General features: G+C 37.3%; 1 protein-coding gene across 1 annotated transcript; it reads left to right on the top strand.

Annotated features, from left to right (window-relative positions):
- The first annotated feature begins 1,031 nt into the window (after positions 1–1,031).
- On the top strand, positions 1,032–110,807 carry MYO6 (myosin VI). Its single transcript, XM_034060373.1, has 32 exons — positions 1,032–1,126; positions 31,772–31,910; positions 38,405–38,474; positions 43,251–43,324; positions 45,312–45,441; positions 46,429–46,534; positions 48,475–48,530; positions 50,745–50,842; positions 53,152–53,316; positions 58,498–58,578; positions 61,584–61,764; positions 63,767–63,911; positions 70,574–70,731; positions 71,709–71,800; positions 72,078–72,150; positions 74,223–74,350; positions 75,269–75,364; positions 77,065–77,238; positions 80,873–80,911; positions 82,527–82,620; positions 83,882–84,012; positions 84,129–84,206; positions 85,091–85,220; positions 87,011–87,101; positions 88,308–88,458; positions 89,829–90,037; positions 90,411–90,489; positions 92,702–92,862; positions 99,526–99,629; positions 100,981–101,112; positions 106,145–106,363; positions 107,774–110,807. The coding sequence occupies exons 2-32, from the start codon at positions 31,794–31,796 to the stop codon at positions 107,971–107,973; spliced, it is 3,762 nt and encodes a 1,253-aa protein (XP_033916264.1). The 5' UTR covers positions 1,032–1,126; positions 31,772–31,793; the 3' UTR covers positions 107,974–110,807.
- The last annotated feature ends 5,700 nt before the right edge of the window (positions 110,808–116,507 follow it).

Below are 116,507 nucleotides of genomic sequence, written 5' to 3' on the forward strand. Positions count from 1 at the left end.
ACACAGAAGAATTTTACGGCTATCAGGTGGAGAGCAAAGAGGCTTTGCACATACAGTCAACAACATTGTGTCACTTGTGAAGCATTGTGCGAAGAAAGCAAAGGGTTTACAGGGAAGCTGACAAACCAGCTGGCGATGCTTGGAATGAATGCTCGTAAAGCCGAGGGATGAAAACGGCAGCACAACGGGTCAGGGAGGGGCGGCTGTAGGTGCCACTGGTGCTGTGACACCATGGCTGAGCATGATGCAATGCATCCAGTTGAGCTGCTCTCCCCGAGCCACACCAGCCACCACAGGGATGAGCAGCTGGGTGTAGGCAGGGGTCAGGGAAATCCTGCAGAGCTGCCATGTAGGGTGGCACCTGTGCTGCCTTGCAGAAGCTGCAGGGAACAGGGCTCAGACAGGTGGATGCTGTTCCACCATTGAGCGACAGATACAACCATGGCCGCTGCCAGCCATGCAAAACCTGTCGGTGTAGGCCCCTGTGGATGAGGTTGTCAGGGCAGGGACACCCCAGGCAATGGCCTGGGAGAGCTCAGGGGAGGGGAATAGGGGGTAAACAATCTCTAACTTCTGAGGTCTGCTGCAGCAGGAGGGCCGTCACCATCTCCATGCCTTTCTCTATGGGGTAATGGCTGAGGAAGTCAAAGGTAACCCAAAACCTGACCCTTTATGTAACTGCATTGGTAAGAAATAAGGAACCAACCCATCCTCTCTCAGCACAACAACCACGACCCATGCCCCCCAGCCCAAGACCCAGCACCAGTCTCTGAACTGCAACTGTGTAGGGCTGCCCGAAGGGCACCAGGCCAGGCCCTGCCCTGCGCTGCCCTTGACGGTTGCAGGGAGTCCCAGGGCAGGCGCGGAGCCGGGACTCCCTGTCAGGCAACGCCGGCGAGGAGGGAAGGCCGCCCGGTCCGGGCCGAGCTCCACGGCGGCCGCCACCGCCTCCTCCCCCTCGGGCCGCCCCAGCCCCCGCCCTCGGCCTGCCCCTGTGGCCGTGACGTCCCGGGCTGCCGAGCCGGGCCGGGCTGTGCCGTGCCGGGCGGCGGGGGCGGCGCAGAGCAGCGCAGCAGCGGCGGCAGGGCTGGCAGCCGGGCACTCAGCGCAGGAGCAGCGGCAGGAGGTAAGGATACGGCGCTGGAAGTCGCGGCAGGCCCTTGGCCCCCCTTGCCTTCCCGTGCCGGCTCTCCGCTCCCCTCTCCCGCCCGGCCGCGGCGACCTGCCCCGCCGGCTCCTCCCGCCTGGCGCGGGGGCAGCGCGGCCCGGCCCGCTGGCAGGTGCGACCGGATTCTCCGGTAGGGAGTTCGCCAGAGGCTCTGTGGCGGGGAGCGAGGCTTTCGGGGAGCAGGTCCTGTGGTAGCCATCGCTGGCTGCCTCCGCGGTTCCCTCTGTAAGGGCTGCGCGGGGCTGGGGGCGAGCGCTACGGGGAGGGGCTGGGGGCGAGCGCTACGGGGAGGGGCCGGGGCGGCAGGGCCGCCCGGTGTTTCCCACCGTGCACATCTCAGTAACGACGGGAGGGTATTACTGCCGCCGTCCTGGCGCCGGCCCCGGGGTCTGCAGGCTCCGGGAGGGCCGGTAGCTCCGGGGGAGCGGGAGGGGGCCGGGCCGGTGCGCGGGGTGAGTGCTGCAGTCGCATCTCCCCGTGAGGGGCAGTCACCGTCCGCAGCGATTTTCCTGTACTTCCTTAAGTGAACTGTCATGGGAATTCCTTTCCTTTCCTCTCTTTTTTTTTTTGTTTTGTTGGGTTTTGTTTTCTTTCCCTTTTTTCTTTCTTTTTTTTCATCCTCATGCTCTGTAAGAAGCACTCCCTGGTGAGCTACAGCTGAGCTCTTCTGGTTTCCAAAACACTTCTGTGCTGGTAAGACTGCCCGTGTCACAGAAGAGGGTTTTTTACAGCCTTGACTGGCTGAACACAATGTGATCTGAGTGTAACTGAAAACCATCTTCTCTTGGAGGATTTCTCATTGAAGTACTTTTGCAGGCTGCACTTTTGGAGAGCAGCGTGCGGCATGCGTAAATGTGATGTCCTACCAAAACCTGATACCCGATTCCTGCAACTTGCATTCACTACTTGAATAGGGAAACTTAAGAAGATTCACCCCCTTCATGAGCCATCACTTTAATACAACTTGTAGTGCAGCATATTTATTGTTGATGCTTGCCTAATATTCATCCCTCAGACTCCTAACTAGCAAATCCTAATGCCACTAGAGGCCTGTGAGATTGAGATAGCTAAATTAATAGATTACAGGTTGTAGAGAAGGATGGTTGTTACCTGTTATTTCATCTGAATATTGCTGATTGTCAGCCCTTTTTTACAAAGGTGGAGAGAAGTAGTTTTGACTTGCTCTTCCTCCTCGAAGGAAAAGACCTTTGAGGCAATCTGATTTCTTACAGTTCAGTTGGCATCGCTGGGCTGCGGAGCGGCCTATTGAACCGAGTTTGCAGCCATCAGAGTACAAAGGTTGGCCGTGGGGCTGAGTCTGCCTTCCACTGCAAGTGTGACAAATTAACAGGGCGGGGATGAACTCATTATTTAAAGTAAGTTGCAGTTTTTCTCTTCAAGACGCAGGGAAATGCTGGAGTGAAAAGCCTGATAATGATAGAAATGATTTTAGGATTGAAATTATCCTTTTGCAAATTTAAAAGTATAAGCAAATGTCTTCTTGCAGAATTTGTTTAAAATATCATAAAACTATGCTACTGTAGAAGTTAACTGTGAAGTGGTTTATAAAATAACTGCAAATGCAATATAACACTGTTGTTGGGGAAGCAAAGTAAATACTGAAATTGTCAGAGGGCAAGTTAGAAACCTTTGAATGTTGTTTTTACTAATGTAGAAGTTGGGATTTAGCTTGACTGTATTTTTAGTGGATATGTTTTTAAGGCGTGTAGGTTAATAAACTGTTTAGTGATGGTACAGTTATGCCTTTGACTGTGAAACTATAAAGCCAGTGATGTGAACATAAAGGCAGTAAAGTTTGCTGTGAGGCTTTATAGCTTTTTAAATTAAAACCATGTCAGTATTAGCTTGCAGAAATTGCAAGATGAACTAATTTCCCCACCTCCTTATTTGTAGCCCGAGTGGGTGTTCATGTATAATCTGCACTAAGTACTGTGTCCTTCAGGACCTGGGATCGCCGTGTGCTTTGTTTTGGTACTGGGTCAGTATTCTGACCCATTAGCCATAATGCTCTGGTAAGCAAGGTGAAGTAGTGCTTCCTTGTGCCTGGTCTGCAGGGGTGGAGAAGGCTTTGTGACCCAGTCTGACCTTCATATTCTCTTGGTATTTGATAGTGCTGGTCAGAGGAAAGCTTTGAGGTTTTAGAAATTTTGAGTGTCATGAGTTATGTGGCAAAGTTGAGTAGGGACTAACTTTAAATTGTCACTTTCAGTGCAAAACATGAAAGCATGAGATTAAGCTGGCATGTTCAAACTGAACAATAGGGGTGTGTTTTGCTTTTGACCCAATGTGTAGTTAGTTAAGCTTTGTAAATCCTTTCTGAAGTATGTGGATATTTAAAGTTTACAAGGAGTTGAAAAGCAGCTGGACAATGGGAGAAAAATCCACTAAGGCTGACACATACGGAGTACCTCTTGTAGCTCAGGGAGTCACTGAGCTGCATGTGGAGCCTGGGAGAACATACTGGGAAAGTGCTGTCAAGTATTCACTGATTATTTATTTTTTTTTATATTGATTTCAGGCATTGACTGCTGCAGGCAGCATACTGAAGACAACAGACCTGCTGCCTAACCCAGTAGGGCTGTTCTTAGGATAATTATTCATCTGAAGCATTTGAGAACAGCAAAGCCAAAGGGACCAGGTCTAGAGATAGCAACTCTGGGTGCTTATTTTTGCAGAGTGATTATGAGTCACCATCAAACTGGGGCATCAGTTTAAGTGGTGCTGGGGCAGTTCCAGCACCTTTGTACTTGGTGTTATCATTGATGTCTTTGATAAACAGAATTATCAGAAAGTCTGAAGGAGGGGTTTCAGACCTCATTTTTCATGCTCTGTTTTGGAAGATGGGGCTTTAGATCTATTCAGTGGCTGTATTCAAATATGAGATACTTATTTTCAAGAAGGTGATCCCATAATGCAGGTAGGTAAAGTCAACTTTACTGTGGCAGCAGTGCCACAGAAGGAGATCTAAGGTTTATAGGGGATCATGAGAAGCAGTGGGATGCAGCACTGTTGAAGTTAAATGATGAACTTTTCGTACTAGTGAAGCCTAAGTTAACAGTATAACGTGTTTGGTTTTGGCCACAGCCCTTTAATAAATAGCTCAAACATCTCAGTCTGGCAGAAATAGTCATCAAGGTTTAGGAAGGGTTTAGAAATCATCATCTGCAAAGACCACACATGTTTGGAAAATGTATAGTACAAAGGCTAGACAAGCTCAATTCCAGCAGAAAGAGGATGAGATTGAGGGCACAGGAAGATGTTACAGTCTTAAAATTAGAAGTGATCTGTGTCCTTCTGTCAGTGACTGTATTGAAGGGGGTGAAACTGGTTTGTATAAGAAAATTAATGCAGTTCTTAAAATCTGTTATGCTTTAGGGAAAACTGGAACAAGCTGAGATTGTGCAATCTGCTTTATGAGAAATTTTTGAAAGTCAAATAGGACTTGTGTTAAGGATATATTAAAGACTTTCATTGCAACTCTTTTATTTGTTCTCATGCAGGGGATTAAACTTGATTAATTCTTCAGGTGCTGTCTGTATTCTGGCCTGAGTTTATGTGGAAAAGTAATGTTAGTGTTCAAAAGAAATGCAGTTTTTGTGAGAAAGACCTAGAATCTTTCAGTTACTGCTGGTCGTCTGATGTTACAGCTTAATGTATTTAGTTTTAAAATAGTGTTGGTGAACTATTGCATTCAGCAGCAAAATGTTGTGGTTTAGGAGCATAGCCTGTAATCCCATAGGAAATGTAGGTGTAGGATCATACTGTGATTTAAACCAGGAAAATCAGAGGGATAAAGCCTGAGGTATTCATTATCCACTGTAATATATACTGTATGTGGCTTCATAATCTGTGTCCCAATGCTACAGTATCTTCTGTTCTGAAACACTTTTAAATAACTGTCACCCTGTTTAAGAGACATAAAGCAGACTTGTTAAGCTACCTTCACTTCTTTAGGTACCCTCATTTTGAATTTGTTTTTTAAAGTATGCATGGGCAGATGAAAATGATGGAACACTGTAACATAGCATGCCATCTATTTAGGTTTTTGCTTTGCTGTTTCTTGGAGCAGCGATATTAAATTTGAAGTAAATACTGGTGACTGAGACTTATGTTTCTGAAGTATTGATATATGCTATAATAATATAAATAACACATAGGAAAAGTACGGTTTTTGAAGTGAAGTCTGAATGAACACTTCCCCTTCTCCCCCCCAAAAAAAAACCCAAGCCAGTTTAATGATGCTAAATGTGAAGTAGCAGCAGCCTTCGTGGTTTTTCCTAAGGTTTTAGTGGCAAGACAGATTGATGTTTGGGCTCTTTCATCTCTGGTAGAATGATTTCTCTAAGTAATGACCATACCTAACTAATAGTATGTATTCTATTGGAAAGAGCACACTAATTCTGTCTTTCAATAAGCAGCTATCTTAGAATACCAGTAAAAATCCATTTAACTTAGCCAAAGTGAGTTTTTGCTTTTTTTTCTCATTGAACAACATGTAAAATTGGAGCAGAGGCAGTTTGGGCTGGGGAGGAGGGCTGGTTTGGCTCTGTCCTGCTGCTGTATTTCAAAGGCAAAGCCTATTTCCACTTGTGGACAGCTTAGTACAGCCTTGTGAAGGTTGTTTGGGAGCCCTGAACAGCAGCACATTAACTTTTTCCCAGTGAAAAGGGGGTGAGTTGTAGCCAGGCAGTGTTTACCCTGCAGACATGGTGCTGGCTGCAGATCCTGTAGGCATGCTGGAGCTCTGCAAGCTCCATTGCAGCTACTGTCAGTAGTGTGGCATGTACAAATGCTTGGTTAGCAAGGGTTGGTATCTGTGTGGCCATGGTTACTTTGCAGATCATACCCAGGGCGTACCTGACTCCTGAAGCATTTCTGCCAAGCCAAGGATCTTTCCTTGTCAGTGGAATGCTTCTCCCCACTCTTCAAGTCGGGGGATGAAGGGTAGTTACTACTTGTTCCAGGGAGTGAGAGATGGATGAGGCATCTGGAGTTAAACTTCACTTTTCGTATGTGCAGTTTGCAGTACTGCTGCTCTCAACTGATCTCTTGGTGAGAAAGGTACATAGGGCTAGTCTCCAGGCTGGGATCCGGCCCTGGCAGTGATTAATGGAGGAGTCACAAGCACTTCTAGAGCTGGGGTGGCCACATTTGTACCTGCATCTTTTGGCATTTGGTCTGCTCTCGGAAAAATCAGTAGAGAAATTCCCAGAGTCTTCAGAAGGAAGTCTGAATGAACCCTGGATTTGTAAACACTCAAAAAAGGGCCGTTTCTAACATAAAAGAAAACTAGATTTCTTCTGCAATGGTAGTTCATCAGACAGTTAAATTAAGAGTATTATTTATGTAGTGGATAATTATTTAGTTTCATGAACAAATTTCTTTGTAATTAACAAGATTTATCATACTGATTTGAAATTTGGGGGAGAGAAAGAGAAGTAGGAAATGTAACAAAGTCAGTGGTTCAACAAAGCTCTTTCAGGCATCAGCAAGATCTCTAGCTATATTGATAGCAGCAACTTTCTGAATTATGTCTAAGTTTCTGTGGATCCTTCAGGCCTGATCTCAAGTTGTGTGAGTCTTGCTACATTCCATATTTTGAGCAAGTCCAGCTTGTGATTTGTGTGGTCCAGAGCTCCATCCCTCTCATCTGCTGTACTATCCTTGTTGCTATGACTCTCAGCAAGGTTTTGGTCACCTCAGGTTTGTTCTTAGTGCCCAGATCCAAAGCAGCCTGACTAAAAGGTGGTACTGTGGTAGCCATATTTTGGAAGAAGAAGCTGCATGACCCATGAGGGAGGCCGTGTCTGTGGTGGGATGAGGACAACCTCTTCTGAGTTCCCACCTGTGTTTCGCTCTTTCCTGATTTGTTCAAGTGCAGCGCATCAACCCCATTTACAGTGTGGAGGTGATAACAGTACAAATCTCTTACAAAATCCTCCCTGGCAAAGACAGGTTATTTTGCTGTGTCTTCCTTTTTCTCAGCTGGGTGAGCACTGTGTGCAGTTCTGTGTGCAGTTGGCCCTGCTTACCTACTGCAGAGTTTCCAGGACAGGGATTGGAGCATTCAGGAATGAATGAAAAACCTGACAAATATTTTTAATAATTTAAATTTTAATGATTCCCTAGGGCTGCAGTTTTGTGAGTTGTTGGGCTGAGGTGATGGCCTGCTGGCCTCTCAAAGGAGGAAATCTTTCCACAGCTGTGCCTTTCCCTCTGCTCCCTTCCCAGCGGTGCTGATGGTCACTGGGGTCTTCCACACCTCAGTGCAAACTGCTGCCTCTGCAGAAAGCCACATCGCTTTTCTCCATATCCTGCTGCAGAGGTACATCGTGTTTCAGCTGCAGAGCGGCAGGAGCACACAGGGAGAAGCAGAAAGGAGGGGAGGCAGATGAGAGGTTTCCCCTTCTCAGGATGGTAAGCTGGTAACCCTTCAGCTCACCCTTTCTCAGCGAGCTACAGCATCTTTTACAGTCTCTTAAACCTGTGCAACCGTCTGTTGCCTTTACCAAAAATTACACAAATGTCTCCAGCAGCCCTGTTGCAGAGTGAAATGTGGACCTAAAGAGTCTGTGTAGGGAATTTCAGTCATAGCAGTAGGACCAGAAAGGATTTTAAAAGATCACCAACTTCAGAGGGCTCTAAGATAACATGGTCTTTTATAACTCTGTAAATATAAGAACACTTGGCTTTAGAACATGTGGTGGTTTATTATTTTTATTTATTTTTAATTTTTATTTTATTTTATCCCCCAAACAGACTTGGCAGCTGTGTATTTATTTGTGGGAATACATGTGCATGTTGCATCATCACTTTATTGCCCCTCTTTGCTGTCTTCTGGGATCATTTCTCAGACTTTAACGGTTTTTATAGATCTCAGTTACTGATCTTCCTGTGGCTATGGTTAAGGGCATTGCTTCAAATTCCAGAGTTCTTGGGAAACAAAAATAAATGGGCTTGTCTTGTATTGGAGCTGTTGGGAACAAAGCATTTAACTGTAGGTGCATGGAAGAAACAGAGGGCTCAGAAATGGTGTGATGATCTTCATCTTCAATTGTCGTCCCATTACAGGACTCTTGTGTCTTCTCAAGCATCTGAAATTTGTTATGATCAGACATTCCATCTCGGATTATATGGACCTTGAGTTAGTGTTTGGTTCACTGCATGCATGTCATATATTAAAATAAATTTTTCTTTGTATGTTTGGAGGTGCATTATGGGCTTTTGAAAAAGTAGTGTAACACCTTAGGGTATTTTAGATCATTTATAAAAGAACAAATTTTAAGCTTTGTTTAGGGCAAGGATGTTTTTCAAATACATTTTGTATCATTCTGATGGTAATCTGAAATAAATTTTAGATGTTGGTTTATATTTTGCTTTGAAGTTCTACATCCTTTCAAAGAAAAGGATTATTTCTTACTAACCTAGGGAGAGGAACTTTAAACATGAAGTTTCTTAGCCTGTTACACTGTACAAGTCATGTCTGCTCAAAAGGTCAACACCCACAGAACATGTTTTTGCAGTACAGTGCAGTAGCTGCTTTTCTTGGGGCCGTAATAGCCTTTCCTATTGTAAATGAAATTGCGGTCTTTCAGTGATACGGCATCTGATGCTATGGGTATTTCTCTGTTACATGCTAAATTATATATATTCAACACCAAAATAGCAATGATTAACATAAGTAATATGTTAACTGTATTCTCTTATGGATTATTATCTTTAAATCCTTGCAGCCTTGCCCAATTTTTCATACATTTCTGTATTTTTGAAAATATTATTTTGAAAATGTGTCTGATTTCTTTTAACTTGGAACTGAAAGTACTTTTGTGTTAACAAGTGTGGGAGCGCACCTTCTTTATTTCTCTTGATAGAGTTGTGTGTCTGTTCATGTAGGATTTGGCTTAACAGGAATTTTAAGAAATAAAGCTGGCTCATAGACTCTTTAAAACACCCTTCACAGCTTCTGTTGGAAACTCTTCTGTTACAGTCCTAGCTCACTTACTGAGATCTGCAGAAAGAGAAATATATATATATATATATCCCCTAAAAAATGCAGTTCTATTATTTCCTGATTATTTTTTTTGGTACAAAATTGTGAATTCCTGTGAGTAATATGTACTGACTGCTTGAGTGCATCAGATGGAAGTGGAAATTTGTGTGGTTTGTTCTGGGTTCAGCTGTAGCAGTCAGATTTTGTGTATTAATCCTGGTTTCTTTATGAATCCCTGTGGGAGGGAAGAGGGCGGACAAAGGCCACTTTATGTTGCTGATGTGTTTGCTGAGTGACTGCTGCTTTAGCCCTAGGGAGAAGGTAGGAGAGGGAAATTACCAGGAGAGTAGTTTGAAGTGAACTCCTTGAGTAACATATGAAGGGGGAATGATGATGCCAAGGTGGGAAAGGCTGGAAATCTGAAAGGGCAAAGGGTCCTCAGAAGGTTGAAGAGGGAACACTTGAACATCAGAGTGGAATCAAAATGCAGGTTTCACTGCTTGAAGGCAAAACTGCTTGGCATCAGGGGTTGTCTGTCCTACCCTGCCTGGTCTGGGTTTTAAAGATGTGTTTTCCTCCTCAACTGAAGGATGCTGCCTGATGCCCATACGTTCCCAGGCGCTGACCCTGGGTGTGCCTGCAGTGGGTGTAAGAAGATGGTGAGGTCTTGCAATTTAGGTTAAGTATTTCACCCAAAGACAGGTGAAGGCTTTGGAGTGACATCTGAAGATGTGCTGAGGTGTAATTAATGAAAGCTAATTGGCTCATGTTTTCCTAGGATTCGGCGTGTTCTCTCTAGCAGCCTCTCATTTCTATTGGTCAGCTTGTTGGAAATGGCCAAGGGAGTTTGAGAGGATCTAGGTAGGACAGGAGCTTTCTCTGAAGGTTCTGTTATTGCCTCCACTTTACATACTTCATGGAGAAATTTCAACAGGCAAGATACAGCTGTGTATGAAGTTCACATGGCATTGTTGTGTTTTGTTTGATCTGCTGCTCCATTTTAAATTCATGGCCAAGTTAAGTGTCCATTCTGACAATGAGGTAAGCACATCTCTGTAATAAATACAGGATTTTTAAGAAGTATTTCATTTAACTGGTTTCAAGCCTTTTGCTTGAAGAAAATCTGTGTAACTCACACATTTTAAGATACAGGAGAAACAAGTTGACTATGAAATAGTAGCCACGTGGCAGGAAAAATGGTTTTATGTTGTAAGGAATTAGCCTACTGAGTTAGCAAGCATTTAGATAAAGTTTGGTGATTGGAGTGGGGGCTGTGTTTTGAAGGTCATCTCTTAGTCGTCAAATTACTATTATTGAAAAAGAAGGATAGTTGTTTTCCTGCAGCATCACCACTTCCCTTAAATGTCTGCTGCAGGTGTTTGGACTCTGCTGAACTTTTGATATAAGCTAGAAGCTTGTACTAGTACCTATTGCCTTCTCTATTATTGTACTTCTGTCAAGGTTTTCACATGTGTTTCAGTACTAACAAGAAGAAAACATGGGAGAAGAATGAAGGTTTTTTTTTTAAGATCTTGTACTTGAGGGGGGGATTTTCCCTTTTTCAGGTACTGGGGCTCTCCAAGGACCCCCAGCCAGCTGGGATGCGAATGGCTTGGTGTGGAGCTTGGGTGCTTCAGGATATAACAAGTCATACATGTATTGCAAGGATGAAGATCTAGGTTTGGTGGTAACTGATACCACTTCTTTGGACTACTGGGCTTAATGGCAGTCAAATTTTGACCCAGATGCATGTGATTGTGTTCATTTGGATTTCATCAGAGCATAAAATGTGGTGAATGCTCCAGTGTATGTTGTTAGCATGTCACCTGGATTGGCTTCCTGGGTTGTATTGTGTCTTGCCTGTCATTCATCTGCCTGGATCATTCTGGGATCCAGGCTGCAGCTGAGGTGTGGTCTGGATCCTTGCTGCTTCAAGTGCAGGTATTTGTGGGTGGCTCACTTTGGATCAGACTGCTTCTTTCAGGATCAGCTGCTGCCTTTAAAGAAGCCCTGTGTAACTTATTCCCAGGGCACCTGTATTTTAAAGAACCTTTCTTTTAAATTATTATTATTTTTTTTGTTTTGTTATGCTGCTACTTCCAGGATATCCTGCCCTTTGTATTTCACAGCTTGCTGGAAATGGGAAGGATTTGCATGGCGTCAGTTCTACAAATGAGCATACAGCTTCACATGTTCTTTGTGGACTGTATATACCAAGACAGATTGCAAATGGAGTTTGTACAATAGAGCCAGTAAAACTGGCTGCATCAGTGTGGTTTTCTAAGGATGAAAGAGATGTTGGTTTTTGTTTTACTTGGCAGCCAGGCTTGGTGTTTTGTGAGAAGGGTAGTGGAGAAATGTAGGGCAGAAAGAACATCTGGAGGTAGCAGGATTTAAGGATTGGAAAGAGAGTTTTAATCAAAATCCACATTTTTCTCTACTCTGCCTTTCCTTGTTGAGGATGACCAAATCCAGTAAGCACTGGATTGCAGATGGCTGTAACTACTTGGAAGCTGTTGACTTACAATTAACCCTGCTCATTAGCCTGCGGTTGGAAGGGTGACGTGGAGGACACATTTGCTGTGGGGAGCACTCCTTTTACAGTAGGCTTTGCCCATCTGTGCTCAGCATGGCTTAGGAAGCCCTGCAGAAGAATGTGCTTGCTCCCCATGTGAATCAGCTGGAAGCAGTAATTTTTGTTGTTGCAGTCCATCGTGGATTCCTGCTCTGTTGGGACCAGCCAAGCTACTCACAGTGGCTGGGAACTTTGGCTACACATAGTGGTCCTTGCACCAGATGATATCGCATTGATCTTGTGTGGATCAGCAGAAGCACCTCATCACCATGCTAAGAGCACCCTAGCTAAGAAAGCCCTATGCCTTTTGCCAACCAAAATGCATGTGGATTCAGTAGATTCCTAGACCAAAGCAGCAATCTGTTTTGCTGTTTCAGGAAAAATATTAAGTGGGGGGAATACTGTTGCACTGAGATGAAGATGTACTTACAGACTTATTTTAGGAGCAGTTTAATGTGTAAAGGATGAGGCAGATTAGACTAGCAAGGTTTGAAAAGATAACTACCAGAGATACAAAATTATTAATGCTGGTGATAGCTGGGGTGTGTGGTGTAAGCAGAAGCAGCCATGTGATGTAGGGAAAGCGGCTGCTGAGCTACAGACCTGCTGAGCAGAGGAGTCTTGAGAAGATGTGTTTGACCTTCTAGGCAGAGGCTTGCTGGCTAGCTGTATTCAGAGGCATGGCACAGTGCAGGACTGGCACAGCTCCACTGGTGGATGGTAAGCTCACCAAAATCAGTACAAAGCATTTCAAGGAATTTTTCTTACCTGGAATAGCATCACTGCTGGTTTTCTAGGATTAGCCCTTTCTGCTTCCATGTTTTCTCTTCAGTGTCTTCAGTGATCCTGCCATTTCTGTGTTTTTTGACTTGCTGATAGCTGACAGTTTTAACAATAAATGTGTTTCTTTATAGAAAGTAAAGAGAAACTTTACAGTTTCTTTCTAGAGGGAAAAAAAAAAAACCCACCCAAAACATTTTGATCTGGGGGGAAGATATAAACTGTGGGATGCTTAGGGAAAGGGGAGAAGCCAAGTGTCAAAGATGATGAAAATCATTCACTGTAGTCAAGGCCTATCTTTTATTGCATTGCAACAGTTGAACAGCAGGCCAGGTGAAAAATTAGTTCCTTCCCTTATGTTTTTCAGTATAAAACTGGTTCAAGAGACCCACAGCAGTAAAGGCTTACAGAAAGGCTGTCATAGTTATAAGAGCACTTCCTGGGTGCCTCAGGATTTGTCTCTAAAGCCACACCTCATGTATGAGGGTTTCCTGTACTGTTATTACAGAACACACTCTGTATGTATTTCCAGAATAAAGTTGAAAGCTTCTGTACTGGAGGAGGATCATCAACAGCACAGGCTGCTGGGTGTGTGAAGAAGATAGTTAAATTGCAACATCCAGTAAAACTTGGGTTTTATAGAATAGAAGCTGAAAAAAACAAGTACTTTTTAAAAATCTTTGAAATATATTTGTGCTTCTCTGCTGTGCACTTAGATGTGAAGATCAGCAAATCTTGCTAACTCACAACTTCTAAAAAAAATTATATATATATACCTCTTAACAGACCAGTGTTTTTTTTCCTTCAGCAAAATTAGGTTTGTCTTTACAGGTCATAACACTGGGAGGTTAGCCAGTGTGTCTCACCCTTGTCTGTGAAATGAGTATAGGAAATGGCTATTGCTGGCTGTGCAGCCCCTGGAGAAGGCATTTGATTAATTTTTGTTTCTCTTGTTTCCAACTTATTGGGAGTTATTCAAGAAACGTGTGTTTTTGTTTTGGTTTTATTTTTAAGTTTGCTAGGATAAACCATTATAGCTAGCAAGTTCTTTCTACTTTTTACCCAAATAAAGCAGAATCTCTGGAAGTTGTGAATTTCCTTTTGACAGAGTATTGATCCTGAAATGCAATGTCAGGTTGATGGTAAATATGATTAGTTTACTTTCTGTGTAGTAAGTAAACTGCTTTGGTACGGGGGGGATAGTGTGACAAAAATATACTCTCAGTCTTCTGAACTATAGTCAAATGTTTCTTTTAAATATCCTCTATTTATTAATAGAAATAATAAGCCAATTCTTCAAACTTTGTGTCCTTCAATCAATAAAAGGCAACATGTACATCCCTGTAATTGAAGACACGTATGCTATTGTGGAAGGTGGAACGTGCATCTTCATAAAAAGAGGTGGAGTCTTCACTAACATGGTGTGACGAGGGTACTGATTCAACTGCTGAGGCATTTGCAAAATGGGTCTGTGTGTTGGCTGTTATTTGTTTTGGTTTTGCTTTTTTAGCTCAGTGGGCTGTGAGTTGTGTCAATTTGTCTGCTTTGTACAATCATCTTACACTTTTGAATGCAGTTATTGAGTTCTTGTTTAAAGACTTCACATAGGTCTCTGGAAGGTTACTGAAACCCACGCGTTTATTGCTCTGTCTCTGCACCAACCAGTAGAATTGTGCTTTTCTGGATTCCCGAGGAAGTGTCTGATTTGAATTAACCCTCCGGGTTCTTCATTTTAGTCAGATTTTACATGTAATTATCTCTTTTACATTGTGTTTTGATTTTTTTTCTAAGATGACCTTACATCTCTAATCATATGGTGTTGTAAGACAACTATACTTACCAGCTTTTAGTTTTCTACTTCCCATGAATAATTCAAAAGCAAAACATCTTCCCTGGGGAAGATCTTCACTCCAGAGAGAAAATACAGGAAATCCATGAGGACTTTAGTATTAATCTCCCTGTGCCTCCAAGAGGGTGCTCAGGTCTTTCAACAGTTTGAAGACATATCCATCGTGAAAGCAGATTTGAAATATTTCTGTTCACGAGGAACTATTTGAATTGGTTGTATCTGACTTCCCTGTAGATTTTCTGATCCACTGTCATTTAAGCCCCTATGGAGCTCAAATTTTGGATTAATTTACCAAGAAGATATATAGCCTATGTGAATCTGCAATAAAGAATATATTTGCTGTAATGTTTAAAGTGCTGAATACCTCCAGACTGGGGTCCCAGAGAGAGCGCTTGAGTGAGCTTGAGTTGGAGCATTACAGATCACAGGTTTGAAAGCTGAAGAGGATACTTTGTAAAGTACCTGAGCAAGAGAGTCATCAGGTTGTTTTCTTGTAAGTTAGTTGATGATAAGTTTCATATGATCCCACAGTCTTTCCTTCAGTAGCACACAGTCTGCTTTGCATCTTTGGTCAATTTGTTTGGTTTAAAATTGTATTTCTTACCCTTTCAAAGTTAGTAACATGTTAGTTTGCCATAAGGAAAATGAGGGACGGTTTCTGGTTCGCTGTTTGTCAGTCAGCAGTAAGGGTTTTGCTTGTAATGATGAACGCATTAATTAAATGTTTTTATCATCAGGACTTTGCGACTTTTTTAACAATCTCATAGGCAATTTGATTGACATTATTGGTGTTTTTAATACTTGAAATACCTGCAAATGTTGAAACCAGCCAGGAATTGACTCTCAAGTGTTCTGGCAGAAGGTGCTAGCACTTATCTTCGGTTCTGTTTGTGTATGTACTGAAAATAAGTAAAAAAGGCAACTCCTTCACAGAATGGTTATCATGCCTTGCAAATCAGACTGGGAAATACTGAACTTGGAAGAAAAAAAATCTAGTAAAAAAATCTAGTCCTAATTTAAAAGCTGTTTTACTGGTTAAAAGTAATTCTGTGAAAGAATTTCAAAATGATTGATGGTTGTGTTTAAAATCGTGCCTGTTTCTAGTCTGTGTGGCCTCTGTTTCTGGTGACTCTGTATTGCAGCTTTTTCTGCTAGACTGAAGAATTATATAGTCTATTTTCCATGTAAATATTTTATATGTTTAATCTGTGATTTTGTTATCCCCACAGTTTTTCATTTGACAAAGGATTTGTTTAGAACTATGTAGAATTTTTGTGTGGCTGTAATTGTAACTGTAGTATATAGAAGAAAGTTGTAAAGATGTGCCAGAAAAAAACGTTTTGCCTTGGCCTTGGAAAAACAAGGTGCATGTGTCTTCAAGGTTAGAAATCAGTAATAATGTACTTTTTACTGGGAAGGTCTTGAAACTGTTGGTTAGATTGGGCTACAATTGGAGGAAGATGCTGTTCTTGATCACAGAAGGTGTTTGAATGAAAAGAAACAATAGAAGATCTAAGTATCTTTGAAGCATGCTTAAGAACTATTTCACATTATCCTCTTCTCTAATTGATTAACTGGATAATAGGTTTAAATGTGCCAAATAACAAACCCCTTGGATTTTATAACAACTAATCTAAATTGATCTAATTAAATTTGTTTTTTCTCTTATGTCTTCTGGGTGAATCCTAGTGATGTATAGCAGGATATATAATAAAATATTAAATTGAGTTGTGCCTGTTTCTTGGGAATCATATTGAGAAAGTTAGAAATTACCTCAAGAACTTGAAAGTAATAAGTGGAAATGGCTGTTCAATGTGGTTCTGCTTTAGCTACAGCTGGTCCTTCTCACTCATTTAGGCAATTCCATTTGATTGCGTTTCTTGGTAGTCTTGATATCGGGCCTATTGACTGCACTTTGCATGTGTAGAAGTGTAGCGGATACATGGTTTGAACCTCTGAGGTCAACTGTGATGTCAGGTTTGCTCATTACCTTGTAGAAATAATTTAGTGTTTTTGATTTCTAGGCCCTTGAAGTTTCTGCTGAGCACCTGGATTCCGTCAGAAATGTCACATCTGTGGGGTCTTTGGAATATTAATTTTTCTTAATCCCTTTTTGGGGGCTGCCAAAGCAGCAGTTAAAAATAACTATTCTAGAAAAGTGTTACTTAAATTTTAAAGGTAATATTAGTCAAATATCTGCGATCCATATAAAGTGTCCTACTTTTACAGTTGGAAAACATGTCGTAAACAATCCTTGACTTCGGATAGCTCAGAGAAATGCTGCTAATCAATTCTAGAACCTCCACTGTTTCAGTTATTTTTCATATTTCTGCATCAAATACTTTGCTTTTAGTAAAGAGAAACCTTTATGTCTAAGAGTTGTATGTTAAAAATTAATAAAATGAATCTGCCTTAACTTTGAATTACAAGAGGACTCATTTTTGTGCCTTAGAAAAAGCAGATATTTGATCTGTATTGGTTCTCTTAGACTGCATCCTTTGCACATTTTCAGAGATGTGGAGAGCCAAGGTTGCCTCAAGGAGGAGTTTTCTGCTCTCCTCTCCGCCTTGTTGTTGATATACTGTCTACTTCTGTTTTGTGCTAGCAGTGGAGCTCACCCATCTTCTTTTGGAACTGGGAAGAATTATTTAAGTGGATTAAACCATGCACTTTGGCAGAGATGTTTTTCTGCTGTTGGCAGTGCAGTGAGCTGACTTGCAGGCACTGGGGCTGGTACTGGCTGAACTGGGAGGAGGGGATCAAGAAATGGGGAATGTGACTTTTGCCCTTGGGGCAGAGAGCTGTTCAGTTACCTCACCTGCTCTTTTGATGGCTTGATTTTTTTTTTTTTTTTTTTTTTTCCGGTGGGAAGCTTTTCCTTAAGTCACAAAATGTCCTTTATACCTCTTGACAGTTTCCTATTTGAATGTGAGTGGATTATTGCATAGTGAGTAAGGGGGCTGAGTTGTCCTGGAAGAGAGGAAAGAATATTTTACTTGGCTTTTTTGATAGAGATATCTGTGCTTTGTGGGGGAGAGTAACATTGCACTGATCTTGTATTTGGAAACATTAAACTTGTGTTAGAACCTTGTATGGTCCCCTTGAAGGTATTTTTAATAGTGTCCTTCAATGTGTTTTTAAAACAATTTGGATTTAAATTTTATATATTGCCCATAAATGGAAGAAAAATTTACTTCTTAGAATGTGGTGTTGGATCAAGAGCAGAAATTTTGATAAATGATTAGGTCTGCACAACTACAAATGTTAGTTGTGCTTTTTGTCTTAAAGCCCTAATTCAAATCTCATCTATTGGACAAGCAACAGGAAGATTAATCTTCTCCAGAGAGAGGAATCCATACCCCAGTTTTAGACAAAACATGATGATTAAAGTTATTTGTAGGTTGAATAAGCACAAGCCTTTGTTTGGGACTGCTGAACAGGGTTATGTCAAAGCATGCAGGAACATGGCTTAATCACATTCCTGTTGCTGCTGCTTCCATGCTTCCAATCCACAGCATCATCTGATGGGGAGTCCGTGGTAAGTTACCACCTGAGTGTATAAGCAATACTTTAAGATTTGTTGCTTGATTAACAACAGTGCCTTCAGTTGTCTACCTGCAACCAGTGAGAGGGCTGCTTTTTGGGTGCTTATTTCAGTGCAGTGCCTGTGGGTGGGCCAGGGAAAGCTCACAGGCTGGGGGCTACTAGATCATCTTGGGACAATGTAGAGGCAACTAAAGATAGTTTCAATCATGCTTTGTTTTCAGAAAGCAAGATCACTACGATTATATAAGCTCTGAAGTGGGAAACTTGGCTTAGCTGGTGTTTGAGCTCTGGTTTTTAAGGAAGCATACATTGCAGTTGTCTGTCCTTTGGGAGGGAAGAAGGAAGAATAACTTAGCTGATGTTATCTAAAAAAAAAGGTATGAGAAACTTTGTTTTAAGGCCTTTTTTGCTGGTTTAGTAGCACTGTATGATTGGTAGCCATATGTTATGTGATCACTAATGCTTAATATGAAAGTATAAATCTTAGATTAAAATGGCAATAAGTTGAAGATAAAATGCAGATAAAAAAGGGGAAAAATGTGCTAACTTGGCCCATGTTTAGAACAACAGACTACAATTTCTGTCTTTTCCCGTGCCAAGAACCAGCGGCAGCTGGATGAATAGAGTAGGGGTTTGTCTCCATTGGGGTTTTAGTTCATCTCAGGAGCTTGCTCTTGTGGTGAACCTCCTAGTTGCCTGCATTTAACTGCCCTGCAGGTCCAGGCACCAAACTGAGTTGCATTTGGATGAAAACAGAGTGGAAGATACTTCTTAGGAAAAACACCTGATACTCTCCAGCTGTGAATTCAAATCCAGTCTGGAGGACTGTGATAGCTGGTACAGACTAGAACTAGTAAAATCCTCAAAATGTGCGCACTATGGACACTTGGCCTTCAGAGCTGCTGTTTCACTGGGCAAATTTGCTTCTGTGTACTGTATTGCTTGCTAAGATAAATGTATCCATTTAATTTAACACTTACCTCAGATTTATGTCTGGACAAATAATGATACAAAAAAAATCTGTAAATAATGTACTCTCAATTTCTGAAATTCTTTCATTGATGTAATGGATATTATTCAAATCTTTATAATTAGTGAAAAAAGAAAAACAAAAAATCCAAGCCAGAAATATCTAAAATACAGGACTTCCATAAGACACCTTTGGTTTTGAAAGAATAATACTTTAAGATATTTTACCCTACAGCTGAATTCAGAATATTATCAAAAAGACTAAAAAGCAACAAAATGGAAGAAATGTGGTATTTAAAGTTGAAAATAATATTGGTGTTTCCATTTTTCATTTTGTTCCTGAGATGAAAATCAATGTAATATGATCCTAGCCCCACTGCAGTGTTAAATTTTGGGCTATTTGTAAAAGAAAAGAAAGTTAAATGGAAACAAATATTGGTGTAGGAAGAAAAGGAAAAAGAGCTCATGATAATTGCAGTATCTTTTTATTTATCAGAGAACCTGAGATGCACTACACCTTTTAAAGTGTCTGTCCATCAGATTATCATGAGATGGACTGGATATGTCTTGGACATCTAGACTGACACTATTACAGTTGACCTAAGCGTGTGGTGGCAGGACTTGGTGACCTGGTGTTGTTTCTTGGACAAGTTTCCTAACCTCTGGAGGTATGCTTGTTGTATGAAATATTTAGCATAGTCTGAAATGAAGGGTCAAGTGCTGTGGATGAATGCTGTTGAGTCCAACCGGGAAGTAGCAGTGGCACCATGATAGTGCTCATTCTCCCACAGGTTTTTTTTCTAGCTGTAATTGCTCAGGAAGTTTTGAATTTAAAAACACCTGAGCCATATTTTGTGGCTAAATTTACAAGCTGACTAAAAGCTTTCCTTGACTCTGCTGCTGGCCTCCTTGCCAAAATAAATAGGCTGTTCTTTGCATGTGACTGTGGTGGTTTGTTCTCTGCATGAGCTTGTGCCCAGAATTCGTAATTATGCTTAAGGGTTGGTCCTGGTAGTCATGATTCTGCATGAATTATTTTCAATTTATTTCATATCGGATTTATTGAGACTGCATATGCTGTGGTTGCTGTGCCTTAGTACAGTTCCCAGCCTCAGGGATGGCTCTCTTGTGTGTGAAGAGCCACTGAGTTCACTGTACTGCCTGCACCTTGAGATTTGCTATTGAAAGCCTTAAAGCTACCCCAGATTTCTCTGAAAGATGGATTTGGCCAAGCCTGGTCTGTTGTACAGATCTGGTAGCACTTGGAAAGAAAGTTACTAATGGTTTTAGTGGTAATGCTGGTTGGTATTTTTTTAGTCACTGTTGTCTTTAACAGAATTTTTTGAGCAGCATTCCTGTTAAATTAACAAATAGCGTTTTATATGTGGCAGGAATGGGGATTAGTGTTCAGAAGATATATTTGAGGTTTTAAAATGAGTCAGTAAAATACAATTGGACTTTCATCTCAATCTTCTGCCTTAGCTCTTTAACCATTTTCGGAACAAGAAATGAGCCTGTTGACCTGGATTCCTTATGGGCTTGTGGTCTGTAAAAGTACGGAGCTATGGGAGCTGCATCAGTCACTATCTGCAGCTCTCTGAGACACTGAGTCAGTGGTGAGAAAAACAGCATGTCTGGCAGCAGTAAATTTGTCTTGGGCTATAGCAAAATTTGAGCAAAGTTTAGCTGTGGTCCACAGTCCCTAGTCTCTGTCACCATATCAGGGTTTAGGAAAGCCCAGAACTTTCTCAAACCTTGCAGGGAGCTCCTGTCTTACCAGAAAAATGAGAGGGTTGAGCTGTGTGGTCAGGATGTGGCTAATGTGGAAGTTGTTACGGTCTGCAGCTTTCCCTGCTGCTGAGATCCTGTCAGCGCTAATAGCAGATTTTGTCTGATTTGTTGCTGTTCAGATTTCTAGCCTTTACAGCACTTTCCCTTCTGGTAAAATATAAGTTTTTCTGGAATAGTACGAGAATAAAAGGTGGTTTTTTTTTTAGCCTCACAGAATTGTTTGGGTTGGAAGGGACTTTAAAGATATCTAGCTCACCCCCTCTGCCATGGGCAGGGATATCTGTTACTAGATCAGGTTGCTCAAAATCCCATTAAACCTGGCTTTGGATTTTTCCAGGGATGGAGCATCCATAACTTCTTTGGGCAACCTGTTACAGTGCCTCACTGCCCTCATAGTAGAGAATTTCTTCCTAATGTATAATCTAAATCTCCCCTCTTTCAGTTTAAACTTGTTGTCCTTTGTCCTGTTACTATAAGCCTTGGTAGAAGGTCTGTCCATCTTTCTTCTAAGCCCCTTTTATATGTGAAAAGGCCACAGTAAGGTTTCCTCAGAGCCTTCTCTTCTTTAGGCTGAACAACCCCAACTCTCTCAGCCTGTCTTCATACGAGAGGTGCTCCAGCCCTCTGATAATTTTTATGGGTTTTAGATGGATTTTATTCTTAAAGAATACATTCCTGGTCTATTTTTTGGAGATTAAGATTAGTGTAAATGCTGTATTTGCAATTACCGTCTTTCACTGTAATTACTGTGTTCCTGCATCATAGTAACAGGATTATTATAGTCATCTTCCCAAGAAAACCAATGGATTTGCTAACAAAATGTGTTCTGTATTACGTCCTCTGGATAGCTTTTTTGTTCTTTGCTGTTAAGACTGTCTTAAATGGCTTTTATGTTAAGTGAAGGCTTTCAGTCTCATCCATCAGAATTACTTTTTCAATGACATTTATGAACGTGGCAATTTTTTTTAATCTTTTATTTTTATTTTTTTTTTGGTAGACAAGATTGAGTAGATTTAGGCAAGAGTCTTACTTTTTTTAGTTATGTGTTTCTGAAGGAGGAATTTAGCTTGTGTTCATTGTGATCTGTAGAGGATAGTCTCTTTTTTAGCCCATTGCCTATAAATTGCACCCTTTTTGTAAGAAGTACAAGCTGATACAGGGAAATGAAAAAGGAAGTTGAAACTGGTCATGTAAAAGTTTTCAGGAACTAATTCTGTCTCTGAAAAAATTATGATTTCTGTAGAAAGAGGGATAGCCATAGACAGTTCCTGGATTATACCTATTAATCTGCAAATGCTCATTGTCATTAGTTTCTAGTATTTTCTCCTTTAATCAAGTGGCCAAATCAAAGTTGGTACTATTTGGAAACCTCTGATTTACTTGCTATTTGTTTTTCTGGTAGTAAGACAGAAAGTACAATTGTATTTTTTCCAGTCCAGCCTCTCTTCAGTAGTCTGAGGTCAAGCATCTGAGGTTTCCTACAGACCCTTCAGCAGCCTTTGATGTTGCCTTCCTCAGTGCTTAGTTTATTTGGATTGACTTGGATCCTGACTATGTGTTCATATTTTTCTAAAATATCAGTTCAATTTTCACTCTGATACGTAGTGGGAAGTGGTGTTCTGCAATGCTTTTTGATTGCTGAACTCTAAAATAAATTATCATGCAAATGTGTCTCACTGTTCTTGTATTTATCAAACTGATAGAGCTCAGTGCAGGTTTCATTCTTGCTTATGTCTATATTTACTTGTTTACTTAGTTTTATTTTATTACCCTGCAGCAAGAGGGTTATGTAGGTGAAGTTCAAAGCTCAACAAGACAAATGGGCTCAGGGAAGTGGCCAGAGTTATGTGATGGTTACCCCCTGACTGTCCCCAGAGTATTTCTAAAGCATTCACAAGTGCAGCCAGTGAACCCCGAGTTACTGATAGGCTTAAAGTTACAAGTTAGTGCTTGACTTTCTCTGTTGGAATTGTAGGATTGCCTGAGCTTCAGGGACTGAGTGTGACTCACGTAAAAGTGCATAATGCATGGTATTGTCACTGGTTAGTGTAGGATTTCTTCTTCAGGTATTTTCCTGAAAAATTAGTTAAGTTGAGGAGAGTTTTTTTAATTTGCTGGTGAGCTACCAAAAATTCAGAAGCACTTAAAAGTTGGGGCTTTGTTTGTTTCTTCCTCTCTTTCCTTTAAATTGATGGTTAGGAATCACAGAATCATAGAATGACTTGGGTTGGAAAGGACCTTAAGATCATGTAGTTCCAAATCCCCTGAATTCGGCAGAGATGCCTCACTCTAGACTATGTCAGCCTCTGATTTTCTTGTGAGGGCATGAACTTTGTTGGCTTTATCTGTTTTCATAAGAGTTACAATATATTGCTGGGATTCAGCCTCTTTCTGAATCAGCTTGGCAAAAGCTGATGTAAAATGCAGTATATGATGTCTGTTTTAACTGGTACAAGCCCCTTTGGGTACACTAAAATGAGCTTTTAGCTGACATTTATGATGGTCTACAGAGGACTAAAATTCTGGGGTCCTGATAACTGAAAATGTACAGCTCCTGCAATTCAGATTATGGAAGTTAATGACCGGGTATTTACATACCAAACCAGTATTTGCAAGTGATAGCATTTCCTGTAAGTATTTCAAAGGAAGTGCTGTCTTATCTTAGTATTTTATTTTATTTTTTATTTGTGTAATCTGATTTTCTACTCTTTGTGCTGGAGCAGAGGTTCCTTGTGTTTAGCAAGCTTGAGGCTCATTGGTAGTTTTTGTTTTACCTTGTATAAAAAGGCCAAAGAGAAACTGATGGGTGCATAGTCTTAAAAGAAAATAAGCATATCTGTTCTTGTATTAGGTCACCTGAAGATGAGCAATAGCTTGGCAATAGGGTGCATTGGGTGGGGAAATGGGGCACTCTAATTTGCAGTAGGAGAGTTTGAGTCGTACAAGATGAATGGGTGGGGGAGGCTGGAAAATGACATAACTGTAGGAGAATTTAAATTTCATTAGCTTAGAGAGTCATCCTCAGCCTTCAAGAAGTATTTGTTCTTTCTGATGTTTACACTTGGAAAAGATGGTACAGAAGGGTGTACCTTAAAGTGCTAGCTTAAGGGGTCTGAAGTTACCTGCCTTAAATCATTGAATATGCTTTAAGTGGTCACATAGTGTGGTCTGTCAGCTGTAGGTGTAGTTAACTCCAGAGTTCACCTCATTACCTTGAGCTACTCCAGTTAAATCTGCAAGATAGTGTCTGCTTCTGTGTGTTGTTTATATTTTATTATGAGATGGCTTAAGACACCTTTGATTTTGCTTTGATTCCTTTATCTGTTTGCTGACTTAGGCCCTGTACTTTTTTTCTGCCCCTCTCACTGCCCACTGATTTCAGCAAGGCTGACTTGCACAACCTGAAAGAGTTCAGTTGGTTTCAGCAGCCTCTTTCAAACTGTCTCTTAGCCATACTGGGTTTCTTCTGGGTTTTGTTTTTTTTTTTTTTCTGGTCTTCATTTCTGCTTCTGAAGTAGTGCCCAGACCATAACTGAGGAGTTCTTTCTTTAATTTTAACTTCAGCTTTTTTGTGTGTGTATGGGTTCTTGCTGAAATTCAACATGGTGTTTTGCTACTTTTCCTCTTTTCTGCTTGCTGCTATTACTGGCTTAGGTATTGCTTGTGCAGATCCCCTTGGCACACTTATTTCTTGGTTTGGCAGGAAGTTCCACTCAGGTTATTTTAATTAAGAAGAATTGGGACAGAAACCTCTCTATTTTTGTTAGTTGGAGCTAAAATAAGACCAATGTTCTTGAAAGAACAGTAGCTTAAGAAGCTGGCAGAAGAGCAGGAATCACAGAAGAAATCATCAGACCTTGTTGATCTTAATATGAATCAAGTTTAACTTCCCAATATCATAGTGAAAAAGCCACAGCCTCTATGGCTAAGAGTTTTACAAGCTTAAAAGTTGCACAGAATTCATCTCTGTCCTGTATAATGGCAGTTGGAATTGGACAAATACTGGCAGAATTTTAAAAGTCTGACAGAATTTTAAAGCTAGCAAGAATGTTATTAAGCAATTAACTAGAATACTACATTGCTACAAGTAAGAGCTGTTTCAGCATAGCCTGCATGATATTGAGGGTTTTTTGTTGTGTGTTTTCTCATTTTGAAGTGTTCGGGCAGTAGGATATTGCTGTATAAGTCACATATCAACAGAACCACTCATTACTTACCATGAAGAGTGCAGGTAGCACAGTGCAAGTGGTGCACAGTTATGTCTGCTGCCACAAAGACTTTTGATGCTCACAGGGTCTGGTGAGGGATGCAGTTCCAGAAAATAGTAAGCCAAGTTGGGCAGAGTCCACTGGTAAGCTTCCTCCACAAGGACTTGCTCCTGCAGGCCCTGTTGTTTGGCAGATGGGGAAACTTTGCATCAAGGTTTTTGCTGCTAGAGCTTTTAGTTAGGCCTGGTAAAAGTAAGATGTTGCTTTTTGGTAGATTCAAAATTCTTGAAGCTGGAACTACTGTTAACATTTTTATAGGGTCCCCAAACAAAATTTCATGTAGGATGAAGATGGCTTTTTCTGTCAAAGATCTAAGTAAATGCTTGCACACTACAGCTATCAATGCTGAGAGCTACATCTGTTGGCATTGATGACAGATTGAAGTTGCTTGTTCCCTTCAGTTTATTCTGTCAGGTTTATAGAAATTAGCTTTTTCTTCTTCATATATGCATTGGTCCTTGTTCATGGAAGTACATGATGTCAAGTACAGGTGTGGTCATGTTTACTTCAGGATTTAATATAAACCAATGTCAGTATGCTAGTTCACACAAAATACATGTCACTGGCTTTGCAGTCTTGTTCAATCTTCCATTTTCTCTACTCCTTATCATCTTCTCTAGTCCTCATCATCTTCTCACATGGTACAGTTTCCGAGAGTATTTGCCAGCATGCAACAAGTGGTCCTCTTTTTGTCTTCAGCCCCTGTTGTGGGCTCATTTCTTCTGCCATACCTGCAGAGTTACTGTGTTGTAATTGCTTCATTCTTTTGGATTTCTTGGAGCTTCATTGTAGTCTCAAATAGCAGATTTCCTTGGCCACACAGTATTTCTTTTTGTTTCTTAGGCAGTACTGAAGCTCTTGGCACTAAGTGAACAACAGCTGAAAGGCACTTGGCCTTTTAGAAATCTGTTCAGTTAAATTACAAATTATGTCAGATGAGCTTCCTATGATAAGTGGTTTTGTTTTGATGGCATTCTTTTTGGATAGGCTACAAGTTCTGTTCGGATAGGCTACATGTTCTATTCGGATAGGCTACAAGTGCATATACATACAAAAGTGATAATTGCTTAAACACGATGCATTTGAAAAAGTGTGAAAAATCAATTGCTGTGAAGAAAATTTTTAGCATGAATAGATGTTACATATTCTTTTTAGGAGCTTATTTGAATGTAGCAGCCATATAAATGTTTGCAGACAAAGTAGCTGTGTGTTTTTTTTCAAAGTATTTGTTCTACCTCAGACCATCTCCTGCCCTACATCAGTATTTCTCAAAGGCTGGGAGAGGAAGAGGCAGGAGCAGGGAGCAAAGCTGGAAGCATACCTGGGCTTAATTGGCTTGAGCAGCAATTAGGACACAGGAAGGTGTCATGGTTTAGAGTAAGCTGTACAGGTCTTTTGCTAATCCTGTCCCTACCACACACCCTTTTCTATTCCTTAAAATTTGTTCTCCCTGCAGAGTGGGTGTTCCAGGGAAAGGTATTTGAGAAATGATGTGGAGTGTTGCAGGCTTGCTTTACCGAGGTCCGGAACAGGGTTTTTGTAATTGGGAATTGACACATCTAATGTCGAAAAATAAAATATTTCTCCTCTGCTTTAAGCATGAAGGATGGGATTGCCATTTCAAAAACATTTTGAGTAGTAAACACATCAGAGTAGACATCTCCTATGTGAATGCAAAATACAAAGTGAATACAAATGTGAAAGAGTGATTCTTATGGAAGTACTACAGAAATCAGTTTCTAGATGCTAAGTATTGAAAACATGCTGATACATGCAAATATACAAGAAAATGTGCATGCCATGAGAATAATTTAATCAACTCAAATTGTCTCTGGCATTTAGAGCATGTAGCTTTAAAAGAAGTTTTTATCTGGTAATATTTAAATGTGTGAACTCCTACTCTTTGTTTTACCTGCATGCATCTACAAAGTGTATTGGCAATTAACAAGTCAGCATTAGCATTTTCAAGGCAAATTGTTTTTAAAAATACGTTTTTGCTGGGCTGTATTCTAGCCTGTTTTCTTCTTTCCCAAGCTGACAGAAGTCTCTGCTTGCCACAGTTACCTTGCTGTGTGGTGTGTATGAAAAACTGCAGTGTGGTATGGCTAAACTAAAGTGTCTTAGTGTTCTAGTACATTGAAAAATTAAATAAGAAATAAATGGTTTGACTATTCAGTTAAATAATGCAGTTGTGACTGTTGCATTTAGCTAAACAAACAAAATCGCTGTAGTGTATCTGTCACTTGCAGTAGAGTGCTGAATGCTGCCTGGGCTTTGATTTGTTCAAATTTCGGTCAAGCAATCAACTAGATTGAAAAAAATAACTTTACTTAGAGTAAGCTTCCACTGTGTATCGATGTTTTCCTCTGTCTTCTTTGTCCGGTATTTTTACAGGACCTTTCCCAAAGCATTAGCACGTGCCTAGTGTAATCTGCACAATTTTGAGCAGCTCTTAAACACACAAGTAGTTGTTTTTTTTTTTTAGTTTAATATAAAGTTATGTAATTGTATTTTCCCTGTGATAATTCCCTAATATACCCATTCTAACTAGTTTATTTTCCTTGGATTTAACCAACCTAATACTGACAGTTGTTTAATGAATTTTGTTTTAGCCAATGTAGTGAGATACTGTAAGTAGTTTAATGAAGTTTAATTTTTTATTTCTTTTAATTACTTAATTCAGGAATCTGTACAGTGTCTTCGTATAGTAAACTTCAGAGGGTAGTAAATAGGATCAGATCATGCAAATATCTACCTCTGGTCTCAGGTAACAAGTTTAAAATCACATTACTGTATTTTGCCTTCCTAGAATTCTTTTGCCAGATAGTAGTGTTTGATTTCCTTTTGAATGCTCTACAAAATCAAAATGCAGTTGGTTTACGTTCTTTCAAAATCAGGAATATCTAAGAAAATGTAAGTGGGATGGTCATGTGCCAGCTTTCAGCTGAGGAATTCTTAGTTGTTGCATATGCTCAATGTGATACGTAGAACTTTTTGAGAAACAATGTTATTAAACATTCTCCAAAAGAGAGAATAACAGTGCAGAAAAAGTTAGAGAAGAGCTGGCTTATGTTTTCCTCGGTGTTGTAGTCTGGGGAGTGCAGTAGTTTTGTCTTGCAAGTTGTTTGAACTGCTGGCTGCTACTGTTTAGCCAGTGCTGAATGCATTGATTACTTTTACTGGTGGTTAAGGCAAGGTTTATTACTGCTTGCCAATTATGAAAATATGAAGTCTGACATTTGAAGAAATAGCTATTAAATTAGCAACTTCAGACAAAGCCTTATTTTATTACTGTCCTTCTCCTGCTCAACAGAGAGACAACTCCAGCATGGGGTTCTTGGTCTCTTTTTTCTACTGACTTTAGAAGGAGAAAATGGCAGCTGGCTTCCCGGTTGTAAGTGTAGCCTTTGTGAATTCTCTCCTTCTTGTTGGATGAAGTCTTAGTTGTGGAGACCAGAATGACCCAGCAAATTATAATCAACTACTTTAATATGTATTGAGTACCTACATACATATGTGGAAGATGGCTCCTTTTGGCCTTCTTTATTTGGAAGAATTATACAGGTGGTTCATTGTGTTCACTGGTGTTCTTAAATTTGTTGCCTTAGTGCTTTTAGCATGGGTTTAAATATTTTTGCTTTTGTAGTTTTCAGAAACAGTGAGCTCTTTTAACAGTGTAGTGAAGTTGGCTTAATGTAGACTGGATTTAGATGGGTACATATGGGGAAAAAAAAAGGCAGCTTGTTCCCACTCATTCTGTTCTATTCTATAATTCTATATCAGGTAGTTGAACTTTGAACTTGTTTTGTTTCTGTTCACCTTAAAATGCTGGGCTGGAAACTGGCTATTGAAGAGTTTGTTCAGGAATAGTCTTTGTGCATCTCTCTCAAGGGCAGTGGCATATACATCAGATGGAGGGGTAGATAATAAAGCAGATATGACCTGCTGTGTTTCAGTATCTGATTTTAATGTGCTGCTTGTCAGAGTCCCAGCTGACAGAGATGGAGTGGTGCCAAAACCAAAATGTTACAGCTGGTTTTGTGTCACTTCTCAGGCAGAGGACTGTATTTATTAAAAGGAATCACTACTACACTTGTATTTAGATGCTTTCACCCAGTGGCTTTTTAGACACTTGCAAAGCTTCAGATATTTTTCTCAAACATGCATTTCCTGGTGGTGGCTGAATTCAGTCACTGCTCTGTCCTTGAAGAGGACTTCTTTTTTTTTTTTTTTTATTTAAACTTGTGATGCTTCCTGAGAATAATTTTTTCATAAAGCATGAAGTTCTCTTAAGAATATGTAAGAATGCAAAAGCCTATGTCAGTGAGCAAAGCAGAGGCCTTCGGCTGCTAACTGGGGAGTTTGGACTCTTAACTTTTGGCAGAAGTTTTGCCACTAGTTCCAGGGTTTGTTTCTTGTGCACCAGAGTTACATCCAGAGCCCTGGCCGTGCTACGCAGGATGTAAAAAGAGAGCCTTGTTTTTAGTGGTTGCGTGACATATCACTGAAGTACTAATTTGAACTTGCATTTTGAAAGCAAATGATAGGCTTGTGAAGAAATGAAGGCCTGGATATGCCCAGAAATAAATTCAGCTGTTTAGCAACTGTGCCCATAATGGCAGTTGTACTCAGAGGTCAAATCTGGCTGAAAAAAACCCACCAAGGCAAAACTAAACCCTAGAACTGTGGTGTATACTAGATCTGATTTACAGTATTCTAAGGTAAGGACAGAATGGCCAACAGCTAATTGTGAGTAAATACAGATGTTGTTTTACAGAATTTATCATATGGTGCTGGTGACACATGATGAAGATGATGATGTTTTGTAGAGTTCATGGGATGTGGCAAAATGTGTGAAGTAAATAGAAGGGAATTTGACACTTGAGGTTTTAGAACATAAATTTTCTGTGAGTAGTTAAAAGAAGTTAATATGCTCTGTTTATGAGGGGAAAGTAAACCACAAGCTTTTTTGTGTTGAATATAATGTTTAAATAGCATGAATTACATGACTAGAATGCACTAGAAACATTTGCTAAAATCTCCATGAGCTTCTTAGATACTGAACTGCGTTCAAGGAGGGGAGGAAAAATCTGTTTAACTGAGTAGATTTAAACACAAAACCAGACACCAGTGCTAAATTCAGCCAGCTTTTTCAATATTACTTCATTTAAAAAATTTTTTTGACTTTGCATTCTGAGTCTTTGCTTTGGAATTAATTTTAATCTCTTATTTCACATTAAAGTTAACAGTAAGTGGTCTTATTCCTTGACAAGATGCTAAGATGAGCAACATTCTCAAAGCAGTCACAGCAAGCCTTTTCCTTCTCTTCAAAGTTTTCTAAAACTCCTTGGAGGCAGCAAAAAGCAGGTCATGTACAGCATGTCTTGACATCCTCTATGGGACAAGATTGTCCTTTTCTGCTCTTGGTTGTACAACTTTCTGAAGGGCTGATGACTCTTTAGTTGCTGCTGCTTATGGCAAAGAGGTCAGGGCCTTTGTTGGTAGTGAGAGATTTTGGAGCTCCTTTTTCCTGCAGGTGTGGGAAGAAGAAAAATGTGGGACATTTCCTAGCTTACAGATTCTTGGAGTTTGCCAGTGTTTTCTTTGCTGCTTGGCAGGCTCATTTTGTTCATGCTAAGAAAGGTAACTTACACCTTGGTAAAATGAGATACTTTTTGCTAATTTTTCGAATCACTGAAACGTGTCAGTTTAGTATGTGAATGAGTTTTGGAAAGGAGTAAGAAATGGCCAGGAGACGTGAGCCTTTCAAGCTGTGTGGACTCTCTATTCTTACTAGGGCAAGGACTATAAAATAGGTTAAAGGAAAAAAAAACCACAACAACCCAAAAAGGACTAATTCAGCATATTTAAAATGGCACCATTAGCCATTCAGAGTGTGCCAATCCTGGCAACTTTCCTGGTCAGCTCAATATGCATTGCATGCAATCAAATACCTCTTTTAATTGGGAGCTTATTTAGCTGCATAACTTGAGGAACCTAAGGTTTGAATGTCTTGGTTTTTGCATCTATTTCATTTGTACATCATAGGTTCCTCTGAAACAATTTCTGTATTTTTATAGGAGGTAAAGTTGGTGTTCCTTAAGAGGCAGAGTTGTAATGTTACAGTATCAGAGGTCAGTCTCTCAAAGTATGATAAATCAATTGTAAGTGAATATATTTGTGGGTTATTTAAAAGCCATATGCCCAGGCACATGAAAAGAGTAAGCACATTCATTCATCTCAGATGACAAGAGACTGCATTTCTGCTCATGTGCCTCAACATGTGCCCTTTAGAAATTCAAGTATTTGCACACCAAATCATGTACAGAAAACCATTAGTCATATGACCTCACTGCATGTACATATATATATGTGTGTCTGTACGGGTGTATATACGTATGCATATATACGCACTCCTGAGTATAGCCCTAGCTTTAAATCAGTCTTGTATTTCTAATTTGATCAGAAGACAGATCCCCTTTTGTTTCACGAATTAGGGAAAACGAGAAATAAGCTGCAGAGAGCAGTCTTTTCCGCAGATTTGAGGGTTCCCCTGGGCACCCCCACCAGATTTGTCTGTTCTTGAATCTTCTCCATTCTTTCCAAGTCTGAGGGTATTCTCTGTAAGCAAAGCATTTCAGTTTGGAAAAAGGCTGGAAGAGTCTTGTCCTGACAAGCTGGCTCCATTCTGCAGGCGGGTTCCTTCCACACTGACTAATAGGAATAAACATCATAAACTAAAGTCTGTGTGGTGAATCCTGATAGCTTACTAAATTTGTATACAATTTCTTTTATATATTTTTTTTTCTTACAGGAAATACTGGATAGATTGCACAATGGAGGACGGGAAGCCCGTTTGGGCTCCACACCCAACTGATGGGTTTCAGATGGGGATGATTGTGGACATCGGCACTGACAACTTAACTATTGAACCTTTGAACCAGAAAGGCAAGGTAAGTGTCTTGCAGCCAAAGAAACAGAGAAGAACCTTACAAAAACTGTTTTACCTTTAGGCTGTATCTTTGCCAGTATCTACAATTATATGCTTCCTGAAAGAGTGGAAGATCAGTTTTCTGTTCTAAGTTTGGCTGTCTTCAGCTTTAGCTTGCATTGCAAATGAAACATTCTGCTGATATGCATGCTTTCTGTCAGTTATCTGTGTGTGCTCATGAAAGAGAGGAGGATTGAATCTATGCAGCCATTTGATTCAGTATTATATACTTTCTTCTCAGCTAGAGGTTGGTTAAGAGTGTACTGTTGAGATCAGTTTTTGTCTTTTCCCACAGAGAGTGTCCTGCAGGCTCTGTTTTAGACTATTTATTGTTAGATTGATGAAGATTGAGAGATGAAACCTTTAAGTGCCTTAACAAGTAACACAATGTCAAATAAAGGTCCTATGGAATTGCTTCATCAAATTAAAGGCAAAGTAAATGTAGCTTTTAAAATGAAGTCATAATTTTAATTAGCATTTTCCAACTGCTTCATTTATCATGACATCTTTCAGATTCAGTATGACATAATTAAATGTAAGCTTTTACTGGAACCACCTTGTATCTATCAATTATCCTAGGTCAGATGGTCAGCATCCTGATTTTTACTAGCTGGAATAAGATCAGACAGTGTTGTAGAAGTTGTGATTCTGGTCTTTGTGAATATGTGGTATATGCATATTTTTTTCTTTCTGTATCTTCTGGTATGGAAAAGACAAAATGGTTTTTGTTAACTTCTGTTTTTTAGCAGTAGTAGAGAATGTCTTGTCCCAGGTCAAAAGGTTATGGAGCAGTCCTTCCTTTCAGGGGAGGACTTCTTTTTTTTTTTTTTCCTGCATCTTGGAGAGGAAGTTGATTTTGCTTTCCTTAGAAATACAAAGCAATTGTAATGTCTGATTTCTGTGCGTCAGAGAGAAAGTCTGCAGGTTTAGTATTAGCAGTATGCATTCTTCAGTTTGGGGAAGAGCAAAATTATGCAGACCCAAATATTAAATATTACAAAGCTATGGCTAAGTAGTCCTTAACTGCTTCAATGATTTTGACCTCCATTTCTATTTCTGTTTATATTCCCAAGTGATTCTGATGTGATAAAGAGCAAAAGTCTGTATATTGAAACTGAAACAGGAAATAGGCAGATTCCCGAGTCGCTCTTTATTTCTGACATATGTTCATTTTAGAGAGCATATAAAAAATAATATTAAAATAAAATTATTTTGCTTTATGTTTCACAATGAACAATCTCTTCTGTCTACAAAGTTTGTTATTCTGCTATTGGCTGTTTTCTTGAATTAAACAGATCAATTAAGGACTTAATGTTCCCTCATCCAAGGGAACAAACACTTCACAGTTTAAATACCATAGAGATTACAGTCCTATATTTCTAATTGTCAAACTTCAGTATATTAATAGAGGTGAAGTAAAACATTTTCTTAATTACTTTCTCAATCTTTTAAAGGTGTCATTGATTTTTTTATAGTGAAATGTTTCTTTTTGCTTGTTTTCTTTTTAAGATGACCCTGTTCTTATGCACTTAGAACATTAATTTGAAGTAGTCAGCATTAATACCCATGATTATCAACTTTGTTTACATAAAAAGATAGTTCAGAAGTGTCCTTCAGTAAGAAGGAGTGATCCGTCAGCTCCAAGAGTTGCCCATGATAATTACAGGGAGAAGAGGAGTAAGCTGATCTTGTAAACATATCCGGGCAGTGTAACTTATTATTATTTTTTAATCTGGGTCATTAACATGTCATACGTATTCTCTGTAAGTGCTGGTAGTTTACCAGAGATCACAAGTAGGAAGGGAAATGTGTATGCATATGTTTGATTATTGCCTTTATACCACTTAATGGTTAATTAAAGTATGTTGTTAATAATTGCAAAAAATGCTGCAGGGCAGCACTTTCATGATGTCCTAAAATCTTCCCTGCTTTCCCCACCCATAACTAGCTCTGGCATTGCAGAGTAGTACCCTCTCAGCTCTGTCTGCTGAGCTGTATATGACACAGCAAACAGGGTCAGAGAATGGATCCACTTTAAAAAGGAAGAAGTGGAAAGTTTTCAGGATGACAGCAAGCAGTGGCAGGAGGATGGAAGACAGGAGGCCAGTGTGGCCATAGATTGCTTTGTATTATGAAATCAAATTATGCAGTCCAGATTGTGTCAAGTTGTCCAACATGCTGATTTACTTATAAACCAGCAATAGCAGTTTTGGGTGCCACAGAGTTAACAACAGCATTTATATTTCCTTGCAAAGGCTGGGTGTCTAAAGAGAGGTGAGGATCTGAGTCACCCAGCTTGCACTGTACAAAGAAGGGTAATCCAAGCTGTAGGAGCTTGTTATCAGAATAGAGGTTGCATGTGTTGCATGGCAGGAACTACTCCCTGAAAACTAGATCATTGGCTTGCAAGGCTGATAAGTGTCAGGACAGGAAAGAAAACAGAGAAACTGGAGAGTGGTTTGCTAATGAGCGTGGTCCCACCTAGGACCAAGGGGCTGGCAGCCCTGGCCTGTGCCCTACCAGCAGTCACACAGTGTAAAAGGAAGGAGGTGGGTAGAAAGGCAGCCAATTAAACTCAATTAGCTTATACTTCTACTTGGAGCGTACTTTTCTGGATTTACTGGGAATGCTAACCTCAGATCCTGTTGCACATACCTTATTCTGTTTTGTCGCTTGATGCTGTAGCAGGGAGAAGGTAGAGGCAGTAAAATTGGCAAACAGGATATTTACTTTTGTCCTGGAGGCAGCAAATATAAGTAAAGTGGTGGGCAAGTGATTCCTCAAAGAGATTTGCACCCTAAGATGCCATCCTGAGACCCTCATAGCACTGAGGAGTGAAGGTCAGCATTTCCTAGACCATCAGCAGTAATGAATTTCTGGCAGTCATGGGGAAAGTGTGCAGTAGTGTGCGTGCTTACTGTCACCTCTCCTGCCCTCAACTGAGTGTCATGGTGTGGCTCTGCACCAGTTCTGAAGGGTTGTGATAGGGCTTTATGGGACACTTACTCTGGTATGCTGTGAATAACCAGAAAGGTATTTTTCCAGGCTAAGTATAAATGAATAAATGTACTTTCAAAATAAGGATCAGAATGTCCAAAGTTCAGTGCTTCAAACTAAGGGCTGGGTTTGCTGTTTGTTGGTTTTTATTTAGCAGTTAGTGCATCTTGCTTGCACAAATGAGACATGTTCTTCTCTGTCTTAGACAATGTTTTGTACTGCTTTAGGATGGTCTGTGAAATACAGCTGAGAATAAGAATGTCTTCTGTCTGTATCTGGAAGGTATAAAGGGAGGCATGGTTACACATATTGGATTACATGGTAGAAAGAAGATCCTGCTTGAATGGAAAGATATCATTTTTCACTCATCTGGTTTCTGGGAGAATAGTTAAGATTGCCATGGGATTTCAAGGGCTGCTTCATTACAAAGAGGAAAAAAAAAAATAAACCCAACCCATGCAAAAAAACCTAAACCAACTCTTTTGCCTCCTGAGTCCACTTTATTGTCTCATAACACTAATAACTTTCCCATTTTCTTAGAGTAAATTTGTCCTAAGCTGTGTCTTAATGCAGAAGTCTTCCACCAAATGCCTGAAGTGTTTTCTCCTTGTAATAAACGCCCATTTTTTAAAAAGGGACAACTTAGTAAAGAATTTTTTTGGATATTTTTTTATGGATAGACCTGGGATACCTTGCCCATTTTGCTATTTATGATATTAGATTTTAATAGTAATTGGCAATACTTGGAGCTCTGCACATCTAGCTAGCATACTTGCCTACATAACAGATAATCACCTTAAAGAAGTAGTCCAACTGTGACACACAGGAATGAAATTCTTTGCTGACGTAGTAGAACCCGGCTTCATGTTCTGATCTAGAAGAGTTCAACAGAAAAAACATCAGCTTTCTGATAAGCCACCTTCATATTGCTTATTTATTTTATCACTTCTGAAATATTCTAGAAATTAATATACAGTTCACACTGAGTGTAAGAAATGAAGGAGGAGAAACCAGGGTAAATGCTCATTTTTTTTCATTGAAATTTATCTTGAATCAGAATGTTGACTGGTGAGCACGTTGAAAAACTTCCTTCCTCTTCTGGGATAGATCTGATATGGCTGACTCTAAATCCATGAAATGTTAAAAACATCCAATATTTATGAAAAATCTTACAGAATAGCTGGGTATCGTGTTTGTTCTCTCCTGTGGAAAAAAAATGTCTTTGTTAGTGGTTAAATTTGGGTTACACATCAGCAGACGAGAAGTGAAGTTAGATTTTCATGAAGTCAGTTGATGGATGCTTTTTAGGTGGGCTGATGCCAACCTTATGAAGTTTAACCATGCCAAGTGCAAGATTCTACACCTGGGTCAGGGCAATCGCAGGTTGGGCAACGAAAAGATTCAGAGCAGCCCTGCGGAGAAGGACTTGGGGGTGTTGGTTGATGAGAAAATGAACATGAGCCAGCTTCAGTGTGCACTCGCAGCCCAGAAAGCCAACCGCATCCTGGGCTGCATCAAAAGGAGCGTGACCAGCAGGTCGGAGGAGGTGATCCTGCCCCTCTACTCTGCTCTCGAGAGACCTCACTTTTAGTATTGTGTGCAGTTCTGGTGTCCTCAACATAAAAAGGACATGGAACTGTTGGAACAAGTCCAGAGGAGGGCCATGAGGATGATCAGGGGACTGGAGCACCTCCCATATGAAGACAGGCTGAGAAAGTTGGGGCTGTTCAGCCTGGAGAAGAGAAGGCTGAGTGGAGACCTCATAGCAGCCTTCCAGTATCTGAAGGGGGCCTACAAGGATGCTGGAAAGGGACAAGGGGTTATGGGTTAAAACTTAAACAGGGGAAGTTTAGATTGGATATATGGAATAAATTCTTTATACTGTGAGGGTGGTAAGGCACTGGAATGGGTTGTCCAGGCAGGTAGTGAATGCTCCATCCCTGGCAGTGTTCAAGACCAGGTTGGACAGAGCCTTGGGTGATATGGTTTAGTGTGAGGTGTCCCTGCCTGTGGCAGGGCAGTTGGAACTAGATGATCTTAAGGTCCTTTCCAACCCTAACTAGTCTATGATTCTATGTTCAGATATTCCAATGTAATCAATGTAATCAAGCAACTCCATTTCCCTTAGGAAAGCTTTTTGTGCATATTTTTCTTCATTAGATCCTGATGAGGGGTTAACAGAATACAGTTTGTTATGGCTATGAATTTTATACTTCATGATAATGTGTAGGGAAGGGATATTGTTTTCCTACTGGCATCAACTTGTTCTGCTCTGAGACATTTTTTACCTTTCATACTTCAAAGAGAGTTGGAATTTGTGGTTGCTTATGATGTGAGCTACAAGAGCTCACATATTGTGTCTGTGGTAGTGAAGTAAAGATGAAGCAAGTTGCTGTCTTTCTCCTGAACTTCCTTGTGAGATATTTCTGTTTGGGCTATTTTGCTAAGTACAGTGTTAAACAAGCAAACATATTTGTTTATTAAGGTCATTCTTCAGATCCAGTTGGTTGCCTTTTCAAATATTAGACTAGACTTCTTGTCTCTATTTCCATGGGAGAAAAGGAGACTGTGCCTGTGGTAGCATGGCGGGTGTTGTGTTTGATTGGTACAACAGGGTTTTTGTTCATTCATAGGTAGCTCAAGCAAGCTATTACTACAGTAAACAAAAAAGTATAATTAAACACATACCTCTTACAATAGGTGTTTTTGTGCAGATGCTATAGTGCGTGTGTGTGCTAGGATGTTTTTCCTTCCTTTTTTGCAACAATATAAATTATGATTTGTGGAGAATAAAGAAGAAACAATGTTGCTTTTGTTATGATTTTTTTCCAGTTGGATCTGAACACTTGATAAATGGCTGTTTTGTGTAACTGGAATACAAGCGTTGAAGGAAGGCTTTCGTTTACGTTAGTATTGATTTACTGAACAAAAAAAACCCCAGCAAGCAACAACCAAAGCTACAGTATTTACTGATACAGAGGATACTATGTATTGAACTTCTATATTATAAGTAGGAGTGTTTTAAAACAGCATATGATAATGCCAGCACAGTCTTTCAACTGTGTAATTCAGTTTTAATTCTTTGTGCTGCTTTGGAGAACTGAGGAAACTGCCCTTTACAATGCTGTTCCCTGTCCAGTACTTTTTTTTTATACTTATTTTTTTATACTGCACAATATTACAGTATCAAATTTGGAACTTAGCATCAAATATTAATGCAATAAAATATGTATTACAGTGACTACATTTTTATAATGTAGTGTAGCAATGTAAATGCAGCAGCTCTTATCTCCATTTAGTAACTCAGTAAAATTTCCAGTGCTGGACTATAAAGCTGGAAACTTCATTTTAAATCACGCACAGTCACAGCACACTCACTTTTATCATTGTATCCAGACATTTTGGAACTGTTTCTGTTTTTATGGAATTCTGACAATGTTAATATTTTTCGTCTAACAGACTTTCCAGGCTGCTATCAATCAAGTGTTTCCTGCGGAAGAGGACAGCAAGAAGGATGTAGAAGATAATTGTAAGTTATGGATTTTAAAATAAATTATGCATTTGGAATAAAAAGGAATCTGCATAGAGGAGAATATTGTTTCCTTACAAGCTTCCTGTTTCTTCCTTGTAGCTGTCATTTTGCTTGCTTGAATTTATTTATGACCTCTACTAGTTCTTTAAAGTTCTTAAAGTAAGCCCATTTGAAATACCATTTATTGTGTTTTTTGGTTTTCAAACGGACACTTTAGAGGAATTCATAGTTACATTATTCCCACTTACAACTGTTATTTGATTTCAGATATATCTCAGATATTCATCTAACCGCATCAGGATCAACTGCATTCAGCATTAAGAGGGTTAAATTTATCTTTTATAATGCAGCAAAAGAATTAGTTGCTTTATCAGCAGTTGTATTGTACAGCATGTACAACATTTTCTTGCATGTTACCCATTTCTCAGATAGCATTCCCATGGGAGTACAGGTAATTGAAAATTAATTTTAAGATAACCTTCCCAAAACTGGACACAGGAACCTGGACCCCTTGGGGCCACTGGAAAAGGGAAGAGATTATAGTGAATCGGATATAGGATTACTACTGGAAAACAAGTTTTGAGGTGAACTTGTGTAATAAACTTCAGTGTTGATCTGCAGGGCTTTCATTTAGTTAAATATTTTATAGTTAGATGTGTGGACACAGATACACAGTATTCAGATCTGTAGAGAGGAGAGTACTGAGTAAGATCTAGCATCAGCTTTTAGAGAGCTGTTACATACTTTGCTGATGTTGCTCTGTGTGAACAAATCACAGAGATTTTCCTGTCTTGAGAAGCTGATGAAGGAATGCTTTAAAATGCTTCCTATGGTGTTTACTGGTTGGTGAAAAGATCTACTTTTGTAAAAGGTAGGCAAGAGTATCTTCTATTGTTCTTTGCTGAAATAGAGGCTAGGACTTTGAAAGTTGTTTAGGTTATTTAACCACAATTCCTGTTTTGGAGTAGGGGTTAGTATTTATATCCCGTGACAGGAAATACAGCTGTTACAGCTGCTCCATAAGGAGCATGAAACGTGGGTCTTATGATCCGACTTAGATGGTGTGGTGTTGTTACAGGAGGAACCAAGTTGGTAATCTTGTTTCCAGTTGCTTATATTTTTACAAACATTATATGGGTTGAAACTTTTCAAAGCTGGTATCTGTACTCTCTGTGTATAATGATTGCTAGGGATATGTATTTAAACTGCGTCTGTCACAGTGATTTGATGTGTCCTGACATGTCCTAGCACCTCAGCGTCCTAGTCAGAAATTGAAATTTGGTATCAGATTTGTGGATATGATTTGAGATTCCAGCAATATTCAGTTAAATCAAACCACTTCCTATTAGAGAAAATGTGTTCTTTAGCTTGCTGCGTAAAATAAAAATCCTCAAAAATGCTTTGTCCAGTAATCTTTTCTGTATGAAACATTATTTTGAGATCTTTCTAACACAGTATCTCCAGGATGTGCAAAACTTCATTTTCCTTCTCTGTAAGAGAGCATTTGTGCTGATCATCTCTGATCTTTAAGAAAAATCTTCATAAATACTAAGTGCTCTCAGTCTTTCTTTGTAATACTGCTCTGAAAAATCCTGAAAGACTAGTTAATAATATACTTAGCATTCCAACCTATGCATTAGTGATTAACTCCCTTCTGGGAAGGAATTTGCTGAAGTATTGCTTTTTTTTCACCCTTAATCTTCCATATTCCACATGCACTAGCTGCAAGAGGCACCTGTTTGAGAATCTAGCCTTCCTTAAATGTGAATTTTCAGTAGATACTGCACATAGTACAGAGACAAAGCATTTACTACTTGTTTTGGGTTGGGTTTGTGTGTGTGTGATTCACAGTCTTCTGCTTCCCCCAAGCCCCACTCAGTTTTGGGGGGTTGTCACTATATGTGGGATTTTAACTTTTTATGGCCAAGAAAAAGATTTTTTTGAATTTTATATTGGGGTCAAACAATTTTTCTTGTTAAAAAGAAGGGGACAGGGTCTCAGGTAAGAATCTTTAAGTTCACTTTAGAGATGCAGAGCCTTGCAAGTACTTTATAAAATTATTTTCCATACAAACCCTGCTTCATTGGCTTCATCATGCAGAGATGAGCCAATATGAGTAAACTTGACATTGATATTTTCTAGCTTTTAATGACTTTGCTCCAATGAATTCTGTGTGTGCGTATAAGTAAATATGGACTACAAAATGCGCATACATATTGCATTTAGGTTATATTTAGGCATGAGCCATAGGAATATTCAGAATTCTCTCTCTGGTGTCTTCTTTGGCTCTGGATATGGATGCCTCTTTAAAGGATATATTCTGAAGAAGATGCATTTCAAAGTTGCTGACATAAGCCTTAGTTTACATCTCATCAGTGAAGGCAGTGACATTCCTTCAGTAGCAAGTTCCCATTATGCACCAAGTCTGCAGATGTAACTTCTTTAAGGACTTGCAAAGTCCTGGGGAAGCACTGAAACCTGGAGTCCTCTGTCCTTTACTTAATTATCAAGTTTTTATTAGGATGCTTGACTGAAGACTGTTTCCTCTAAAACATCCTGCAAACCCTGATAGGTTCTTAGGAAGATAGTCAAGGGAGATACTGTTTCTGAAGTGTGTGTAGACAGTTACTATATAGTAGTTTCTCAACCCAGTATTGAGAATCCAAATGACTTGGAAAACTGACAAACTTCACAAGTTAACATCCTGTTGCCCCCAAGGCATACACAAGCGGAGGAGGTTTTTTTTTCATTAGAGCAAGCAGGAGTTTCTGGCCCCTTTCCTTTTAATGTCTCTTTCTCTTGGGATGACCTCATTAAGAGAGGTGAAGGTGGAAAGAGGTCTGTGGAGGAAACCTGTGGTCCCAGAGCCATTTTCTCATCTGTGTGGACTGAGTGTACCTGGGGAGGGGGAGGAGAAGTTCTGCTGTGCAGTGCAGTTCTGGGTGCCTGGGCTCTGTTGCCTTGTGTACCATGAAGTTAGGGGGAAAATTAGGTTTGCTGAGGTGGCAGTAGAACAGCCATGGTAATCAGGGCCAGCCTGCTGCTTCAGGAGGGTATCATGCACAGGCTCAGTTACAAGGCTGTTGTGATACAAAGGGAGATTTGCTTAGTGTAAAGCTAAAGTGTGCCTTGTATGCCTCTGCCAACACTGGGATGTGCATGCAGGTTATTTTTGTGGAGGAAGATGGTTTCTTCAAAGCAATCCAGAAGGTGCAAGGTCATTTGAGAAGAGTGAACGATTCCAGCTATTAGAAGCAAAATTCATTTAGTCATGTGAGGGAATAAAGGGCTGTTGTTCAGCGGAGCTACAAGCCAAAGGCAGGCTGCAAATGGTTGCTGAACCTTCCTTTGCTTTAGGCTGGTCTGGTGCAGGTGGTAGGAGGCAGAGCCACAGCCACTTCTTGGTCTGCTGTGGCATGAAAGATAGAAGATTGAAAATAAAAACATGCTCTTGAGAAGCTCCCATTATCCTTTGCCAGGATCTTTTGGTTCAGCAGGAGGAGTGCTGAAGGAGATGTTAAGAGCTGCATACTGAGCTTCCTATGTCCTTGTAGGGCAACGTTGACTTCAGGTCATAAGAAGTGGTGGCCCTTATTGCACATATGTGTAAATAAGTTGGACATGTTTTTGTCTGCTAGAGCCCTTAAGAGAAGGCATTGTTCCAACTTGAGAAAAAATTTTTAGTCGTTATAGATGAGAGATGCATATGTGGCCTTCATATGAGGCGCAGGCCAGCAGTTACTACTACACGCACAATGCTTTCTCCAGCAACAGTTGCCAGATGTATACAACTTTTTAAGTGGCACTAATACCGTCAGGTTTACCAGTATGGTAGTCAGACAGTTGTAACTATACAAAGTAGTATTTCACACTACTAGGGGTTTTAGCATATTTGAAAATGGAGGCTGTGCAATAAGGTGTTTTATTGATAATGTTTTTGATATTGTTACAATGGGAACTGGTGATGGCCTCCGTAATGAAGGCCGCTGACACTTTCTGGTCCTTTATAGCTGAAAACAAGGACCAGCTTTGCCAGAATGTGAACCAGTATGATCTGAAGTTTTCTGTGGGTGCCCACTCACCCTTGAGCTGTCTGCTCGTAACATTTCAGCAGAGCTGGTTTAATTATTTTATATTAATAAGCTAAGGAGGAAAATAAAGCTAGGTTTTGTCTTAACCTTTTTGTGTAACCTTTGCCCCTACAGAAGTTTCTTTGAGGAGGCCCATTAGAAACAAAATCCAGAATTGAAACAGAAAAAGGTTGTTTGGTACCTGGTGTTACAGTCATGCCTTGTGGCCACCTCTACAGGAGCCAGCAGTTACTTTGAATGTCAGGTGGCATTATCATGGGGACACTGGCTGAGATCGGAGAGAGGAGCTGGAAGAAAGGAAGCAGCCAGCATTAAAGGTTTTGGTAGGCACTGGTTTCTGTAGTTACTCACTGGAGCAGAGGGTGACACACCATGTTCATCTGCAGGGCTGGTAAAAGAGAGCTTTTAGTTGAGCAAGGCTTGTGTTGAGACTCCTGGAGTCTCACTCTTTGTTCAGCAACTTTCTGTAACTTCAGTTGTACAGCATAGAGCAGGTCTGTCGTTTTTAGAGTATATTGAATCAGAAGTCCTGCCTCAAGACAGAATAAAGAAATTATAGGATTAAACTGTAACTGAACAGAGGGAACGTAAAATTCTCCTTAATCCTAAGATTTAACTTTTTCAGCTGCACATGAAGGTAGTCCTGAGTTCTTAATGGTATATGATTGTCTTCTACTTGCAGGTTCCCTTATGTATTTAAATGAGGCCACTCTCCTTCACAATATCAAAGTGCGATACAGTAAGGATAGAATTTACGTAAGTATTACGTAGCATAACAACCAGCCTAATGATACAAAAATAATTTCAAAAAATCAACAAAACAAGTGTTTGCAGTTCCATTTTTTTCCTATAATTAAACAGAAATGGTAACATTGGAAAGTTAGGAGGCTTCAGGATTATTTGTTTTTTTTTTACATTATACTTGAGATGTAATCACATTTAGCACACATTGATGTTGGCTAGTTTTTACCAGACAGAGCAATAGTTTTTTCTCTGCATAACTGTTTATGTGGTACTACAGCACAGCATTGTATCACAAATGTCTGTTCCTGCAGGTAACTTACTTTGCCAGTAGAGTAGCTGTTAACAAAGATGGTTTTCTTTCTTCATTATTTTTGAACGAAGCAAACAGGTGCCGTCTTTGACACCTCCTAGCTCAGATGTCCATCTTAATCTTTTATATTGCTATCAAATTGCCTAATTGTACTTAATGAATTCTGACTAAATTACATTTTGTCCTTGCCATCTGCCCAGACACTGACAGCTGTGAAATACAAGAAAGATAAGAGTTTTCTTTCTCAATTTTTTTTTACAGAAAGCTATCTAATGATAATGCAAAACAGTTCTACATATTTTCAAGTGTCTGTGTTGAAATAATCAACTTTTATGATAGCACACGGCTCTAAAATGAATTGGAGTTGAACCCTTTTATGTAAATATAAAGCAGTTGTTTTTCTTTGTTACAGTTAACTTTGCATAACTATAAATTCTTTACAGCTCAAGATCAAGCACCAGCTTTAAAATAAATAAATAAAAGTGGCCATTTGAATGCTATTCTGGAAAAATAGTAATTAAAAAAAAGGAAGTAAAATTCTAAATCTAATTGGTTATAAGGTAGGATAGTATTTAGGTTCATAAAACCTTTTTTTATTGTAAAGAAGAACTACAAATAAGTTGTCATGAGTGGGTGTATCTTCTGGAGAAACAAAAAATAAAGGTCATTTATATTTTAACTACTTTTTCAGTCTAGCTTCAAGATACAGATTGAGTCAACAATTTATTTTTCTTTTTATTTTTTTTTGTTCAATTCTGGTTAGCAGTATTTGTCTTGTTACTAAAAAGAAAACTAATATTAGTACTTGCAGCTCTTGAAAAAATGTTCTTCAGTGAAATAAGTGCTAAAAATAGAAACATTAAAGAAAATTAATGTATTGTATGTGATCCAGCCTTCTGTCAACATATCACAATAGTGTCTGTATTTCAGGGATATGTTCAGTAACAACAAACCAAATAAGTTATTCAAGCTGAAGGTTTATCTTAGTTTTGTATCTTATCTGATATTTTCCTGCAAATCTGCTTTTTTTTTTTTTTCTGTGATTCTGATATCTGCTTCCTTGTATGTGATCTGGCCATTATAATAAAGCTGTGAAAGCTGGGTTTTGTTCGTTTTTCCATATACCTAAAACACCCATTTATCTTTAGAGATCACATTTGCATTCTGTATTTCAGGCTGTAGAAGCAGCCGTAGCTGATTTTCTCTCAGCTGAATGCTCTTATTGCTTGGCTTTAGCGTGTTCCCAGGCAGGATCTTGTTAGTCCTTCCTGCTGAGCTGCTTCCATCAGATACTGGAAAGTTATTCTCCTCACTGGGGAAGAGTGTGTTATGCTAGCTAGGAGATTGTTTTATTCACTTTTGAAGAGAAGGCTGTGGTGTCCTGTCCTTGATCCAGTAACTCACACAATAGGAAATAATTTAAAAGGAGATTGGGGGAAAGGTCAAATTCAGGACATAATCCACAGCTCAGTAGTTAGGAAATTGTCCTGAGACAATTTCGTAGAAGTCCTGAGAAGATAATTAAAGGACCTCTGAAAATATATCCCTGCTTGTATTTGCATTAGCTGGGGAGAATTGTAAATGTAATTGTTTTACTTAGGCTGAAGACTTCAACAGTAACAGAAAATTGCTGTTAACCTCTTGCTTTGGATACTAACTAATAGTTTGCTGTAATTCTTTTCTTCACAGACCTATGTAGCCAACATTCTTATTGCAGTGAATCCATATTTTGATATACCTAAGTTTTATTCTTCAGACACTATTAAAAAGTACCAGGGTAGATCACTTGGAACATTGCCACCACACGTTTTTGCTATTGGTATGTATTGAGCCTGTATTTGTCTTTTACAAAACAATCATTAAATGCTTTGCAGTTATCGATAAATTGCCACCTGTAACAGCAATTAATTTACTTTAAGGTATCATAAAATAAAAACACTGAATGCTAAAATTGCAGATCTTATCCTTGATATGCAGTTTAAAGAACTTTGAAATTAGCAACCCTGGAAACACCGCTATGATTACTCTGCACCTGCAGTATTTTATGTCTAAGCATTTTAAATCTAATTTACAACCATTAAAAAAATAAAAAGAAAAAAAAGTTCAGAATGTACAAGTGAAGAATGACTTAATTATGATTGGTACAGTCTTTTAGTGTAGTGATTTCCTTTGCCTTTTATTATGTTGCCAGAGGACATGTACTGTATCGTTTTATATGCTAGTGTTCTAGGCAGAAAGTCCATTTCAATGTTAAAAGGATAAATCTGATTTCAGTCACTTATTTAAGAAGACAAAAGATTGTAAACTACAAATCAACACTTGACCTGTTAAAAGCCTTCTCGCTGTGTTGCATTTTGTTTTGTAATCAAAAGTATAAATAGTTGGGGTTCTAGTATCTTTTGCATAACAAGAAACCCACATTTTTCTAAGTTTCCTTGTCTCAGATGTTACTTGTTATGAAGTACAACTGAAAGTTTCCCTTTAAAAAGCATATTAAAGTAAGACTGGTTACGGTTATGTAAATACATATAATTCAAGAGATTTAGTTCTAGGTGGATGTTTTTATTTTCTTCTGGACATAGTTCAGTAGATATTTGTTTTGAAAGACTTTTAAGCTCTTATGTCTGTTACAGTGTTGGAGGGTGAGCAACTATAATATAAGGGGAAACAGATTTTAATACATTTTAAAGATTTACTTTCTATTCCTGAAAATGTTGCATTTTCACATTTGCACTGTAGCCTGACTTTATGCTTGCAATTCTACAGAGTATTTTTTTGGCACATTTAACATACCCTTCTTTTTAAGCTGATAAAGCATTCCGTGACATGAAGGTGCTGAAGATGAGTCAGTCCATCATAGTCTCTGGGGAATCAGGAGCTGGCAAGACAGAAAACACGAAATTTGTTTTGAGGTTCGTGCTTTTGGGCAAAAGTTACTCTGTGAATCTCTTATGTTGATGTATTTGGCTGACACAGTGTGAATTGTAAGTAATCAGTAGGCTTCAGACACAAGTCAGTAAGGTAAATATGTACTTCTGTGTGCACTTTAATACAAGCAATTAATCTGGTTAAATTTAAATGCTGACAGGAAAATATATGGAAATGACTACATACTCACAGAAACCCTAGATCAGCTGTAGTGACACCATGTAGTTATTATGGTTTATGATGCAGTCATTTTGGTATTGCACATCTGGTATTGTGGTAGATAAAAACGTAACTAGGCATTTTGACTGCATCTTGCAAGACGGTGTTGGTTTTGCCATAAGTGTGCATTTCTCTTTTTTCACTGCCTTGGTTTTTTTAGTTTGCTTGAGTATCCAGGGCTTTTAACTCTTGATTTTGAGATGACTGCACGGATTCTTTAATATACTTTGCCCAAATAAGACTGAATAATGGGCTTTATTTATTTATTGATGTTCATGTGTGAATGATACTAAATCAAGCATGTCAAGCATAGAGGCCGTACTGCTGATATGTATCAGCCTTGCTTCCTCTTACATGATTGTTAACGTTTTTGACCATATTTACATTATAGTTTAAATGCTTTAAGTCACTTTGAAACACTGCAGCTGAAGAGCATTTTTCCATTAAACCCTGATTATCCAGGGAAGCACAGTGCAGGCAGTGCAGGTATACTCTCTTCCCCCACTTGTCCTTGTTTCCCTACATAAATCTTTAATTCCCTTTTCCCTGACATCACGTGTTCTCTAGTATTTATGTACAGTAGCAGTATTATCTTCCTGATCCCATGAAGAGTTGTCACGACTGTGTCTGTCCTTTATACTGCTCTTTTCTGCCTCTGTGCGACCTTTAATAGATAGCTGTAACAACTACTGCAAGGTGCTGGTAATGATTTTTATAGGGGACATACTAACTTTGGTCCTGCTAAGAGTAAAAAAAAGATGGCAGGCACTGGGAGAATATCCCTTGATGAATGCTCTCAAAGGAGGTTATTCTGCTTCTCGGCAAATGTCATTGTTTACAAAGCAGCAAATGTCATTGCTGTTGTTTCCCCCCCCCACCTGCTCCTGTAGAGTCCATGTACAAAACAGTGACTTTTAAAAGCAGAAAGGTTTTTTCCTTGTGTAATCAGAAGGCAAAAGCTACTAACATAGCTCTGTTAGTTCTCCTGAAACGTTGGTGTTTTTTTGAAGGCCCCATTTTTAAGAACTGTTTTTAACTTGTCCCAGATTTCTGGAAACATGTCCTGTGTGCACAGAAAAAAAAAAAAAAGGACTGCAACTCTGGAGCAAGAACATTGTGGATTTATTTTCAAATTCTTTATTTCAATTGCTAAATTAAATCTTACCTTAATTATGCACTTGCGGATTCCTATCTCACTGTCTCTATGTGAGATTTTTATAAACACTTAATAGTTACGAATGCAGAAACTGTATACATGAAAACAGTCTTCAGGAAATACACATGAATCCTTACGTATTTACTAAGATTATTAATTAATACAAATAGTACAGTAATAGTTTCATTATATTTGAATAAGAGTGTAATTTCCATATACATGTCTAAAGAACTTTCTAAGGTACCTTGAAATACTGACAAAAAATAATGAAGTCTGCAAGAATATTTGTTTTAACAAAAAAGAAAGGTCAGACTGCGTTTATGGTCAAAGATACGGGTATTTGGAACTTACAATCTATATGTTTTCCCTTTAGTAAATAAGTAGTATTAGGTGCTGGTAGTATTATTACCACTACTAGTAGTATTAGTACTAGTATTACTAGTACTAGTATTAAGTAGTTTAGTAAATACAGCACAAAGCCATGCTAAACTGGTGAATTGCAGTAACATGACACATGAAAGATAATGATATTTTTATCTTGCTTTGCAGGTATTTGACAGAATCCTATGGTACTGGGCAAGATATTGATGACAGAATTGTAGAAGGTATTGAATTTTTCTTCGTTGAATTAAAGGTTCCAATGTATTCATTTTAATTTAATTTCTTTTTTCAAATTTGAAATTTTCAGTCAACGTCAACTAAATAAAAGCTAGGATGGAAATACTGTCAGACTTCCTAGGGCATAATTTAATGCTATGTACTTTACCTTGATCCTAAATTTTGAAAACATGTGTTTTTTTATTTGTGATTCACTTTATTTTTATTTAGTACAGTGTCATACAGTCCTTGGTCTAGAAAATGTTTTAAGTGTGTGTTTGAATTGAATTTCACACACATGTGTACTCAAGACTGGATTTAAGCTGTACAAAATCTGCAGGGACAAGATTGCATTCTCATTACTGTTAGTACCAGTAATTCTTCCTCCTCACCATAAACTTCTCAAAATCAGATAAACAGAGAAGTTCTTTTCAGTTATGGTTGTGGGTATTTTTTCTGTTTTGTCAGAAAGCACATAATTTAGATTAACTCTTTCATTGTGACTATCTTTATAGTAGACTCTCAAACAAAGTCCAAAGATACTGTGTGAACAATCCAGTTGAGCCTCTTTAATGTTGCATGCACTTCTTAATTGCACAGAAAATAACTTTTTGAGAAAATATATCTCAAAATCAAACAACCCTCAGCCAAACTAATAATGCTTCATATGTCAGATTTAGTCTTCTATAGCATATGGTAGATCTATTTTACAATTTCATGACTCTGTATCTTTTTCTTAAACCAAAAATATTTACTTTTTTTTGCTTTAAATTCTTCCCTTTTCAAATTTGAGCCACTGGATTAATCAAGAGAAGTACTGTGGGCTTTAATCTCTTGTTACTGTAGGTTTGCTTAAACCAATTCTTTAGTGAAATCTACTGTGTTCTAAAGGAGCTCATAAAGTGGAACTCAAAGAGGTGGATAATGCCAGATGCAGTACGCCATAAAGTTAACTGGTAATTGCAGGTATTCTTAGAAGAGTTTGGTTTTTTTTTAATCTGAAACAGCATCTGCTGCATGAATTTTGAATTTTTTTAGGCACAATTTTAACAAGCATGCTTACAGAGTATGTGTTACTAGAGAAACCTTTAACCTGTCTGAAAGACCTCTTGCAATTTGTTTTTATTCATAATCTTTCCTTTAAAACTGTTAATATTATGTAAAATACCTGAATAGTTATCAAAGATATATTAAGAATTCAGTTTTGAAAGTCAGATTTGCATTTTCATAAGTTTAAATGTTAAAAAAAAACCCAAAATGTAGACAAAAAGAAAAGGTTAATGCTGAGGTTGTCGTACTAAATATTTGATTATCATCTATGCTTTATCCAACCACTGTAGCTATTCTTTCATTCTTCAGTTTTTGTAGGGGCAGATTTTTATGCATATCTTTTAGTTAGAAGCCATAAAAGATTTTGCAGATATTCAGTAAATCAGTTTTCTCTGATCTTCAGAGCTATCAGAATGCAGTCTTTCAGAGGCCTTGTGTTTCATAAGTACTAAGCATTTTCAAACTGCTTAAACTGCAAATGATGTTTATATGCGTGTGTATATATATATATGCATGGGATTGCTGACACTCCTTCTGTATGGACTTTAAGGTGCTTGAAAACAGCAGCCAATAAAAGATAAAATTACTCATTCACTTAATTGACCTAATTTGAAAGAGCATTTTTAAGTTGTTTTGTGGAATCAGCACACTCTTCTAATACGTTTTGGTTTGGTTGTTTTTTTCTTTTTAATTCCCCCATCCATCTGACATGTGGGATGCATGACATTTAAGTGGCATTTTTGTCTTCAGGATAAGTGGGTAGTTAAGATTTTATGACTAACAACTCATTGGGAAGTGTCAAATTGTATGTTGTCTCCTACAGTTTATGTATCAATTATTTACCTACTTGTTATAGAAGAACATCACTGAATTATATTTAGTGTTTGTCTCTGAATTTCTTACAGTATCGATTCAAATATTTTTGCAGTGTTATGTGATATTTAAGTACTTCATGGTAAGTTCCACCACAGTATACGCAGTACAATTTATGAAATTGATAATTCCTAGTAGGTGGTATTTTTCCTTTAATTTTCAAACCTTTTTCTCAGTAAGTTCAGTGAATAATTAGTATATATTTATTCTCTCCTTCTTTTTGGTAGTTTATTAATCAAACATTAACACTTCAAAACTCCAAATTTTCATTTGTTTTGTTTTTTTTTTTTTTTAAACAGCAAACCCCCTGTTGGAAGCCTTTGGAAATGCAAAGACTGTTCGCAACAACAACAGCAGTCGTTTTGGGAAATTTGTTGAAATTCACTTCAATGAAAAGGTACTGGAATTTTGTTACAGATAACCAGGGATGACTTTTTGCCATAAAATGGAAACATTAGACTAAGTAGGCTGAATAGATATTAATCGTGCAGCAAATAGCTGTTGCACTTAATAGATTTATTTTGTATTCTATCACCTTGAAAGGAAAACCAAAGCCATGCAGTACTGTGTCACTACTGGAAAACAGTGGGTCAAGTCAGCAGCAAAATTACTTCATCCACAAAAGAATAAAATTGTTCCCTTCATTTGCAAAAAGGTGTATCTAAAGAATAACTTAATTGCTGTTAAGTATTTATGCATTCCTTTAGTGCACAAATAAGTGTAAATTGAATATTAAATATAAACAAATATAGTAATATTATAATGTTTTAATATACTGAATAAATTATTGATATTTTTATGTATTGGTATGAAATTTTGGGACCTCACATTAGTATTATGTATGTGACAGAAGTAATGGAACCGTTTTTTGTCAGAAGTGTTACTGCGTAGCTTATGAAAAATTTTCTTTGTTTGGGAGTAATTTTGTTTGGATAGTGTACGTATACACATGTTCCACAACTAAGTATGACTGTATGGCTGTCCAGCATGTCCAAGTTGAAGACTTTTGTTGACAATCTTTGTAGAGATTATGTACATACCTTCTAATCTTTCTGATTGAGGACATGAACAAATTACAGCATTCCCTTCCTGCAGACTCTGAGCTCATTATCTGGTCTTAAATTGTCATCGCTTGGTTTTGCAACCAAACTTCCAATCTTTGGAGAATAGTTTAGATGAGGGACTATCTGTTTATCCAGTTCATGTTAATAAGCTTATGTTACTTCAGCTGAAGTAAATAGCGTTCCCAATATCTTCAGAAACTGCTTAAAACCTTGGTTCAGCTTTCCAGTTTAAGATCAGCCTATTTACTTGAGCCCCTTTTTTTACTAGACTTCATGCTTCACAAGACTTCTTATTAGGTCTGGTCTCTCAAAGCAATATGAGTACAGACTGGGGCCTCAAATTTGTCAGTCAATAAGTTATAGAATCATAGAATAGTTAGGGTTGGAAAGGACCTTAAGATCATCTAGTTCCAACCCCCCTGCCATGGGCAGGAACACCTCACACTAACCATATCACCCAAGGCTTCATCCAACCTGGCCTTGAACACCGCCAGAGATGAAGCATTCACAGCCTCCCTGGGCAACCCATTCCAGTGCCTCAACACCCTCACAGTAAAGAATTTCTTCCTTATATCCAGTCTAAACCTCTGCTGTTTAAGTTTCAACCCGTTACCCCTTGTCCTATCACTACAGTCCCTAAGGAACAGTCCCTCTCCAGCATCCCTGTAGGCCCCCTTCAGATACTGGAAGGCTGCTATGAGGTCTCCACTCAGCCTTCTCTTCTCCAGGCTGAACAGCCCCAACTTTCTCAGTCTGTCTTCATATGGGAGGTGCTCCAGTCCCCTGATCATCCTCGTGGCCCTCCTCTGGACTTGTTCCAGCAGTTCCATGTCCTTTCTATGTTGAGGACACCAGAACTGCACACAGTACTCTAGGTGAGGTCTCACGAGAGCAGAGTAGAGGGGCAGGATCACCTCCTCCGACCTGCTGGTCACGCTCCTTTTGATGCAGCCCAGGATACTGTTGGCTTTCTGGGCTATGAGCGCACAGTGAAGCCGGCTCATGTTCATTTTCTCATCAATGAAAAGTCTTTCTTAGCTGTTGTAATGGCCATAACTAAGGAATTCCTTGCTAGTAAGATTTGTCTAAGTGCAAGGAATTTTATCATAGGCCATATAAATGGATTTCAAAATCTGTGTCTGACTTCCATCTGGAAAAAGAAGTGCAAGTGTTTGAAATAAAATGTTTTCTCATAATTAGTTTGCCTAAGATACTGTTCAAATACCTCATCTTCAATTTTAACCCTTCTTTCTCATTTGCAAGAGTGCTGGTGAAATGCAACTAGAGAAGGTTCTAATTGGTAATGGTGCTTACCACTGGCCAGAACAAACAAGGGTAGCTGTAGCAACACTCTCTGCAGGAACTACTGGAATTCTACCAAGGATTTCTGCTTGTTTAGGTGAAGCAGACCCTTCTTTTAAGAGGCATGTATGAGTAACAGTATATGAGTTGGAGGAGAAATTATGCTGGAGGCAATCGTTTCCTTTATAAGCTTAATATGTATTAGGTGTAGATATATTTTAATCTTCTTTGGAGCAGTGCCTGAGTGACCTATGATCAGACAAATGTAAATTTAGAACTTCTGAATCTCAAATAATTAAAAAAATATTCAGATAACCAGAAAAATATTTTTTCCTCCTAGAATTCGGTGGTCGGTGGATTTGTATCGCATTACCTTTTGGAGAAATCTAGGATCTGTGTGCAAGGCAAAGAGGAGAGGAATTATCATATCTTTTACAGGCTTTGTGCTGGTGCTCCAGAAGACATTAGGGAAAAACTGTATCTAAGCTCTCCTGACAACTTTAGGGTGAGTATGAAGAGTCAGTGTTTGTAAAGCTTCTCATATATTGCATACAAGCTAATAAGATGCAAATAAAACCTGTGCTGGATGTAATACTCCTAAATATACCTAAATGAAAGAGAACTTCAACAGTAAGAAACTAAGACTTTAATCATTGTGCATAGTTCTTTTAGAAAACGTTAAGTTAATGTTCAATGCCAGGGAAAAGCAGAATAGAATTTTAGTTGTTAGGAAATGAAGGGAGAATGAAATAGTTATACTGCAATGTACATCCATGTTTGCAAACAGCATACACAGTTTCGTCATCCCAACTTGGAAGGGAACAGTGAAAACTTTGTGTGAAGCAGAGGTCATGGTTGAAGACAAGCTCTTGGATAGTATGGGCCTTTTAATTCAATCCAGTTAGCCTGTTCTTACTACTTCTGATTTGTTTACTTCCTTCCCTTCTTCTCCCTATGCTTTATTTTTAGGGCTTTCTGCTCTTTTTTGAGGCCATGAGGTTTCTCCTAATAAACCCTGATCCTGTGTTAGGTTTCTGGTAGCAATCCCAATCCCACAAAAAGGCTGGCTTTCCCTCCTACCATTAAGTTTAGTTCTTGCATTCCATTCGTAGCATTTTCCCACCTTTTTTACTATTCAGTTTAACTTGTTCCAGCTTTCCTTCTTTCCCTTCCCCTACTCTATGTTCAGATTTCACAGAATTGTTTTCTGAAATGATCAAATAATGTGATGTTTCCTTTTGCTTTCTTTTCCTTCTTGGCAGTGATTTTTTTTTGCTGTTGTTCTCTGTTTTGTTGTCTGTTTCCCTGAGAGGCTCCAACCCCATTTTCCTTATTTCTAAATTCTCTTTTAATTACTCAGCATGTTATATCTCAATAATCTCTTTTTTATTTTATTTTTTTTTTATTTTGAGGAAAGAATATTATTGAACCCTTATACAACCAGTGCTGCTTTACTGATACAGCTGTTTCTCATTGTTTTCCTGATTGCCCCTTTTCTTTCAGAGTCCTTCTAAGCCTTTTCACACTTTACACTGTCATCACCCATTTTACTTGTAAGGTGAAGGCTTGCCTTCAATCATTTGTTCCTGATATTTAATGATATATAAACATATTATTAGGGTTTTGTTTTGTTTTTATTTTCCTTTTGACAATCACACTTGAATTGTGTCTACTGATATCGCAATAGGCTTTGTTTACTTGTATTAAAAAGAAAAAATACTGGCATATCAAATCCTACTGATAAATACTGGTCCGTTTGTTTGTGTTCTGTCATTTGTCTCCATTTCTCACTGCTTTCTTGGCTTCTCCTTGGCCTGGAATCTCACAGAAGAGAATTTTGTGTATTTCTAAAATAGACCAAATCCCTGCTGTGGGTTTGGAAGCATTTTGTAACACAACAGTGTGGCATTACAAGGATTTATTTTAACCAACTGTCACCTTTTTACACTTCTTTGATCTTAAATGAGGTGAGGAGCTCTGCTAACAAATACCTTGCTGTGTTGGTTGGTTGTTGGTGTATTCTCCTGCTTGATTTTCTAAATAAAGCTTGGACTGTGCTTTTCTGTTACTTTCCCTAAGATCTTTTGTACTTAGTTTCATCAGAATTCAACAGAGGGCTGGAAGCCTTAAAGATACAAAGTTCTTACTAGTTTTGTGCAAAGCAGGGGTTGCATAGGAGAGACCTAAATCAGTGCATTCTTTGTGGGGAAGGTGGGTGTACAGAGGTCACGAAACAGGTTGCTGCTACTTCTTGGCTTGGCCAAGTCAATCTCTGCTTACTAACAAACCAGAAAGCAGGCACAGAGCTGCAGTTCCCATATTGTGGACATCATACATTTGTACTGTGATGTCTGGATGATCTTGCTCCATAAAAGACACTGGCAGTATTTTAGGGCAAGTTTCCTTACTTCCTCAGTGGTGTTCCTGGGGGTCTTTATAAATCTCATATTATTTCTTTAAATATTTAGTTTGTATCTTCTTATAGTTCATCTCTTTGTACTCAGTTGTGAGTTGATCTGATTCTTATTAAGAAAGAAATGCTTCTCTAGGAGGAAGGCTTTTCTTCTGAAACATGCAACACAAAAAGGGTTGGGATTTTTTCTTTCTTTTGGTGTAATATGGAACTAGTTTTCAAAACTTTCTTCTTTACTGTGCAGTTATTCTGTACAATATTCTCATCTATGAATTAAAGCTAAAATCTTGAACAAATTTTCATATCTATATTTTTTTTATTGTGCAGCCATTTTTCTATTAAGACTTCTTTCTTGTAGTTAATAGATTTTTAATTCTGGAACTGACTATGCCGTGTTCCCACTCTTGGGGTCATTTTTAATCAAAAGCTCCGCTCATGTGAGCACGCAAGCTTGTAGATGTCACGGTCAGAACTGCAACCTGCTGAAAATCGGGCTGGTGCAGTTATAGTATTGGACAGCCTGAGTGCCTTTACAGTAGGCACTTGCTTGCCTTTTCCATTTATAACTTATAGTCACATCAGTCTTATCACACCCTGACATATTTTGTTTGATTGCTTCTATATTTTGCAGCAGGTACTTTCATTTCCATTAAGAATGTTTATTGCTGTACCATATGTTAGTATTTGAATCCTGAGCTCATGTGAAAAGGGCCATCCTGCATGTTATATTTAAAAATTTTGGCACTTCTTCCCCTTCCCTACCCAAGTTAAACTACATTATCTTCAATTAAAATAACCTTAGGATCATTTTCATCTTTGTATGTATATAAATGAATATAAGTTATATTGCACTTAATTTTCGTGAAGTAGTGCTTTATAGAAGAATTTTGGAAAAAAAAGACTTGTAAAAGCTTAATTTTCTTCCTACATTTGTATTGCTTTTGTCAAGATAATTTTTTCTGTCTTCTTCATTCTCATTTTTTGCTCCAGGATCTATCATAAAATGGGTCTGAATGATCAAGCTTGTGCCACTTTTTTACCACATTTTTTGTTGACTGCATGTCTCTCTCTTTGGAATTTCACATAAATACCTTCTTTTAAGCTTCTAATAATAGATGGAGATATTACACTAGGAAAGGTTGATGATGGATCTGGATTTTGATAGTAATGGTGTTTTTTTTGGACAAGAAAATCACTTGGGGAAAAAAAAAAACATACTCTTAAGTTGGTTATTTAAAAACCCCATCCCTAAAGTCACAGTTTTGCTTCGGCTCTTTTGTGCCACCTCTCCTGTGCCTTTTCACTTACCAAGATTCAAGTATGTTTTACTTCATGCCTGGTTTATCTTCACTAGACTCATGTGAAAATAGGACCATCTCAAATTCTCATTAATCTAAGAGAAATAAGTGTGTCTTATATTTGGGTCACTGATGTTTTATGGGGGTGTTGTACTTTACAGTAAAAAAAAAAAGGAAAAAAAAGAATAATGGTTTGTTAGGTGTAGTATATGGTAACCTTAAGCTGTTAATTTGTCTGCATCAAAAACGAAGTCTCTTAGATTTAGTATGTAAATATACTTGAGTTTTTAGCTTTTGAATGAAAACCATTATCTGGTGATTAAATGTCTCCTACACTGGCTATTATTTGAATACCATTGTGGTTCACATTCTCAGCCTGTCAGGTATGTTTCCACACACTCCTATTGAAAAGTTCACTTTTCATCTCCAGTTCCTGCAGTAGTGTTTCTTATACTGTAATACAGGGATAGATTGTGTTTAAAATGTGTTGTGCTTTGCATTCTTATTGGCTGATAAAGAAAACTTTTCAATATTTTGTTAAACACAAAGCTAACTTTGAACACTGTTTCTTGTCACTTTGTTTTAATATTAAATGTGTCACCTAGTTTTCTTCGGCTGTTAGAAATGCTGTATTACTTTTTAAAGTTTTGTATAGAAATTTTAATCAAAGTGTAGAATTATCTGTGTTCACCTAGTTGAAAACATTTTCTTTGTTCGTGGGTGTCCTGGTTTGAGCAGTAGCAGTCATTTTTCTCCGTCTTGGTAGCTGGTGCAGTGCTGTGTTTTGACATTTGAGCTGAGAACGGTTGCTGATAGCAAGTACGTTTTGAGTTACTGCTCAAATGCTTGGTTTGTCCAAGGCCTTTTCTGAGCTCATGCTCTGCAGGGAGGAGGGGAGGCTGGGAGGAAGGAGAGACAGGACACCTGACCCAGGCTAGCCAAAGAGGTATTCCATACCATAGCACATCATACCCAGGATGTAACCGGGAGAGACTCAGAAGGGCTGGAGCTCTGGGGGGATGGAGGAGGTATCAGTCGGTGCTCGGTCGGGCAGGGTGGGGTGAGTTATGGGTTGGTGGCTGGTGAGGTGTTGCATTCCCTTCACTTGTTATTGGCTTTATCGTTATTATTTGTAGTAGTAGTGGCAGTAGTGATTTGTATTATGCCTTAGCCATTAAACTGTGCTTATTTCAATCTGTGGGGGCTACATTCTTTGGATTCTCCTTCCTAACTCTCCGGGAGTTGGGGGGTTGGGGGTGGTGAATTAACGAGCTGTGCGGTTTGGTTTTAAACCACGACAGTGGGCTAGAGGTAAGAATAGTTCACTTCCTTTGGACAAAGAACTCTGTCAAGCTTTTGGAAAAAACTTTTACTTTGAGCTGAACGAATCAGAAGGAAAAAGCTGGCAACCCCATTTGGCTGGAAGAGTTAGTCATTATCTGAATGCCTGGTCTATTCCTTTTACTATACAACATGAGATGGATATCAGAAGCCAGCTTCTGAATGAGGCTTCAGCTTGTACCATGTTACAAGCTTTTAATACTCTTCAAGCTTTTTAATACACAGTGTGTCTTACTATCTAGAGAAATATTTTACTGGTGAGGAAAAAAATAATTTTTTTACTGGTGAGGAAAAAAAGTTTGATACTACACATAGGTCAGAAAATTTATTTTCTTGTTTCTTACTTTTGGTTGTCTTTTCCATTCATAGGTTTAGTTGATTAAAACATTGAATATACCACTGTATCAAAAAGTATCTTAGTTGTCAAAATTAAGAAGCTTTCAATAGAATGTTGTTATTGTTGCACTTTGGTAATTTTGTAGATATAAATAAATTCATTTTCAAGGAATGGATTCTGAATATCTACTGTGTTGTTGGTATCATATGATTCAATCAAGCTACATAAATGAAGCCTTAAGTAAAAGGATGTTTTCCTTACTCCTAAGTATACATTTCCACTTTTTTGTTGTTACAGTATTTAAATCGAGGCTGTACCAGATACTTTGCTAACAAAGAAACAGACAAGCAGATTTTGCAAAACCGCAAGAGTCCTGAGGTATGTTCGTATTTTCAATTAGTTTATATTATTATGTAATGCAGATAGAGAAAATGATTACAGTTTTACTGTGTGAAACGAAATGTTCATTTTACACATCCTCAGAAGTCTAAATGGGTATTGTCAAAGCTGGTATATTCAGAACTCTGGTTTTGGAGTTCAGTCCCAGCAATATATGTTAACAACTTAAAATCCCAAATGGAACAGGTTATAAAATTATTTCATTTTATTTTTTTTAATTATTATAACATTTAATGATGCAGTTTGTCTTCTGTGCAAAACAAAAACCTATCCAAGACTTTGTAATCTTACTTTTAAATCTTCCTACTGCTAAGAAGGCCAGGTTGGACAGAGCCTTGGGCAACATGGTTTAGTGTGAGGTTTCCCTGCCCATGGCAGGGGGGTTGGAACTAGATGATCCTTTGGTCCTTTCTAACTAGAACTATTCTGTGATTCTATAAGTAGTAGTTTTTTTGCAGATTTATTTTTACTGTCTGGATTTTTGAAGTGATGCTCCAAACTGTTTTATAAAACAATGTAGCCTCACTTCCAGCATAAGTATATACTCTGTCACTGTACACTGCATTATTTATTGTTTTTTATTGTCCCTTGACTATGAATTGTTACTTACAGCAGAGCGTGTTATTTCCTGAAAGTGTGAAACATTAAAACATTTCTTTCCTCTTGCTCCATCTCTCTTTACATTTTGAAAAACTGTAATTACCAGAATTTGTATCATTTAATCCTTTGAGCTTGTTCACATGAGGACACTAAAGATTTTGATCTGAATTAATATTATGTGAATTGAAAGTTGTTCAAACACTTCATTAAACTTCTGCTCTGTTCTCTAATGTAATTTTCATCTCTTCATGCCTAAGTGTGAATTTCTGACTTGTATAGCTGGAAGATACTTCAGATCTGAATCAAATCTGTACTTACGATTCATAGAATCATAGAATCATATAATAGTTAGGATTGGAAAGGACCTCAAGATCATCTAGTTCCAACCCCCCTGCCATGGGCAGGGACACCTCACACTAAACCATATCACCCAAGGCTTCATCCAAACTGGTCCTGAAAACTGCCAGGGATGGAGCATTCACAACCTCCCTGGGCAACGCATTCCAGCACCTCAGCACCCTCACAGTAAAGAATTTCTTCCTTATATCCAGTCTAAACCTCTGCTGTATGAGTTTCAACTGGTTACCCCTTGTCCTATCACTACAGTCCAATTCAGTAGCAGGGAAAGCTGCATATACATGTAGAAAAATACAAAGATAGCTTTACTCAATATTTTCTCTCCCCCAATGACCATGCCATCTCTTTTACCTTTGAGAAACTGGGGTTGAACTTGTATATAGCTCACACCTAGCTATGACACACAATAAAGCTCAAGTCAATGTTGTAATGTCTACATCTGGATTTATAGTGTTTGTGTGTTGCAACGCTGAGCATTTAATGCCAGTTTCTTTTGCCTGAATGTAGGCTTATTTCTATAATCAGGGATGGTGAAGACTGACTTAACAGAAATGCTCTTTGGTATTACCATTAGGCACAAAGCTGGTAGATATTTATTTCTTGTCAAGCATATTGGCTGGGAGATTTTGCCTCAGTTTACGTAATTTGCCTTAAATGAAAACTTGTAGTAAAGTTGATCATTTGTGTAGGTGTAAAGTATCAATATTCACTTATTCTTGCTGCTGGAAGATGAACCTGTGCAATCTTCTGTTACTGATGTGATTTATAGGCGCATGTTTTGTGATAAATCGTGCTTTGTAAAGGACTTGATTTGAAATAACTGTCTAAACTAAAACATACTGACAGAGTAATTCTGAAAATATATTTTAGACATTAAGTAGTGGAACTACTATATGAGTCCATATTACATAATCCCTTCAAATTCACAGCCATGTGAATTTGAAGGCTCAATAAAGGATTAAATTCCAGTGATATTTAAAGTTAGTCTAGCCACTTAACAGGAAATATATTGCATTGTTCAGGTTTTTGAATCAGAAATTTAGTATTTGTTCTATTATTTTATGAAAAATAATTGTTTATTTTAATAAAAATATCTGGAATAGTAAATTAATACTTAAAATTATTTTTGTGTTTTCCTTATCAGGAAGATGAGGTGATCATTTTAAATAATTGAGATGTAGTTTAATTTTACTGATGTGTCTAAGTATTGTGTGAAGTGAATTTTTCAGATGCATGTGGTGTTTTGATGAAAATTCTGTTAGCTTATTTGACATTAGGAGGCTTCTATTTAGTTAATGATCCTTTTTAGTTGAAAACATTTTGAACTAAAAATGTAGCTCAGTTTGTGCATGATCAGTTACTCTTGATTGCATGCAGATGTGTTACTAGCTACTATTTAAACCCATTAATAGTTAAAATGGCTTTTGATGTATTTAAATTGGGAAAATCAACAAAATGTTAAATTGGTGTTTTAAAAGTAGCTGGTATTCTCCTAACCCATAGAGCACTGCAAACAACTTTTCTGTTTCTTAATCACTAGCAAACATTTGCAAGTATATTTCTCTAAATAAGTCTGTTTAGGATAGGAATAATTCTTCCAGTTCTGTTATGTCCTATACTTCTATATTCTTTTTGGACTTTCTGTCATACTATCACAAGGACATCAGTCTTCTTTCAGCTGCTAGAGGCTAGAAGCACTCCTTTGTATAAATGTTTAGATAGCTCCCTAGCTGGAGTCTTCCTTTCCACTGCTCAATACTGTATTCCTGTCCTTAGCTGTAACATGCTCCAACTTTTGCTTTCTGAAGATAGTTTGAAGCTTTCTTTGAAGTTTGAAGATCATGCTTTTCAAAGTGCTGGCAAATTAAAACAAATTAGGGTTCTTGCAATGAAGAGCTCTAATATCTTTCTACTTAGTTTAGCATGCTTTTTCGTGCTTTTTGTTATGTTTTTTTTCTTGACTGGTAATAATTGCATTTACTTTAAAATTGCTTACTGAATTTTTTGCTTATCTTGTTATTTTATAGTATCTCAAAGCAGGTTCCTTGAAGGATCCACTCTTAGATGATCATGGAGATTTCAACAGAATGTGCACAGCAATGAAAAAGATTGGACTGGATGATGCAGAAAAACTTGATCTTTTTAGAGTAGTGGCTGGTGTCCTTCACCTTGGAAATATTGATTTTGAGGAAGCTGGAAGCACTTCAGGTTAGGAAAAACAAATCAGTTTTCTGTAAAAATACTGAAAATGTCTCTTGTTTATAGATGATTCCCTTCCATGTGACTTACTGCTTTAGAAAGTTGCTTTATGTTCAAGGGTAATTTAGTCTTAATTCACTCCATTTTGAAGTCAGGTTTACCTGTTTATTTTAAAATTGTAATTCTTTACATGCTTTGAAAGCAAATAGGCTCTCACTGAAATTGTTCAATAAATTTTTCAGTGCAGAGTTTGATACCAAGATATGTTGGTATAAGTGTAACTCAGACTTAATAGTAGAATGTACAGGAAAGCTGAGGAGGAAGAATGAATACTTTTGAAGCAGTTGTTTTTACCTCAGTACTGAAATCAGTGTCTCTAAGTTAAGAACTGCTGTCCATAGGTTCCTGAAAGACTGAAAAAACTCATGTTCTGAACATACTACAAGTCTAACTACAGTAGAAAAGATATGTATGTAGATATTTATCTTCAACCTACACAGATACAGCGAAATTGGTTCTTACTCCTGCTTCAAGTATGTGTAGCTGTTGCCGAACTTGGCAGAGTTATTAGGAAGGTCATTTACAAGGTGGTTTTGAATGGTAAATTGAATGAGTATTAGCCTTACAGGTTCACAAGCTCCCACCCCCAAGCACAGAGTCACCACAGAACTGTACAGACACTGCTCAGAAGAAATTGTAGAAGGTCTCTAGTCCAATTTGTCCTCAAAAGAGAGTAGTGCCAGTACAGAATTCAAACGGTTAGTTCACAGAGAAGGATTGTCACAGAAAAGGTGACGGTTGTTTTGTTTGCTTGGGTTTTTTTTTTGTTGGTTTGGTTTTTTTTTCCCACTTTGGTCAAATCGAAACCTTCCCAGTGTCAGTTCATGATGATCATCTTCATGAAGAGGTCCGAAATGAACATGATTAATGTGTCTGAATCTGGGAAAACATTGGAGTATAGAAGAGTAGTGGCTTCACGGGGCTCAGCAGTAAGCTGACAGGGAGCTCCCTGTTTGAGCTTTCTGTGATTTGGGATTTTGGGATTGACAAGGTGGGACAGAGTGAAGAGGGTGCAAATGTGAGTGCAGAGGCAGTTTCAGGAGGCAAACAAACAAGGAGAGGAAGAAGCACAGACGGTGAGGAAAGTCAGGATTTAGAAAAGAGGACACCAGAAAACTTATTTTCTCTGAATTTGGAATTTCAAACCTTTTTCCCCTGGAAAAAGTCTCTTTACTTACCTGTAGAAATGAATTTTACTGAGATCAGCAGGAGGTATAATCATGGCACATGTAATTGTAGAGAGTTATGAAATTGTAGTGGCTGGACAAGCTCTGGCACTGAGGCCGTGGTGCCAGGCAGAAGATAACACACCTCCCTGCTGTTTACCTGGGAAAATGTACATACCAGTATCTGAAAATGTAGGTGCCGGGAGTCTGCTGCGCCTGGCACTTCTGTTGCAGTGCAGGGAAGTCTGCAGGGGGTTGCAGGAACACCTAGATCCAGAAGGTTACATCTCTGCAGTTAGTTGTTAGGTATAGAATTTTAGCATTTTGGGGTAGTCCTTTCACTCACAAGCAGGTTAGCTTTTGAACAGCTCATGCTTAGAACAATATTAAAAAAATACAGAATTTCACACACAGTTTTGGGGTGTTTTTGTTGTTGATTGCCTTTTTTGTTAGTAGTTTTTGTTTTGCCTTTTTTGTTGTTATTTTGGTTTTGTTCTGGGGGTCTCTTGGTTTTGAGAACTGGCTCTTCACATTTAATACAGGAATTAATTTCCAGAGGAAATCTTTAATTCCTTCAAAGTTGATGTTACTTCTAGTCGCCATGGCACGATTATCACCAGTTCAGTGTTTTGCCCTAGAATTTCCCATAAACCGGCCCAAACGGCAGCTGTTGAACAGCCACTAGCGAGTAGGCTTTAAAGCAGGCGAGCGTGCCAGGGCCTGTCCGCGTGGCGGAGGCGGTGTGCCAGCAGTGTACCGGATCTCGGTTGTGGTGTTGCTCGCAGGGGGCTGCACGGTGGGGCCGCGGAGCGAGCCGGCGCTGGAGTGCTGCGCGACGCTGCTGGGGCTCGACCGGGAGGACCTGCGCGGCAGCCTAACCACGCGCGTCATGCTCACCACGGCAGGGGGCGCCAAAGGAACAGTCATCAAGTGAGTCCTACGCGCCGCCGCGCTGCGACGCCCGTCTCTTTCCTTCCCCGCGGCCCCGGGGAGGCGGGGGCTTGGGGAAGGAGGCTGGGGAGACGCGCGTATGCAGGGGTCTGCCTTGGTATGCTCACAGGGGCGCCTGCAGCAAGTGCGGCCATGGGCCAGGTGCCGTGGAACCGCCCCAGCTCCTATCCCATCTGCCAGCCTTCACTGCCAGCCCCAGTGCATCGCGATCTCGTCTGCCCTCAGGAACGGGGCTTGGCCCCTCCCGTACCAGCGGGAAAAACGCGCTCAGACTCCCCCTTGACAAGTATTAACGGAGTTGCAGTCAGGACAAGTGCAGCTGTTCATGTCCCTTACTTAGTGGTTTACACAAACCCTAAAACACAAACCCCATGGTACTGCAAAAATCCGAGCCTGCAGCAGATTTACATCCTTAGTCCCTTCAAAACGGCAACACCGTGCTATCCTTTTCCGTCATGCAAATGATAATTTAGAGATGGCAAATTATTAACAGGGCTTTTTTTTTTCCTTAATTATTCGATTTTATTTTTTATATGCCAGGGCTTGCTTGTTTTGTTGTTATTAGTTTATTGGAATATTATCTTAATTTTCGTTGGGAAGAGTGGCAGTTATACGATGTCTGACTAAAGTGAGTTTCATTTTCAAGAAAAAAACCAGCTTTGAATAAGTCGCTAACACATTTCATAAAAGTCTCTCATGTGCCAGTGAGTACGCTGTGTGGCCAAAGGAAGCATAGCAGTCAGCCTGTTAAATCCATAGCTCACATTGAAAATCAGCTATGCTAATAGATCTAACAGGTACACTGTGTCAAGGATTGTTAATGCTGTGCCTGAAGTATTTCAGAAGATACTTGGGTGCGTCTTTCTTTTAATAAAAATAGTGGAACAGGGTGAATTTAAGGAAAAGGGTTTTTTTTTTGTTTGCTTTGTTTTCGGCTTTTTTGTTTGTTTTCTTTTTTTTTCTGTAGCTATTAAGAGTGCATCACTATTGAAGTAAATATGACCTTAAAAATTGTGATTATCCCTTTCATTTTGTCAAGAAGCTGTTATCAAGGTAACTGCCTACGCACAGAATTAGGGTAGTGTTTTCTTTCTGTATATGGAGATGTTTCCTTTGTTCTAGTGAGAAACCTCTAACTTCCACCAAAATTTTTTCTTCTTGAGATTTATCCCACTAGCATGCAAGCTGTCAGGGATACCAGCTAAGCTGCGTGCAACTGAATTGTGTCTTTTAACATTTGGGTTTCTATGTTGTGTATTTTCTGGAGGTAAAGAAAACACCGCATCAAAAAACTGACCTTGGGCTAAACAGTTTGGAGGATGTTGAAAGTAATTGTCGGTGTTTAACTGAATGCATTAGTCTTTTAATAAAAGACATTTTTTGCATTCACTTCAGTCATTGGAAGAATGCACAGGTACTTCCTATTGATTTATGGAAACAATCAGATTGTTTTAGTGAATCAGAAATACAACTTTATGCATATTATACCAGAAGTTTAATATTTGAAAGCAAAAATTATCTGCATTAATGTGGAATATATAAATTCCTTGCATATTTTATGTCTTTTTTAACTTATTACTATAATTTATATTTATGTCTTGTAGTATGAAGTATTTGATAATATTTCATAAACTCGTGGGCTGAAACAAAGTAATAGCCGATTGATTTAACCTTTGTATATCATCTGGCCAGTAAGGTGGCAGGTGTTAGTTAATGCATGGTTAAGTTATGTCAGAATTCTGAGGTGAAAAGTGGACCTATGAGAACTTGAGAGCATCAGCATTTTTAGTTCCCAAGTGATGTAATGGATATAGGTAGTGAAGGTTTACAGTGGTGAAGAGCTCATTCTGTGCAGGAAAAGTAATCTTGAACTCTACCTAGTTCTAACCAATAATGATAAAATAAAATACAATAGCTTTAGTGGAAATACTGTTCAGTGCCCGCTTCCTAATCTGCAGAGTGAAACTGATCTTCTTGGCCAAAATTTGAGCACAGTAAGTCATCAGTTATAGTCTCTGCTGTTTTAACATCTTTTTGTTTGTTTGTTTGTTGTTTTTTTTTTTTTTAGGGAACACAGAAGCTATTCTGAATTAACTCATATTCAGGAGTCTTAAGTTTAACATGGGTATAGGCAGTTGTTCCAGTAAGACTTTATTACCAAATAGCTGATCTTTGAGGTGTATTTCTAGTAGAGCAAACACGTGGGTTTTTGGTGGTCTGTTTATTTCTGTAGGGAAGAGTTGTAATGCCGGGACAAATAGTAAGTAATGACTGGGGAGCTGTTAGTCTGCCTTCAGTTAAAAGCTCAAGATCTAGATCTCTTCATAATGCATTACTGGAAAGTGCTTATAAATTCCTCTTCTGCCCCTCAGTTATTAGAAATTGAGGACTCTTGGTCACTGTCATCTTGCTGCTTTATTAACTGATACAGAAAGTTACAAGTAATTTTTGCCTTATAACAACATTTAACATGTAGGAGGATGTGGGTCTTGCGGGTCAAAACACCTCCAGTGACCAATATTTTCCAGGCTTTACTGTTTGCTATCTTCCAGACCATGTCTAAATTGACCACAAAATCTTTGATGTATTCATCCAGGATAAATTTTAGCAGTATTATGGACAACATTAGAATAGAAATATATATCTTATACAGTACAGATGGTGCTCATATTAACACAAGGCAGTATGACAGTTGCAGGTTTTGAAAGTTAGTAACGTATTTTTACCTAATTCAGCTTGTGATCCACTTTTTCTGCCAGCTCACTGCTTTCCTGATGATTCTTCATCTTGTATTTGAATTTTTTAATTCTCCTAAGTATACCATCACCCACCTTTACCAAAATTTATCTTGTGGATTTTTAAATTGTGTTTTCAATTTGTGAAAACAATTTTGTATGCTGATGTCGATACCAAGATTTTCTGCTTTCTTAGTTCGGTATTACCAGACCATTTTTTGAAAATACCCTTACTTTCATATTCCTTTTAAGTGGAAGTGTTAATGAGAAGCAGAAGGGGGTTGAACAAATCATATCCATGTCAGATTCAGATGGCACCCCACTGGAGATGCTCTCAGTGAACTGTTGACTCATCCTCTGAGAGCAGATTAGTTTTTTCTGTTGTACACATAACGTGTAGATAAAGTGTTTCTGTATAGTTTCCCTTTGAGAACATTTGATGGCACATAGCAAGCACTAAAGCAAAGGTTTTTCATAATATATGGCTTCCCTTTCACCACATCTCAAGTAACCCTGTCAAGAAAGGTTTCTTAAGAACAAATTCAGTTTTTGATACAGCTTCAAATTCAGTTTGGATTAAGACTGTAAAGATTTTCTGTTCAGCATATTTATCCTGAAAAGCCTGGGGCATTGGTAGCAGTGTACTGTTTCAAAAGTCTACAAGCACAAGAAGCTATGTTCCCATGGAAGTACTTCATTTTTCCCCAATGTTTTATTTTGTGGGTAGCAAAAATTAATTCAGAGGACTCCTTCCACTATCGCAAAGGATTAATGCATTAAGCCTCTTGATCTAGCCTTTTCTAAACTTGCACAGCTAAAAGCAAACATATGCTAACAAGTACACAAATGTCTTTTTCTCATGTGCCTTACTGCATGTACAAGGAAAGTGGATTATAATGTTTTAGATGTTTATTAAAGAGCCACCAGGTTTTTCCACAGTAGCAATAGTTTCTAAATTATTTGATTGGCATCAATATTAGGGTTTTGACAAGTACATTGTTTTATTTTGTTCCATCAACCCAAAGAGCTACTGTCTTTCTTAGGGACCTTTTGTGTGCAAGTAGATCATGTGAGTCCTAGCAGGTCACAGTGAATGAATAGCTCAGCTGAAATCACTGTGCTTAGAGTATAACAAAGGCTTTGTTCTGCTGGGCACAATGGAGCCAACAAGGAACAGTAGGAGGGTGATGTTAAATACTATCTCTTTGAATTTTATTAGATACTAATGTGTAGTGGACTGCCAGGGATACTTGACAGCTGCACTATGTTTATCCCTCCCTATTAGTATCCCAGAAAGAGCATAATGTTTTTGCCATCCATGTGAAGTGTCTTTAGTACAGAAATTATGTGTTAGTATTCAAAATCCAATACACCTCTTAGATGGTAAATGCACTGTACTACTCTTTTGCTCAGTTTCTCCATTTCCAAGAAGACTTTCAAAAGGGGTTCCATCATCATAAAGTAAATTATTTTACAGTGTGCGAAATTTAACTTACATCATTCCAGATTTTCCAGCTTCTTTGGGAATACATTTTCTACCAAAATGCAATTTTTTTGGATGGTGGTACCAAAGCCTCTGTTGGAAAAATGCTGTGTTAAAAAAAAAAAAGTTTTCTACAGGTTTTAAAACTTTTCTCAAATTACAAATGTGCTGCTTATATTCTTTAGTTATGTAGGCCTTTCACTAGGTACGGTTACTTCATCCAGGTCATTTTATTTGTGAAGCAGTAACTATTGGATGACAGTAATTGATGGGTATTGCTTCACTTGCTTTCTCTCCCCTAATTGTTGTCAACCATGGGCGAATTGTGCATATTTTAATTGCAGTTTATGTGTTCTGGAAAATGTTTGGAGACTGCACAGAATTGTCTACAGGATAAATCTAGCCCATGAGAATGCTTTCCCCTAGGCCTCAGACTCCTTAGATTACTGGAAAGCATGCTGAATAAATTAGTATGAAGATGAAACAAGTTTTTTTTTTGTTTGGTTGGTTGGTTTTTTGTTTTTTTTTTTTGTTTTATTTTTCTTTTTATTGCAACCTTGCCAAATAGCTCAGAGTTTAGTAAAATTTCTTCACTGCTCCATACATGTAGCTGATGAAGGGAGAAAGGAAAATTTATTTTTTTTCCTGGTCAGACAAGAAACAGGAAGAGGAAAGAGATTCCTTTGTTAGTGCAGACCACAGGAAAGAAGGAGCTGAGTCGGGAGCAAGATCGTGAGAAGGAAGTTACTCGTTCTGAATGTCACTTCTGCAATAGGACTGTTTTGTATTTCCTGGCCCAGTGCAATTTCAGCATTATTTTGTGATTCTGTACTTTCAGCTGTGCAAAATGCATTGCAGGAATACATTTACTTTCCACAGATTGTGCTCCATACTATGAAATTTAACAATAAGGTTTTGTGCAGCCTCTGGAGTCCTCCTTAATAATACCAGAATCTGATATTTTTGAAGAACAGGGCTGTTTGATAAATATATTCTCTATAAGTAAGACTGCTGTGTTGTTAGAAAAAAAAAGTAAATTGAAACCATGAATGATTTTAGTGTATTGTATTATGTAATAAGCCTGCAGCTGACGTGTAGGAATTAGTATTCTGATCTCTTAAACGTATCAGAATGGAATGTAAAGGTACCTTCTTTCTATTTATACGATAAGATTTCTGTCAGTACTCATTACCTTAAGATAAGTCAGGAGATACTTAGTGGAAGACAAGATTGTGTGTTAAAGCTAATTACTATCAAATGTAATGTAGCTGCAGGCATCCTCAGTGAATGGAGTCTGATTTCCTGACTTGCACAAGTCACAATAGAAAGTGATCTCCATCAGTCTTATGTTTCTGTATCAGAAGTACCATCATTGAAAAAATAAAGAAATAATAAATATGACTTAGTTTAGTGCTTGTGAATTCTGAGAAGTGAAGAAAATAATGCAGTGTGGGTAAGCTGTTGTCATGGTTTTAACCTCAGCTGGCAGCTAAGCCCCACTCAGCTGCTCACTCATTTCTCCCCAGCAGGATGGGGGAGAGAATTGGAAGGATAGAAGTGAGAAAACTTGTGGGGGTTGGGTGGTGGGGTTTTTGTTGTTTGATGTGTGGGTTTGGTTTATTGTTTGTTTTTCTTTCCTTGTTTTTTTTTTGTTTGTTTGTTTTGGGGTATTGGGGTTTTGTTTTTCTTTGTTTTTTGTTGACTGCTAAACTGGGCTATAGACTTGTAATAAATAATCACAATGCAGAGTAAAGGTTTATGAGTAAGAGAGAGAGAATAAATTATCATCTCTTAAAAGGCCTCTCTTTCCAGTCTTTAAAAAGAACCCTTATTTTGGAATTGCATCTAACTTTCACACTCCCTTATCTATGTTTTTTAACATCTTGGTGATTAACTTACAGCCTTATAACCTTACTTATAGCCCTTATGAAAGCACAGGGACAAAGATGTCTGAGCAAAATTGAACTATAGGTTTTATTGTAACGAAGCACCTCAGAAACAGCTGAACTGTTTTTTGTAGATGGAGCTGTATATATACTTTAAATATCTTTCTCTGACAATTGTCAATATAATTTCTAATTATCTAATAAACAAGTATGAAAACATCTGCATTTCTCCTCTACTGAGGATAGTGAAATATTATTTTTTTATGTCTATAAGTAGGATAGTTAGTCTAACTTGGCAAGATTGTTTCTTACCTAGGCCTACAGCTCAGGTTTTGTTTTTCCTTTTTGTTTTTTGTTGGTGGTTTGTGTTTTTGGTTTTTTTTTTTTTATATTTTTTGGGGAGGGGTTGTTTGTTTTTTTGGTTTTTTTTTTTTCTATATGCAATAGTTGGAAAGATGTTTTTTAAGTTTAGGGTCCAAGCTCAGTATTTCAGGGTAAGGAATTCTGAAAAATAAGATCTGTATTTTTGGTTTTTAGGGTGCCTTTGAAAGTGGAACAAGCAAACAACGCTCGTGATGCCTTGGCTAAAACGGTGTATAGTCATCTGTTTGACCATGTAGTGAATAGGGTAAACCAGTGTTTTCCATTTGAGACTTCTTCTTTCTTCATTGGTGTTCTAGATATAGCTGGTTTTGGTAAGTATAAAAAAATAAAATTATTTTTTGTTGTCTTTTATTGCCACCAAAGATTCAGTGATAAATTCTGCAATAGAGAGTGGGAGTGCTTTTTTTGGTGGTTGTGGGGGGGATGAGTTACAAGGACTTAAGAAAATATCAAGAGAGCAGTTAAAACCTCGCTTTCCAGAAACACAAGAAAGTAGAGGAGTTTTAGAGCTTCTCCTGGTGACCTAATACCACTGACAAGCATTAGTGTGAAACTAAGCATCTTTGTAATGGTTTCAGATTCCTGTAATGTCTACATACACACAGATTTTGAAGGACTAGTAATTTGGAACTGTGTCTAGCTAGTAGAATTAGGAAAGATACTGTATGTGCATGCTCTCTCCCCATTCAGTCCTGAGAAGATCACTGGATGCTAACAGGCAAATGAAATCTCCAAATTAAGATACTGTTTCCTGGAGGGTGGATAGTGATGTTACAGATTTGGACTTTGGGCTTCTGGTTCCTCCAAGAAAGTGGTGGGTGTTGGGCATTCCTGGAAAGCTTTTGTCTGATTTTAGGGGCCTGTTTTCAGATTAGGGCATGTTTTATGGTGTGCTCTCAACCTGCTAGAGGTAGTTCATAAAGAATGAACCAAGGGAATTTTGGTTTTCAGGTCTCTAGAGTTATGTTATGTTATGCTATGCCAGCCTGTTGTAGCATGGATGGGTGAGGACGTATTGGTACAGTTTTACTCTATGGTAGCATCTTGCTTTGGTTTGCTGCCAGATAAAACTGTTATTTGTCTTAGAAATATGATCTGTTGCAGTACTTTTATATCTATTTTATTCACAACTTGAAAATCTGTGAAAGCTTGTATTTTACTGAAAGAAAACAGGTATGGATCTGAATACATCTTCAAGTATTAGTACTGTGAAGCTTCTCTTATTTACTCCTTTATATAAGTTCTTATAACACTGGTTTATCATAGAAGTTTATTTTCTGTTTTTCAGAATACTTTGAACACAACAGTTTTGAGCAATTCTGTATTAACTACTGTAATGAAAAACTGCAGCAGTTTTTTAATGAAAGGATCCTGAAAGAGGTATGTTAAATTTAATTTTATAGTTGATTGTTTTTAAGTGGGAAGATACTGAAAGCAGTGCTACTTTAGCGATGACTGCACATTATGCTTAGATAAAAAAAAATCAGTTGACAGCTTTCCTACTGTGTGACATCAAGTTGTGTCAGAAAAGAATACAGCTCTTTAAAAAGCAACAGTCATTTTTTCCTCTTCTTTTTTACCATTCATTAAAATGAAGCATCCATATGTTGAATGGTGCTTTATCTTTTCAATTGCCTTTTTTTTTTTCCTTTCTTAGGAGCAAGAGCTTTACCAAAAGGAAGGCCTGGGGGTTAATGAAGTGCGCTATGTAGATAATCAGGACTGTATAGGTATGTACTTCGTGAAATGTCAAGCTATTCATTAGTGTCATGGAGGAAAAAAAGTTTCAAGCAGAAAAAGCAAGATATGCATAGCACTAGTAACTTGATGCTTATAATGATTGTTACAACCACGTGAATTCTTCCAGCTTTGTATAACATTCTAGTTCTGGTTAGTAATAGAGCTGTGCTGTCATACTGTGTGTGTTAACTGCAGCTAGGACTTGTGAATTTCCTGTGTGTTTTCCAACAAAAAATGTGGTACCCCTAAATAGGGCAAATAAAGAAGGGTGTAAGGGTGTCTGGGGAAAAATATTGCATGAATTTAGAAAAAAAATCCTATCCCATTCTCACCACCTTTTTTTTAGCCAATGGGGAAAAAAAGCAAAATCCATAGGCTGTAGATGTTACTGCTGGTTTTACGTTTATACAGACTGATGTATCAGAGGCTTAGATGTTGTTGCTTCACACACACCTCTGCCCACACCCCCCCCCCCTTTTCTCTGCATTCAACTTGTGTCTTTTAAATTGGTGTATTAGGAACAGAAGTTCATCTTGCTTTTGCATTAACAGTAATTTAGGTGTGGTAACTAGTAAGACCTGGCTGAGCGGAGGATTCAGAGTGACAGAATTCAACATCTGTCGGAAAATGCCATGCTCTTCTGAGGCCAGGGTGGGGCTTTGAGCAACTTGGCCTAGTGGAAGGTGTCCCTGCCCATGGCAGCAGGGGTTGGAACTAGATGATATTAAAGGTCCCTTCCAACCCACATTATTTTGTGGTTCTATGATATGATTGTATGATCCCTTCCCACCCAAACCATTCTGTAGCCTTGCTGAAGAAGTTTTTGCTCTGTCAGATAGGACCGTAGAATCGCTAACTGTGACTTAACTAAAGATAACATTGTCAAGTAAGCCTCAAGCTGCCTTGTGAAAAAGCAACAGGAAGATATTTGGAGGAGGGAACAAAAGCATGGCAACAAAATAAGTGGCTTCTGTGAATACAAACTTTAATCTCTTCTAGTGGTTTAATAGTATCTTCTACAGCTTTTTAAAGTGAATGAGAAAGGTAATGTTGGTTTATGTGTAAATATGCTTTTGTTTAAGATGTTGGACCAGGCTGATAACAACAGTGAAAATGTACAAATATTAGCTGCCACAAAAGAGAAGGGTATTACGTTGGTATGAAAAATAGCTCAACACTATGGTCGAATCTTAGAAACAGTCATTAGTAAGTTAGAATGTGTTGATGGAGTGGTAGTCATCCCTGTAGCTAAATTAGTTTGTTCAGATTTTATGAGTATAAATTCTTTGCATCGAGGCTATCTCTGTGCTTTATATATAGCGTCATACTGTTTAAAGTCTGTGGTGAGAGTTCACAGGCATTGCTGCAGTACAAGTGTTTGTCATTTCTTCCTTTCCACGGAAGAAAATTGGGTAGTAAAAATTCCTCTTACAATAACATTTTTATAGATAATACAAGAAAGTTTTAAAAGCCGCAAAATTCTTGTCTAATTGTTTCAAGGGCATGAATTTTTATGTGAACTTTCGATGGCTTTTGCATATGTATGTGAAAAGTTACTTGTAAAAGTTGTGAAGCCACTACTGTATGCTAAAATCTGATTTGCTTTACTTAAAACAAATTCATTTAATTTTTCTTCTTGGATCTTGTTGTGAATGGAAGTATTTGCCTTGTAATGCTTATTGTTTTAGGATGTGGGATAACCAATTACGATGTAAAGACCTATAGTTATACCACACAGCCATTAGAAACATTTAGGCACCTTTTGGGAGTTAGATGACTAAGTTAAACTTGCAACAAAGAGTAAAAACCAAACAATCCATGCCTTATTTTTTTTCCCCAGTGTTGCTTGTGTTAGACTTAGAACTTGGTATGTATAGGACATAGATTAAAACAGCAATTCAGATATGTAGAATTAATTTGAAATTACTTTCTGTGTTTTGTGTTAATAGCTTTCTCTAGATACCTTTATACAGAATTGGATAAGTAGTATTTTAAATTTGTAATGTTTGGTTCTGATATGAATTTATTCAATTTCTGTAAATATATTTTGTTTTATTGATAGATTTGATTGAAGCAAAATTAATAGGTGTACTGGATATTTTGGATGAAGAAAATCGTCTTCCCCAACCAAGCGACCAGCATTTTACTTCAGTTGTGCACCAAAAACACAAGGACCATTTCAGGCTCTCTGTAGGTTTATTTTTGAATCTGTCTTGTTTTAATAAAACAGTTCTTGGAGCAGTTGAGACTAACACTTCCAAGTTAATGAAAACCTTTCCTAAGAAATCTCATACCAGACCAGTTTGCACAATCCATATCCTTTTGTTAAGGCCAAGTTTAGTTATTAGTTTGTTAAAAAGTTCACTGAAGGCTGTCATGGTTTGAGCATGTTTTGAGGGTGTTTTTGTTCAAGGTTTTTTTTTTCAGCCAGGTGGAGGAGGGGAGTCCGGGAGGAAGGAGGGACAGGACACCTGACCCAGGCTAGTCAATGAGGTATTCCATACCATAGCACGTGATGCCCAGGAGGCATACTGGGAAAGAGAAGGCAGGGGGTAGTGCTCTGGAGAGCACCCTCAAAACATGCTCAAACCATGACAAAGGCTTAAATCTTGCTTAAGTAGCAATTCTTATTTCCTGCTGAAACTAAAGCCAGTCTTGCTTAACTAGATTGCCATGCAATGAAACATTTTTGTCTGTATGTGTATGATCAGCTGGGTGGTTGTCTTTTAAAATATATCATCTAAACATATAATTTAAATGTCTGTCTAATCCTGTTCATATGACAAGGCTATTCATCAGCTGTGAAATGAATGATATTGAAATTGTTGGTTAAAGGCAGAAAGAAAATCAAAAGCTAATGTTAGCAATCCTGGTGACTTTTATTTTGAATGTGAGGTATCTTAAGGGTGTGAATGAGAATGAAAATGAAAACAGGTTTTTGAGTATCTTGTGATGAATGGGAAGGTCAGTGGTCAACGTAATTGTACTTCAGGAAATGTAATTTTTAACACCTAGTGCTCCTGGCAAAGTCGTGGTGATGTTTTAAGAATAATTTTTTTCTCATTCTCCAGTGTAATTCTTCTTTGTAATTCAACTTTTAAATTGCAGATTCCTAGAAAGTCTAAATTGGCTGTTCACAGAAATATCAGAGATGACGAAGGCTTTATTATCCGGCATTTTGCAGGAGCAGTATGCTATGAGACAGTAAGTTTACTTTTGCAAAACTATTTCTGTTATGCTTTGTAGTACTTTTGTATTTTTCAGTTAAATAATAAAATTCCATTTCACAGAAGAGAAATTCAAAAGTTAATATGTCTTAGATTTGAAATTAATTTTGTATGTGGCAGAATTGATCGTAACTTCTCAAATTGCAGTCTGACAGAATACGTGAAGTTGCCATCCTCAAAATACAGATACATACAAAATCATTGAAACACCTGAAGCCAATATCTAAACTCTTACTTTAAAAAAACAGTTTTTAGGATAAAGTGAAGATCCATAATGGTTTTATTGTTCTGGTCAGTAACGCCAGTGTGTAAGAACAAAGCCACTTCCAAAAATGTTTTTTTTTGTCATTTAAAAATTCATACTTCTTATGTACTTCAAAGCACTCCAAGAATTATAATGATTGCTGTGCTGTTAGAAACAGGCTCATCCTGTACGTCATTTTACAGATAAGTCTGTGTGTTACCTACCTCATTTTTCTGAGGTCACTCAGTGAGTCAGTGTCAAAATAATCAATAAAATTGGAACACATTTTTCCAGGTGCTCTATATTTAACTGTGTATCTCATCATGATATGTTAATAATATCCTAGAGTGTCTTCAGGAACAGAGAAGCCAGATACGAGCACATAAGCTGTGCTGTCAGAGTGAATCAGATATGAGGTAGCTTTGGTCCAGAAGCTGTGCTAATGTGCTTGACTTAATTTATTCCCTTCCCCAGAGGAACTTTCTTAGCCTGGGCCTTAAAACTTTTGGACTATAGCTACCTTGTACCTCACCTATTATTTGTTTCTCTTTCTCAGTGCATTTGAGCCAATTCTCACAATCTGATTTGTGGTGGGGACACTCAGCTGGCTGCATTCAGAGTCCAATCTGGTGTTTTCATAGTCCAAGGAAATTTTGGAGGCCTATGTTTTTTGATTTTCATCCCTGTTAAATCCTTTCATGTGATACCTGACAAATTCATATTTTCTTCAAATTAGCCGTGGCCTCTTCTGTTCATAATTACCAGAGTAACTATTGCTCCAAAAGCTATTTAGAATTCTGTTAGTGTGGAATTGCATACTAGTGTCTTGATCTCAGAATGTCTGTGTAACAGTGTTTTTAACTTCTAAAATTAGGTAAGCCAATTCAAAATAAACATGAGGGGTAAGGTTGGCAGGAAAAGACAATATCTTTTATTAAATCAACTGTTCTTAAATAAGCGTAGTACTACTAAAATACCCATTTTTCATTTCACTTTCTAAATTGTGTAAATGCACCAATTAAAGTGTGCATGCTAATCCTCATTTCACAACAGATCTTAAGTGATATTACAAGCAGTGAAGAATTAAGCTTCTCACAACTCCCAAGTAATGATGTGCTGAGTGCTGGAAATGGAAACAAGGAGGGTAATCATTGACAAAAACACAACTCCTCTCTTAAAAGGCACTAAACCTTACCTTGGGTTTCATGATTCCAACAACATCTTTCAAATTTAAGAATATGTATTTTCCCTCTGCCATTAGTGTTTTGTGTGTCCAGTTGAAAGTTGTTTGAACTAATGTATGAATACTTACCCCACATATTCTTGCTGATTTTTGAATTATGTATGTAACTAGTTTCTTTTAGTTTTCTTTAAAATCTAGTAACTGGGGCAGTGAAGCAAATGTGCTGTTATTTCTTGGGTTGTCTTTTCAGATGCAATTTGTGGAAAAAAACAACGATGCTTTGCACATGTCCCTTGAATCTCTTATATGTGAATCCAAGGACAAGTTTGTTCGACAGCTGTTTGAATCTAACACTAACAACAACAAGGATCCCAAACAAAAAGCTGGGAAACTTAGTTTCATCAGTGTAGGAAACAAATTCAAGGTAACAGTGTAGCAAATGATCTTGTAGTATTTGCTAGTTTTAAGTTAACTGACATAAACAGAACCTAAGGTTGGGAGAACTAGTGGTAACTTGAGATTCAGATAAAGAAAATTCTGTTAAATAGATGTTTTTTTTTATTGAATTATAAAAAAAGTATATTCGAGCTACATGCTATGCATTTCTGTCAGAAAGATGTTTCATAATAGTCCTTACAGAGATTATACAGTAGTTTTTCAGTGAGAATTTTGCGAATCCACAAAGAATAACTCAAATCTTGAGATCTAAATTTAGCAGTTCTAAATGTGAGAAAAGGTATTCTTTCCACTTTTAATTGTGCATTCTAGAAGATATATTGATTGGCTACAGTTTGCCATTCTCAAAATCTAATACCTAACCTAACTACTGTTTTTCCTCTTGTAAGCATAAAGGCAGTTATGGCTTTCACAGAAGGATGTTCATTGTGCTGAATGTTTCCTTTCTCAATACCTGAATCTGATGCTTCTCCTCATTTTCTCCTTTCTTCTGCTTGTTGCAAAGCTGACCTTCAAACCTTGTCTTCTCCAAATGTTTTCTGCATCATTTTCTCATTCAGCAGTTTTATTTTAGCTGGGCTATTCCAGCTCAGGATGGCTAGAAAGAGAACTGTAGGGGAATTGAGAGATGAAAAGCAGGCACAAGCATGGGCTGCAGGTAAATTTTTCAGTCTCATGGATTTACTGTTGGTAGAGCTGCTGCAATTTCAGCAAGAGCTCTTCTCAACACATCTGGGCCAGATCCAATGAAGGATTTGTATCCTTTCAAGTCAAGTGCTGCACTGTTTTTGGTATGCTACCTTATCTAGAGCACCTAAACCCCTGCATCATGTTCCTCCTAACTTCTTGCACAGTCTGTGGGGACAGCAGATCTTAGACAATCCAAAATTTCCTCTGAAGTGGGGCACTACTCACTGTATGCAGAGGAGCATTTCTTCTCCATGTCAAGTTTAAGTGCTGAATTAGGATGGCAAGATAAATTCCTACTTGCATAATTGTATCTTGTGGCTACTGTTTAGAACTGTTTTCTAATAATGCAGGGGTTGAAGAATGGGAAGTATATGATAGCAGCACTTGTTTTTTCCATAGAAACAGTATTCTCCTTAAGGTCTATACTATATTCAGTGTTTTATGTCTGTTGTATTTCCTGTAGCACCAAGTTATTGGTCACTCTGTCAAAGAGAAATCTCTTTAGATCCTTCTGCAAATGGGTTGCTATGTAGCCAGAAGTAAAATTTTTCATGGGGCCAGGAAGAGTAGTAGCCAGAGGCAGAGCCTGACTTGTAGTGGGTTTCGGTATTTAACTGGGAATTGGACAGCCTGCTCTCTTGAGTTTTGCTCGGATGATTATTTCATCCTCCTTTTTATTATATAGTGGTTGTAGAATTAGACTGTAGCAATTGCTTAATATAAAATATGTGATCAGAATGCAGACTAAAAAATGGAATTACATAAAGATAAGCCATTTCCTGAGCAAATCCCACACCATGAGTCTTTTGTGGTTGAAGCTATGATCTGTTGTTTTTTATTACTGAATTTTCAAAATGAAACCAATTGTGGTTTCTTTGACATAGTTTCCACTTTCTTACATCTGGGTTTACAGTTCCTCTTGGATTTAGCACCCCACATGCAGTAGATGTAGACATGTGAATGATACTGTAGTCCAAGGAGGGCTGAAATGAAAAGGGAGACTTTTTTTAAGTTAAGCAGCAATTGAGTGGGGAACTTTTTGGATTGCCTTTTGGACTTTGCATGTTCACCTCTTCACTTCGAACATGACTGAAGTCCTCTTTGGATCTGGCCCATCAATCTATAATTCTTTTAATGTTTTCAAGTTTCATGGCATTTTGAATGTATGTGTTACTTCCAGTAATTCATTTAGTGTTACCTTCCCAGACACAACATGTGCTGCTGATGAACACTAATAGCCTTGAAAATTTCACTATTTCACTTCAGATGAAATCAAAATGAGTTTTGTTATCTTCTTAGATATTTCATCCCTTTAAGAATAAGAATTTTTATTTACCACTATGTCAGTCTGTCTCAAATTCTTCTAATTACATAAATTATTAGATGATGTTGCAGAGACTTCTCTTTATGAGATCCTTCACACATCCCTTCCTTATAAGTAATTAAAATTCTCATGAATCATTTGAGGGAATAATGATTAATTAGTTAATCAGATCTACTCAAGAATTTTGGGGGTGATTTTATCTTACTGTGGTAATGATGGATTAAATCTTGATAATTCAAAGAGCAGTAGTTTTAGCAGAATGTTTTATTCATATGGTCATTTAATTAGTGAAATTTACCTAAGAATGACTTTGGCTTATTTCTTGTCAAATCAGAGTATAAGGAAGGGGTATTTTGCCTCTAGCAGAAATGTGAGGGTGTTTTGATGGAAATCAGGCTGTCCCTTTCAAAATTAAGTATTTTTAATTCAAGAAAACATGAAGATTATATTCAAGTAGAAATATAAACAGTATATGTAAGTGAGAACTGAGCAGGAGGTTATTAGTGTTTGTCATGCCTCTTGTGGCACTCCTCTTTTTCTAACCATGATACTTTAAATCAATTTTATCCACTGGAAGGATGACTGGCAGCTGTAGGGTGATGCTTATTGCCCATACAAATCTGGTTTCCTGATTTCAAGGTAATTGAAAGGTCTGGTTAAAAATATCAGTCAAAAGTCAGATCCTTTCAATTTTGGTTCCAGTATGGAAAATGAGGAATATGTTAGGGCATACAGAATTTTGTCTTGCTTCAGTCTATGTATATTTAAAGCTTGCTGGTAAACTAGAAAGGCTGGCACAGCAGAAATCAATGGGGTGAAGCAGACACATCTGTAAAGTAAAAGTATAGATGTTTTCCTGATGTGGTTCTGGAATATTTTAAGTCCCTAACAGTTACATTCAATAGCAACTATAACTTGTTTTCCCTGGTAGTGTTAAGTCACTGGAAATCCTGTAGACTTGCCCCCAAATAATTATATGACTGTGGTCTTTTATCATGATCATATGTTTAAATAAAGCTTTGGTAAATGTGGTTTTAAAATTATAATTTGTCATCAACAGTATTAAAAATTTGGAAGTTTGGAATTAAGAATATATTATGCAGGTTCATTCACATAAATGTTGACTTAACTTCAAAAAAACCCAAGAAAACTTTGAACATACCTGCTTTTTATGTTAATTACTTAACATACAAATCTATGCTTGTTATAGATTGAATTTGCGCTTCAGTAAATTTTCAATCTGTTTTTCTTTTAATTATTGCTGATCAGTCTCATTTTCTTTATAATTGTATTGTATAGGCATTATTTCCTTTAATTTCCCACATGGGCTTGTACTTGTTTTTATAACTATCCTGTAGTAAGTAACTAGTCCATACAGTATTGTTGCACAGTTAAAACACAATCAATTCCTGCAAGACCATTCATGTACTCTTGCATGATTTTGTCTGTTAAAATTTGTGAATGTTTATCAGTTCTGTCTGATACACTAACACTGAACATGCATGCAGTAATGCTGTACCACTGTTCTGTGTGCATGTTTCCATAATTGTTGTAGTAAGCTTCTTGAAATACCTATTTTCTTTTACAGACACAGTTAAATTTGCTTCTTGAGAAGCTTCACAGTACTGTAAGTATATATGCAGATACAGGCTAATAATTTTCTGAAATATGTCATAATAGATTATCTAAACAACATGGCTTACAATAAATGTGATAAGTAATTGCTTTAGCATTTGACATTATATGGCACTTCTGAAACATATTCCTGTGCTGGTGATGTTTATTGAGTTACTTATCCCTCTTCCCTCCCCCTCCTCCCCTCTTCACCCACTCTCCCTCTCCCCCTTTAAAAAAGTTGTAGAATGAAAGTTACACAATTTGGGTAAACAGTATGAAATCTGTGTGGGCTGCAGTCTCCTTTTTTGTCACTTACTTCCTTCTATTCACTGCTTATCATTAATGACTAATTTGCAGAAGATTTAGAGATGTTATGTAGAAGTAAGGCAATGATAATTTACTATTAATTAACTGTTTTCAGATTCACTAAAGTCATTAAAAATAAAGTGTTTCATTTCACCTTTGTGATAGGTTGTAAATGCACATATGGTCAAAAAACCAGATTCCCATAGTGAGTATTTGCAAATTTAGCAGATGTAATTTGAGAGTTTGTGGAATGCAGTTCAACATGCACATTTTTTTTAGAATTTGGAGTTGTAGGAACACATTCTTCTTGCTCTTGATTGCATATTCTAATAAATTTTAGATAGAAAGTTATGCCCTGCCAAAAAAACAAAAGGGGGGGGGGGGAACATGGGAAACGAATTAGTAATGGAGCGTAGTTGAAACTAAGATTTTACTGTACTCATGAGGCTGGTCTGAAAGAAAGATGATCTCTTTAACACAGAACACTCTGTAACTGAGACCCAGTCCAGGAAAAAAAGTATGTGGCCAGGCTTGCTGTACTCTGAATTTAGCTAACCTGCAACTGCGGGTGTATTTTTAATACAAGCTCCCTTGGCAAGTGCTGTCTCTCAGCTGAAAGATGGAAAAAGAGAGAAGAAACTGCAAACCAGGAGTAATGTTATGTTTTCTAAGTGCCAATTTAAATTTTAATATATAAGTTACCATTAACACCCATCTATTGCAAGAAAATCTGAATAATTGGACGGTGTTTTGGAAAAATGTCATCCTTAATGAATATGAAATGATCAGACAAAGCAGTGGTCAAAACTGTAGAGGTAGCACACATGGTGCTAAAAGAGGAGCAGACTAGAACAACATGAAGGGACAGAGAAGCCATGCCAAAAGAAATTATAAAAAATAAAAATTAGGAGAAAGGAAGGTCAGGTTCATCTGGCATGATTCCAGTGTCAGGGGGCTGGCAGGATGTTCACTAATGTGAACTCGGGAAGACTGAGGCATTTAGGTTTTGTGCCTGTAGAAGGTAATGAGGGTAGTGGAATCTAGACTGTTAAATTGTAATTAGATTGTATTTATGTTAAGAAGAACAGTTGAGTGATAACTCTAAAGTTGAGGGTCCAATTAATAGCCTGAGCACTGAGATCAGTTACATCAAGACCATTGCTAGGGTGCAAAACTGATATATGAGAGAAAAAGTATGCCAGCAATTCTCTATTAAAATACTATTATTTTGTATCTTCCCCCACCCATAATTCTTTGATGAATTGTTATTTCAAAAGGTTTAAAATGTGTAGATTCTTAAATTCTTGTTTTGGTAATAGGGGTCTAGCTTTATTCGCTGTATCAAACCTAATTTAAAGATGACAAATCACCATTTTGAAGGAGGACAGATTCTTTCTCAGCTTCAGTGTTCAGGTAATGTTTTTCTTCTGTTTATTACTTTGAGTATTATAGATTGACCTAAGTTTGAAATATGTGAGATGGAAGCAATAATTTCCTAGTTTGAACAGTTGCTTTCTTGAAGGTAGCTTATTTATGTCTTATGAACAGTTATTTAGATTCTTGGTAACTTTAGTTCTTAGTAAGTTAGCTCTCAGTCAATAGAGCCCTAGAAATAATTCATCTGAACAGCCATAAGGTCTCTTCTTCACAAGAAGAGTTGATGTAATTTCCATTGATTTCTTTTCCATTGATTATAATGAGAGTTTAGCCACAAAGTGCCTGTGTAAGAAGCCATATAGCCATATATTGGTACATAAATTTAGATTTCCCAAGGCGGAATTGAATCCTTTCTGTTTGCGTTGCCCACAAAGTCAACAGGGCAGCAATATAGTCCAGAACAATCGAATCCCTTTCAATTACTGTGGCAGGTGAAGTGTTAGAAACATGTGTGCATTTAGGGGCAGTGAGTTATAACTGAAATACCTAATAATTGAAACATACCTGTTTTCTTTGATCTATTAAATATTATGATAGAGTTGAATAGTACTATTTTTTTCTGCTTTTCTGTATTTTTGTACTTAATTTTTGTGCTTAATGTTTTTTCTTTTTGAAGTCAAGATACTTCCAGGTTTTGCAGCTGATGGTTTGATGAACCCACATGTTTAATGTGTCATGTTATCGTCACAAAAGCTTAACAGTTTTTCAGCAATTTGAATTACATTAACATCCCTAGTAGTAGGTTTCTGCAAGTTAACAGCATTAAAATTATATCTTAGCAGCTGATACCTAGCAGTGCAAGCACACTAAAGCAAGCACTGCATATGTATTTGATGTTGCATTTGCACCACATCTCACAAATATCATTGACATGATGGAAAGAAAAGCCTGGTTTGTCATTGTTTGCTTGTTTTTAATTTTATTTTAAAAAGAAAAATGTCAATTCTGCTAAAAAGAAAAAAATATTTAGGAGTAATATTAGGTTGGGTGTTACTTACCTCTCCAATAGGAAGAAGATCATATGGGCTTTTCTTATCTGTTCAGTATTACCTTTTGTGAATGATTACATGATCAAGAAATATTAGAGTCTGGATCAAGTCCCGTCTGAACTTTGTGATTTAATCTCAGAGCAATGTCTTTGAGGCTTACATCATAAACTATTGGTTATAATAAAAATTACTGCTTCCTTTGGATTTTACTGATAGCAGCTTTTGCACATGTATTTCTGTGAATTTAGGAATGGTGTCCGTTCTGGATTTGATGCAAGGTGGTTTCCCATCACGAGCTTCATTTCATGAACTATATAATATGTACAAGAAATACTTGCCTGAAAAATTGGCTCGACTGGATCCTAGGCTGTTTTGCAAGGTAAGAAACAAATTCTTCACCTGTAATATCCAGGACAGAAAATGTATTGGGAGAGGGTGAGGAGTTGTGGTTTTGAAAGAGGCAGAATATAATCCTGACTATTTTTGATGTTTCAGGCACTGTTTAAAGCCTTGGGACTGAATGAAAATGATTACAAATTTGGGCTAACCAAGGTGTTTTTTAGACCTGGCAAGGTAATGTTTCTTTTGGACTTCATGAATATATGAATATGGTTGGAAAGGACCTCTGAAGGTGACATTGCTCACTGCGTTGCTAAAAGTGTGGCCAACTTATATAAGGTTGCCCAAGGTTTTTTTGTAAATAATGTTCATTTTCTATGAAAAAGGCCAGTATTAATACTGATATAGTTTGTTTCATAGTCTTGTTGCTAATGCTGCTCAATTCCTAATACAATGTTTGTATTCCCAGATGTTCTACCAGTCACTTAAGACTTATGTTGACTATTAAAAAGAGCTAGTCAGAGCAAAGAAAAAGTATTTTCCAGTAAAAGCTATTCATAGCTGAAAACTCTTGCTGTGATTTTGAGCATTGCTGTTGCTATGCAGAGAAAGATGAAGTAGGGAGCTGTTGTGACTGGAAAGGAAAATTATTGTAGTCCCAGAAGAATGTTCTTCTTGCCATAATAAGAGAGAAGTAATAGTGCAAGATTTTCAGAAAAGGTTGCCTGTAGTTGGATTCTTATACAAAGGTTGAAAATTGAGAAGTGCTTTCAGGGTTTTATTTTTTCCCAGATACAGAATTATCAAAGTTGTGGAAGGCCAGAGCAAGTATTCAGGATATAGAGAGAATTGTGGCAAGAAATATTTTTAGTGGTTAATGAATGGTTGGATTATTTAAAATGCAGTGTTGCATATCAATTAAACAAAAAAAACCTGTAAGTCATTTCTGTTATCATTAAAGAATAAACCGATGCCAGATGTCCCTGCTTACTTGAAGTGATTGAAACTGATATAATGATTGCATACACTCAACATGTTCTTAAATAATAATGTTTAATTCTCTCTGTTCTCCTGCTCTGTAAAACTTCTTTTTTTTCTTTTTTTTTTTTATTCTTTAGTTTGCAGAGTTTGATCAGATAATGAAGTCTGATCCGGATCACTTAGCAGAACTTGTGAAACGAGTGAATCGCTGGCTCATTTGCAGTCGTTGGAAGAAAGTTCAATGGTGTTCTCTGTCAGTGATTAAATGTGCGTATTTCACGTTTTATTAAATCAAAATGTTAAAAATATAGCTAAGCAATTATTATCACCTTGAAATGTGGCCAAGGACAGGTAAGCAGATGGTTACATGCTAAACTTTGAGCAATTGATTTCAAGGTTGGTGAGATTTTTTTGTTATTATTTTATAAATGCTTTATGTTAGGTACATACAGTAGGACTTAGAGCAGGGTTTTTTCAAAGTGGGACATCCAGCCCACCAGCAATCTCCTGAGTCCAGTCTGCTTCAGTGCTTGCTGAAGCCTGGGCAATTGCACAGAAATAACTATCTATCACAGGTCTTGCAGGGGAGAGACTTCTGCATCAGCAGGAAAGAACAGTAGTTCAACTCTCGGCTAACATGGAGTCATGTAGTTCTGGGAAGTGCCTGCACAGAGGTTGTCATCTCCAGACAGAAACTGCATGTTTGAAAGCACTGACCTGAATTATGGGGCAAACATTCTCTGCTCCAGCAATTACTGGTGATGAGCAAATAAGTGCCTATCACTATTGACACACAGTTCCTAAGTGCTCAGCCTTCCCAGTTTACTGTGCAGAGTAGGAATGAGGTGGTGTGGAACTGGTGCTTGTGGGGTGCTTCAATAAAGCTGTCTGGGAGGTGGGGTAAGGTCTGATGCAGGGTGTCAGGGATCTATATAATAACAAGGAGGGTGGGGAGTATACATTAATACAGGGAAGAAAAGCATAAAGGCCTCATGCCTTATGGCTGTGTGTTTGGGCCAGCACAGTTGTGACATCTGACATCTGTATCCATCACTGATTGGATATTATTTGTTGCTATTTATACCAGGGCAAATAGAAATGATAAGTTATTTTCATATAAGTTTCAGATATCAGAAATTGTAACACTAAGATAATTTTTGACCTAGAAATTTATGCCATTTAGTCAGAAAGATAGGACAGAAAGTCTGTCACTGTGTTCAAATAGTAGCAACCCAGGAATATAATGTACTGTTATGATGTACCTTTCTTTTTTTTTTAGTGTTTTATAGGAAATTAGAAGCTAATTTTATATCCAGAATAAACCTGAAATAGGTACACAAAAAGTATAATGCAACTTTATGATCACCTAAGTCCAGTAGTTAAAAACCACTGTGTTCACAAAACATGCTCAGCTGATAACAAAAGGCAGCGTTGATCTTTGGGCATCTATGCTTCATCTAGTACACATGTAAAAACTTTATTGTTGCACTTCTGAGCTACTTGGCACACATGCTAGTACCTGTACCTTGACATTATTCTCTTTAACTGCTCTCCTGGTCCCAGCTGTGTGCGTTTTTAGATTAAGACACTATTGGAAAAACAGCTGGAGGTTTTGGTTTGTGTTCTTTTATTTCAGTATTGCAGAGAAATGCTCAGCAAAGTTGCGAGCACTTTATTATCTCTAGCAGGTATGGCTAATTGATTACCCTTCAGCACAGTACATAGACTTTATGTTGAGCCCTTCCTGCTTGCTAGGTCCAGTGACTTTTCACTGAGGTTACTGATGTCTGTGAATCTGGAAGGGGGTGTCTGTGTGTGTGCAGCGTGCGTGCAAGTGTTCATGGGCTGAATTCTTCCTGTTTGTTTTGGGTGGGAGTCCCCATGCCTTGCTAAAGATTGTGAATTCTGTTGTCTGCTCTGTCCTAAGTATTACGGTACAGACCTAGCTCTCAAGCGCATGTTGTATGCATAGTTTTGAGCCATCGAGTGTGAGCAATATAGGAGTTGTGTTAAATTGTAGAAGCCATTGAGTCTCAGTATGTTTTGTCTGTTTACAGTAAAAAATAAGATAAAATATCGAGCCGGTGCCTGCATTAAGATACAAAAGACTATTCGTATGTGGCTGTGCAAGCGAAAACACAAACCACGGTAAGAGAATGTTCCTTGGTTGAAGAAAATGGATTCTTAATAATATTTTCTTGTGAATGTAAAGAGGTTTACTATGCTTAACTAAATATATATGAATTCCTAGAATGATGCTAAGTATGACTGAGAGATTCTAGGAGGTTCTGTGTTCCTCTTCTCTTTCAAAAGGTGTGTAGACTAAATCCAAACCTCCTAAGAGACATTTGTTCATAAAGTCCTTCAGTGATAGCCTAGTTATTAGAAATCTTTAGTTAAGCCTCTCTAAATGAAACTTAAGCTCATTAATTTTTGTCCTTTTCCCATTCACACCTTCCTTTATAGGCCCCCTTTCTTTTTCATCTTAAAAATAATTATGTGTTCTGTCTCTTGAAATTAAATATTTCCATTAGCTTAAATGTGACTGCATGGAATACTCGCAGAAAAAGCACTTCAGTCATTATATTCTGCTGACATCTTTTTGTTCTTTGATAGAGATCCAACTCTCTAGTCTTATAAAATGTCTTCTTTTGCAAACTTTGATAAGCATGTTTCATTTTGCACCTTTACATTTCTGACCATGGCCCTGTATTTTTAAGCTGTTCTGTACTCGTCTTGAACGATTTGATTTAGTTTCTACTTTTTGCGTCTTGTTTTCCTGAATCACAGTTCTGTGATTTCTTTCTAGGAAGACGTTTCTGCAGTGTTGTAACATGTATGTGTGGCCTTCAGTATTGGTTCTTAAAAAGAGCTCCAAGTTTTCCTGGACTCTTCCCCAAACTTCTCCCTCTAGCCTCTGCACCCATGGTGCTAATGACTAGGTTCATGTAGTTAAGTTTTATCTGATGCAGTCCCATTATTTGAATAAGTGGAACAACTCAACCTTTATTCATTCAGTCAAAATCCTCTAGTGGATACTAATGATTTGTTATTGAAAAAGCATCCCAAACCAACAAACAAAAAAACCCAACCCCTCATGAAATCTCAAAAAACCTGTCTTTTTCCACTTTGAGTTGCTGTCTGCTAATCAGTTTTAAATATTGTTCTCAAAAGTCTCTGTTGCTTGATTACTTCATGTGGTAACTTTTGAATTTCAAAAAAAGAGAGTGGGTTTTATCAGAAGGCATAACATGTATCCCCTATCTACCTCTTTAATGTGATTACTGGAACCTTAAAATTATATAACCTTGTAAAAACATCTCAAGATACAAATAAACTGTCTTACCTTCCCAGCATTGATGGTCTGATAAAAGTGCGTACACTGAAGAAGAGACTTGATAAATTTAATGAAGTAGTAAGTGTTCTGAAGGAGGGTAAGGCAGAGACAAGCAAGCAGGTCAAGGAGCTGGAGTATTCTATTGATGCATCAATGACCAAAATTAAGGTATGATAATAAACAGATAAATAGTTTCTTATTACTGGAATCTTTTTTAAAAAATAGATTAATTTGAAGACCAATGTATTTTTCTTAATAGAAAAGACATTTTAATATAGAGGTCTTAATTTTAGAGGCACTTGGTAAATCCTCTTTAAAATTACCTGTGAATGTAACGGAAGTGAGTCCTGAATCTGGGTGCATACATTTAGACTTTGATAATATTATCTGTGTTTCAAAATTGGCACTAGGAAATGTAAAGCAAAAATGCATGTTGATATTATGAGAAAAGTGTTGTTGATAATTTGCTTGTTGCTTTTATTATTGGAATAATTCTTATTAACTATGTTTTAAATGAACCGGGACTGAAACCTGGAAGCATTTATCACAGAATGAAGAGATTTATATTCCACTTATGAGTTTTCTTCAGACTTGACAGTAAAGAGAATTCAGCTTGCTGATAATGCTTCAGGATCTATAGTTCTCAGTTTCTTACCACAAAAGCACACAGACAAAATGAGAGCATGCTGGGGTTTGCAAATGTTAGAAACTGATGTGTTACATTTCTGTTTCATGCAAAATTATAGCTTTCCTAGTGTACCATATTAAGATTTTCTTGTTTAAAATCACAGTTGAAAAGATGATAGAGTTAACATGTCAACTTAGAGCTTTCTTAAGGTAATAATTAAGACAAGATAATATGATCATCATCATGATGTACCTTCAGCAAAGGTCAGCAAACATCCCATATTGTAGTTTTAATTGTATACCTTAATGTGAATTGTAAAATTAAATTAAATTGTAGCTATGAATGAGGTTTGCTACACATGTAGCAAAGGTTATTGTTATATTTTCAACCTGCTATTTGCTATTAATAACTTTTTTAAGAAGTTATTCACAGCACAGTCCAATATTTTTTCTGCATGCAAGCACACATAGTAAGAAAAACTATTCTGTGCTATGACATAAAAGGCAAAGCTGTAAATAGCCACTCTAGCAGCTAAGAACATGAAACACAATGCACATAGGAGGCCCTTAGTTTACATTTTAGCATGGTGAGAATTAATTTCTGTTGCTTAAAACTGCATGGTTCAAAAAAAAAGGCATGTTTTAAAGAGAAGTCATGCTTAATTTCAGAGATAAAATGGAGATTAATTTTTATGGTTTTATATGAGAGAGGAGAATAAGGGGAGTAATGGATCTCCAGGATTTCAGGAAGAAAGGGAAAACTAGTGCTCAAGCTCCCTGAACCTAAAGAGCATATATCATTTAATTATACTGCTCCATACTCTCAATTATTTTTTTTTAATATGCATGTTTTAAAAGTGAAGTGCAAATGTATAATAATATAATCCAGTCTTATTATTTTAATTTTGCAGACCACTATAATGACTAGGGAACAGATACAAAAGGAATATGATGCTCTAGTGAGAAGCTCAGAGCAGCTTCTGAGTGCACTGCAAAAGAAGAAGCAGCAAGAGGAGGAAGCAGAGAGGCTACGACGCATCCAGGAAGAAATGGAAAAAGAAAGAAAGAGACGTGAAGAGGAAGAAAAACAACGAAGGAAGGATGAAGAAGAAAGACGTCTGTGAGCATTGAATAAAGTTGCTGGTTATAGAATAAGAAGAAAATAGGAAAGGCATTTTAATGAGGTCATTTTTCACAGTCCTATGCTTAAAGAGTCACTGGGATTGTACTCCTGGTGTGCTATACAGTGTCAAAAAATTTACTTTCCCAGTGATTTATAAGTGTAGTTGTAATAGAGTATGGAAGAAATGATACAATGCAGCTGCAAATACAGATAAACTTAGAAAATTTCTTGACTTTCAATATAGTGTCCTGTCATCAGGACTGTACTGACTTCTGGATTACCTTTCAGTTTTCTGGGAGATGCTTTCCTATCTCTTGTTTACTTGCATCATAATAACATATTTTCATTTCCTCCTTCTCTTTTGTAATAGGAAATCTGAGATTGAGGCAAAGAGGAAACAGGAAGAGGAAGAGAGGAAAAAGAGGGAAGAGGAAGAAAAGCGTATTCAGGTTAATGTTCTAGCTGTGTGGCGATTTGGTTTTGGTTGTGTTTTTTTGGTTTTGTGGGCGTTTTTTGTTTTCTGATTTAAAAAAAATCTTTTTCACAGCTTAGGACCTCCACTGACTCTTAACAGCTGCAGTTTCTATATATGTGTCTAAGAATTGTTTAGCAGCGTTGCTTTAGTAATAAATGTAAAGCACAAATTATGATTAGGGCATCCCAGATCACCTGTTTCTAATTCACATGCAAGTTCTGGTCTTCTGAGTAGAGGAGTGTTTGCTTTGAAAGGGTTTTTAAAGTTATTTTAAAGTTAAAAATGCACAACAATGGAGAACCTTAGTTTAGCCTTCAAAATTTTTGCCAATGTTCCATGTCAGGCAAGTTTGGCACTCCTTAGTAGAAATCATACTTGGACTCCGGGCTGCATCATGTACCAGCTTAACCCTAACCACTTTCAGAATACTCATAATAATGAGAGGATACAGGACTGTCTCCAGTAGCCCCTTTGGCTACTTTCATGTAGAATAAATGCATGCAGTTCAGCCCCTGCTCCTGACACTTGATTCCTGACACTTCTTACTGATCCCATCATGAACTCTCACCCTGAGGCTATTTGGCCCCTTTATGCTTGTGTCCCTGTTGTGTTTGAGATTGCCTGGGTCAACTAGGAAAGCAGTTGTAGAGAGAAAAGAGATCTTTCCTGTAGAGGCAGTTGTAGCAAGCACAGAACTGTGGTCACTGATGTTTACAGACTCTTTTAAGCCTTGACCATGATTAATCAGAAGCAGAACATTTCTGCTGTATCTTTTTAACCCTGGAGTTAGCCTAGCACTGCTTATTCTCCTTGCATCTGCATGCTCTTTTCTCTCCCCTCATTCTGGATAAGCAGTTCACTGGAACTAGCAGAGACATTATAGCTTAACTTTGATGAAAAATTACTCTTTCCTGTATTGTTGGCCCTGCACTTTAACATTGCTACCAGCTTGCAGAAGTTAAACATAAAAAAGAGTAAGCTTCTATTTGGTTAGTCTTTAAATCATTGATTAGAGACCATTGCACCATGCGCCTAGTGCTTTCTGAGAAATTCATAGGATAAGTTTGCATCCAGGGGCAGTTTAAATGAATTAAACTTTGTCCACTGAGAAAGTAAAATGGCCTATGGCCAGAAGGTGTTAAAACTTAGTTTGCTGGCACATAAACTTTATTTATGTTTCTTTGTTTCTGAGATGTGGATATCTGCAATGCACAATGTAATTTACACTTTTACTTGGAAATGCTGTTTGAATACAAAGCAGATAGAAATATCCTACTAGATTACCTTTCTTTTACATTCAGTTATTTACTCATTATCTGTCATTCTGGTGGTTGTTACTATCAGCTAATCTAAAATGGGATTCATGCGGTAAAGTCACTTGTGTTACTACATTGCATTAGTAGTGCAAATTCTCAGTGATGAGTGGGAGGTAGCTTTGTCTTCTTTGTTGGCTTTTGGGCACCAAGAAAGGTACTGATAAGTCTTGAGGTGTATGACTTTCAGAAATATGAATTAGATGACTGCATTTCACTTACTGTGTGTGCAGGACCTTTTGATAAAACGCAATTACAGTTTTACTCTGCAGAGGCAGTGTATCTGTATTGCTTCTGCATTGCTGTAGGTTGGACTTTGACCATTTGCTTAAATTCAAAATCTCAAACAGAGTTTTCCAGTGTTTGATTTGATCCCTTTTCAAAAGGAACCATGGACCAATATGCAAAGCAAAGCCTATTGCAAAGTCCTGTAATACCAACTGCAGAATATTAAGGGAGTATTGTGTTAGTGCCATGGAGGAATAACCATATTGCTGTGTATCACGAGTTTGAGTGAACTTAAAAACTTTTAAACTCTGATATTCATAATAGCTTAATGTTTTTAAATAAGGAATAACTGATTGTCACTATAATTTAAAAACAAAATACAAGTGGTGGACAATAAAACCAAGATGCAATCTGTAGCTGTTTTGTTTTTCTTGGGACTGCTGCTACTTCAGAATGCTGATACTTTTTCAGTTCCATAAATTTGCATGTTTTGGAAGCTATAAATATACCACTTGGCATATTTTTCTAATCATTTGCTAATGTAGCATTTTCATAGAATTGTTTGGGTTGGAAGGGATCTTAAAAATCATTTAATTATTTTGATTTTAATTGGATAAGGTTAAAGGTGTATTTTTTATGAAACAGGCTGAAATTGAAGCTCAGCTAGCTAGAGAACAAGAAGAGGAAACCAAGCACCAGGCAGTGCTTGAACAGGAACGTCGTGATCACGAACTTGCAATGAGAATTGCCCAGAGTGAGGCAGAACTCATCCATGATGAGGCTCAGCTTGATTTAGGATTGCGCAGGTATGGAATTAAGTGTTTCTGTCTCTTGTATAATTTGCTTTTGCTCAAAAACTGTTTCCATTTTGCATCTTTCTACATCTGTAATTTAGTAGGTGCTTGTGAATATGACTGTAGTTCTCTTTTTGAGTTCTGGCAAGGATGGTAGCCAATTTAAGTTATGATTTCTATGACTCCTTTAAACTACTGAATGGAATTTCTTCAGTGGTAAGTATAAATTATACCTTTCTGGTACAATAGTACTAGTTGTATCAGTGTCATGATTGGTAAGTGTTTTAAGGTATAATTAATATATTTAACATAGATGGGTTTGAAAATTAAGTTTTGTGTTACACTTTCTTTTTTGGTTTTGTTTTGTGTGAATTTTTATGTGTCACAAGAAGTGCTTGGCTTTTGGTATATGGATCCATGTTTCCTGAAGACCAAGAGCTCTTCACATGTAAAGGATGATGCTTTAGAAGCAACTTAAAAGTTTCAATAAAAATTATACTTATTGGTCAAATTGCATAAGGAGACCTATAAACATGATCACATAATTGGTGACTTCATTAGTGCTAGTCTACCCTGTTTGTTCTTGTTGAAAGAAAGGGTGTAAGAAAATCCCAAGTGATTCAATGAAATTTCAAGCTTCCAGATTTGTTCTCTTTGTTACTCAAATTTTATCTAGATATATACTTTTTAAATAACTGTATGTCTATGTGAGATAGCTGGGTAATTTTTTTTTTCATGTACGATACTGGTTTTTAGACACACTAAAATTACTGTGGTTTTGTCCTCAGTTAAAAAATAGCTGTCATATTGTCTCAGATAAGATTTTGATATACTCAGATGTCCAAATGCTTCATAGGCAGCATTCTGGAGATTTTCATACTTCACCTGTTTGGACTGTGGTGCAATACTTTGAAGGTAAACTCAAAGTCACTCTAGTGCAGCAACCTGGCAGAATTCTCTTAGATACAGAAGAAGGAAGACAATAGGAAATAAATACTTGGACAATTCAGTACTTTTCAGTCAGCTCTAGTCTCCCCAGTGTTTTCAGCTGCTCTTGAATGATTCTGGTATTTGTCTTGTATAGTCCCAGCATGGTAATGAACTAGCCATCCTGATACTTATGACTGCCAGTTTCTCTCCACTGTGTAGGTAGCAGTAGGAGCATGGAGATACTTTCCTGAATGATCGGAAAGTGCAGAATGGTTTGAATATGTTAACACAGTGATGTAAATACTTTCTTGAACAAGATAATATATATAAATCTAAAAAAAGCAAGAGAGAGATTTTTCAGCTTATTATGAGGGTTTTTTTAACCATTAGCAAATTTTTTCAGTTTCTGCAGTCTACTTCAAAGAGGTTTAAGTATGTCCAAAATTTAAGAAAGTGCTTTTAATTTCCACTTTGATTTGATTTTGTTTTGGCTTGTTTAGAAACAAATAAAAACATTCTCCAGACTCCAATGCCTTCTATGGAAATCCAGGCGTAGATTTCCACTTAACTGTAGGAATTGGCTAAAAGATAGAAACTGTGGGAATTCTCTGAAATTAAAACTATTTATTAGTTTGAAGAAAACATGTACTAATTTAAATAAATTTTCAAGACTTACTTTAACTGATGTCAGTTAAAATTTCACTAGTGTCTAAATAAGTTATATTCTGTTGTCTTCTGTATTCAAGACAGGCATGTTATCATATGATACACTGAAATCCCTGTGAGTTTTATGTATGTATATTTGCCTTTTTTGTTAAATTTTGCTTTTGTTGGATAAGGCAGGTATCACTCCATACTGAATTAATGCAGTGTAACTGGTTCTACAGTGTTTTCACACAATTTTGTAAATTATAACTTCCTGCTTATATTTATGTTGGCATGAATAAAAGGGTATTTTTCCATTGTGCTGAACTACCTGTGTAGTGAAAATAGCAAGAACAAGGTGAATTTGATGTGCCATTTTGAAGGAACTCTTGTATTTTGCTCATTTTTAGGGAACAATGTCATACTTGCTTGTTGTCATATTTGAAAATGAGTAGTTCCTACCTCATTTCTTTTCTCCTTAATACCTTGCTCCATTCACCATTAGTTTTCATAGTTATTTAAGAATTCATAAGTAGTTTCTCTGAAAAATATACTCTTTGGCTGTCGAAGAAGAATTGTTTGTTGTGGCACTAGATAGACCCATTTTTTATTTGTGCTTATTCTGTTCTGAATACACCAGACTTCTCCACACTTCATACAATTGTATTGCTCATCTATAATTTAAAGCATGTGTCATAGGGATTTAGTGCACCTAGAGGTGAAATAACATAAGTGCTTAGCACTTAAATAAAAAATTAGTTAAATAATAACCATCTGTTTTCAACTGCAATATTTTTTAATTATGTGTCTATAGCATACAGCACCAAAATAAGCTAGCCTCAGTAAAGTTGGTGTCTGTATATCTGTTCTGTGCCTTCCATGGAGCAATCCAAATAAATTCTAATTTGTACCATATTCAGTGCTACATGTGTGTGCATGTTGGTCTTCAGTAAGACAGTTGAACTCACTCTCTTTTCACAGCTTGTATGAAGAAACCATTTGTCCTCTTACCAGAGTACCTACAAGAGAATTGCTGTTATTTCTTATTATGTGCTTATCCAGGCATAACATACAGCAGTAGCATGTCTCAAAATCTTTGATAAGATGAGAGAGCAAGAAATGCTATGATCCACCTTTTACTTTTTCACATTATTAGAAAGGTAACTATGAAGTAGTCTGTCTAACATAAATATCTTTTATTTGCAGAGCTGATGGAACAAAACTGCAAATGACTGCGTATGGCATTTTTTCTATTTGGATTCTCTAATAGAAAAAAAGCAATACTAATTAATTCAAATAAAATTGATACTGTCCTCTTATTTACTAATACCCCATAATAATCTTCACATTGATTTGTAGTACCTTGTATCCACTACTTTGCTGATGTCTAATAAACAAGTTAATAATCTAATATACCTAATAATATCAGTTTAAAGATTATTATGTAATTAGTGTAAACATTTTCACTTTCCATCTGTTTTGCCCTGCGCTGTGTGATTTATTTCTCTTTGCAGAATCAGGACTGTATGTATGCATATTAGAATGGAAAGGGATTTAAAATAAGTAGCCTTTTGTTTTATACCCTTGAATTAACATCAGTTTGGATGGCAAGAGGCTTTCACAGTTAAAAAGTCTGTTTTTATATTAATATTTTTGTTTTATGCTTATTTATCAATTTTCTTATAGGGAACAAATGGCCACAGAAATGTCAGAAATATTGTCTAGGTAGGTGAGAAGATAACACCAAACAAATCAATCATTCATAAAAAGAAATCACACACATGAAATGGGTTGAATTATTATGGAATGAAAAATACTGGAATCTGGGGCGTTTTAAGTGCTAAGCAGATAAAAATTATTTCTTTCAGATATATTTCCTTTATCAACACCTTTTTCAGCAATTATTTTTTGATTATATATAGAAAAAAAGAATAAGAATAGTTCACGTACCCTGGTATTTTGTGCTCTGTTCTCTTTTCACCTTTCATATAATGATAATAGCAAACTAGGCTCCACATCTTTCAAAGGAGTGTTTCTACAGATTCACCACTGAGTTAATGAGGTTATTTAATGATAATGTAACTGTTAGTGCTGTTAATAAGAACATCTTCAAGTTACAATTTCCTTCAAATAAAAGCAGTTTTGAAAATTAGCATGTCAAAAGCATATTAAAACCCCTCTTAAGACATATAAACAAAATCCCCTTCTGAGATTTCGTGAATGCTAATGCAACATTTTACACACAATGCGGGAGGAAAGGAGAATGGAGATTTTGATCTGAATACAATTCTTCTGGAACAGTCTCATGCTAGTTTCTGTTAGAATACTAATTCTCTGTTGAAATAAATTGTTATAATGTCCTCCATATCAGTGAGTAATTAGAAAGTATTTTGTGCAGCTTGAGGACAGAAATAACCTTTTGACATTCATTTTCTGAAGCTTACATAAGAAGTAAAATTGTTTAGTTTTAAGAAGTGAATCTGTTGTTAAGCAAGGTACTATGCTGTGTATATGTAGTCTGAAAGTGATCAGTCTCGCATGATTGATGGATTTTCTAGTTGTAGCATTGAAAATTGGGAATGCAGCTGTTAACTAATTTATTTCTTGCAGTGGTATTTTAAGAATAAACAATGTTGTGTGTAATTAAATTTGCATGTGAATTTAGATAGCTAGTTTATATTGCGTATATTGATACAGTTCCAATAACAATGGCCAATTCTTAGTGTGCAAAGTATCACAGAACTTTGGGCCAAAACACAGAAGCTCTGTGGTTTTGGTTGAATTCAAAATACAGTACATCTTACTGCATGCTTGTTTAACTTTTTTTTTTTCATATTCATTACCACTTTTCATACACTTGGAACTCTTCACTAGGCTGACAGTTTTTTTTAAGTCTGAAAATACTGTTCATGATACATAACTTTTGTCAGATTGAGTGGTGAAATATTGAACAGTGAAGGCTGATTATCAAGTATGATGCTGCTCTTACTGCCAGAATGTTATGCTTAAAGTCATGTAGAAAACAGAAGAATGATCTGCAGAGTGCAGAGTAGCACTGGAATGGAAAGACTAAGCCATTCAATTGGATTAGCATTCTTAAAGATTACAAGTTTAACCAGAGGTCTTACAGCCTGGTTCTGCTGCTCTAAATTATGTAGCAAGCTCTTAGAATGGTGGGTAGTGTTGCTAAATAAGGAAAATCCATAGGATTTGTCAAATTAGGTTCAAGAAGGTTAGAGACCAGGCAATGGAAGTTATATTTATCAGCAGTCTTTTAACATCATACAGGTATGCCAATGATAACAAAATATTAAAATATGTGTTTTGAAGGAGACTGTAATGATTTGTTTAACACTTACAAGTAGTGTTTAGGGTGAGGAAAAGTTCCTGTCCCTCATCTATGTACTGGTTAAAAGTCGAAGAGGTAATTTTTCATGTCAGACTTCTCAGACACCATAACTGGAAGCTGTGTGTTGAGTCAGATTAGTAGTGTGAGTAGGCATAATTAAGCTGATGCTGCAATAAACAGTAAGACACTATTTTAATTACATTTGAAGAGATAGTTCAGTTACTATTAAAAAGAACATTTGGTTAAACAGATTGTTTTATTCTATGAAACTTAAATTGCATTTGTTAACTGCTTTCAAAACTGCTACATCTACATGGAGCTGTTAACTAAAAAGGGAAAATAAACAACATCAAACTTCATAAGACATTTATGGAAAAATAAACTTCAAAATTATATTAACTGGATTATAAATACTGTAATATGGTAATAGTCCCAGAAAAATACTGTGGCGTGCACAGACTTCAAATGAAAAGCCCAGTTTCTCCTGGTTTTCCCTCCTGTGAATTTTTAATGTGACATATTACATTAAGTATTTTGCTACCCTGTTAAATATCTAGTTTATTCTGAACAAATCCTCTCAGATCCCGAAAGATAATTCAGTTTGCCTCATGTTCTTAGTCTTGGGCATTATGCAGAGGTTGGTAAAATCATGTGGCTGTTCATGAAGTCCTTAATGTTTAAAAGTATTCTGATCATCACTGAACAGTGTTTTGAACTTTGTTTATATCGAAACAATCATGGGAAGTTTGCCCCTCCTAAGGGAGAGTTCTTTCACTTCTCATCCATACAATTTTTAAGGAAAAAGCAAAAGTAATAAGGAAAAAAAATCTGGTTTATCTTTATATACATACAGGTAATGTTTGTTTGTTTGTTATACAGATAACCTTATACGTGTTCTTAAAGATGATGGAGATTTTGTAATGATTTCTCATTTCCATTTGCTGTTGACTTTGCATACTACCTGCAAGATAAATACCTTTTGTCTTTGAAACACTGTTTGTGGATGATTCTTTTTATACTGGTCAGCCTTTCTTCTGAGAGTTTCTGAGTTCTGAGAGTTCTTCTGAAAGTTCTTCTGGTCTTTTTTTTGCCTTGGTACCTCTTGATGATTTCTTTTTCCTTCTCCCCCCTCCCCCCATGAATAAATAATGCCTTTGTCAGGCAGCTAATTTATAATTAATACAGAATTAATTTGATTTCTTCTCTCAACTTATACTGGAGTCAAAGACATGGAATATTTTTTATTGTCTTGTAACAAGGATTTTGTCCTAGTCCAGTTCTAAACAGCAGGAAAACCACCTTTTCTTACTTCTTGTCTGCTCCAGAAATACTTTCCCTTATCTGTTTTTATGAATGTAATTAAAAATGTATCTATAGCTGCTCTTTGTTGCCTGTATTCTACATTTTGATTAGTACTAAGAAAAATGTACACCAGCCTGGGGTGATGTACACATAAATAGAATATATATCTTTTCACGCATAAGGAGTAATTATTTGAGAACTCCTTTTAATGTCTAGGCAACAAATCAGGTTATTATGTGATTTTGGATGTAAAAGGTGCTTTCACTTTCTCTTGATCATATGAACATCTTGAAAATAATATGGTACTTTGCTTTTAGTTCAGTCTCTTTGCTGCTGGTTTTCATTGTAATAAGCATGTTGCAGTGTTGATTTGGGGATCTGTTCATCATGGTGTAAAATTTCCTGTTTCATACTTTAAAAAATGCATTTATATTTTTTAAAAATTGCAGGGGTCCTTCAGTTCAAGCTACGAAAGCTGCCGCTGGTACTAAGAAGCATGATCTCAGTAAGTGGAAGTATGCAGAGCTTCGTGACACAATCAACACATCCTGTGGTAAGTTTGGTTTTGTTTGGTTTGGGGTTTTTTTATCTGATTTGAGAAGTCAAGCTGTAGTTAATATGAAAGTTGTTACTTTCTTCCTATGACAAAGACAAAATCTTGCTTGTGTATTTATTCAGGTTTGAATGAATGTTAAATTAGTTTTACAAGGTTATATTTCCCTAGAGGGAACAGCAAACTAACCTATTTCCATATTGAGGAAACAGAATTTCCTTTGTTACTTCCTTTACTGATTGCATATTTGTGATGTTAAACTGCTTGGGCCATGAGATATGCATTATAATTTTTTAATTAACTTGTCTCAGTTTTGTGTATTTCCACAAAGTGAATAACAATTATTGTGCTTTACCAAGAATATGTGTGGTCTAAGAAATATTTTGCTATCGCTTCTTGCTGTCATCAAAGAAACGAACATCATGTAAAGCACAGGATGAATATTTTCTGCCTTAGATGTTCAGATTATGATATAATTTTCAGAATGTGTAACTTAATTTGGGAAGTTCACAGTTGGGACATTAATTACTTTTCCCCCAGTGTTATGAAGACAGAAGCACAATAATTATTACGTTCTTAAATATCCCTGCTTCTGATTGAAAGCAGTTGGTTAATTTCTGATTTAAGATAATTGAGAATTTCTCCATGGATGTAGAAAATGGAAACAAACCCATTCTGTTCATTTTTATTTAAAACCTGAAGTTAGCTCCAAATTTTGACTGTGAATCTATTTTTTTTTTTTTACATCTGAAAGACTGGAGCAATGTTTTTAGCTGAATAGGTGGTACAGTAATACTAAATGCTAATTTGTTTTCACCCCTAGTGAAGCCAGTTTGGGTACTCTTCAGGTATTAATGAAAATGCTTTGCAATTGTTCAGTCTCTTAGTTTCATGAAATTCAGAAAAACTAAAACATGTCTAAAAAGTGAAAGAATAACCTAGATCTGAGCAGTCACATTGCCAATTTTTTTTTCTTTTTCTCAGTTGCAGACATAAAGTTCAACAGTGAAATTTTATCTGGCTCTGAACTGTTTGACTTGTGATAAAGTCAACAGGCAAATTTAGTGAAGTGAAAATTTTATTTGTAATATTTCACTGCTCCATATCTCACAGTAGAACAGCTACTTTGGGGGCTGCCATTACTCTAAAGGTGAAAATGATATATAGTACTAAAGGGACTTTCTGGGCCATAAAATACAGGCTCTGTTGCTGCAGAGAATAAGGATTTATTATATAACATATTAGCATTAAAACATGCTCTAAAGTTCTTCACCTCAGTATAGAAAAACATTTCATAAATTATTTTTCTGGTTTTTCTCACTTTTCCATTCCTTCCTTATTTTTGAGTCAGATATTGAACTGTTGGCAGCTTGCAGAGAAGAGTTTCACAGAAGGCTAAAGGTGTATCATGCTTGGAAATCCAAGAATAGGAAACGTAATGCAGAAGCAGAACAGCGTGCTCCCAAATCAGTTACAGACTATGGTAAGGAAAAACAATTTTGTGTTTATAATAATTTTGGTGACCATGTTACAAAGAAAATATTTCTAGAATGACTTTTGGGTTTGCTAAGTTGAAGGAAATTCTTGAGTTTCTTTAAAGAGTATTTTTATATTGGCTTAAGGTAAATATTTGAAAAGATAGGAACTGACAAATACTTTGCAGAAAGAGTACTCTCAGGAGGCCCAGATGTACTGAATAGCTCTCCCTAAAACCTTTTCTCATGCCATCTCACGTCTGTTAAAAATACTTCTTGATTTGCTACTGCAGTAAATGATAATTTTCAATTTATGAAACTGTGGTTTGCATTTTGAGACCTTTGAGGCTTGTTTTTATGGTTGTTCTGAACTCTGTAATTAAAAATGTTTCTTTCTGAGAGTAGTTAGAGTTCAGTACACAGAATTACAATGAAGGGTAGAGTTAGAGGTTCTAAAAATAGTTAGAATCCTAGAATTGTTTAGGTTGGAATAGACCTTTAAGATCATCAAATCCAACTTGCAAACCTAGTAGTACCAAGTACATCATTAAACCATGTCCGTAAGTGCTACATCTCCATGTCTTTTAAATACCTCCAGGGCTGGTGACTCCATACTTTCCTGGGCACCCCATTGCAATGCCTGACAGCCCTTTCAGTAAAGACATTTTTCCTAATATCCAATCTAAACCTCCCCTGGCACAACTTGAGGACATTTCCTCTTGTCCTATCACTTATTACCTGGGAGAAGAGACTGACACCTTGCACTCATCTATCCAGCCTGTCCATATTCCCTCATAGATCATTCCTACCCTGAAGCAGATCAACTCTCCTGCCCAGCTTGCTGTTCTCTGCAAATTTACCGAGAGTGCACTTGATGCCCTCATCCAGATCACTAAAAAAGATACTGAGCAGAAATGGCTCCAGTACTGAGCCCTGGGGAACATCACTTGTGACTGTTTTCAAATAGTCCGTTTAACAGAACTGTGTGGGGTTGTTTTGGTTTTTTTTTTTTTGTTCTTTCTTTTTTTTGTTTCTTTTGTTTTTTTTTGTTTTGTTTTTTTTGTGCTCTAAAAAGATTGGAAGGAATTATTCTCTGTTATGTAGTATGCTGTTATATTTAGGGTCCTGACACAAGCAGTGTTGGTGATACCGTTTTTCTCTCATAATTTTATTCTTTCACAAGGTATAGGTATATATAGACATAGATGCAGATACTTTTAAAAGTGCTAATAGTTTCCTCATTTACAGTACTGTAAGCCTTACATCCTTCAGGTTCCATTCTCTTTTTAAAAATTTTATGAGTGTTGACATCCCAGAAACAAAAATTGCAATATCAAGTTTTATGTAGTTCCTGCTTTCTTATTAGACTGTCATTCTGCTGATTTCATAGATGGGTGTTTATTGTCAAAGCAGAGCACTAATGATAATAAGTGTCAGTACCTTTCAAATTCAACAAGGTATTGTAGGAGTTACCGTATTTAACACTTGCAGACCTGAAAATTAGGTGTTTGGTTTCTGGAGCAGTATTTGCAGAGTGAATTGTTACTGTCTTCCTGCCACCCACCCTTAAAGTCCAGTGATTGTTATAAAAACAATCTAAGAAACTAATGGAATCATGGCAAATGGATATCATAATTTAGTTGGATCTGTCCTGCTGTCTTCTGATTACATGATTCTTGTGTTCATGACCATGCAGTTGATGGGAGAGGCACAGAAAAGGGAAAAAGGGCAGAGATGCTTTCCCCAGAGTCCCGTTAGCCTAGGATTAGAGCATTGTCCCAGGACATGAGGGATACAGACCCCAAGGGGCACAGGTGCCCTAGTTACTGTCATTGTTATGTGTTTATATAAAGTTGTCTCTTTCCCCTTGATTAATTTACTGAGTTACATGCATTGCTTGAGCATTAAGTGAGAATTTGAGCTTTTCAGGAAACTTTGGTACAGATATATGGCAGGTGAAATCTGGACCCCTGGAAAAGATATTACCTAAGAACAGGTCTGTGTGGCCATGCCTAGTAACATTTTTTTAAAGCAAATTTATGACTGAAACAGCAAGAAAGGGCATTTGAAGCACTTGGGCAAAGTGGTAAGTTGCTCTGAATTTGAGTTTATAAGTTCTGTCTGGAGTTAAATGGGTAAAGTAAATACTCATGCACAGTATTGCCAATGGGGAGTGTTAAAGAGCACTTAATCTTTGGATTTGTGTAAACAAAGCTTGGAATGTTCATGTTCTTATCACAGACATTTACAGCATGATTTTCAGTGCTTTTCATCCTATTTCTTTACTTTTTTTTTTTTAAATACAGCTTTGTATTCCTAAAGAAACATTGCAGTTCAGAAGAAAGTCAATGAGAGTGACCTTAGAAGAGGTTCTCATTAGTGTCTGAAGTAATCTTTCCTACTGCAGATAATTATACTACATGGGCTTTTCACATCTATGCATTACAGTGATCTAAGGGAGTAGAAAGTAAGAAGGGAGTAGAAAGGAACCCTGATGTCTTAGCTGTGTAACGTAAAAGTCTTTTAGGTGTATGTGCTTCAAGTAATAAAATTTTTTCCTACTGTCTTTTCACTGATGTAATATGATTTTACAGGTATTCCTTAATTAAGTTCATACATTCATTATAGAAGCTAAATGTTGATTTGTGTTTTATTACTGGAATAGGCAGATTTGGTATTAATGGAGGTCTGGATTTTTTTTCCAGCAGAAATGTAAAAAATTAAAAGGAATACATTAATTAACTAGATTTGTCACAGCAGCCTGTGTTTAGCATCTATACAACTGAGGTTTCATAACAAGCATTGCAAATTGTTGAAGTAGTCAATTCCAAAATTAAATCCTGATGAAAATAGAAGCAGTTGGATATCTTTGAAACTTGAAGAAAGGAGACATTTTATATGTCTGTGAGCAAAAAAAATGAATAAAATAGTTCAACGTCTGTAATTTTGTAACTAGGATTTCCATTTGTCTATCACCAACATTGGTAAAAAATACTGAGGTAATGAACCAATATCTTATAAAGGATCAGCACTTTAAAGTTTTGTTCAACATGTAATATTTGTTCACAGATTTTGCGCCATTTTTGACCAATTCACGTAAGTGGGAAGATGGTTATTTAAGCTAACTTTGAAGAATAGGAAGACTTGCGAGCTTTATACTAACATTAATTAATCCAGTGTTTTGCTACACATATGCACAAAATTTAATTGTTAAAAAAACAAAACCAAACCCCAGTCTATTTAGCATTTGGTAATGTTATTCAACTGTTGGCAGTTGCATGTTACTCTAGTAATTTACGAATGTACTTCATGAGATCCTACCTATCCGAGTAGTCATGGGAAGGAAGAAGAAATAATCTTTTTATGTACATTGTTTTAAGGTATGCTCTCCTATTTTTTTCTTTCTTTCTTCCTTCCCTCCTGCTCCCCGCCCCACTTCCAAGAAATACTTTGCGTGTTCTGACATTTTTTTTACTGTCTGTACATGACTTTCTTGTAGCAAAACTCTGGAATCAAAATAACAGCTATTTTTCTAGCACAGAGACTAACATTCAGATGGTGGTTTCTTTTGAATAAAGCAGTACAGTTCCATAGTACTTAAAAGTAGAAGCTGTATTGGCTGCTTAGCATTCCTGTCCTCTAGATTGCTTCTTGGATTTAGGTATGCATCAGTGTAGAAACAGGCCTCAGCAATAACCATTGCAGTGCAAAAAGTGAAAGCACTTATCTGCTGTGATAGATGTTCAGACAATTTGCAGAAAATAGAATTAATTTCCAATAAACTGTAAGATACATCTTCCTGTCTGTTAGTCTTGTTCATAACTGTAAAAAATGCATTAGAAGTGATAGTAATTTTTAGTTTATTAGATTTTAGCTCAAAAATTAGGTTGGCCGTTTAATATGCAATGGATGAAAAAAAGGAATTAACTTTCAATTATGCCTTTATGTTGAAACATGGAACTGTTAATACTGTTTTTTTTTTTCTTTGTAGAGATGTTAAAGATTCATACTCAGAATTTCTTGAACAGGGTATTTATAGCAATGTTATTGTAAACCACTAAAACAAGATCAGGAATAAATTTTTGCAGGAGGCAGTTATTAAAGGAAAAGATCTTGCTTGTAAAAGCATTTACTGTTTAAACCTGATTATGATAATGTTTATATAACATTAAGATGATTTATCAATTGATGGGTTAACATAAAGTCTTTGCTTTTATCCGAAAGAAAGTTTCTAAGTCTTGAAAAGTGTAGGACTCTGCGGGAGTCCAAAAATGCACATGGGAAACATTTACCAAAAATATATGAGGCTTCTTTATTACTGTCTCTAGAAGTTTGGTCTGTTGATCTTAATGATCTGAAATAAGCAATTTCTTTAAAAAAAGAAAGCGATCAGAGAGTAATTCTAATGCTGGAGTCTAGGACACAGAAATTGAGGCTGAAAGGTATATTGGGAGGCAGCTTTATAATAAGCAGCATTTGTTGTCAGCATTGCTACTAAGTCAGTAATTTTTAACAGCATTATAACACCCTTCTGTGTTGACTCTCAAAAGCCTTCAAGTGATGTTTTGTACTTTTGTAACTGAAAATGCTTCCTTGCTCTGTGACCTTGTTTTGCAAAGAGATGGACTGAGTGTTTCTGGTTAGTAAGAAATTTTATATGTGAAATTCAAGTTTAAATATTGATTTAAAGCAGAATGTGTTATTTTACTCACTTTGTTTTGTCTAAACATACTCAGTGCCACTGAGCAACCTACAGAGCAACATAACAGATGAAGTAGTTAACAGGAACTTTTCCTCACTGGTATGGTAGTTAAAGTGATTAAAAGAATTCATATTATATGAGATGGGAGTAGTCTTTTGACTCAATGAGACTTCGTATGACCTTGTATTCAGAGAGTCTCTCAGGTTTTGGAGGGTTTGGAGGTTTGTTTTTTTTCTTACTTTGTTGATTAACCAGGCAAGTCATAATTCAGTTTTCTTGTTTTCTATTTTTTTTTTGTTTCCTTGGTTTTGGGTTTTGTTTTTTTTTTGGTACAAAAGCTCAACAGAACCCAACAACCCAGCTACCAGGCAGACAACAGGAGATTGAAATAAACAGGCAGCAGCGTTACTTCCGTATTCCCTTCATCCGTCCTGCAGACCAGTACAAAGATCCCCAGAACAAGAAGAAGGGTTGGTGGTATGCACATTTTGATGGGCCGTGGATTGCTCGACAAATGGAACTTCATCCTGACAAGGCACCCATTCTTCTTGTAGCAGGTTGGTATTGAAAGCTGAATTGAGATGCTGGAAAAGTTCAGAGCTGGTAACTTCAGCAGAAGAGGCTGATGATACAGTTTTTTCACATTGTATCCTCATTTTTACATCAGCAGCTCTTGTATAGGCAGAATGTGAGGATTTGGGACTGCTGTTAATAGTGACCAAATGATACAAAATATCCCTTGGAGATGTAACCGATCATGTGTTTTACATGTACATGTACTTTATCTGAGAATCCAAATGTGAATTGCTTTTTTATTAGGTGTCCTCAGGTTATTCACAGGAGAATGTGTGAAGATAAACATCACAATTCATCTGTGAAAGTTCTACCTGTCATTGCATTGGTTTTTTAGTCAGCTTTGGAAAATTACAGCAGTTTGTATCAAAACAAGTTGTGTGTCCGATGTATTGCCTTTCCAGTTTGTTTAGTACGGTGCTGATAGCAAATTGAAGCTTTTACCACATTTATGCTGCCTAGATGGGGAACTAGCTTTTTAATCTTAAACATCTAAAATAAAAACTAAATGCAGCAATGGATAGGTAGAGATTGATCTGGTGTTGAAATGCATCTTGTTCTGGAGGATAATAAAGGGGAGAAAACAGTGGAGAAATGATCTGTATTTTGAGGTTTTGTATTTAACTTAGAGACTGAGGAAAAGGCCATAACCAATTTGTTTAGCTTCAAAGTGATGCTTTGCTAGCAACAAAACTCCTTTTGTTTTCTGCTAGTTATTTTTAATAGAATTCCATATAGCAACTGTGCCTGTTCAGTGTCAAAGCCCCTACCTAAAAGTAGCTCTGCTGTTGTGAATATCACATGGAATGGATCACCTATTAAAAATAAGATTAAACTATAGTGAGTGAGCTACACTCCTTATTTCATTGGGTTCCTTGTGTCAGTCCCATCTGGTAAATACTGTGTGTTTAGCCTGAGAAGCTGACAGAATAAGAATACTGTTTACTTGGTCAAAACTCTCAAGTTCTTAGTTGCTTTGCCTCTTTTAAACAAAATAAGAACAGAAATTTACTCTAGAACTGTGTAAAACTCAAAAGTGTAAAAAAAATGCGGTTGTCATCCTGCAGTGGTTTTCAGGAGAATATATAAAGATGCTGATCTTCTCTGCTTCTTTTCTTTGTTCCTTTTTGCTTGTTTTTTAAGCACAATTTTGTCAGTTGCAGCATATGATACTAGCTTTTTTTTTTTTTCTGACATGCTTTTCTGCTCTGTGTGTCATAACAAAATGAAACCAAAAATCTCTGTCTGCGGACTGATTTTCTCATAAGCTCTTCAGTCTGTTAACAATGCAGAGCTTGAAAGGGGACATCTAATTAAGAAAGATCTAATCAGTCTTTGTTAATGGGATGTTTGAATGATGTAAAACCTTTTTCTTCTTCCCTTCATCATTTCAGGTAAGGATGATATGGATATGTGTGAGCTTAATCTTGAAGAGACTGGCTTAACTCGAAAGCGAGGTGCTGAAATTTTGCCGAGACAATTTGAAGAGATTTGGGAGCGCTGTGGAGGTATCCAGTATCTTCAGAATGCCATTGAAAGCCGACAAGCTCGTCCTACATATGCTACAGCTATGCTGCAGAACCTGTTGAAATAAATGGTCATTTTGCACAGTAGCGTTTGAGAGGAGAACCCTTGCCTGTGATACAAAGGGAAGAGTTCCTCTGCACGACAGAGGACATAAACACATTCTATAATCATATTAGAGATGTTTAATATAAAGTGAACAGATTTTATTAATCATGAGGTTTGTTAATTTGTACTTTATGACGTTTAATTTCTGTAGTGACTTTTACTAGGTTTGAGGACCTTGAAGAAACTTCAGTCAGTGTAGCTTGTTGTGTTTCATTTATATGTTGCATTTTCTTTAACAGTTTCTGTTATAACTCTTTACATTTGGGTACATATTGCTACCACCTTTTTGTGAAACCCCTCTTTAAAACACTGAGTCCTCAGCTTCAAGTGGTGGCCTAGTAAAGACATGCTGTTTCTAATAACTGGAATCATGAGGCCTTAGCTTTAACTTCTGTTCTGGAGAAGTTGGAGTGTACTTTTATATAATCTAAGACATTTTATGTCCTGATTTGAAAACTGGTTAGTGTCTGTATTTACTGACTTTTTCCAGCAAATGATGGGAAATCCTCCTAAATTTGAGACCCATAAATTCCTATTTAATGTGTTCTCTGTCTTGGTTTAAGAGAAATGGGTTTCTGTACATTCTGAGAAGAGCATTCATATATGTCAATACTGTGTAATATTGGAGGTACTCAAAGAATGTACTGCTCATTAGGGCTTATACCACTTCTCTGTTAGTTTCTTTTTCGTTCTGTTTTTTCTCTTTCAGTACAAATTTCCTTATACTTTTCTTTTCCTGCCCAAATTTTGATTAGGAATTCTTGGACAGATTGTTTATCCAGGTAGTATAATTTCAATATATTATGCAAAACTGTCCAAGACTTGTATCTGGAGGCATATAAGATTCAGGATAGCATAAGGGAAATATGTTCAGCTTTTGGTGGCAGTATAACTTACCTGAATATAGAGGCCTGAGCCTCAGAGATCCTGTTTATTTTAGTTGTAATGAGATGCTCAAGGTCTGTATCTTCTATAGATTGTATAAAACTTTGGTCCAATAACATAATGCATCATCTTAATGCTATGTGCTGATGAAATAGCTACAATTTTTAGTATACTGGAATATCATATTGATTCAGACACTGAGCTTTATCTTAATCTCCTCTGTCAGGTTTCATAGCTTGCAACAATTCCCTTATTAAGCAGTCTGTTATGGGAGTATTTTTGGGTGGGAATTATTAATTTCATTCAGTTTTAAGATGCATCTTGTTCACTTATGCAAACATTATTTCACCATGCTGGCCATTACGTCAACAAATTAAACTTGATTATTTATTATCTTTCTGATAGGAACTCAAAACATAAGTAGCTTGATGTCCAATTACTATTCAACCTGATGTCAACATGAACTGTTTCTCTATGAATTTACAAAGTTTGCTTACACTATAGAATAATTTCCTCATTGTTTATTCAGTTTGAAACCTCTTGGAAACTTAAGTATATTTATGCATTTAAAAACAAAAATAATAAATTTCTCTGAAGCACAGAGAAGGCTCCCAATGCATACATCTTTTCCAAACTCAGATGGTGGTTGCATGCCACAGTCTGCTTTTTGTTATAAATGCACCCCTTACTGTCATATGTGTGGAGATACTTGAGCAATATTTATGGGCCCACCGCATCAGGGAATCTCAGTTTCCCCTACCTACCCACTTCACTCTTCAGTCATGTGGTTTCAAACAAGAAAATATTTTCATTTTACCCAAATTCTTCACTGAAGCAGTAATTTTGTCTGGAAGATGAAAGGAGAAGTGCATCAGACTGCTGGCTAGCAAGTTGTGTACAGACCTGTACAGTGTTGCATGAGTCTAAAGGTTCTGCTTATGAAATTAAGATTACTGCTTTAATGTGTTACTGAATTGGAACTTGGTTTCAAGACTGCCTGTCTCCAGAAACTTGGCACTGCAAGAAGCTATGATTGTTCATGAGATACAAGGAAGAAAAATCAGTGAACTGATAGGGTCGAGGTGCCTTGCCCTGTATTTATTTCTATCTGGATTTAGCTTCTTGACTTAATATATTCATTCTCAGTTTATTTATATATATATGAAACAGATCATATGAGACTGAACATGGTAAGCATGTGTGTATGTACATACACTTATTTTTGCTTAAATATTTTAGTATATATATATATGTGTAAACACACTCATGGGGACCAGTCTGTTCATTTGATTATGCCAGGATTTCCTTGACTGGCATCAGAAAGAATATCTATTTTTCAGAATGGGGTATGCAAGAAATCTTGTTAACTAAACGACAAACAATTATCAGCTATCAGGGAAATTAAATTGACATTGAAATAGTGGAAGAGGAACTGGTGGCTGGATGTTCTCAAACGAGGTGTTCCCACTTCTCTGCATTGTTCCTGCAGTATGCCTTAGACAGGCAGAAGATGCATTCCGAAAATCAGGGTAGTCCAGTTTGTTGGTTGGTTGGTTTTTGTTTTATTTCTTTTTTTTCTCTGCACCAAAAGCAGAATCTGCTTTGAGTTTTACTGAACTTTTTGTGCAGCAAAATTAATTTTCAGTTCATTTCAGATTTTTATTGGGTTTTTTTACACATCAGGCAATATTGAGCTGCTTACAGATTGTTTCTATAGTCCTGTCTACAGTGTCAGATAATTATGCTGCTGGTTAATTTGGAGAGGAAATAAAAGGCCTGGGAAGAGGGCTGATCTGTAGGATTATAGTGTTCCTAATGCCCTTTTGATCTGTGGTTATAGCGAAACATTTAATTTGTCATTTTAAAGCGAAGTGATGAGGTAAACATGTTGGCTTGGTTCTGTGCGTTTGATTAAAAGGAAAAATAATAATTCATCCTGCCTCAGTGAAGCTGCCCACCATAGTTGAGATCTGCTGCATGAAACACTCCCCAAAACACAGGAAATGTAGAAAGTTACCATGTGAGACTCCTCCCTGATTAGGTGACCCAGGAATAGGAATTCCCTAGAGAATGTGACTTCAGAATCACCAGGTCATTAAATACCTGTCTTTCATCCGCTGATAAGATTGTTTTTCTTCACCTAGTTGAATTCTTTGGGGTTTTCTTCAAAATCTTTATAAAATATTTAAATTACTTCCTAATCCTGTACTGAAAATTAAAAAAAAAATAAAATAAATACATTCCATGTTAAAATATCAGTTGTCTCTCTCTTGCCATTTTGTCTTTAAAGATTTAAAGCTTAATAAGTTAATGGTAAATTAATTTATGAATAGGATAATAGGATTTCTGGGCTGGAGCTGCCTGCTGCTTTTCTAGCAGAAATTTGCGGTACTTAAAGGTACTGTAGTAGAGACTTTGTCTGTACCTTCAAAGGTAAGTGTTCCTCTAAAATAACACTCTGGTATTAAAAAAACTACAATTTTGCTACCTTATTTCTCAGTGTTTGTTGAAACAAGTATCTTCTAACTTTCATTACTATTTTTGTAACCTTTGTTGCTATCACTTCCAATGTTTTTATCACTTGCCATGCTGTGTTTTGTGTGCATCATTTTTTGGTTTAGATCATGGCAATCAGTGAGAAGTGAAACCACTTATGATACTTTGTGTGCGGCAGGAAAAGCTTTATGTTTTATTCAGACTTTGATACCTGGGAAGATATAATTTTGTTTCCCTTTCTCTAGAGCTTTCAGCTGTAGCTTTACATACATGTAGTTTTAAGGTAATGTGATGTGTTGTAGTGTGAGATTAGATACCAGTTCAATTCCCTGTGAAATTTTCAAGTAAATAGTTTTATTTTATTTTATTGAAATACAAAAGGCATACGTCCAGCAAATATATTTGGTAATTAATAGTTGAGAGAGTGATAAATACAGTCATGAATAATCATTATTAAAATACACCTTTAAAATGACTAATTTTTAAATCTGACTAGTGATAACTAGTACGAATTGAAATACACTAAACACATACAAAAATACATTTGTGATGAAAAAAAAATTGAATGCTTTCAGCATTCTTAATGCATTCTTAACACATTCTTAACTTAGGTGAGCAAGAGTGAAAAGCTAGGGTTTGTTGGCAGGGATGACATCCAGTGTGCTGCTAGAAGTGTTTTTAGAATTTTATTCTGAAGCATAACTGCGTAAAACCACATCTTAGGTTTCAAAAACTCAGCCTTGTATTCTTGGTGCATTGCCTTCATTTATACACAATCACCAGCTGTGATGGTTTTGCAGGCATATCTGTGCAGTTATTTTGTATTGTTCAGTTCTTTTGAGCATAGGTAATTTGGTAAACTGAAGATCAGTCTTGGCTATGGTATCTGTGTGGTATGAAGCAGGAAGAATTGTCACTAAAATCAGCTGCTATTCTGAATGTATGGAAGTTTCCCATCTGAATGAGGAGCTGTCATCCAGCTTAGTCATGAACTTTGTAGAAGCTCAGTTTGAGCTGTAAGAACAACTTCTGGTATGCACCAAGCAGCAAGTAGTGCCTGGGTATTGTGCAACACTGGTATAACATAAATACAGATATACTCAAGAAAAAGATGTTCTAGGTAAAATAATACTTGAATCAGGATTGTGCATCCATAGAGCATAAATTACTAAGCCTATAAAATACTTAATGGCCACACATTGTCTGTTTAGATTCCTTCTAAAAAACCTAAGAGTAACCTCTCAAAATCATTTGTATGTATGCCAAGTTCAAAGCATACATGCTCATGCACGGTTCTGTAACCTACTTGCTCCTGGGGGAGGGTAATTTTGAATAGAAATCTCATGTTCTGAAAAGGTGAAACTGCTAGTCTTGCACCTCACCAAAAGGTTTGATGTATTAGGATAACCTGGCAGTTTAACTGCCACAGAAATTAAATAGTGAAGTGTGTATGGACATATGTATAAATTGTTTTTACAGAAAAACAGAAATCTGATATTCCTAGAAGCCATTAAAAATTAATACCAACTTCTGTGTGATTTGCAGTGTGAGCACTACAGAGAGACAGAATGAAGAAGTTCCCAAGCACTTTCCATGTGGCCTTGGGTCGGTGTTTGGTTCACACAGCTCTTGGTTCTGTGTTTGCCTCTTAGATTGGTGTATGTAAGGGAGGTTAAGAAAATGGCATAGACATGTAAAGTTTCATCCAATTTTACCAGAATGGTTGTGACATACATATTGAAAGAAATAACTTCTCCGCAAAACCTGATTCTAGCACTTGGCTCTTACATAAAAACACCAATAAGATGTGCAGGCAGTGGAGGCTGAATGTTGGTGTCTTAACACTGGTGACTTCTGACTAGGCAAAGCTGAGGCGTGATCAAATAGCTGGTCAATTGGGTCATCTTGTTTTTCTTTAATACATTTTTTTAAAAAAATGTGTACTGATTTTAGAGCTAAAATGTTGCATCTTTAGGAATCCTTGAATTATTTTCATATGCATAGTCAACATGAAGTCCAGGCTTGAATCATGCAGACCTTCTTCCTTTATACCTGTAAGAGAAACTCTGATAAGATGTTTGAAAAGCATTTTTTAATTTGAAGATGTATTATTTATTTGCTAGTAATAGGCAGGGTCTCACTAAAATCTGTTGAGATAATCTCCAGTTCATGGTAGGGAGAATTGAATTAGTCCTGAAGTTACTTTTTACATACTAAAATATACCACTACATACCACTGAGCTCAGAGTAAAATTACTGTTTTTCCTCCTTGATGTAATCATGTTGTGTTTCTGGATGAAATAAACAAGTGCCACTGATACCTGAATCTGAAGAACATATTTTTGACTGTAAAGTAATGAGAATGCAGTGTGCTGCAAAGGAAGCTCTGTCTAAAGTACCTTCAAGAGTCACAGTTACAGCAGACCTGGGAGAAAATAAGCTTTAGGATGTTTGGCTTCTGTGTGTTGTTTTAAATGTCAAGGTGGCAACTGCGCCATGCAGACTGGAAACTGGTAGAACCTGACACCTGGTGTTCTCAAACAAAGAGCTTAGCACTTCCAGCTCTGTACCACACTTGTGGTCATCTTTCCCCTGTATTCTGGTAATCAAACACTAAATCTCTGATACTGGGGGGGGGATCTAACAGGCTGACTTGTGTTGTGGTATTATTGTAATCCAAAATTCCAGTTTGTTCAATGATCCAAGTGACTGACATGAGGGTGAAACAAATGGCAGTCTTTGGCTTCACCTCAAACGTCATTTCAGTCATCTTTCTTGGTGGCTGAGAGTCAGCTTTCAGAGGATCGTACTATGTGTCAGTTACTGGTTTGATAAGCAAAGAATGATGTATTTTATATATTTGTTGGGGAGAATCTATAATGACTTTAAGACTTCATCTGAATTGAATCAATGAGTGGTCTTTGTCCATGCCAATTAGATTTAGCATTATGAAACAAACTATTCTACCAGTGCTTTATTTCCAAAGCTGCTGGGCTATATCATGTCAAATACTTCTTGGTCCTCAAAGTTTTTATCTAAGGTTGTTAAACCTGGTTTTTCTGTGGTATCTGTTGCAGCACAGTTCTTTCACCAGCTTAGGAAAGTTCGTGAAAACCCTGTAGATGAGATGCATTTTCCTTTCAAGTGTTAATTCCGTTACTGAATTTTGCCAGATAATGCCATGAAAAGGAAGCTTACTCGCCCGTGTTGTGTGCAAGCACAAGTAAATGATGTTTATACAAAAGCATCTATTAGACCAACTGAACAGTAATAGACTTTACAGAGTTGGACCTCAGACCCTTACAGCTGTAAAGCAACGTGCTCTATTTTTCAGTGCCTTTGTCACTGAACAGAGAAGGTCCAGCACAGTCACTAACAGGGACAGAAGATACTGCAAGAGAAAAGCTGTATTTTGAATGAGGTTGTGTCTTTAGCTTTCGCTTCAAAGAAGTATAGAACATGTGTAGGTGAGGTAGTCAGCAGAAAGTCAGGTCGGCAGGGTTTTTAGAGCTTTAGCATGTTTGACTCCCAAATATATCAGGCCAATTGGATGTGGACTTGTTGGCCTTATGTCTTAGTCTCAATAAACTGATTCACTTGAGTAGCTCATTGACATGTTCTTCTTTGGCCCAAAGCAACATGACTCACAGTTTTTTTTATACCTCGTATTATTCTATTGGTGGAATTAGATGCACCAAGTTCCCAGACACCTCACCATGTGTAGAGACAGCTGTGGTTTTCAGCTGTTTGTAAGAACTTGTGTTTTCTACTGAGCTTAGAAACAAGGAAGAGCGAATTCTTCACCTGGTCATGAAAAATGCTTGTTAGTTCCTGGATGGCTAATTAGGTAAAAATCCAACCAAATAAACTCCCTCTGATAACCAAGTTTTGCAGCAGTTTTCCATGTAGTGACCCTGTAATTAAACTGGAAACATTTTTCATGCTTAGGAAGAAACTGAAGGTTATTTTGGCTTCTGCTGGAATGTTATGCTTATTTTCCCACACACCTTTATAAATACAGAGCTGTATTTACTGTAGATACGTCCGAAAAAGCTTGTCACTGCAGTCAGCACACATTGCAAACCAGAATTGAAAGACTGGAATTTTCAATTTAGCCTAAGAGTTCTAGATATCCACCTCTTCCTGAAAACTGAATTCAAGACCCCTGTTCTGTTTTTAAGGAGTTTTCTCAATTGTGATATAGCAGTGGTGCTCTTTGTTTCAGCTAATGAAAGCTGTGTTGCACATACGTTTTTCTTCCTCTACTGATTTTTTTCACATCATCAGAAATACGTTCAACATAAGGACTCTGATGTAAACACCTGTTTTGAACTGAAGTAATGGTGAAAAATGACCAAAACCACCTTATTTTTTTGTAAAACCCATTTCTATTTTGTCATTGCCTCACTTCTTATTAATTTCCTTACTAGATCTTGCAAAGAGCTTTGTCAATATACTTCAGACAATGCAAATAGAGTCTAGATGACACAGGCCCGGTTTTCTCCACAGATGAGCCATTTTATTCCTTTCATAAAATATGTAATGCTTTTGTAAGTAGTAATTTCAAGTAGTTCAGCTGGTGTGAAAGCTGCTTTACAATTACCCACAGTCACATTTCTTTTAAGATTTAAATTGCAACTGTCTGTGCTTTTTTGTCAGCAGTGATGTCAATTCATTCTTATTCATACTGCTGCTTCCTGCTGACTTGTCCATCTCTATCTCTGTATTCCAGTCCCCACCTCGTCAGCTCAGTCTGTAACCGTGACCTGAAGAACCTGAGAGACTAGACCTGGGTATGATGAAGATCAGTGAAACTGAATCTTTCCACATGGTATCACTACTTGTTCTTTCATTTACGTATCAACTGGCTCAAGCCAAGAGTTCATATTACCTGTGTATGGGGTCTCCCATAGTCTATAGCCAGGGCAATCCTGTACTGATACTTCTCTCAGTAAGAATGGGTACTAACAGCTGTCATGAAACTGTTTTGCTGTAATGGGGCTGTGATTCAGATAAATGAAAATGGTGAAGTCAAACCTTTCTGTCTTTGAGAGAGCATACTCAGATACAGCAGGTTTAAGAGACAGTCTGACAATTTTTAGAGAATGTCTTGAC

Source organism: Melopsittacus undulatus, chromosome 3 (assembly GCF_012275295.1).
Source record: "Melopsittacus undulatus isolate bMelUnd1 chromosome 3, bMelUnd1.mat.Z, whole genome shotgun sequence".
Classification (NCBI taxonomy): Eukaryota; Metazoa; Chordata; class Aves; order Psittaciformes; family Psittaculidae; genus Melopsittacus; species Melopsittacus undulatus.

Coding starts and splice junctions, on each gene's coding strand:
- MYO6 (XM_034060373.1), top strand. CDS start 31,794: ATGGAGGACGGGAAGCCCGTTTGGGCTCCACACCCAACTGATGGGTTT. Junction 53,317..58,497: donor GCTCTCCTGACAACTTTAGG/GTGAGTATGAAG, acceptor TTGTTGTTACAG/TATTTAAATCGAGGCTGTAC. Junction 101,113..106,144: donor CAAATCAGTTACAGACTATG/GTAAGGAAAAAC, acceptor TTGGTACAAAAG/CTCAACAGAACCCAACAACC.